Consider the following 144,179-nt stretch of genomic DNA (forward strand, 5'->3'; position numbering starts at 1 on the left):
GTGGTCACTTCCCTCCACCCAGAGCCTTCCTTTCCATGATACCTGGCTCTCACTTACCTAGGTTGATTCTTCTGGTTAATCAACAAATCCAGGCCCCCCAGCACAGCCTTCAAGGTCTTCAGGTTGGGAGTCTTCATCAGAGCTCCAACAGGAAGGCATGGGAAGGGCCAGGCTGCCACCATTGCCCTTATGATGTTTGTCTGTTTGCCTGTGAAGGCGTCTATGAATAGTGGTGGGAAAAAAGCCTTGGGCAGGATCTTCAGAGAAGCATTGGCCAAGGCTTCATTCTTTAGCAGACTCTTTATGGCCAGCTTCTGCAGTGTGTATGGGGAGCTCATCCTGACATGCAAGCAGGCAGATGCTGAGGAAAGAAGCAGAGGAATAAAGCCTTTCAGAGGAAACACCTTTAGCAAGCCACTTTCTGCTCCTTCATCATGTAAACTATTCAGGGACACAGTCACTCACCTGAAGTGTTTGGAAACCTTAGATCTCCTATCACTCACTGTCTGTCCTTTTCATAGCCCAAGTTTCCTCAAAGGCCTCATGGACATGAGCACACATTTGAACTAATGATCCTGGTTATCCTGCCCAATCATCCTCCCTTGAATCATACTACACTTCAGTAGGTCACAGGAACGAGGAGAATCAAAAGTGAGCCAAACACTTTTGTGGGTAACCATCTTCAAATGCCTCTGACAGACCTCACCTGCAATGTTCAAGGTCCCTCACCCAAGCTATGGTTTGAATTTAATCAATAGTACTTGTTGGGAGGATCTTTGCAATAGATTTAGTTCCTATTATTCCAAAAAGCTTTAGAACCCAAAGCCAAGCTGAGCACTTGGAAGACAAAGGCCAAAATATCTCTGTGAGCTAAATGCCACCCTGGGCAACATGAGGTTGACAGATGGAGTACAAATTCTAATTCGTCTTAATTAAAAAGAAAAAAAAACAGGTTTAGATATTAGTGGGTGAAAGCTGAAAGATCAGAGAAGTAGAGCAGCCCACCACTAATTCTTACCTCTAGGAAATCCTCAGACCGAATGTGGTCTCAACAACTTCTCAGACTGAATGCTTGACCTCCTGTTTCCTCCCTCCTTATATTCCTCTCCCCACCCAGTCATATCCCTTCCTGCCTCTACCCCCCTAGTGTTGGGATTAAAGGTGTGTGACTCCTAAATACTGGAATTAAAGGTATGAGACATTCCCACCTGGATTTGTTGCTCTAATTCTCTTTTAGATTGGATCAATCTCTTGTAGCTCAGGATGGCGTTGAACTCACAGAGATCCATCAACCTTTTTCTTCCAAATGCTGGAATTAAAGTGTGTGCCACTACTGCCTGGCTTCTATAGCTAACTAGTGTCTCAGCTTCACACTTGGATCCGCAGGTAAGCTGTATTTGCTAGATCACAAACAAAATATCACCATGTATAATAACATTGAATTAAATATTTCTAACTAAGACTGGAGTAGTTGTGCAGTGTTTGCTCCTTGTGCCCTAGTCCTTGAATTTTGTAACATAGGCACTCTAGTAAGGCCTCTACAATTGTGATTCAGATCTCAGAATTTGTAACACTTTGCTTCAATGATGATCTATGCTAGCCTGGGTTACATCAGACTTTCAGTTTCAAAATATTCCCAAGAAACAAAAACAAACAACAAAAACAAAAATACTAACAGGAAATGAGAGACTGCTGATCCCGGGTAGGACTGTGTCCTGTGGGGGTGAATGGCTTAAATAATCAGGACATACAGAACATATGTTACAGGTCCAAAAGTTCTAAGCAGTGACTCCAGGCTCCAAGTCTCACAACTTGGCCATTCTAACCCTCATATCCCCTTCCCCTCACACTTTCCCTTCATAGCCCCACATTTCAGCCTAAAGCCACCACCTCTCTGGACAATTGAACATCTTCCCATCCAATCCCACTTGGACTTTTGCATTTGCAGCTTGAGTAGATCAGACGTGGGAATTTACAAAATCAGACACTGTAGTCAAATTCTAAACCCCTCTAAAACACTTCTCCACAAACTCTGAGCTCTTGAATACATTGCCTTATGTATATTATTGTTATGTCATTTTTTCCAGATGAAGGCTCAATAACTTCCTAAGGTCTATCTGAACTCATTTTGTGCCTGAGTTGATCTGGATATCTCAACAATCCTCCAGTCTAGTAGAAGTTAAGTAACGGACCGTTTTCAGTTTGATTAGATCTTTATACGGGAGAGAATGAACTAAGATACTGCTGAAGATGAGGGCCCAATCCCAGAGTCATCACATAAACCCCAAATCTTCCTTTTTTTCCCATCGTTCTTCCCTTCCTTCCCTTCTTCATTCGTTCTTTCATTCCTCCCATCCCATCTCTCTTTCTGTATTCATGTGTCCTCTCTTTGTTCTTTGTTCCTTCCTTTATTTCCATAGCTATATTAGTTCTGCTTTTGATGAAATCATTTCCACGATAGGCCAAAAACAACAACAACAAAAAAACCCCAGCTATGTTGCCAAGTGGTATTGAGTCAGTGTCTTGAAATCCAATGTGCCTATTCTGTTTGATACAGGTACCTCTCTTTAAGGAATCATGTTGGTGCTCACAAGACAAGCAGGGGCCTACAGAGTCAGGGAAGTAAGGGCTCTGAAGACCTAGAGAGGAAGGCTCTCTCTGCTCTCCTTCTCCGTACTCTCCAGATTGGCAGTAGTTTAAAGGGCCAAAGTTTAACCTGTCCTTTCCCTAACACTTATGATGAGCTAACTACATTGGAGACAGAAGTACATTGTTTTCCTGAATGATTTTACCTGTGCTTGATATTTGGTGCTTTTGGTTCTGTGTGGAGATGAAGATGCTGTGTTTAAAACTTGTGTTTATAACCTACAATAGGCACTCCAAATGAACTCCTTAATTGTTTCTTTTATTCCTCCCATTCCTTCTTTTTCTATTTCATGTGTCCTCTCCTGTTTTTGTGCTCCTTCCTTTGTTTCCACAGCTATACCAGTTCTGCTTTTGATGGAATCATTTCCATGATGAGGCCAGAAAACAGCTGTATTTCCAAGTGGTATTGAGTCAGTATTCCGAAATTCAGAGCTCTTACCTGAAGTAATCCTCAAAACAAAGGAGAGCGAGTTGCTTTCCCTCCCACCTTCTATTTATCTCTAGAGCTGGGATTAAAGGCTTGTGACTGACTTCCTAGTATTGGGATTAAAGGTGTGAACCACCACTAAGTGTAACTTGAATTCACAGAGATCCAGCTGCCCCTGTCTCCCAAATCCTGGGATTAAAGATGTTTGACACCACTGCCTGGCTTCTAGTGACTTAGTTTTACCTCTGATCATCAGGCAAACTTTACTTATAGAACATACATAAAACATCACTACGGTGAGTAACTTACTTGATTTCGACACTGGTTGCAGGTGTTCTAATCCCTGCTTGGACAGGTCACTCCAGGCTCCAAAGCTCGGAATGTCCTCTCTAGCCATTCTGATCCTTATATCCCCCTTTTCCCTCCCACACATACCCCTTGTAGCCCCACCTCTCAGCCGCAAGCTGCCACCAGATTGGACAATGGAGCAACCACGCACTTCATCCTCTTTGATAGTTTTTCAGGTGTAGCTTGAGTGTGTCAGATCTCCATGTGGGAATGCATAAAATCTGAGATTTCAGTGAGGATCCCATGGCTATCCATGAAACTTCTCAACAAACTCTGAGCACTGGGGTTCCTTGTTACATTGCATTATTAGTTTTTAAATTTTTCCTCATAATTCCTCTCTCGATAGCTAAGGCCGTTCTGGAACTCATTGTATAGCCTGTGCTGACCTTTAAGTCTGGGTAATCCTCCTTTGTGGGTGTTTTAGTATGAATTGGGTTTGTTCACTTTGATTAGATCTCCTTTCAGGAAGGGAAAGAACTAAGACTCTGTTGAAGGTAAAAACCTATTCTCCAAGTCACCTCACAACACTAAGAATTTATTTATTAAAAATGTTTTTAATTTATTAGTCTCTTAATTTTCAAGTTTGTACCTGTTTTGCCTTTTATGGAATGACTTTAATGAAGAGTGTAAAGTACAGCTGGGTTTCAGTAACCCTCCTGCCCCGGGGAAGAGGGTTACATAGGGTCTGTTCCGGCTGGTTAGATCTCCTGTCAGAGAACAAGCTGAAAACTAGCACTTGTTATAGTTTTGCTGTGCACTGGCTAATTTTAGGGCTTAAATCATACTCCATAGTAGAGTCAATAGTGCTATGGTCTGGGAGCCTACTGCTTCTGGAGGTTCATTGAAAGTAGCTGTTACTCAGGAGGATGGGAAAGAAGGGACAAAGTCAACATCTGTGTGGTATTCAGAGTGAGCTCAAGGCCAGTCTGAGTAATTTATATGAGAGCTTGTGTCCCAATGGGAACAACGTGACATGGCCTGAGATGTGTAGAGGCTGCAGTCACATCAATTTGTTCTCCATAAAGGGAAGAGAATTAACTGAGACCACCTTAAAGGAAAACAAAGTCTTTAATCCAGAGTGTTGGGATTAAAGATTTGAACCACCGCAATGGGAATTCTTGGAGTTTATTTAAGAAACTATAAACTAGGCAAGACTTTTCTTAAACTTAGATCACTCTGGCTCTGTACAGACTCCTAGTCCCATTTTAGAATTCAAGTTAGAATTTGCTTTATAATTCAATCCCTTTTTAAGTCCTTGCATTTTTGTTTCACAGAACATAGTTTCGCAGCTGTTTGAATTATGATTTACTCTTAACTGTAGCTTATGAATTGTCCTGGGATCTGCTAATAGTTTTCTGAACAGTAGCTCCATGTTTGAGTTGATTTGAGAACTAATCTTTAGGAATGTGGTTGTATCAGCCTTGACTATTTCACTTGGCATTTTCTGAGAGTGAAATTTAAATAAAGATGCAGGTAGCACGGAAAAGTCCCACCTAGGAACTCAAATTAAGGTCCTGAGCATAGAATATCCCAGTTCCAGGCTGAAGATCCCTGCATGAAGAGAAACTATATCCACATGAAATTAAACAAAAGCAGATAGATGAACCTGGAATGTGGCTCAGTCTCAGAGCACTGGTGTTTCGGGCACAAACACTACAACCCAACAACATTGATCAAGACATTTTTATACCTTATTTATATGAGATCCTCTAAAGTGTGAAACTATCGGGTCCTGTGATATAGATATGAATATTTTGCTTTGGTATGGGTTTGGTTTATTGATACAAATTTAAGGCCAAATTTGCTTTGTGTATAATTGTGCTCTTGATGAAGGTATTATGTTTATATAGCTCATTTGAAAATGCAATGTAAAACTTAAAAATATAGCTTAATAGAGAGATGCTGGGCAGTGTTGGTGCACGTTTTTGAATAAAGCACTTGGGAGGCAAAGGCAGGTGAATCTCTGTGAGTTTGAGGCCAGCCTGCTCTAAAAGAGCTAGATCCAGGACAGACTCCAAAGCCTCAGAGAAACCCTGTCTCAGATAAAAGAGGAGAGAAGAAAGAAAGAAAGAAAGAAAGAAAGAAAACAGAAAGGAAGGAAGAAGGGAAGAAAAAGATAAAAGAAAGGAAGGAAGGAAGGAAGGAAGGAAGAAAGAAAGAAAGAAAGAAAGAAAGAAAGAAAGAGAAAGATTCCCTGTGTAGCTCTACTTGTTCTAGAACTCACTCTGTAGGCCAGGCAGCCTTGAACTCAAAGATTTGCCTGCTTCTACTTCTGAAGGAGTGGGATTAAAGGTGTGTACCACTTCTGGCTGGCTTCAATGAATAAATTAATCATATTTATAGTCTAAGATTTTTCTTGTGGTTAGATCTGATCCTACACCAACTAAATTCCAAATGGAGTAAGAAAATTAGACTCAGTTATAGAATCAGACTACAGACTTAGTCTGGGAGGGTGTGACTACAAAGGGGCGGGCTCAGTGGAAAGGGTTATAAAGAGTCAAGAGCAGCCAGAGAAGCCCTCAGAGTCTCAGAGCTTGGAGGTACAACATTTCCCTGCCTGGATTTGGAGGCCTCTCACCAGTGTCAAAGTCAGGTAAGTCCCTCAGCTCCACCATCTCATGCAGCCTAGTCTAGCCTTGTCTGCATTTCAAATACTGTATGTGTTCTTTTCAGTGAGTGGGGAATTTTGTTTCTTTTGCTTTTGGGTTTTTTTGTTTTGTTTTTGTTTCTTTTTTTAGGTCAGTTCTCACATAGATTCTCTTTGTCAGAGACCTATGGGCTGGATAACCTGAATTGTCAATGTGTTCTTATTTATATATGATAAATAATTGGGTCATTTATAATTCCTCTGTTTGTTGGTTCAGACAGAGACTAAGATTGTCAGGGTTACCCTGAGTTTAAGGTTATTTAGGCTGGAAATACAAATGTAAGTCACTCAGAGCCTTGACTGTATTGATCATTTTTTGTCAATTTAAGCCAGACATTCCTTTTTTAAGTTTATTTTATTAATTTATGAAAAATTTCCACTTCCGCAACTCCTCCCACTACCCTCCCAATCCCCCCACTCCCTCTCCTCACTCCCTCTCCAGTCCTAAGAGCAGTCAGGGTTTTCTGCCCTGTGGGAAATTCAAGTTCCTCTCCACTTCCTCCAGGTCTAGGAAGGTGAGCATCCAAACAGACTAGGATCCCAAAAAGCCAGTACATGCAGAGGAGACAAGCCTCAGTGCCATTATCAATGGCTTCTCAGACAGTCCCCGTGTCAGCCACATTCAGAGAATCTGGTTTGATCACATGCTCATTCAGTTCCAGTCCAGCTGGCCTTGGTGAGCTCTCATTAGATCAGTCCCCTTGTATCAGTGGGTGAACGCACCCCTCACGGTCCTGACTTCATTGTTCATGTCCTCCCTCCTTCTGCTCCTCATTTGGACCTTGGGGGCTCAGCCCAGTGCACCAATGTGGGTCTCTATCTCAATCTCCATCCATCATTGGATGAAGTTTCCCTCTGATCCTGACTTCCTTGTTCATGTTCTCTATCCTTCTGCTCCTAATTTGGACCTTGGGGGCTTTCAATGCCCTGAAACTCACTCTGAAGTCCAGGCTGGCTTTGAACTCACAGATTTGCCCTACCACTGCCTCTCAAGTGCTGTGATTAAAGGTGTGTGCTCCACGCCTAGATTCCCAGCTCTTTTAAGAGCCTCTTACACCTAACACTTAAACGATGTTAAGGGGCAGTAGCCAGTTCTTGGTAGTAGTATGGACCTTGAAACTCCAGAGTTATAACAAAAACATGGCTATTAAAAGCACTTCCATCATGAAGATAGACTAGTACTAGGTGTTGCAAGGTAGGGCTGCTTGTTTGTCCCAGCCATCAAGATAGATTAGCCCTGAAATAACCACATAGAAATTGTCTTAATTCAAACACTGCTTGGCCCATTAGCTCTAGATTCTTATAGGCTAACTCTTAATTTAACCCATTTCTATTAATCTGTATATCACCACATGGCAGTGGCTTACCGGCAAAGATTTGGCATGGCTGACTCTGGCGGCTCCATGACATCTCTCTGACTCTGCCTTCTTCCTCCCAGCATTCAGTTCCATCTTTCTTGCCTACAAGGCAGTTTCTTTACTCATTAACTAAGGAAAGCAACACACAGACAGAAGGACCTCCCACACCATGAAATCCTGACTCCTTCAGTCTTACTCATTTCAGAATAACTCAGGAAGCCGTTCTGGTGCTCTGGAAGTAAACAATTGTGTTATTTTTCTAGTGAGTCTCCTTCCTCCAGCATGTGAATTATCTATTTCTTTTTGTTGTCCTTTTTCTTTGGAGAGACTTTGTACCACAGAGAGGTGAATCATGGATTTAAATACCAGGGAAAGGTGATCAGAATTGTAAATGGAGATCTCAACCATCCCTCAGCACTGACTGTGCCCCGACAGCTCCTGTGTGTGCAGATCTTTGAAGTTTACAGTCATTAATGATATCTCTCTTAGCCTGCTTCCCCAGGGTCATTATTCCTGTAAACCAGTCACAATGGGAGACCAAGCCCTACCAACTCTCCAGCAGCTAGCAATAGAGAGCCTGCTGAAGAAGGAGGAGGCCTTGGCCATTTCTGCTGTGGCAGGCTTGCCCTGGTTTCTGTTCCCAGCAACATTTGAGGTGGCCTTCAAGAACATTCTGACCAACATCCTGAGGGCCATGGTGCCTGCCTGGCCATTCACATGCCTTCCTGTAGGATCCCTGATGAAGACCCCACACCTGGAGACTTTGAAGGCCCTGCTTGATGGACTAGATGTGCTGATTACAGAGGAGGCTTGCCTCAGGTAAGCAAGATCCAGCTTGGTTGGAGAAGGCTCTGTGTGTGCAAAGAAACAACATGTGGGGCCAAGGACTTTTTGTCCAAAGGCAAAATCACTGAATTCTGATTAATCCACTTTAGAGGGTTTTAGAGGCTTGGGCCCAGTCTCAGTCATCTTGGCAAATAATAGCAAGTGTGGTGAGCACATTGGAGCACAGCCACTGAAAAATCCCTCAAAGGAGTACTTATAACTCAAAATTACAAGTGGAATTAGGCTGGGATTAATGGGAATGGAAGGAAGTGGGACAGGGCTGAGGATGCCTCTCTGGTAAAGTTTCCTTTATACTGAGCATGAGTCCCTGGGCTTGATTGTATACATAGGAAAAAGCAATTCTTTGGAAGGGATAGCTGAAGTTTGAGGTGTGCATCAGAAGACTGCAATGCATATCTAATTTGTTGACATCTACCTGTTTCTTCCACAGAAGGGGGAAAATCAGAGTGCTGGATTTGACAGGTGTGAACTCTGATTTCTGGAGCATATGAACTGGAACATATGAAAAGGACTGCTCTCATCAGGACAGGACACAGAAGAAGTCAGTGGAGACATGTCGTTACTCAGGGGTGAAGAAATATTTGAATGTAGTAACCGACCTCAAACTTGTGAACAGCCATCTCGATGAATGTGCCATGTACTTGTGGCAATGGGCCCAGCAGAGAAAAGGTTCTGTTCATTTATGCTGTCAAAAGCTTGAGATTTGGGCAGACTTGTCCGATGTTATTGACATCTTGCAGTCAGTAGATCTCCACTGTATACGTGAACTGAAGATGACATATTTATGGATAGAAGACCCGGCTCCTTTTGGATCGTATCTGGGACAGATGAGAAACCTGCACACACTCATGCTGGAAGGCATTGTGAATACTTACAGTAACATTGAATCTGAAGAGCTGGAAAAGAAGTGGATGAACACATTGTTCTCACAATTGCCCAAATTGCACTGCCTACTGCATCTCTATGTAGATTATATTCATGTTCTAATTGGCAGCCTGGCAAAGTGGTTCAGGTAAGGAAGGATAGAGGTGTTTTCCAGACCCAATAACCCACCTCTTTTTTTTATAGATTGGTAGGTCCGTGAATGTCAGGTTATTCACCATCATCCTTCCATATCCAAGGAGATGCACTCTGTGCTAAGATACCTGTGACCAGGCACCAGGATGCTGATAATTGCTCATTAGAGAAAGGTTGTTGTTTGCATAGAAACAGATTGAGTCTGTGGGAAATGTATGACACCTACATTGAAGTTGTGGAACCAGGACACGGAAGTGTTGAGGAAAGGATATCAGGGAACCCTACAGGGAATCCTCTATGGTATTGCTGACGCTCCCTTGGGGTAGGTAGTCCTTCTCACACTCACCATGCTTTCTTCTCCGGCTATGAAAATCCCGGCTTTTCTCCTGTGCTCTGAGCATGACCCATGGTGACACCCATAGGCTTCACACCAGAGTGCTGTGATTTTTTTGAGCAGACTATAAAAGTCAGGGCCCAGGGGTTGACCTCCATCAGAATGAATGTGGGAGAAGTACCATCTGCTACATTGTCAGTTGTAACCATCTTCTTCAACACCATTTGACAGAAATCAATCTCTTGTTCTCTCTCTAGGCGCCTGAAAAAGCCCTTGGAGACCCTGTCTATTACTTGCTGTCACCTCATACAGAGAGACTTGGATTACCTACCCCAGTGTCTGAACCTTTCTGAACTTAAGCATCTCTACCTGAGTTACACAATTCTTGAAGAAATTAAACCACTTGGAAAGCTCCTTGAGAGAGTCAAAGACACCTTGCAAACTCTGGATTTGGAGCATTGTTGGCTGGAGGATACTGCATTTAGTGATCTTATGCCTGCCCTGAGACAATGCTCCCAGCTCCTCAAGATCAATTTTGTCAATAACAAACTGTCTCTGCCCCTCCTGAAGCAACTCCTTCAACACACAGCCAAACTGAACAAGCTAACCCAGGAGCTATACCCTGTTCCTCTGGAGTGCTATGACAATAGAGGCCTAGTGATTATAGAGAGATTTGACGAAATTTGTCCTGAGCTTCTGGATATACTCAGGTCCAAAAGACAGCCCAAGGCGGTCAGTTTTGTGTCTAACATCTGCTGTAAATGTTTTCGGTCCTGTGTCTATGACCTGGAGAGCAGGCATTGCCTTTGCTGGCAATAAATTGGGGAAGGTTGCTGCTTGAAACCAAGATAGGATCAAATGGATGAAATCGTCGCTAGTATTATTGCACCTTGAGACTGCACCCCGCAGAGTCCCCTACCATGAGTGACCATGCCTTTCTGTCCATTGTACAAAACACATAGGCCGTGTTTCTTGGTTGTTGCTTTTTCAGTTTCACAGTGTGCAATCCACTCATTTCCACATTCTCTGTTTCTTTTTTTTTTTTCCCCGTCCTATGTTGTCTGAGTTTTTCTGTCCCACCCAGTCCTGCAGTCATTTATTTCCAAAGAATCGCACAGAGGTCTACATTAGTCATTAACTGATTGGCCCATTAGCTCAGGCTTCTTATTGACTAATTATTATAACTTATGTTAGCCCATAATAGTCTGAGTTATCCATGTGGCTGGTACCTTTTTCAGCGAGGCAGTCACATCTTGCTTCCACTGTGTCTGGAACATGACTACAGACTGAAACTCATCTTTTTCCAGAATTCTCGTTGCCACACCTCTATTTCATGCCTGGTCACTGTCATCCAGGCCATATGTCCTACCTGGTTACTGGCCAATCAGCATCATCTGGCCTATACGTCCTGTCTGGCTACTGGCCAATCAGAATTGTAGTAAAAATAATACAGGATAAATCACAGGATAAATGAAGATTGTCCCACAGCAATCCTCCTCACCTAGTAAGTCTCAAAGCTGTATGGGTCATGAAATTCTATGGGACCCAGGGCACATGACTTCAGACCCTTCAGTCTAGTCTTCCTGAGTTCTAAGATTGCTTCCCATTACTGGCAGGTCTAGCTTAGAAGCCTCATAGCAGTATGGCCTTATTCTTCAAAGCTCCTCCCCTGTGGTTGTGGCTGGTGACCTTCACATCAAAACCTCAATTATAGGGGCTGAGGAGATGGCTCAATGGTTAAGAGCACTGACTGCTCTTCCAGAGGTCCTGAGTTCAATTCCCAGCAGCCAAATGGTGGCTCACAACCATAACCATCTATAATGAGATCTGGTTCTTCTGGTATGCAAGCAGAACACTGCATCATAATAATGTACATAAGAACCTTAATAATTTTGTTAAAAAACATTAATTGGTTGGACGTGTTTTATTTCTTTGTCCTCTATGATATATACAACTTAAATGTTCTTTAACCCTGCAATTATATTTTGTGTATATATTTCAGTGTTGCTGTTTGTGAGTGACCCTATCCCCTTTGTATAATCAGGTAACAATATTAGAATTTGGTGTCACATTACTTCTTAATCACATTTATCATTACTACAAAATTACAATTAGTAAAAAGGATCTGTATGTTGAAACTGAAGAAATGGCTCAGTGGTTAAGATCACTTTCAATTTTTCTAGATGGTTGACTTCTGTCTCACAATCATCTCGACCTTAGTTCCAGGGATCATTGTTTTCTTCTAACTTCATAAGCATCAAGACTCATGATGTACACGGTCATGCCAGAGCAGCTAGGATGCCAAGACTGGCGGGGTGTGCTTGGATTGAGACACAGAGGCTTCTTTTCAGGAGGAAGAACAGCAACCTTTATTTTGTCCCAGCTAGAGTGTTTTATACCTTTATGCAGATGACCCGAGAGATGCAGAGCAGCCAGAGGTCAAGATCAGGGCATCTCGTGCACTGGGAATGTTTCCCACCAGTAGAAAGAACACAGACATCCTTGTCAATTACAGAGTACAAGGAAGTTTCACTTCCTTGGTCAGCAGGAGTGAGGGCAGCCAGATCACAACTGTAAACAGATATGAAACACAACACTCATTCAAATACTCATAAAATAAAATAAGTGAATCTTAACACACACACACAAAACCCATGTGATTTAGAACAACCTTAACAATTGAAGTTAACACACAATCTGATGAATTTCATTACGGTATTCTCACACATACACATAATTTACTCTGCTCTTATTCTTTGACTTCCCCAACTTCCATCCCTCTGTTTCTTTCCTGCTCTCCTACAATGCTGAGAGCTTCATTATGCACCCCCTATGATTTTGCACTTACACATATCTAAACGTCCAAATCAAGAAGATTCCCTCTACCCAACAGTCAACCTACTCACCTACATTCACTGGACAAGGATACACAACAAGAACTTACCTGCAAGTCTCTGATGTGGGAATCCCCTTGTCTGCTGTGATTAACATTAACGAATTAGACTGGGCAGGCAAACAAGTTCTGTCGTATTACCTGTAATATTGGTGCAGCTTAAGTTTTAAGAAGCACTTACATTTTCAAAAGTGCTCCTGGACAGTAAAGGATTACAGATATGCAATAAAAACAAATTCAGACTAGCAGAGGGCCATTGGAGGGGTGAGTTTGCTTCGGGTCCACGGCAGGGGCCTGGTGAGGAGGAGTTCGGGCTTTCCCCGAACCCAGAGACTCCCAGATCACCCTGCAGTGCTGGCTCCCCCCGGCTAAGCTCTCCCACCTGCCATCCCAGCTCCCATCCAGGTACAAATTCCTATATTTCTCCCTTCCCCCCCGGGGCCATAAAATTTCCCCAGCTCAGCTGCCTTGCTAGCTGGGCCTGCACTGTAGGCGCATCCCGGAAAGAGGGAGTGCCTGTGCTTCAATAGCCTGCCTGAGGAAAGAAAAGAATGCCTGGGCATTCTGTCAGTGAAGTCCCTGCCCAACAAGGGAACCTGACCTGGTACCAGAAGTTCCAATAGAGAGCATTTTAAGTAAGAGATGGGCAGACGCCAAGGCAAGACCTCGTCCAACAATCTGAAAACCAACATGAAAACACCAGATCCCAAAGACACTACAATAGAAGGACTTGAACACCTTAACCCAGAAGAAGTGTAAAAAAGTGCCATTATGAAGGCAATAGAGTCCCTTAAACAGGATATGAATAACTCCCTTAAAGAATTGGATGAGAAATATAACAAAAAGTTTGAAGAAATGCGTATAGAAATGGATGAGATATATAAAAAAAGTTTGAAGAAATAAGTAAATCCGTGAATGATACCCTGAGTAACCAAGAAAAAAAAATCAAACAGGTAAAGGAAACAGTTCAAGAATTGAAAACTGAAATGGAGGCAATGAAGAAAACACAAACCAAGAACCGGCTGGATATGGAAAACCTAGGTAAATGAACAGAGACTACAGAATCAAGCATAACAAATAGAATACAAGAGATAGAAGAACAAATCTCAGATTCTGAAGATACCATAGAGAAAATAAATGCTCTGGTCCAAGAAAACGGCAAATCCAAAAATTATCTTCACAAAACATTCAGGAAATCTGGGACACAATAAAAAAAAACAAATCTAAAAATAATAGGGATTGAAGAAGGAGAAGACCTGCAGATCAAAGGCCCAGAAAATATATTCAACAAAATTATAGAAGAAAATTTTCTCAATCTAAAGAACGATATTCCTATGAAGGTTCAAGAAGCATACAGAACATCGAATAGACTGGATCAGAAAAAAACATCCCCTCACCATATAATAATCAAAACACAAAGCATTCAGACTAAAGAAAGGATATTAAGAGCTGCAAAGGAAAAAGGTCAAGTAACTTATAAAGGTAAACCTATCAGACTTACACCAGACTTCTCTATGGAAACCATGAAAGCCAGAAGGTCATGGATAGAGGTACTGCAGAAACTAAGAGACCATGGATGCAAGCCCAGACTACTATACCCAGCTAAGCTATTGTTCACTATCAACGGAGAAAACAAAATATTCCAGGATAAAAACAAATTTAAACAATACGTAGCTACTAATCCAGCCTTACAGAGAATATAAGAAGGAAAATCACAACCCAAGGAATCCAACATTCCCAACACTGCATAAAATAACTCAGACATCTAGCGACCCTTCACATGCACAACTCAGAAAAGGAAAACACATACACTCTACTACCCAAAAAAATGACCGGAGTCATCAATCACTGGTCACTAATATCACTTAATATCATTCAACTCACCTCACCTATAAAGAGGCACAGACTTAGAGATTGAATACAAAAACAGGATCCAACATTCTGCTGTTTAAAAGAAACACACCTCAACCACAAAGACAGACATCTACTCAGAGTAAAGGGTTGGAAAAAGGTTTTCCAAGCAAACGGACCTAAGAAACAAGTGGGTGTGGCCATTCTAATATCTAACAAAATCGACTTCAAACTAAAATCAATCAGAAGAGATGGAGATGGACATTTCATACTCATAACAGGAACAATTCATCAGGAAGAAGTCTCAATCTTGAATGTCTATGCCCCTAACATAAAGGCACCCACATATGTAAAAGAAACTCTTCTAGAACTCAAGGCAGTCATCAAACCACACACACTAATAGTAGGAAACTTCAACACTCCTCTCTCATCAATGGACAGGTCAATCAGACAGAAACCTAACGGAGAAATAAGAGATTTATTGGAGGTACTGAATCAAATGGACTTAACAGACATCTATAGAACACTCCACCCAAATAGGAAAGAATATACCTTCTTCTCTGCAGCTGATGGAACCTTCTCGAAAATTGACCACATATTCGGTAACAAAGCAAACTTCCACAGATACAAAAAAAATATTAGTAACCACCTGTGTCTTGTCAGATCACCATGGATTAAAGTTAGAATTCAAAAACAATGGTACCCCCAGGAAGCCCACAAACTCATGGAAGTTGAACAGTCAACTACTAAATCACCCCTGGGTCAAGAAAGAAATAATGAAAGAAATTAAACTTTTCCTTGAATTTAATGAAAACAAAGACGCAACGTATTCAAACCTATTGGATACAATGAAAGCAGAGCTATGAGGAAAGTTTATAGCACTAAGTGCCCAATTAAAGAAAACAGAGAAAGCACACATTGGAAACTTAACAGCACACTTGAAAGCCCTAGAAAAAAAGGAAGCTGATTCACCCAGAAGGAGTAGAAGACTGGAAATAATCAAACTGAGGGCTGAAATCAACAAAATAGAAACACAGAAAACAATCCAAAGAATCAATGAAACAAAAAGCTGGTTCTTGGAGAAAATCAACAAGATTGAAAAACCCCTATCCAAACTAATCAAACGGCAGAGAGAGAACATGCAAATTAATAGGATCAGAAATGAAAAAGGGGACATAACCACAGACACAGAGGAAATTAAGAGAATCATTAGATCTTACTACGAAAGTTTATATGCCACAAAGTTGGAAAATATACAAGAACTGGATTGGTTTTTAGATAAATACCATTTACCAAAGATAAATGAAGACCAGGTGAACAATCTAAATAGACCTGTTAGTCGTGAAGAATTAGAAGTGGTTATCAAAAACCTCCTGACCAAAAAAAGCACAGGGCCAAATGGTTTCAATGCAGAATTCTACCAGAACTTCCAAGAAGAGCTGATACCTATACTCCATAAGGTATTTCACAATATAGAAACAGAAGAGTCATTGCCAAACTCTTTTTATGAAGCTACAGTCACCCTGATACCAAAACCACATAAAGACACAACCAAGAAAGAGAATTACAGACCAACCTCACTCATGAACATCGATGCAAAAATTCTCAACAAAATCCTGGCAAACCAATTCCAAGAACACATTAGAAAAATTATCCATTATGATCAAGTAGGCTTCATTCCAGAGATGCAGGGCTGGTTCAACATAGGCAAATCCATCAATGTAATCCATCATATAAAAAAAAACTGAAAGAGAAAAACCATATGATCATTTCATTAAATGCTGAAAAAGCATTTGACAAAATTCAACATCCCTTTATGATAAAGGTGTTGGAGAGATTGGGGACACAAGGATCATACCTAAATATAATAAAAGCAATATACAGCAAGACGACAGCTAACATCAAATTGAATGGAGAAAAACTCAAATTCTTTTCACTAAAATCAGGAACACGACAAGGCTGTCCACTCTCCCCATACCTCTTCAATATAGTGCTTGAAGTTCTAGCAATAGCAATACGACAACATAAGGGGATCAAGGGGATTCAAATTAGAAAGGAAGAAGTTAAACTCACAAAGGATAAAGAAGCAGGGAGGGAAATCAGAGAAACGTCACCTTTCACGATAGCCCATAACCATACTGATGAATATTTTGCATATCACCATAGAACTTTCATCTGGCGATGTATGGAAATAGAGACAGAGACACATATTGGAACACTGGACTTAAGTCCCTAGGTCCAAACGAGAAGCAGAAGGAAGGAGAACGTGAGCAAAGAAGGCAACACCAGAGGGAACCTTCATCCGAAGATGAATGGCTATACAGACGGAGACCCACATTGGAGAACCGGACTGAGCCCCCCCATGGTCCAAATGAGGAACAGAAGGAGGAAGAAAATGAAAAAGGAAATCAGGACGGCAAGGGGTGCGATCACCCACTGATACAAGGGGACGGATCTAATGAGAGCTCACCAAGGCCAGTTGGACTGGGACTGAATGAGCACGTGATCAACCAGATTCTCTGAATGTGGCCGGATTCTCTGAATGTGGCTGGCCCGGAGTCTTTCTGAAAAGCTATTGACAATGACACTGGGACTTGTTTCCTCCGCATATACTGGATTTTTGGCATCCAGTCTGTTTGGATACTCACCTTCCTGGACCTGTAGGGAGGGGGGAGGTGCTTGAACTTCCCACAGGGCAGGAAGCCCTGACTGCTCTTAGAGATGGAGAGGGAGGAGGAGGGGGAGTGGGACGGCGTTGGGAGGAGGGGCAGAAATGGAAACTTTTATAATTTAATAAACTTTGAATTTAAATAAAAAAGAAGTACATATTCAAACACACACACACACACACACACACACACAAACAAATCCAGATAAAAAAGACCTATAATGGATGTTGGATAAATGTACGTATGCTTGTGATTGAGAAGAAAAGAAGTATAGAGAGTTATAAAAAGAATTAAATGGTTTTAAAAAAACAGGTAAAGTCTTTAAAGCGATAGAGTACCGATAGTCATAGATTAAAACGAGTAAAGGAAAACAAGCCACGTAAAAATGAAAAGTCCACAGAGAGTCTGGATTATGTGTATTATTATGTTTTCCCTGAATTTTTTGACTGTGAAGGAACTGAGTACAGAGAGACATTTTATTGTATGTTCTGCTAAGCTAAATCAGCATGTGTATTATAAATATATCAAGACTTCCAAATTTGGGTCTAAGGATATGGTGCTTTGGATTAAAGGTGCTTCTCTTGTTTCCACAGAGGATGAGAACCTATGGATTGCTTCCAGACTTACTAGAGTATCATCTCCTGAAAGGTGGTAAACACACTCAAAAAATTACTTTGCTCAACTGCTGACTGAGATGAATCTAGCACACAGGATACACCATGAAACACCTGATTAATAGTGCCCCGAAACAGCAAGAATCAGTATGGACAAGTCTATGACCATATTCCCAAATATTGTTTGTAAATGTTTCTTTACATTTAAAGGTGGATATACTATAGAGATTTGCATTAATATGGATCTTGGTTATTAATACAAAATTAAGGTCAATTTTGTTATACTTTGTATATATATTTGAATTCCATGTATATAAGTGAAGCTCAGTGCAACCTTGGGAGTCAGCACTCTTCTTCCATCTGGTGGGTGCTGCAGATCCAACTCAGGTCATCAGACTTGGCTTTAAGGACCCTTGTTTACTGGGTGGACCCTTACCCATCTCACCAACCCTACACTGTCCCAGGGATTGGATTTAGGGTCTCACATGTGGGATAAATGCTCTACCATTGAGCTACGATCCCAGAAACCCTTTCTGTTTAAATTCTAGACAGTGTCTCATTATGTTCCCTGAGATGGCATTGAAGGTTTATATCCTGACTCAAGTCTCCAGAGTATCTGTGATCACAGACTTACACTAACAGATGCAGCTATTCTTTTTATGGGGTACCGGCATGCAAAATCTCTGTCCTGCCACTGCTTCACCCCAACCTCTTAGCGCATTTATCTTTATAAATTCATCATTTTTTTCTATTTATTTTACATACCAATCAGTTTTCCCTCCCTCTTCTCTTTCAATTCCTTTCCCAACCTCCCTCCTATCCACAACTTCCACTCCTCCTCTGTCTCCATTTAAATAGGGTAAATCCTCCCATGGGAATCAACAAAGCATTCCTTATCAGGTGGAGGCAGGACCAAGCTCCATTTCCCTGCCCCCCATCAAGAATGAACAAGACAGGGCTGGAGAGATGGCTCAAAGGTTAGGAACAGTGACTGGTCTTCCAGAGGTCCTTAGTTCAATTCCTCGAAACTACATGGATGCTCAAACCATCTACAATGAGATCTGGTGTCTTCTTCTGGCCTGCAGGCAAACATGGAGGCAGAATACTGTGTACATAATAAATTATATGTATATTCACATACATATTCACACATATATGTATGTATTCACACACATTATATATATATATTCCACCATAGGGAATAGGTTCTAAAGAGCCAGTTAATCTATCAGGTACAGGTCATGGCCTCACTGCTAGGAGCCCCACAAAAGACCAAGGAACACAAATGTCAGCCAAATTCAGAAGATCTGGGTAGGTCCCAAGTGGGCTCCTAACGATTCATTAAGAGACTGTGAGCTCCCAGAAGCTCAAGTCAGCTGTCTCTGTGGGTTTCCCCATCATTATCTTGACCCCCCCCCCACCTTCTTCATAATCTCTACACCCTCTCTTGAACTGGGCTCCTGGAAGTCGGATCAGCGAAAGAAGTTATTGTATTTTTTATTATTTATTTATTTATTTATTATTGTGTTTTGAGACAGGGTTTCTCTGTTGCTTTGGAACCTAGAACTTGCTCTGTAGCCCTTGCTGGTCTCAAACTCAGAGGGATCTATCTGTGTCTGTCTCCCAAGGTCTAGAATTAAAGGCAAACGCCACCAACAACTGGCTATATATTTTTTTCCGTTAGACTTGTTTATTCAAGTATCCGAAAACACTATTTCCACTTCCTCCCCTCCTCCCAATACCCTTCCGCTCCCCCCCACTCTCTCTCTCCTCCTCCCTCACCATTCCCAAGAGCAGTCAGGGTTTCCTGCCCTGTGAAAAATCCAAGTTCCTCTCGCCTCCCTCCAGGTCCAGGAAGGTGAGCATCCAAACAGGCCAGGATCCCAAAATGCCAGTCCATGCAGACGAAACAAGACCCAGTGCCATTGTCAATGGCTTCTCAGTCTTCATTAGGACCTTGGAGGCTCAGACAGCCCCCATGTCAGCCACATTCAGAGAATCTGGTTTGATCACATGCTCGTTCAGTCCCAGACCAGCTGGCCCTGCTGAGCTCTCATTCGATCAGTCACCTTGTATCAGAGGGTGAAGGCACCATTCGCGGTCCTAACTTCCAGTGCTCCAATGTGGGTCTCCGTCTCTATCTCCATCAATCGTTGGATGAAGGGCCCCTCTGATTTTGCTTTCCTTGGTCACGATCTCCCTCAATCTGTTTCTCATTTGGACCTAGGGAGTTAAGTCCAGTGTTCCAATATGTGTCTCTGTCTCTATCTCCATCCATCGCCATATGAAGGTTCTGTGGTGACCTGCAAAATATTCATCAGTATGGTTATGGGCCAAGGCCAGTTTAGGCACCCTCTATTCTGCTGCCCAGAATACCATTTGGGGACCTCTCCTTGGGCCTGGGGACCCTTCCAGAATCAATTCTCTTGCAAACCCTAAAATGATTCACTTAGTTGATATATAAACTTCCCTGCTCCCATAACCATCCTTCCTCCCTCCCCCCTCCCATTCCCCCATGCCATCCCCAATCCTCCCCCTCTCCCCTCTCCTTAACCATCTCCCCTTACTTCCACCACCCCACCTCCCATGCACCCAAGTTTGCCTGGCAATCTTGCCTACTTCTAATATCCAGGAGGATAACTATATGATTTTCTTCATGTTCACCTTCTTATTTAGCTTCTCTAGGATCACAAATTATAGACTCAAAGACCTTTAACTATGGCTAGAATCCACTTAGGAGTGAGGACATACCATATTCCTCTTTTTGGGTCTGGGTTACCTCACTCAGTAAAGCGTTTTCTATTTCCAACCATTCACATGCAAAATTCAAGATGTTGTTGTTTTTTACCGCTGAGTAAAACTCTAATGTGTATATATTCCACACCTTTTTAAACCATTCTTCTGTTGAGGGGCACCTAGGTTGTTTTCATGTTCTAGCTATTACAAATAGTGCAGCTATGAACATAGTTGAACAAATACTTTTGTAGTATGATAGGGCATCTCCTGGGTATATTCCCAAGAGTGGAATTGCTCGGTCCTGAGGTAGGTGGACTCCCAGTTTCCTGAGAAACCGCCACACTGATTTCCACAGTGGCTGCACAAGTTTGCATTCCCACCAACAATGGATGAGTGTTCCCTCACACCACATCCTCTCCAGCATAGGCTATCATTGGTGTTTTTGAGTTTAGCTATTCTGACAGGTGTAAGATAGTATCTCAAAGTGGTTTTGATTTGCATTTCCCTGATCGCTAAGGAGGTTGAGCATGACCTTAAGTGTCTTCTGGCCATTCGAAGTTCATTTGTTGTGAATTCTCTGTTCAGATCAGTACCCCATTTTTTAATTGGGTTAATTAGAGTTTTAGTGTCTAGTTTCTTGAGTTCTTTGTATATTTTGGAGATCAGACCTTTGTCTGATGAGGGGTTTGTGAAGATCTTCTCCCAGTCAGAAGGTAGCCTTTTTGTCTTAGTGACAGTGTCCTTTGCTTTACAGAAGCTTCTCAGTTTCAGTAGGTCCCATTTATTCACTGTTTCTCTTATTGCCTGGGCTACTGGGGGTCTACTTAGGAAGTGGCCTCCTGTGCCTATATCTTGTAGACTACTTCCCACTTTCTCTTCTATCAGGTTCAAAGTGGACAAATTAATGTTGATGTCTTTAATCGATTTGGACTTGAGTTTTGTGCATGGTGAAAGATATGGATCTACTTTCATTCTTCTACAGGTTGACATCCAGTTATGGCAGGACCATTTGTTAAAGATACTTTCCTTCTTCCATTGTATACCTTAGCTCCCTTGTCGAAAATTAGGTGTTCATAGGTTTGTGGGTTAATATCCAGGTCTTCTATTTGATTCCAGAGGTCTACTTCTCTGTTCTTTTGCCAATACCAAGCTGTTTTCACTACTGTAGCTCTGTAGTAGAGTTTGAAGTCAGGGATGGTAATGCCTCCAGAAGTTCCTTTATTGTATAAGATTGTTTTGGCTAGCCTGGGTTTTTTGTTTTGTCATATAAACTTGATTATTGTTCTCTCAAGGTCTATGAAGAAGTTTGATGGGATTTTGATGGGGATTGCATTGAATCTATAGGTTGCTTTTGGTAGAATTGCCATTTTTACTATGTTGATTCTCCCAATCCAAGAGCAGGGGAGGTCTTTCCATTTTCTGGTATCCTCCTCACTTTCTTTCTTCAAAGACTTAAAGTTCTTGTCAAATAGGTTTTTCACTTCCTTGGTTAGAGTAACCGAATGTATTTTATGCTATTTGTGGCTATCATGAAAGGTGATGTTTCTCTGATTTCCCTCTCTGCTTCTTTATCCTTTGTGTATAGGAGGGCAACCGATTTTTTGGATTTGGTCTCGTATCCTGCCACATTACTAAAGGTGTTTATCAGCTGTAGGAGTTCTTTGGTAGAGTTTTTGGGGTTGCTTATGTACACTATCATATCGTCAGCAAATAACGAAAGTTTAACTTCATCCTTTCCAATTAGAATCCCCTTGATCTCCTTATGTTGTCTTATTGCTATGGCTAGAACTTCAAGCACTATATTGAAGAGGTATGGAGAGAGTGGACAGCCTTGTCGTGTTCCTGATTTTAGTGGAAAGGCTTTGAGTTTCTCTCCTTTCAATTTGATGTTAGCTGTCAGCTTGCTGTATATTGCTTTTATTATATTTAGGTATGATCCTTGTATCCCCAGTCTCTCCAACACCTTTATCATAAATGGGTGTTGAATTTTGTCAAATGCTTTTTCAGCATCCAATGAAATGATCATATGATTTTTTTCTTTCAGTTTATTTATATGATGGATTACATTGATAGATTTGCGTATGTTGAGCCATCCCTGCATCTCTGGGATGAAGCCTACTTGATCATAATGGATAATTTTTCTAATGTGTTCTTGGATTCGGTTTGCCAGTATTTTATTGAGAATTTTTGCATCGATGTTTATCAGTGAGATTGGCCTGTAATTCTTTTTCTTGGTTGTGTCTTTGTGTGGTTTTGGTATCAGAGTAACTCTAGCTTCATAAAAAGAGTTTGGCAATGACTCTTCTCTTTCTATATTGTGGAATACATTAAGGAGTATAGGTATTAGCTCTTCCTGGAAGTTCTGGTAGAATTCTGCATTGAAACCATCTGGTCCTGGGCTTTTTCTGGTAGGGAGATTTTTATTAAATCTCTAATTTATTCTTCTAATTCTTCATGACTAACAGGTCTATTTAGATTGTTCACCTGTTCTTGGTTCAACTTTGGTATATGGTACTTATCTAAAAAAATGTCCATTTCTTTTACATTTTCCAACTTTGTGGCATATAAACTTTCGTAGTAAGATCTAATGATTCTCTTAATTTCCTCTGTGTCTGTGGTTATGTCCCCCTTTTCAATTCTGATCTTATTAATTTGCATGTTCTCTCTCTGCCGTTTGATTAGTTTGGATAGGGATTTGTCGATCTTGTTGATTTCTCCAAGAACCAGCTTTTTGTTTCATTGATTCTTTGGATTGTTTTCTGTGCATCTATTTTGTTGATTTCAGCCCTCAGTTTGATTATTTCCATTCTTCTACTACTTCTGGGTGAATCAGCTTCTTTTTTTTCTAGAGCTTTCAAGTGTGCTGTTAAGTCTCCAATGTGTGCTTTCTCTGTTTTCTTTAATGGGCACTTAGTGCTATGAACTTTCCTCTTAGAACTGCTTTCATAGTTTCCCATAGGTTTGAGTATGTTGTGTCTTTATTTTCATTAAATTCAAGGAAGACTTTAATTTCTGTCTTTATTTCTTCCTTGACCCAGGGGTGATTTAGTAGTTGACTGTTCAACTTCCCTGAGTTTGTGGGCTTCCTAGGGGTACCATTGGTGTTGAATTCTAACTTTAATCCATGGTTCTGACAAGACACAGGTGGTTACTAATATTCTTTTGTATCTGTGGAAGTTTGCTTTGTTACCGAGTATGTGGTCAATTTTTGAGAAGGTTCCATGGGCTACAGAGAAGAAGGTATATTCTTTCCTATTTGGGTGGAGTGTTCTATAGGTGTCTGTTAAGTCCATTTGATTCAGTACCTCCAATAAATCTCTTATTTCTCCGTTAGGTTTCTGTCTGATTGACCTGTCCATTGATGAGAGAGGAGTGTTGAAGTTTCCTACTATTAGTGTGTGTGGTTTGATGACTGCCTTGAGTTCTAGAAGTGTTTCTTTTACATAAGTGGGTGCCTTTATATTAGGGGCATAGATATTCAGGATTGAGACTTCCTCCTGATGAATTGTTCCTGTTATGAGTATGAAATGTCCATATCTATCTCTTCTGATAGATTTTAGTTTGAAGTCAATTTTATTAGATATTCGAATGGCCACACCTGCTTGTTTCTTAGGTCCTTTTTTTTGGAAAACCTTTTTCCAGTCCTTTACTCTGAGTAGATGTCTGTCTTTGTGGCTGAGGTGTGTTTCTTGTAAACAGCAGAATGTTGGATACTGTTTTCGTATCCAATCTCTAAGTCTGTGCCATTTTATAGGTGAATTGAGTCCATTGATATTAAGTGATATTAATGACCAGTGGTTGTTGACTCCGGTTATATTTTTTGGGGGGGGAGTAGTAGAGTGTATGTTTTTCCCTTCTTTGAGTTATGCTTGTAAAGTGTCACTAGATGTCTGAGTTATTGTAGGCGGTGTTGGGAAAGTTGTGATCTGCCTTCTAATACTTTCTGTAAGGCTGGATTTGTAGCTACATATTGTTTGAATTTGTTTTTATCCTGGAATATTTTGTTTTCTCCGTTGATAGTGAACAATAGCTTGGCTGGGTATAGTAGTCTGGGCTTGCATCCATGGTACCTTATTTTCTGCAGTACCTCTATCCAGGAACTTCTGGCTTTCATGGTTTCAGAAGATCAGTCTGGTGTAAGTCTGATAGGTTTACCTTTATAAGTTACTTGACCATTTTCCTTTGCAGCTCTTAATATTCTTTCTTTAATCTGAATGCTTTGTGTTTTGATTATTATATGGCAAGGGGATTTTTTTTTTTGATCCAGTCTATTCGGTGTTCTGTGTGCTTCTTGAACCTTCATAGGGATATTGTTCTTTTGGTTGGGGAAGTTTTCTTCTATAATTTTGTTGAATATATTTTCTGGACCTTTGATCTGCAATTCTTCTCCTTCTTCTACCCCAATTACTCTTAGATTTGGTTTTTTTTATTGTGTTCCACATTTCCTGAATGTTTTGTGATGAGAATTTGTTGGATTTGCTGTTTTCTTTGATTAGAGCGTTTAATTTCTCTATGGTGTTTTCAGAGTCTGAGATTCTTTCTTCTGTCTCTTGTATTCTGTTGGTTATGCTTGTTTTTGAAGTCTCTGTTCGTTTACCTAGATTTTCCATAGCCAGCCGGCCCTCGGTTTGTGATTTCTTCATTGACTCCATTTCAGTTTTCAAATCTTGAACTGTTTCCATTACATGTTTGATTGTTTTTTCTTGGTTTCCCAGAATTTCATTTATGGATTTACTCATTTCTTCAAACTTTTTGGTATATTTCTTTTCCATTTCTTTACTCATTTCCTCATTCTTTTTGTTACACTTATCTTCCATTTCTTTACAGCAGATTTTCACCTTCTGTTTAAGTTCCTCTATTATTTTCATAAAGATCCGCTTAGAGTCGATTTCTTCTATTTCTTCTGGAGTAGGGTGTTCAATTCTTCTAGTTTTGTGATCCCTGGATTCTAGAGATGTCATGTTGCCTTTCAGCTTGTTGGAGGAATTCTTGCATTGGCGCCTGCCCATCTCCTCCTCTCTGGATGAAACTCCTCAGCACTCTCTGGATAGAACTCCTCAGCACTCTCTGGATAGAACTCCTCAACACTGCAGCAGGGATATCTCTCTGGGTAGAAATCCTCAGCACTGCAACAGGGATAGCTGTTATTTCCAGGACCCAGGAGAAAAAAGGATGGCCACAGTGGGGACAGGGAGGGGTCCCGTGAAACACCGAAGACCCTGCTGCAGAAACTGAGGGGGGAGGGGCTGTCAACTGGCTATATTTTTAAAAAATTATTTTAGTTTTAGTTTATGTGCGTTGGTGTTTTGCCTACATGTATGACTGTGTGAGGTTGTCAGATCTTAGAGTTACAGACAGTTGTGAGCTGCCATGTGGGTGCTAGGAATAGAACCCAGGTCCTCTGGAAGAACCATTAGTGGTCCTAACCACTGACCCATCTCACCAGCCCCTAATGTATCTCTTTTTAAGTGGGAGATTTTACCATCCCTCTGCCCCAGCCTCCCAAGCACTTCACAAAAATGTGCCACAGTTGGACTTCCTTATTCTATCTTAAAGCCCTGTTCCCCATGGACCAGATCTACACAGACATTTATCAGCCCTTTTTTTTCTTTTTTTTTCTTTTGCCCCCTTGGGTTTTCAAGACAGAGTTTCTCTGTGGAACAGCCCTAGCTGTTCTGGAAATAATCATGTGCACCATGCTAGCCTCAAACTCACAGATATCTACCTGCCTCTGCTTCCCAAGTGGTGGAATTAAAGACGTGTGCCACCACTGCTTGGTGAATATGACAGGGGGCACTCTGATATGATATTTAATTCTTAAATTGGACTTTGATAATCTGCCTTAGTAGGAAGAAGTGGTCAAATAAGGGAATAGACCTTGGTTGTTAGTTTCAGGAGTGTAATCAAAGAATTATTAGCCAGTCAGAGGGCATTGTGGAGAAGGGCAAGGCCTGCCAGAGCTGTGTGCTTGAGTGGGCTAGTATCCCCTCAATAAAGCTTGTTTCTTTTTTGTTTGTTTTCTGGTTTTTTGAGACAGGGTTTCTCTGTAGCTTTGGAGCCTCAACTAGATCTAGCTCATGTAGACTAGGCTTGTCTTAAAATCAAGAAATCTACCTGCCTCTGCCTCCCAAGTGCTTGGAATTAAAGGCATTTGCACTACCACCTGGCTCAAAAAGTCTGTTTCTTATTTTGATTTTTACCCCTCTGAGAAAGACTGTTCTGGAATCCAGGCCTAGGCACATACTAGGTTGCTGTGCTGAAGACCTTTAAGTCCCAATTCATGCCTATACTTAATGATCAAGTTCTAAAGCAGTCTGGGTTACCTGATGCTGTGAAAGGGAATTACAGAGGAATTAAATCAAACAGGAAACAGGGAGTACCATTTGGTGGAGCCTGGCCAGCACAGTACAGCAATCTGAGGAGCCCCAAATGGTGACCTGCAATTTTTTAAACCTGTTCTTTGATGTGGGCTCTTAAAGGGAGTTAAGACTTTTAAGAAAAGTCAAAATAGGATGTCCACAGTAGGAAAGGCCTTTAATTCGACCACTTGAGAGGCAGAGGCAGGTGGATCTTTCTGAGTATGAGGCCAGCCCAATCTACAACACAAGTTCCAGAACAGCCAGCACTAAGACACAAGAAACCCTGTCTTGAAAAAAAAAGGAAAAAGAAAAGTCAGAATTGGTGTGGGAGAATTATCTTCATTCTGTCAATCATATTTTAATAAAACGCTGATTGGCCAGGCAGGCAGTATAGGTGGGAAAGCCAGACAGGAAGTAGGGGTGGAGCAAAGAGACTGGGAGTATTCTGTAAGCAGAGCTCCCTCAGCACTCCTGCGCAGACCACTGAAGAGGCAGCATGTAACTTGCCCAGCTGAGAAAGGTACGGAGCCGTATGGCTAAAATAGATTAGAATAATGGATTAAGATAAGTCATAAGAACTAATAAGAAGGCTGACCAAATGAGCCAATCAGTTTTATAACTTATAGAGATCCCTGTGTGATTGATTTCTCTTTGGGGCATGCCGGCGTGGGGTACCGGGCGGGACAGATACCCCAACAAGCCGGCCCACGTCATATTACACAGAATGAAGCAAAGTCAGGGAGTTTATTAAGATTAGCGAGAGTACACACGCATGACCTTGATTGATTGATTTTATGTGCATGAGTATTTTACCTGCATGGATGTGTAAAAAATGTGGGACCAAGTCAGGCCCCACATCAGGTGTAGGCCACACAAGGCCATGGCAGCCAACACAGGAATCAGTAAAAGCCATAAGCTAGAACCCCCCAGGGACCACTAACATCTAAAGGGAAGTACTTGACTTTCCAACCATTAGATGCGAAAAGACCAAAGATGTGCCCAAGCCCAGGACTCACTTATTCTCCTTTTACCAAGACCCCCTAGATAAATGTCAGCCAATCAGAATCCTGAATCCTGGAAATCCTGGCACCTCAACCTCTACTATTATAAAAGTCATACCCTGACTGGGCTTGGCACTCTCGGCTCCCAAATGCTGCTTCAGACAGAAGACAGTCCAAGCTTCAGCTTGAATAAAGGCTCTTTGCTTTGACACACAGAACTCAGTCTCCTTGTCAGTTTTGGGGGACTCTGTGATCTGGGCATAACATAAAACATGTGTGTGCCGGGTACCTGCAGAAGCATTGGATTCTCCACAACTAGCATTGGAGATGATTATGAGCCACCATGTGGGTGTTGGGCGTGGAACTCTGTAAGAGCAGCAAGTGTTCCTACCACTGAGGGCTCTTTCTGGGCCCCAGTGTAGATAACTTTACAGTCTCTATGTGAGCCTGAGTCTTTCTTAGAGTCAGTCATTGTTCAAAGGGTTGATTTAAGACAAAGTGAAAATATTAAGCAAAGTATCCAAATAAATTTGGTCTGAGCATGGTGGCACATGCCTTTAACCCCACCACTTACTTGGGAGGCAGAGGCAGGCAGATGTTTCTGAGTTCAAGGCCAACCTGGGCTACACAGTGAGGGAAAAATTGTGTTGGCCCGATAAAGCTCTCCACTTATGCAAATCAGACCAAATCAAATTAAATTAGCAAAAGCCCAGATTTAGTGGATCCCAGCACTCCCATGTAGCATTCCAGCCCACAGAGAGGAAACCACATGTTCCTTCTCTGGGTGGCAGTTTAAATACCCTGTGGGAGTGGTCTTGAGCATCTCAGGGAGGGGCCATTGTTTGGCAGGCTTTCTTGGAGGTGTAGTCTGGCCTGAGGCAACTCCCAGGGGATGGGGTTTGGGGTAGAAGTTTCTACCCATACATTCCACACTCTTTGGATATATGGATGTCAGGGGCTGAGGTGAAGCTTTAACCTAAACAGTGAGTTCCAGGAAAGCCAGAGATAAACAGTGAGACTGCATTTCAAAAAAAAAAAAAACAACGAAATTTAAGTTTGAACTGGAAGATGACTCATAATCTAAGAGTTCTTGCTACACTTGCAGAAGTCCTCAGTTTGGGTCCCAGCACTCACATAAGGCAGCTCATAACCACCTGCAACTCCGGCTCCAGTGCTTCAAGGCCCCTTCAGGCTGCTGTGGACACCTGTACATAACATACACACATATACATAAAATATTTTATTAAAAAATGAATAAATATATAAAGTGAAGTAAAAATGAGGTGACACCATGTGGGGGGACTGAGCTCTCCTTATGGCTCACAAACACATACATGTACATAACAATATTTTCTAAAAAATGAATAAATATTTAAAGTCAAGTAAAAATGAGGTGATACCATGTGGGGGACTGAGATGCAGAAATAATAGACTGAAGCCTCCCTCCAGGGAGGGAAATTCATGCCCTTTTCCCACAACTGAGTTAGAGATGAAAGCATTCAAGCATCTAGGGTACTGGAGCTGCTAGGGACCATTATTTCTGAAGTGTGTGTCCAAACTCAAGGCCAATGAACATCAATCACAGTCTCAGCTCAGCCACAAACATTTGTTCCTTTTCTCCTGCAGGGATGGTCACCGCACTAGCTCCAAGCTCCTGCCACCTCAGCTCTGTGCTCCTGTTGCCAGCAGGAGAACGATCTAGAGCTTTGTCCTTGAGAAGATGCTTGCGCCAATGTCCCTGTAGCTAGATGCAGAAAATGTTGTGGCTTACAGGACCTGTGCAGCAGTGTTTCCAGTTCCATTTATTTGCCTGCAAACTTAATGATTTCACTGTCTCCCTTCTGGTCAGAGTGCAAACTTGTACAGCCACTTTGGAAATTGGTACAGCAGTTGTTAAAAAATACAGAAACAATCTACCTCAAGACCCAGCTTTACATTTTGAACATACACCTGAAGTAGAATTTCACAGACTCCTAGAGAAAAATACAATTTATTAAAACAAAAACAGAAATCAATAAAATTATTCCTAATTATTCTGCTATACTCATAGTTCTGTGCCTAGCTCCATTAACACCAGAGGAGCTTTCTCTGGCAACTAAATGAAGCTGAGGCAAGCATTAAATGGAGCACTGGAAACCCTACAGAAGAAGAGGAGGAATGATTGTAGGAGGCAGAGGGTCAAGGACTCCAGAAAAACATGATCCATCAGGATCAAGTATGCAGTGTTCATAGGTGCTCACAGAGACTAAAGTGGGAAAAACCGAGCCTGCATGAATATGTTTCAGATTTTCTGCTTATAGGCTGCAGTTATTTAGCTTGGGGTACCTGTGGGACTCCTAACAGTGGGAGATGGATGCCTCTAACCCTTTCGCCTGTGTTGCGTCACTTTGGCCAGCAAAGAAAAACGCAACACTGGAGTCTTCTCAATTGCAGTTTAATCAGGAAACCTTGAATAATCTTCTGACCCCAGGGAAAGTCAGCCCACATCTAAAATAGCCCCTGGGTAGCCAACTCCAGCAAGCCACGTGGGAAATACAGATAGGTCCAGGTACACAGAAACAAGTCAGAGCTAAGATGAGGGCTGTGGAGTTGCCTTCCTCTTGGTGGCACGTTCCCCTACCCTGCTAGGTACACTACCTTACCTTGCGGTAGGGTAGTGTATGGCTCAGAGCTCTGGCCCTGGACCTGTAGTCCCAAGCGTCTGCCAGTGAAAGATGCTTTCCTCTTTCTGACCTCTTTTTTCCCTTCTGACCAGCACCATGGGATTTAATATGTGTGTGGTCCAGAAACCGGAGGAGCAGTATAAAGTGATGCTTCAGGAGGTGGAGCTGTGTAAAAATAGTCACCAAGACAAGCTGGGTCTGATGTTGGCTACCGCACAGATGATGAGGAGGACCTGGGCATCTCCGTTGGAGAGATTAATGGAATGGATGTCCAGAACCAAGAGGAGGCAGTGGCAATCCTGAGCCAGGAAGAAAACATCAATATCTCCCTGCTTGTGGCCCAGCCTGAGAGCCAGCTAGCAAAATCGTGGAATGACAGTGACAGAGATGACTTCTAGATGACATTGGGTCTGAGAATGAAGGGGGCCTTCGTGTCAGGAAGCTGAAGTCACCCCCTTCCCAGTAGACTGGAAATGAAGAGAAGGGTGGTCCTGATGGGGGCCCAGGCTTGAGCAAGAGACAGGAGACAGGATCTGGCCAGCAGGGTGGGCCGTTCTGATGAGAGTACCTGAAATGAAGATAGCTCTGAACAGGACCTGCTGGGGGATGAGCCCCCAGCACCACCAGCACCCAAGGAAGCCGGCTCAAGTTTGGCTTGCAAGGGGATGCCCTGCAGAACAGAGACATCCACTTCGGCATGAACTCTCTGCTGGTTGAGGGGTCAGGACTGGGAGGGGCTGACTTGCCTGGGTTCACTGATGAGGAGTATGAACGCTAAAGGGAGCTGCTGGAGATCAAGTGCCACCTGGAGAATGGTAACCAGTTAGGCTTCTTCTTTTACCAGGCCTCCACTGGCAACAGTGCACTGGACGTCAACCGCAATGAGAACCTAGGTCATGAGATGGCCATGCTGGAAGAGGAGCTTCGGCAGCCAGAGTTCAAGTGCCATAACATATTGCGGGCACAGAAGATGCAGCAGTTGTGGGAATGCAGTATGAAGGCTTGGCTGCTAGAGGAAGTGAACCTCTATGACCTGGCAGCCAGTGAGCCCCCAAAGCACCAACTGTCTGATATCTCTGAACTGCCAGAGAAATCAGACAAGGATAGCACAGCATTGGGGAGAGTTGCCGGAGCACTCGGCTGCTCATGGAGCTTTTGCCCCAGATCCCCCTGAAGCGATCTGCTGCTGGCAATTCCAATTTGATCCTGACCCTTTCTGGTCTTCCTGTCACCACCCACCCCAAAGGTCTCCTTCACCTGGAAGCCCTGCCATGTTCTGATCACTCTCTCGGATCCTGAGGTGGGCTGGAGACAGCACACAGAGGAGCATGTCTGACTCAGCACCAAGACAGGTGTTACTCTGGAGCATGTAGGCCCCGAAGGCAGCCCTTACCTTTCCAGTCATCATCGTGGCCAGGAGAGTGAGCTGTACCAGAGCTGTGTGCAGTTGACCCCGCCACATACCCTGGAGGATCTGGGCCATGACTCCTTGAGCTTGGCTAATGGTCCCCAGGTGGGTGGGGTGGTGGTCGCAGTTGTCAAAGAACACTATATGGAATGGAAGATGAAGGTGTGAAGTGATGTAACCTGCTATGTGGCCAAGCAGCCTGTGCTAGGGCCCTGACAATCCGGGAAGAGCGCAGCAGCGTGAGCACTGATGATGATACAGTGAGTGAGATGAAGATGGGCCGCTATTGGAGCAAGAAGGAGAGGAAGAGCACCTGATCTGAGCACCGGAGCAATGGGAGAGGCATGAGTTGATGACTCAGAGCAGCCTGGAGTGTCTGCAGGAGCAGCAGAATGGTAACAGCAAGCCTGAGCTCAACATTATTGCCCTGACACACCTTAAGACCATGAAGAAGTGAAACAAGAAGATCCTGGATGACGGTATCACCATCTAAGAGATGCTGGCCCACGGTGCCCGCTCAGCTGATGCAAAAAGGATCTACAACCCTCTGCTCTCTGTCACCAATGTCTAAGCTGCTCCAGCAAGAGCCCAGTCCAGACCTAAAGATCCTGTCCCACACCCTCCCTTAGAAGCTAGTGTGTGTCTATGTGTGTGCTTGCACGCTGTGCTCATGCACACACCTGTATTTGTATGTGTGCACAGGACTTTGGTAGTAGAAAACCCCTAGAACAGACACTACTCTTCCACCACATATTTCCTTCTCCCGAAGAGGCTAAGTCAATGGCCAGCATAGAGGGCATACCCATAAAGGCTACCTGTGTGTGCCTGCATGTTTGTGTATATACACAGTGCTCTTGATACTTTCTTGGAGAAAAGGAAGTCTGTGCAGACAGAAGTGAGTTGGAGTATCTTAAGTACAAGGGAATGTCCAGCTTCTTGCTAAGCATGGCCTCTCCCCACCCTGGAAGCCACAGTTACTTGTAGACAAAGGCAATCCTGAATTTTGTGGTTTTTCTCATTTTCTGGGCTTGCCAATAGTTGTTTTTTTTTCTTCCTTTTTTATGTGGACCTGCTTTGGGGGTTGGCAGATCCTTCAGGCAGCCTGATATTTGTGGACTTCACCAAATGCTGGCTGGGTAGGAGGTTGGGCGAAGGTAAAAAGGGAGGGTTTTTTTTTTGGGAGGGAAAGGAAGAGGATAGGGAAGAATAGGAAGCAGCTATCCTGGTGGTCTCTACTCTGAGGAATGGCAGGGAAGATCTGAGTTGGCTTTCATGGAGCACCCATGGGCCCACCTCTTTCCCAGTAACTGAGAGTGAAATCACAGGAATTGTGAGTACAGTATCCATCCAAAAAGAATTAGTTGACCCCTGGCCTATGCCACCTGGAGCAGAGCCACTTTTGGTGACCAGAGCAAGGAGCTTAGATGTTCAGGCTTTTGAGAAGCCAAATCCAATGGGCAACAGGGTAGACCTCACCTAGTCTAGAGATCTGGTAGGAGTTGGGAGGCCTGGACCCAGTGAGAAAGGAAGATGGGCTGAGTGAGAGATGCCTAGAACCTCTTCCAGTGATGCAACTTTCAAATGTGCCACTTGTTTGGTTTCTCAGTCTTGGTGAAGCTCATATTGGGAGGCTACAGGAAACCCCCATTCCCTACATACATTCCAAGAATAAAGCAAGCTGCCTTTTTACTACATTGAAAAAAAAACCAAATAAACTTAACTTAGTAGTAAATAAAGTGAGAAAGATTCTAATAATCATTGAACTGGGAGAAAAATTTCTGAAAAGTTCATTGGTAGTGTACAGACTAAGACTGAGAATTAATAAAGTCTCACAAAGCTGAAAAGCTCTGATAAGGCAGACTACATAATGAGAAATTGTTTTTACCAACTGCAAATGTTACAGAGGACAAATATCCAAAAGTGTAAGAAGAAACCAAGAGACTATGTGTCAAGAAACAAATAATACAATTATAAAATGGGGCCAAGAAATAAACCAAGAATAATCAAAAGGAAAATTTCAAATGGCTGAGAAACACTTAATGAGATGACCTTTTGCCTTGTCTCACTCTATAATTTTCTCTGTATGCTGGTTGTCTCTTGGAGAACTGCACTTTTCTAAAGAGTAATAGAAGTATTACCCCTATTACTTGGGAGAAAGTGTAGTGATGGGGCAGGTGAGTCTTTAATCTCAGCACTCAATGGCTGAAAAAGTCACACATTCACTCAGATATCAATAAAAGGATTATGAGTTTATTTCAAATATTTTTGTATATTAGAGAAAGAAAAAGTATTGACTTGGCAGTAATGTCCAATATCCAGGTGTTGTAACTAAATTGGTTGAGCTGAAGTTTACAAGAGACAACGAACATAAAAGTAGTGCATATGTCACTCTAGGCATCCTCCTTAGAAGAAACAGTGAGAGTCACTAGTTCATGCATACATCTTTCAATGCATCATAATAGATGGTTTTGAACCAAATTACAGCTGTCACTTTTAATTTCAGAAACGGTACTTCAGTAAGATGATTTCATCTTTAACTTTTTAAATTTTACTTATTTATTTATTTATTTATAAAAATTTCCACTTCCTCCCCTCCTCCCTGTACCCTCCCATTCCCCCACTCCCTCTCCTCCTCCCTCTCCAGTCCTAAGAACAGTCAGGGTTTCCTGCCCTGTGGGAAGTTGAAGTTCCTCCCCTATCCCTCCAGGTCTAGGAAGGTGAGCATCTAAACAGACTAGGATCCCAAAAAGCCAGTACATGCAGACGAAACAAGACCCAGTGCCATTGTCAATGGCTTCTCAGTCAGCCCCCATGTCAGCTACATTCAGAAAATCCAGTTTGATCACATGCACATTCAGTCCCAGTCCAGCTGGCCTTAGTGAGCTCTGATTTGATCAGTCCCCTTGTATCAGTGGGTGAACGCACCCCTCACGGTCCTGATTTCCTTGTTCATGTTCTCCCTCCTTCTGCTCCTCATTTGGACCTTGGGGGCTCAGTCCAGTGCTCCAATGTGGGTCTCTGTCTCTATCTCCATCCATCATCGGATCAAGGTTCTATGGTGATATGCAAAATATTCATCAGTATGGTTATGGGCCAAGGCCAGTACAGGCACCCTCTCCTCTGCTGCCCAGGGAGCAATCTGGGGACCTCTCCTTGGGCCTGGGTACCCCTCCAGAATCAAGTCTCTTGCAAACCCTAAAATGGCTCTCTTAGTTGAGATACATACTTCCCTGCACCCATATCCATCCTTCCTCCCCCCCATCACATTCCCCCAAGTCATCCCCAATCCTCCCCCTCTCCCTTCTCTCTAACCATCTCCCCTTAATTCTACCCCCAACCCCGAGAACCCATGATTGCCTGGCAATCTTGTCTACTTCCAGTATCCAAGAGGATTACTATATGATTTTTTTCAATTCACCTTCTTATTTAGCTTCTCTAGGATCACGAATTAGAGGCTCAAAGTCCTTTAACTATGGCTAGAATCCACTTATGAGTGAGTACATACCATATTCCTCTTTTTGGGTCTGGGTTACCTCACTCAGTAAAACGTTTTCTATTTCCATCCATTTGCATGCATAATTCAAGACGTCATTGTTTTTTAACGCTGAACCGTCAACTACTAAATCATCCCTGGGTCAAGGAAGAAATAAAGAAATTAAAGTCTTCCTTGAATTTAATGAAAATAAAGACACAACATACTCAATCCTATGGAACACTATGAAAGCAGTGCTAAGAGGAAAGTTCATAGCACTAAGTGCCCAATGAAAGAAAATGGAGAAAGCACACATTGGAGACTTAACAGCACACTTGAAAGCTCTAGAAAAAAAGAAGCTGATTCACCCAGGAGGTCTAGAAGACTGGAAATAATCAAAGTGAGGGCTGAAATCAACAAAACAGAAACACAGAAACCAATCCAAAGAATCAATGAATCAAAAAGCTGGTTCTTGGAAAAAATCAACAAGATTGACAAACCCCTATCCAAATTAATCAAACGGCAGAGAGAGACTGATGGAGGAAGGTTATCTGTCTATTGTGTTATTTTCATTGGTCAATAAAGAGACTGCCTTGGCCCCTTGATAGGACAGAAAATTAGGTAGGCGGAGAAAACAGAACAGAATGCTGGGAAGAGGGATATGAGGCAGACGCCATGGAGCCAGACACCAGGTCAGACATGCTGAATCTTTCCCGGTAAGACACACCTTGTGGTGCTATACAGATTATTAGAAATGGGTTAATCAAGATGTGAGAGTTAGCCAGTAACTAACTCTCTAGAGATAATGGGCCAGGCAGTATTTAAATGAATACAACTTATGTGTTATTATTTCTGGGGCTAAGCTAGCCGTGCGGGAGCTGGGCAGGATGAAAAGCAGTCCTGCCCACAGCCCCTCACTACAAGAGACCATGCAAATTAATAAGATCAGAAATGAAAAGGGGGACATAACCACAGACACAGAGGAAATTCAGAGAATTATTAGATCTTACTACGAAAGTTTATATACCACAAAGCTGGAAAATGTAAAAGAAATGGACATCTTTATAGATAAGTACCATATACCAAAGTTGAAGCAAGACTGGGTGAACAAACTAAACAGACCTGTCAGTCGTGAAGAATTGGAAGCTGTTATCAAAAATCTCCCTACCTAAAAAAGCCCAGGTCCAGATGGTTTCAATGCAGAATTCTACCAGAACTTCCAGGAAGAGCTGATACCTATACTCCTTAATGCATTTCACAATATAGAAACAGAAGAATCATTGTCAAACTCTTTTTATGAAGCTACAGTTACCCTGATACCAAAACCACACAAAGACACAACCAAGAAAGAGAATTACAGACCAATCTCACACATGAACATCGACGCAAAAATACTCAATAAAATACTGGCAAACTGAATCCAAGAATACATTAGAAAAATTATCCATTATGATCAAGTGGGCTTCTCCCCAGAGATGCAGGGCTGGTTCAAAATCCGCAAATCTATCAATGTAATCCATCATATAAATAAACGGAAAGAAAAAAAATCATATGATCATTTCATTGGATGCTGAAAAAGCATTTGACAAAATTCAACACCCATTTATGATAAAGGTGTTGGAGAGATTAGGTATACGAGGATGATACCTAATATAATAAAAGCAATTTATAGCAAGCCGACAGCTAACATCAAATTGAATGGAGAGAAACTCAAAGCCATTCCACTAAAATCAGGAACACAACAAGGCTGTCCACTCTCTCCATACCTCTTCAATATAGTGCTTGAAGTTCTAGCCATAGCAATAAGACAACATAAGGGGATCAAGGGGATTCGAATTGGAAAGGATGAAGTTTAACTTTCGTTATTTGCAGATGATATGATAGTGTGCATAAGCGACTCCAAAAACTATACCAAAGAACTCCTACAGTTGATAAACCCCTTTAGTAATGAGGCAGGATACAAGATCAACTCCAAAAAATCGATTGCCCTCCTATACACAAAGGATAAAGAAGCAGAGAGGGAAATCAGAGAAACATCACCTTTCATGATAGCCACAAATAGCATAAAATATCTTTGGGTAACTCTAACCAAGGAAGTGAAAGACCTATTTGACAAGAACTTTAAGTCCTTGAAGAAAGAAAGTGCGGAGGATACCAGAAAATGGAAAGACCTCCCCTGCTCTTGGATTGGGAGAATCAACATAGTAAAAATGGCAATTCTACCAAAAGCAATCTATAGATTCAATGAAATTCCCATCAAAACCCCATCAAACTTCTTCACAGACCTTGAGAGAACAATAATCAAGATTATATGGCAAAACAAAAAACCCAGGCTAGCCAAAACAATCTTATACAATAAAGGAACTTCTGGAGGCATTACCATCCCTGACTTCAAACTCTATTACAGAGCAACAGTATTGAAAACAGCTTGGTATTGTCATAACAACAGAGAAGTCGACCTATGGAATTGAATAGAAGACCCGAGTATTAACCCACAAACCTATGAACACCCGATTTTCGACAAGGGAGCTAAAGGTATACAATGGAAGAAGGAAAGCATCTTTAACAAATGGGGCTGACATAATTGGATGTCAACCTGTAGAAGAATGAAAATAGATCCATATCTATCACCATGCACAAAACTCAGGTCCAAATGGATTAAAGACATCAACATTAATCCAACCACTTTGTACCTGATAGAAGAGAAAGTGGGAAGTAGTCTACAAGATATAGGCACAGGAGACCACTTCCTAAGCAGAACCCCAGGAGTGCAGACAATAAGAGAAACAATGAATAAATGGCACCTACTGAAACTGAGAAGCTTCTGCAAAGCAAAGGACACCGTCAGTAAGACAAAAAGGCTACCTTCCGACTGGGAGAAGATCTTCACAAACCCCTCATCAGACAAAGGTCTAATCTCCAAAATATACAAAGAACTCAAGAAACTAGACACTAAAACTCTAATTAACCCAATTAAAAAATGGGGTAATGACCTGAACAGAGAATTCACAACAGATGAACTTCGAATGGCCAAAAGGCACTTAAGGTCATGCTCAACCTCCTTAGCGATCAGGGAAATGCAAATCAAAACAACTTTGAGATATCATCTTACTCCTGTCAGAATAGCTAAAGTCAAAAACACCAAAGATAGCCTATGCTGGAGAGGATGTGGGGTGAGGGGAACACTCATCCATTGTTGGTGGGAATGCAAACTTGTGCAGCCACTGTGGAAATCAGTGTGGCGGTTTCTCAGGAATCTGGGAGTCAACCTCCCTCAGGACCCAGCAATTCCACTCTTGGGAATATACCCTAAAGATTCCCTAACATACTACAAAATCATTTGTTCTACTATGTTCATAGCAGCAATATTTGTAATAGCTAGAACCTGGAAACAACCTAGGTGCCCCTCAATAGAAGAATGGTTAAAAAAAGGTGTGGAACATATACACATTAGAGTTTTACTCAGCGGTAAAAAACAATGACTTCTTGAATTTTGCATGCAAATGGATGGAAATAGAAAACGCTTTACTGAGTGAGGTAAGCCAGACCCAAAAAGAGGAATATGGTACGTATTCACTCATAAGTGGATTCTAACCATAATTAAAGGTTTTGAGCCTATTATTCGTGATCCTAGAGAAGCTAAATAAGAAGGTGAACCTGATGAAAATCATGTAGCTATCCTCCTGGAGTTGGGAAATAGACAAGAGTCCCAGGTAACCTCGGGGACATGGGGGGGTAGGAGGGTTGTTGGAAGGGGAGAGGGTTAGATAGAAGGGAGTAGGGGAGGAATGGGGAAACCTCGGTGTACTGGGATGAGGCGGGGGGAGGAAGGATGGATATGGGATCAGGGAAGAATATATTTCAACTAAAGGAGTCATTTTAGGGTTTACAGGAGACTTGATTATAAATGGGATACCAGGTCCAAGGAGTGATCCCCAGATTGTTGTCTGGACAGAGGAGAGGGTGCCTGAACTGTCCTTGGCCCATAACCATACTGATGAATATTTTGCTTATCACCACAGAAACTTCATCTGGCGATGGATGGAAACAGAGACAGAGACCCACATTGGAACACTGGAATTAACTCCCTAGGTCCAAACGAGAAGCCGAAGGAAAGAGAACGTGAGCAAAGAAGGCAAGACCAGAGGGAACCTTCATCCGACGATGGATGGCGATACAGACAGAGACCCACATTGGAGCCCCCCAAGGTCCAAATGAGGAGCAGAAGGAGGAAGAAAATGAAAAAGGAAATCAGGACTGCGAGGGATGCGATCACCCACTGATACAAGTGGACGGATCTATTGAGAGTTCACCAAGGCCCATTGGACTGGGACTGTATGAGGACGCAATCCAAACAGATTCTCTGAATGTGGCTGGCCCGGAGTCTTTCTGAAAAGCCATTGACAATGACAATGGGACTTGTTTCCTCTGCATATACTGGGTTTTGGGGATCCAGTCTGTCTGGACACTCACCTTCCTGGACCTGGAGGGATGGGGGAAAACTTGAACTTCCCACAGGGCAGGAAACCCTGACTGCTCTTAGGGATGGAGAGGGAGGAGGAGAGGGAGTGGGGAGAGTGGGAGGGTGTTGGGAGGAGGGGCGGAAATGGAAACTTTTATAATTTAATCAAATTACTTTCTCATAAAAAAAAGAATTTGAAGAAAAGACAAACAAAAAACTAGAAGTCAATAAATCCTAAAAGAGACAAAAAATAAAGGAAAAAGCAATCAAACAGGTGAAGAAAGCAGTTCACACTAGAAAATTGAAATAGAAACAATAAAGAAAAACAGAGAAAGGGAATTCAGGAATTGAAAATTTTGGATAAGTGAACAGAAACTATAGATTTAATAATCACCTACAGGAGACAAGGAATGGAAAAGAGAATCACAGACTTTTAAGACACAGTAGAGGAAATAGATTTATAAGTCAAAGAAAATGTTAAATCTAATAAACCCCTAACACAAAGCATCCAGGAAATCAGAGACCGCATGAAAAGATCAGCCCAAAGAAGAAGGAGAAGAATCCCAGCTCAAAAACAGAGAAAACATATTTATATAAATGTAGAAAATAAAATCATAGGAGAAAACATTCCCAAACTAAACAAGGACATGACTGTAAAGGTACAAGAAGCTTACAGAACATGAAATGAACTAGACCAAGAAAGCCCCCTAACCACATAATAATCAAACAGTACACAGAATGAAGAAAGAATTTTAAGTGATGGAAATTAAGAGGCTAACAATATATGTATGCAGATCTATGAGAATTACACCTGACATCTCAATAGAGACCCTAAAAGCCAGAGGTCCTAAACAGATGTTTTATGAAAATAAAGAGACCACAAATGCCAGCCCAAACTGTTAAACCTAGGAAAAATTTCAGTCTCCAAAGATGAAGAAAGCAAGATATTTCATGAGAAAATCAGATTTAAATAATACTTAATTACAACTCCAACAGTACAAAAAGTGTTAGAAGAGAAACTCCAACCCAAGAAAGTTAGCTACAAGAAAACACAGGCAATATATATCTCACAATTAATAAAGCTCAAAGAAGGGAAATACACACTCTACCACCACTACTACCACCACCAAACCAAAAAATAGCAAGAATTAATAATCCCTGGTCATCAACATCTTTCAATATTAATGGACTCAATTTGCAAATAAAAAGGGACAGGCTAACAGAATGAATTTAAAAATTGGATCTATCCTTCTGCTCCATACATGAAACACACCTAAACTTCAAAGATAGACATTACCTTGATATAAAGGGTTGGGAAAAGTTTCTCCAATCAAATGGATGTCAGAAGAAAGCTGATGTAAATATCCTAATATTTAACAAAATTAGAATTCAAGCTAAAATTAACCAAAAGATATGGAGAAGAACATTTCTTATATATCACAGGAAAAATCTATCAAGATGAAGTGTCAAATCTGAACATCTATCCACTAAATACTAGGGCACAGATATTTGAAAAAGAAACATTACTGAAGCTTAAATCACACATCAGATCCCACATATTAATATTGGATGACTTCAACACCCCATTCTCACCAATGGACTGTCACACAGAATCTTAACAGGGAAAGAAGGGAACTAACAGATGTTTTGACTCAAAAGAACTTAGTAAACTACTCTGAAATATTTCACCAAAACACAAAAGAATGTTCCTTCTCAGAACCCCATGAAATCTTTTCTAAAATTGACACAATGTTGGTTGTAATAAAATCTCAACAGATACAAAGAAAGTGGAATAAACCTTGTATTATATCAGACCACTGTGGGGTAAAGTGAGAGTTCAACAGACACACAAACTGAAAAATATATACAGACTCATGGAAATTGAACTACTCTCAACTGAACCACTGCTGGGTCAAGGAAGAAATAAAAAAGTTAAAGACTTTCTAGAATTCAATGAAAATGAATCCACAACATACTCAAACTTATGGGACACTAAGAATGCAGTGCTAAGAGGAAACTTCACAGCGCTTAGTAGCTATATAAAAATTTAAAATAATCTTACACTATCAACTTAATAGTACACCTGATAATCATAGAACTAAATGAAATAAACTCAAGCAGAAGGAGTAGATGACAGAAAATAATCAAACCTGGGATTGAAATCAACAAAATTGAAACAGAAAGAACAATATAAAGAATCAATGAAACAAAGAGTTTTCTCTTTGAGAAAATCCACAAGATAGACAAACCCTAATCCATACCAACCAAGGTAGAGATAGAATATCTACATTAACAAAGTCAGAAATGAAAATGGAGAATCATTAGATTATACTTCAAAAACATTTATTGCAAAATATAGGAAAATCTAAAAGAAATAAAAAACCTTAGTTGATAGGTACCACATACCAAAATTAAATCAAGACCGTTAGAAAATAGCAACAGACATTATAAATCTCCCATCACAAAACACCCCAAGGACAGATGATTTCTATGCACAATTCTTTAAGAATCTCATCAAAGAGCAAATACCAACATTCTTCAAATAGTTATGTACAATACAAACAGAAAGACTATTGCAATTTTTTTTGGCCATAGTTACCCTCATAACCAACCAAAGAAAGAGGCAACAAAGAAATTAAATTAGAGATCATGCTTCCTCGTCAATACTGATGCAAAAATACTCAATAAATTACTGGCAAAATGAGTCCAAGAACACGCAAAAAATCATCCACTGTGATCGAGTAGCCTTCATTCCAGAGATGTAGTGGTGGTTCAACATATGAAATTCTGTCAATGTAATCGACCATACAAACAGACGTAAAGAAAAAAAAATCACATGATCAACTTGTTAGATACTAAAAAAGCCCAGTGATCATAGAGAGAAGGGAGAAAGGGAGGACTGGGGAGAGCTTGGAGGAATGGAATGGGTGGGATGGAGGAAGGGTGGATATGATAGCAGGGAAGTAAATATCTTAATTAAGGGAGCCATTTTAGGGTTTGCAAAAGACTTGACTCTAGAGGGGTTCCCAGGTCCAAGGAGAGGTCCCCAGATTGTTCCTTGGGCAGCAGGGGAGAGGGTGCCTGAACTGGCCTTGTTCCATAGCCACATTGATATCCTCTTGCATATCACCATAGAACCTTCATCTGGCGATGGATGGAGATAGAGACAGAGACCAACATTGGAGCACTGGACTTAGCTCCCAAGGTTTAAATGAGGAGCAGAAGGAGGGAGAACATGATCAAGGAAGTCAGGATCACAAGGGATGCGTCCACCCACTGAGACGGTAGGACTGATCTAATGGGAGCTCACCAAGGCCAGCTGGACTGGGAGTGATGGAGCATGTGATCAAAATGTCTTTAAACGTGCCTGGCAATGAAGGCTGACTGAGAAGCCAAGGACAATGGCACTGGGTTTTGATTCTACTGCATGGACTGACTTTGTGGGAGCCTGGTTTGTTTGGATGCTCACCTTTATAGACCTGGATGGAGGAGGGAGGACCTTGGACTTCCCACGGGGAAGGGAACCCTGACTGCTCTTAGCACTAGAGAGGGAGGGGTAGGTAGGGAGAGGGAGGGAAAAGGGAGGCAGGAGGAGGTTTAAAAAATAAATAAATAAATTTTAAAAAACAAACAAACAATCAAAAAAAGCCCTGTGATGAAATTCAATACTCTTTCATGATACAAGATCTGGAGAGATCAGGTGTAGATATAAGTTTCTGTCCTGCCTGGTTCCATAGCGATTCAGTCCCAAGAAACAAACAGAGGCTTATATTAATTATAAACTGATTGGCATAGTAACTCATGTTTATTATTAAGTAGCTCAAACAACTTAAATTAATCCATAATTCTTATCTATGTTTACTCATGTGGTTTGGTACCTTACTCAGTGAGGCATTCTCATCTTCCTTCTTCTGCTTGTGACTGGTAACGAGAGACTGAGCCTTTCTGCTTCCCAGAATTCTCCTAGTCTTGTTGCCCTGCCTATACATACAGCCTGGCTACTGGCCAATCATTATTTTATTAAACCAAAGCAAACAGCAAATCTTTACAAGGTACATGAGCACACAGCAATCAGGGATACAAGGAACATACCTAAACATTAAAAATGCAATAAAATGAAGCTAAAGCCAACATCAAATTAAAAGAAGAGAATCTCAAAGTGATTTCAGCAAAATAAGGAACAAGACAAGGCTCTCCACTCTTTCTACATCTCTTCAATATAGTACTTGAGGTTCTAGCTATGGAAATAAGACAAGACAATGAAATCAAAGTGATAAAAATTGGAAAGGAATAAGTGAAATTTTTCTATTTGAAGATGATTTGTTAATACATAAATAACACAAAAATTTTATCATGGAACTCCTCCATCTGATGAGGCCTTAAGTAATATGACTGAATGCAAGGCTAACTAAAAAAAATTAGTAGTCTCTCTTTATACAAATGGTAAGTGGGCTGATAAATGAACAGAGAAGACAGACCCTTTACAATAGCCACAAATAATATAAAGTATTTGGGGGCAGAAAGAGAAAAAGCTTGAAAGATCTCCCATGTTAATGGATTGGTTGGATTAACAAAGTTATATTAGGAATTTTACAAAGAGAAATGTATAGAATCAATTCAATCTCCATCAAAATTCCCAACAAAATTCTTCACAGACTTTACAAGAACAATACTAGAATTTGTATGGAACAACAGACCCAGGAAAGCTAAAGGAGCTTCTGGAGGTGTGACCATCCCTGATTTCAAAATCTACTATACAGTTATAGTATTAACTGTTTGATATTGGCATAAAAACAGAAATGTGGATAGATGGAATTGAATCAAAAACCGTAACATGAATCCACACACCCATAAATGTCTGATTTTTGACAAAGAAGCCTAAATTATACAGCAATAAAAGAAAGCATCATCAACAAGTAGCACTGGTATAACTAGATATTGACATGTAGAAAAATGTAAATAGATATGTATCTATTTCACTGAAGAAAACTCAAGTCCAAGTCAATCAAAGACCTCAACATTAATTCAATTACACTGAAGCTGATAGAAGAGAAAGTGGGATGTAGCCCTGAACACGTGAGTACAGGACACTATTTCCTGAATATAACACTAGTAGCACAGACATTGAGATCACCAATTAACAAATGGGACCTCTTGAAACTGAAAACCTTCTGTAAGCTAAGGAAACTATCAGTAAGACAAAATTGCAGTGTACAGAATAGGAAAGATCTTTACCAACCCCACATGAAACAAAAGGATAACCTATAAAATATATAAATAGTCAAGAAGCTAAACCTCAAAAGACCAAATAATCTCTTTTAAAAATAGGGTGCAGATACAAACAGAGGGTTTTCAGCAGAAGAATCTTAAATGCACAAGATACATTTAAGGGATTTTTCAACCTTCTTTGGTGATGTGGGATTTTTCTCTATTTGTGGCGAATACATTTTATTTCCATTAGTTAATAAAGAGGCTGCTTGGGCCTATGACAGTGCAGAATAGAGCAGGGAGGAAATTCCAAGCAGAGATAGAGAAGAAAAGAAGACAGTGTCAGAGAGACACCATGTAGCTGCTGAAGGAGACAGATGTCCAAGAACTTCACCAGTAAAACCATGAACCTCGTGGTAAAATATAAAATAGTAGAAATGGGTTAATTTAAGACGTAAATGTTAGCTAGAAATATGCCTAAGCTATGGGCCAAATGATATCACAAATTGTACAGTTTCTGTATGATTATTTCTGTCCTGAGCAGCCACGAAACGAATGTGTAGTCTCCTACTACAGATTGACGCCCAACATGAGGCTGACTAAATTTGTATAAAACATGAGCAAGCTTTTGAAAGGAGTTCTAGACACAAAATAAAAACCAGGGTTAACACAGATTCTTCTAGCCACATTTTTTTAGATGAGCTCTGTTTGTTTCCAGCAGGCAGTAGCACCGTGGTTACTCTAAGAGAGATCTCCCTGACTCAGCAGTTGCAAGGAAGCCTGCATGGCTTCTTTAGGAGTAGGCTTCCTCTTTCACCAGTACAAGAGGCTCTGACTCTTTTGGGAGTTCCAGCTATGGAGCATTTAAATGAGGTTTGTGAGCAGAGTGCCCCAACTTGCATAATGGCAACATAAATCCCTTGTGTGCCTGAAAATGGGGCTGTGAGCATGGCTCATAGAGCTGTTGCTAAACAGACCTTTGCCATGGTGGACTGGGCAGAGTCAAAAGGCAAAACAACCTTAGTCATAGGCATGCCAGATAGCATTTTTCAAAAGTGGTCCTGGTCAGAATATAATTACAGTTATGCAAAAAAGACCAATATAGATAATAAAAGACCTCTAAATATGTGACAGCATTGTATGAAGACTTGAGAGAGAGTGAAAAGAAAAAGAATATAGACAGTCATAATAAATAAGAGTTCAAACAGTCATCTGTTTGATGGAGTAAAAGATGTTTGAAGGAGTAAAGACAATAAAATTAGTTTTAAACTACTAAAAAAGTAATAGAGTTAAAAAATAAGCCACATAAATATGGAATATATATACAGAGCCTAGATCATGCATATTATTGTATTTTCTTTGAATTTTTAAGTGTGAATGAGTTAAGTACAGAGAGATATTTTATTACACAAGCTGCTAAGCCAAAGTAACATGTTCTTTTAAAAGATAGCTTGACTTCAAATTTCGGTTCTAAAGATATGTTGCTTTGGAAAAGAGGTTCTGCTTTTGTTTTCACAGAGGATGAGAACCTGTGGATTCCTTTCAGACTAATGTGGTTTGAAGTTCCAACATGCCCTGATAGGTCTCCATTAACCCCTAAAATTACTTGCCCAACAAAAATCAGGCAGGAAGAAATTTGGAGAGAACAACAGCCAATATTCCTAAATGTTTGTTTATATTTAAAGGGGATATGATATAGAGATGTATGTTTTGCAGTGGTATGGATCTTGGTTTATTGATAAAAATTTAAGATCAATTGTATTATATGTATTTCTGTTCTTATTTAGGGTATCATATTTGTGTATCTCATTTAAAAATATAATGTATAATTAAAATTATAGGTTATAATATAACATCTATAATAGTCCATTTGTAGTCATAGTAGTTATATTTTCTCGATGTATGGAGATATATTTCAGGTGAATTGGTATTCTTTAAAACTTTCAAAGACTTTATAGAATATAGCATTTAAATGTTTTAAAACTTTGGACTTCTTTCAACAATGAGACACATCTGCTCCTGACAGCACCAATCTATTTTAAGAGAACAATGGTCACTGAAGAGGCTACTTATGGAGTTGGTTAGCCATTTGGGTAAAGAACTGCTCTTGCCTGAACTGCTTGATGGTATGCTGTATGAACTGCACTTGCAGGACCCACAGGGAAAGGACTGATGAACTTACCTAAAGGTGAGCCAGTCCTTTAGTGTTCCTGCTTCATAAAAGAGACTGCCAGACATTTCTCAGGACACAAGAAAGCAGCTGATGAACTTTGCCATTTCAAGGCATATGAGATATTTTAATTTCCTGCTTCATGGAAAAGTCTACCAGATACTATGGGCCTGAAGGCTGAAGATGGATGTTGCAACATTACAGAAGAACTTGGGTGACTGTCCAGGCAGCCAGATATCTCTGACAATTCTAAAGTTTTGGAAATTGCTTACAGTGTACTTCCTGTTAACTTAGGTAATATTATATCCTTTTGGTATGTTTGATGGAAATGAAGAATAGATAGTTGTAATTATAGTTTTTCTTAGTTATGATAAATGATAAAGTAGATATAAATATGGTAAATGTAAATCTTACTTGATATTTGTTTTGTTTTATGTAATTTTACTTTCTTTTTAATTAGACAGAAAAGGGGAGGTGATATAGAATTCTGCTCTATATGCTGTAAATGTTTTATTACCATTGGTTAATAAAGAGGCCATGATAGGGCAGAATGGAACAATATGGAGGAGTGAGTAAAGAAGGCAAAGTCAGAGAGACACCATGTAGCTTCCAAAGGAGACAGATGCCCTGGTACCTGACAAGGAAAACCATGAACCTTGTGGTAAAACATGAAAAAATAGAAATGGATTAATATAAGATGTAAAGGTTAGCTAAAAAATATGCCTAAACTATTGGTCAAATAGTGTTCCAATTAATATATATTCTATGTGATTATTTTGGGTCTGGGAAGCTGAGAAATAAATGAATACCCTCCCACTACACTTAGGTATTAGAGAAATGCAAATCAAAACAATTCTGTGATGCCATCTTACATCTGTCAGAATGACTAAGTTAAAAATGTTAAGGACAATGTATGATGGGGAGAATGTGGAGTAACGAGAACACTCCACCACTGCTGGTGTGTGTGCAAATGTGTACAGCTACTTTAGATTTTAGTCTGTCACTTTATCAGAAAATTGGAAATCCATCTGCCTCTAGACCCAATGATACCATTCTTGGGCATATTCTCAAAGGATGCTCAATCATGCCATAAGGATAGTTGCTGAACTATGGTCATAGTAGCATTATTAATAATAGTCAGAGCCTGGAAACAAACTAGATGCTCCTCAATTGAGAAATTAGTAAAGAAAATATGGTACATTTACACAATGGAACATTATTTAGTGGTTAAAAAAGACAATGACATCATGAAATTTGCAGGCAAATGGATGGAACTAGAAAAAAAAATCATCTTGAGTAAGGTAACCCAGATGCAGAAATACAAGCACAGAATATACTCACTCATCAGTGGATAGAAGATATAAATCAAAGAATAATCAGACGATTCACAGCCCCATAGAAGCTAGGAAACAAGAAGCACCCTAATAGGTGAAGAGGAGTGTCCATAGGAAGAAGTATATGGGATCTCCTGGGATAACTGGGGCAAAGGGTAGAAGGGACAGGATTGTAGGATAGGAATATGTGGATCAAGATGGTCATATTTAGGAACGTGATGGAAAGAGAGTGTAACAAAAGAGATATCTTGTTAGATGGAGGCCACCATGGGGTTAGGGAGAAACCTGGTGTGAGTGAATCTCCCATGAACCCAAAAATTTGATGCCATCTAAGACTCCTAGAAATAATTGAGAGGATGCCTGTACCGGTTTTCCCCTGTAGTCAGATTGATGACTACCCTAAATGTCATCATAGATCCTTCATCCAATAACCAATGGAAGCAGATACACAGATCCACAGCAAAACACTGCACTGAGTTCCACAAGTCCAGTTAAAGATAGGGATGAAGGATTATATGAGGAAGGGGAGGATCAAAATCATCCCAGGTAAACCCACAGAGAAAACTCACCTGAGTTTGTGGAAGCTCGTGGAAATTGTACCAACAGCTACGGAACTGGCATTGGACTCTCCTAGGCCCTCTGAAAGTGTGTGACAGTTGCATATGTTGGTCTGTTTATAGGGTCCCTATCATTGGGATTATAGTCTATCCCTGGCACATGCACTGGCTTTTTGGAATCTATTCCCTATGGTGGAATCCCTCACTCAGCCTCGATACAAAAGGTAGGAGCTTAGTCCTGCCTTACCTTGTTATGCCATGCTTTGTTGGCTCCCATGGAAGGCCTTACCCTTTCTGAATGGAGACAGAGGAGTGGATGTGGGTGGGTAGAAAGGAGGGAGGTGGGAGAGGGATCAGAAAGAGAGTAGATAGGGAAAACTGTGGCTGGTATGTAAAACAAATAAATAAATGGAAAAAATATCACCATCCTATGAGTTTACTTAAAAAAGCTAGTAAATGAATAACGATGAAAGCAAATGTAAATAAGAACAGTAACCCTATCACTGAAGGGAGAATCCTCTGTACGTAGTTAGCACTAGAAAGCCCTACATCTTGTTGTCATCAATTTGGGAACAGACAAGCTCCTTTCTTCTTCCATCTCTTTGAAACCCTGACTCTGTGAATGTACTCAAGTGTGAAGAAGATATTAATATAGCACCGTAAGCACAATAACTCAAGAAAACTCACGCAAGAGAGGTAGCACGGAAGGCTTGTTTCCAGGAACAGTACCCATTCATAAATTGTAATCTCAAGCTTGGCAAGTTTAGGACATGTGATTATAATTGCTCTGAACCAATGAATAATTCAGAGTCATGATGTGCTTCTAGATATTAAGGATATTGTCTATAATAATGCATTTTGAACACATGCAATTAGTTAATTTGTTTAAGAGACTGGAAATTTGACTCCGTTTTGAAGAGAATGCAGTGCTCTTGCAGAAGACCTGTGTCCAGTCCCCAGCAGTCATGTCATGTGTCTCACAACTGTCAGTAAATCTAACTACAGGGGCATTGGTGCCTCTCACATGCTCCTGCAATTTTATACACATACTCACCCATCTCACATATATAGACATGACCAAATAGTAATAAAATATTTCTGTTTAACATTTGTTGTATTTATTTATGTAAGTACAATTGACTCTTATAAGTTTTTCCATTTAAAGGCAATCATTAAACTTTGTTTATTACTTTGGTGTATTATGTGTGTGTGAATACATAGAGGTCAGAAGACAATTTCTAGGAGTTGGTTACCCCTTGGAAATACATGAGTCCTGGGGATGAACTCATTGTCAGGTTAAGTAGCAAGGAAATCAATTACTTTGCCATCTTATTGGTCATAAGTGTCCTTTGAAGGCTTTTATTAGTAAAATAGGGTGAGAGACAATAGAAAAAATCAATATCTGTCATTTGTACATAGCCAACCATAAGCAAAAAATCATTTGACTAAAACGGGCTTGTAGGATACAACACTATTCAGATCATTGTGTCAAAGCAACTTTCATACAAATTTGTTTAAGTCTTATGTTTGTAACATTATTAAATGGGAGCTGTATAAAAATATTGAATGTGAGACTCCTCATAGGTTTTATATCATGTGTCTGTAGTTATTAATATTTCCCTAGATTACAAATCACATTGATCCTTTGAAAAAGGGGTCTCTGGATATTGCTTGAAGTCTTTTTTCTTATATTTAACTGTTTCTGATAATTGTACCTGTAATTATTCATGTTTTCATTAACCTTACAGAGAACTTGCAATTTGTTCCAAGCACCCACATAACAGAATGCGACAAACACTAAAGAACGTGAAAATTGATTTTTCTACTTAATTTTTGACAACCTGAGACAAAGTACATTAAAAATTTAGAGGGAACCTTAACCAAAAAATACTTTTGATCAGAGTAACCTGTCATAATATCTTTAAAACATTCTATTGACTGGTATTTAATATAGGAGTGCTTAGCCCCTTGGGGGCATTGCTGTCCCTAGTAAGGGCTGTATGAGAAATCAAGCAGAAGAAATCAGTCAGCAATGTTCCCTCAGGGTCTATACTTTAGTTACAGTTTTCAAATTCCTGCCTTGTTTTTCCTCAACTATAAATCAACCCTGTCTCCTCATTTTGCTTATGATCTGTTTAATCACAGCAACAGCGTAGTAAGCTAGAACTAATGGACATCTTAAACAGGGAAATAACTCCTCAAATATCAGATACTACACAAGGTGTCCACTTAAATAGCCTTGCAAAGCATGAAAGAGTGTAAAAAAGACACGGCCTGTGCCCCACCCAGGCACAAAAGCTTATGATTGACCAGAACCGTCTGGTCAAAAATCCTCAGCAGGACACAGCCAAGCAGTGGACTTGTAAACTGCCATGTGGCCCAGCATCAACTGAGTTCAGAATCTGATGCCTTCCTTGATAGCCTTGCTGCATAAAAAGTAGCTTCTGGGAGCTGCAGCTTCAGGTCAGTCAAGTGTCTGTGAAAATGTAAATGTACAAGTTAAATTTGTCAGCTAAGCAGATTTCCAACTTGGATTATAAAGATTGTTTATTGCCCCTCGACAGAAGAATGAATAATAAAAATGTGGTACATTTATACAATGGAGAACTACACAGCAGAGAAAAGTGACATCTTGAAATATGCAGAAAAATGGATGAAACTAGAAAACATTATATTGAGTGAGGTAACCCAGACACAGAAAGAAAATTATCATACGTACTCCCTCATAAGTTTTTTAAAACAACATCTGATGTAGGTGGGCTTTCTGTCTATGTGTTATTTTCATTGGTTAATAAAGAGACTGCCTTGGCTTTTTGATAGGAGAGAAAATTAGGTAGGTGGAGTAAACAGAACAGAATGCTGGGAAGAGGGCAATGAGGCAGACGCCATGGAGCCAGCCACCAGGTCAGACATGCTCAATCTTTCCTGGTAAAGCCACCACCTCGTGGTGCTACACAGATTATTAGAAATGGGTTAATCAAGATGTGAGAGTTAGCCAGTAACTAACTCTTTAGAGATAATGGGCCAGGCAGTGTTTAAAAGAATGCAGTTTCCATGTAATTATTTCAGGGAGCAAAGCTAGCCAGGTGGCCAGGAGCTGTGCAGGACGAAAAGCAGACTGCAGCTCCTTCTACACACATCAAAGAAAAACAGCCCACAAATCACAATTCCAGAGAACCTAGACTACAATGAGAACCCTAAGAGAGATATATGTGGATTTAATCCACATGGAAAGTAGTGAAAGACAAGATCTCCTGAATAAATTGGGAGCATGGGGACCATGCAAGAGGACTGAAGGGGAGGGGAGAGGCAGGGAGGGAGAAAGAGAAAGTTGTACATCTCAATAAAATTAATTAAAAAAAGAAAATGCCTCCCTATAAAAGAAAGATAGTTTACAAACTTTTAGGAAAACGTCTGATAGCTGAGATTTTATTTAAAACATCGTATAGAAGTTATCTGTTGTGAATTCTCTGTTCAGTTCAGTACCCCATTTTTTAATTGTGTTAATTAGAATTTTAGTGTCTAGTTTCTTGAGTTCTTTGTATATTTTGGAGATCAGATTTGGAGATTTTACTTACAGTATTATACCCCAACACAACAAAGGAAAGACAAAAAAGAGTGCTTTAACACGATACAAATGACAATTAGAACAGTTGCTTGCCATAATACTTTCAGCCATCACACGATTAATCCATGAGAAATCCATTCTGTTGTTTAGGCAGTGGACCCACCCTAGTACAAGTATCCTGAAGGCAGCCAGCCACTCCTAAGTTCAAACTTTCTATTTCAAAAGAAGGAGCAGAAGTATGCTTCAATATCCTGACCATTGGTCACACTGGAGTTGATCTGACTGTATGAGCCTTATTAAAGTCAAAAAACCCAAGTATCCATACTCTAGGTATGTTGTGTAGTCAAAATCAGCATCTGTAGCCTGGCTGTTGCCAACAATATTGACCAACCTCAAACTTTCTGACCTTTAGACAATGGAAATAGACTCACATTTTTTGGCCTCCACAGTGGAGATATTGTTAGTAAATAAAATGGGTTTTGAAAATTTATGAATGATATGTTCTATTATGGGTTTTAGGAATGTTATAGATAAGAATTCTCCTGTGGGTTGTTTAAGGTGTCTAATTCAAACTTCCTAACTTCAAAGTGGCTTGAATTTTAACGGAGTTAAGTGCAATGGAGACTTCAAGCTTGATCTGAAGTTACATCTCTGGTAGCCAAAGAAGTATGAAATTTACAGTTAATATTCTTTCTCAGAGTAATGCAGAGAGTCATTCTCAGGAAAAGGGACATTTGTTCTGAAGGTTTCACTACTCAGATACATAGCCATTCAGAGAGCAGCAGTGAAATTTCACATGTGCTCGAAGCAAGCCTCACTTGAGCATCAAGAAAACATCCACTGGAGGAACACAGAAGGTTATGAACTATGCAACTAGTGCCATACTCCCAAAAGTGCTAATTTCAAAGCAGAAACAAATGAGAAAAAAATATGAAGACATCAAAGCAGCACAACTCCTAATGTTTAAACAAGAATGTGTTCAATGACAAAAATTAAATAGAAAAACCAGTTTGCATGCTCTGTAGTTTTTGTCCAGAGTGAACAATTCATTCTTCCTCCTAAATTTTCAGCCTTGTGAAGCTACTCAACTTTATATTAAATTGTTTCTACACATTTATATATTTTGTCATTCTATTAAATGCCAAGTGAAAAGCTTATTGATATTTTAACATGGTAATTTTAAATAGTTATGGAAAAAATCGGTAACACTCCTGATATCAGCATGTTTCTAATTTTCCTCAGATGCCGCCCTCTGTGTGCAGTGCTGATTGTGGTCCTGGATTTAAAAAGTTCAGGCAGCAGGGAATGGCAGAATGCTGTTTTGATTGCACTCCCTGCCCAGAAAATGAAGTTTCTAATGAGACAAGTGAGTATTTGCTGCCAAGATACATCCTTCACCTTGATCATCCACTCTAACATACATGGAGATGATCTAAGGGTCTAAAAGTTTGCTGCTCAATCAAATATATCACTTTTGTAAGCTAGATTTATTGGAATGTGATCAATATCAATGTCCCTTTAAGTCACACCATATGCTATTACATATATCTTTGATTCATGGAAAACTCATGGCATACATCAGTTTTTCAAAGAAACAGTTCTGGTAATCAAACTGAACAGTGAGGAAATTCTAAACAAGGTCTTTTCTAGTGATTGTTTAACCTACCTCCATGCATGTGTGTGACCCTACAGACATTTATAGGTATCATGCTCATGTAAGAATCTGTAAGGATAAGAGTAGGTCATCAGATCCACTGAACTCTGTTGTGGGTGTGCTAGGAACTAATTGCAAGTCCTCTGCAAAATTAATGAAAACAGGAATAATTGCTTGCACAATTATCAGAAATAGTTGAATATGAGAAAGAAGACTTTAAGCAATATCCAGGGACCCCTTTTTCAAAGGATCAATGTGATTTGTAATCTAGGGAATTATTGATAAGAACTGACAATGATATAAAACATATGAGGAGTACCACAATAATATTTTTATATAAAGCACCCGTTTAATAATGTTACAATTATAGGCCAGTTCAGACACCCTCTCCAGTATTTCTTAAAGTTTTAGCTGGCATCAAATTTTTGGGTTCCTGGGAGATTCACTCACACCAGGTTTCTCTCTAACCCCATAGTTGCCCCCTCTAACAAGATATCTCTTTCATGACAGTTTCTCTCCATTGTGTCCCTAAATATGACTATCTTGACCCCCATATTCCTATCCCATCATCCTCTCCCTTCTACCCACTTCCCCACTTTTCCCAGGAGATCCCATTGACTTCTTCTTCCCATGGAGATCCCTGTGTCCCTACTAGTGTACTCCTTGGTGCCTAGCTTTTATGGGGATGTGAATTGTTTTCTGATTATTGTTTGTTTTATATTTACTATCCACTGATGAGTGAGAACATTCTGTACTTACATTACTGCATCTAGGTTATCTTACTCAGAATGATTTTTTTCTAGTTCTGTCCATTTGCCTGCAAATTTCATGATGTCATTTTTTTGACAACGGAATAATGTTCCATTGTGTAAATGTATCACATTTTCTTTACTTATTTCATATATGAGGACCATCTAGGTTGTTTTCAGGCTCTGGCTATTATTAATAATGTTACTATGAAAATAGTACAGCAAGTATTCTTATGGCATGATTCCTTTGAGAATATGCCCAAGGATAGTATCATTGTGTCTGGAGGTAGATTGATTCTCAATTTTCTGAGAAAGTAATAGATTAATATCCAAAGTGGCTGTACACATTTGTATACACACAAGCAGTGGTGGAGTGTTCCCCTTATTCCACATTCTCTCCATCGTAGATTGCCATTAACATTTTTTATCTTATTCATTCTGAAAGGCGTAAGATGGCATCACATAGCTGTTTTGATTTTCATTTCCCTGATACCTAAGTGTAGTGGAATGGTGCTCATTTGTTTCTCAGCATCCCAGGTCCAAAATAATGACACAAACACTATATTAATTGCAACACTGTTTGAGCAATATCTTAAGCTTATTTCTAGCTAATCCTTACATCTTAAATTAATCCATTTCTATTACTTTATATTTTACCACAAGGCTCATGATTTTTCTGGTCAGGTACCAGGGTGTATATCTTCTTTGGCAGCTACATGGCATTATATTTACCTTGCCTTGTTTTCTCCACTATCTCTGCTTGGAATTGACATATTGTTCTATTCTGCCCTGTCATAGGCTAAAGAAGCCTCTTTATTAAGCAATGGTAATAAAACATTTTCAGTATACAGAGCAAAATTCTACATCACCTCCTCTTTTCTGTCTAGTTAAAAAGAAAGGTTTTAACTTTAACATAGTAAAATTACATATAACAAAACAGGTATCAAGTAAGAATTACAGGTACCACAGTTATATCTACCTTATCTTTTATGATAACTAAGGAAAACTATAATTATAACTATCTCTTATACAACTTCATCAAACACCCCAAAAGGAAGTAATATTACCTAAATTAATAGGAAGTGCATTGTAAGAAACTTTCAAAACTCTAAAATTGACAGAGATAACTGGCTGCCAGGACAGTCACCCAAGTTCTTCAGTAATGGTGCAAAATCGATATTCAGCCTACAAGCTCATATTATCTGGCAGACTTTTCCATCAGGCAGAAAATTTAAATGTCTCTTATGCCTTGTATTGATAAAGTTCATCAGTTTCTTTTTTATGTGTCCTGTAAAATGTCTGGCAGTCTTTTCTATGAAGCAGGAACACTAAAGGACTGTCTCACCTTTTGTTGGTTCATCAGTCATTTTCCTGTGAGTCCTGCAATGCCAGTTCATACAGCATACCATCAAGCAGTCCAGGCAAGAGCAGTTTCTTGCCCAAGTGGCAAACGAACTCCATTAGTAGTCTCTTCAATGCACATAATCCTCTTGAAGTAGATTGGTGTGTCCAGAATCAGATGTGTCTCATGGTTGAAAAAAGGCCTAAGTTTGTTAAAACATTTAAATGCTATATTCTATAGGTTTTGAAAATTGAAAAGAATACCTATTCACATGAAATATATCTCTATACATCTAGAAAACCTAACTAGCATGAGTACAAGCTTGACTATTATAGATACTATCTATTAAGGTATATTTTAAATTATATATTACATTTTTAAATGAGCTGCACAAATATGATACTCTAAACAAGAGCAGAAATAAATATAATAAAATTTACCTTAAATTGGTATCAATAAAGCAAGATCCATACCAATGCAAAGCATTCATCTCGATATCATATCCTCTTTAAATGTAAACAAATATTTAGAAAATAAGCGTGTGATTTTCTCCAAATTTCATCCTGCCTGCTTTTTGTTGGGCAAAGAATTTTGATGGTTTATGGAGACCTATGAGAATGTCTTTGTCCATCAAACCACACTATTCTGGAAGGACTCCACAGGTTCTCATACTCTGTGAAAACAAATCAGAACCTCTTTTCCAAAGCAATATATCTTTAGACCCAGATTTTGAAGTCAAAATATCTTTAAAATATATATGTTAGCATGGCATAGCAGCTCATACAAGTAAATGTCTCTGTACTTAGCTCATTCACAGTCAAAATTTCAAATAAAATACAATAATATGCATAATCAGTGCTCACTGTGTATATTCCATTTTTATGTGCCTTGTTTTTCTTACATTTTTACTTTTTTCTAGAAGTTTACTATTTATTTTATTATCCCTACTCCTTTGATCTATGACTGTCTGTACTCTAACATATTATAACCGTCTATACTCTTTCCTCTCTCTCACTCTCTCGCTCTCACTCTCTCTCTTTTTTGCCTACATACACTTATCCAATGATTTCACATATTTAGAGGTGTTTTGTTTTCTGGATTTGTCCTTATTTCATAACTGTAATAAAATCCTGATGGATCACATTATAAAATGCTGTGTAGAATGCCAATGAATAAGGATGTTTTTCCTTTAATTCTTCCCAGTCCACCATGGTGGAGGTCTGTTTAGCATGACTCATAGCCCTATTTTCAGGCATACAAGGGGTCTATGTTGCCATTAAGCAAGTAGCAGTCTGATCACAAACCTCACTTAAATGTTCCATAGCTGGAACTCCCAAAAGAGTCAGAGCCGCTTGTACTGGTGAAAGAGGAAGCCTACTCCTAAAGAAGCCATGCAGGCTTCCCTGCAACTGCTGAGTCAGGGAGATCTCTCTTAGAGTAACCACGGTGCTCCTGCCTGCTGGAAACAAACAGAGCTCAACTAAAAAATGTGACCAGAAGAATCGTTTTTTATTTTGTGTAGAACTCCTTTCCAAAGCATGCTCATGTTTTATATGAATGTAATCAGTCTCATATTGGGCGTCAATCTGTAGAAAGAGACTGCTCATTCATTTTCGGGATGCTCAGAATAGAAATAATCACACAGAAACTGTATTATTTGCAATACCATTTGGCCCATAGCTTAGACATATTTCTAGCTAATGCTTCCATCTTAAATTAACCCATTTCTACTATTTTATATTTTACCACGAGTTTCATGGTTTTACTGGTGAAGTTCTTGGACATCTGTCTCCTTCAGCAGCTACATGGTGTCTCTATGACTCTGTCTTCTTTTCTTCTCTATCTCTGCTTGGAATTTCCTCCTTGATCTATTCTGCACTGTCATAGGCTCAAGAAGCCTCTTTATTAACCAATGGTAATAAAATGTATTTCACAACAAATAGAGAAAAATCCCACATCACCAAAAAAGGTTGAAAAATCCCTTAAATGTATCTTGTGCATTTAAGATTCTTCTGCTGAAAATCCTCTGTTTGTATCTGCACTCTATTTTTAAAAGAGATTATTTGATCTTTTGAAGTTTAGCTTCTTGACTATTTATATATTTTATAGGTTATCCTTCTGTTTCATGTGGGGTTGGTAAAGATCTTTTCTATTCTGTACACTGCAATTTTGTCTTATTGATAGTGTCCTTAGCTTACAGAAGCTTTTCAGTTTCAAAATGTCCCATTTGTTAATTGGTGATCTCAATGTCTGTGCTACTAGTGTTATATTCAGGAAATAGTGTCCTGTGCCCACGTGTTCAAGGCTACATCTCACCTTCTCTTCTATCAGCTTCAGTGTAATTGAATTAATGTTGAGGTCTTTGATTGACTTGGACTTGAGTTTTCTGCAGTGAAATCGATACATATCTATTTACATTTTTCTACATGTCAATATCTAGTTATAACAGTGATACTTATTGATGATTCTTTCTATTATGCTGTATGATTTAGGCTTCTTTGTCAAAAATCAGGCATTTATGGGTGTGTGATTCATGTCACAGTTTTTGATTCAATTCCATTTATTCACATTTCTGATTTTATGCTAATATCAAACAGTTGATACTATATTTCTAAAGTAGATTTTGAAATCAGGGATGATCACACCTCCAGAAGCTCCTTTAGCTTTCCTGGGTCTGTTGTTCCATACGAATTCAAGTATTGTTCTTGCAAAATCTGTGAAGAATTTTGTTGGGAATTTTGATGGAGATTGAATTGATTCTATAAATTTCTCTTTGTAAAATTCCCAATATAACTATGTTAATCCAACGAATACCCTAACATGGGAGGTCTTTCAATTTTTTTCTCTTTCTGACCCCAGATACTTTATATTATTTGTGGCTATTGTGTTGGTTCTGTCTTCTCTGATTCATTTATCAGTCCACTTACCATTTGTATAAAGAGAGACTACCATTTTTTTAGTTAACCTTGCATTCAGTCATATTACTTAAGGCTTCATCAGATGAAGGAGTTCCATGATAAAAATTTTTATGGTCACTTGTGTATTCCAACATATCATCTGCAAATAGAAAAATTTGACTTATTCCTTTCCAATTTTTATCACTTTGAGTTCCTTGTCTTGTCTTATTGCCATAGCTAGAACCTCAAGTATTATATTGAAGAGATGTAGAAAGAGTGGAGAGCCTTGTCTTGTTCCTTATTTTGCTGAAATCACTTCGAGATTCAGATTTGACCTTTGAGATTTGAGATTTGACCTGCACTTTTCTAAACGGAAATAGGAGCACTACCTATATTACTTGGGAGAAAGTGTAGTGATGGAGCAGGTGAGTCTTTAATCTCAGCACTTAATGGCTGACAAAGTCACACATTCACTCAGATATCAATAAAAGGCTTATGAGTTTATTTCAAACCTTATTGTATATTAGAGAAAGAAAAGGTATTGAATTGGCAGTAATGTCCAATTGCCAGGTGTTGTAACTTAATTGATTGAGTTGAAGTTTACAAGAGGAGCTTACAAGGTACATAAAAGTAGTGTATATGTCACTTCTAGGCATCCTTATTAGAAGAAACAGTGAAAGTCACTAGTTCATGCATCCATTGCATCATAACAGGTGGTTTTGAACCAACCTACAGCTGTCACTTTTAACTTCAGAAATGGTACTTCAGTAAGATGTTTTCTTCTTTAACATTTGAAGAGAATTTCTCTCTGGTCTTAACAAAATTATGTAGCACTTGGGGATAAAGATACATCCCAGCAAGGCTGCACTGGAGGCCAAGATGGAGAAGACCTCCACAGCCACCATGACCTTGCCCTTGGTGCTATGGTAGACAGGAAGAAAGGTGACCCAGACACTGCAGAACACCAGCATGCTGAATGTCAAAAACTTGGCTTCATTGAAAGTGTCAGGGAGATTCCTGGCCAAGAAAGCCACAATGAAGCTCCCTAATGCAAGGGAGCCATGGTATCCCAAAACACAGTAGAATGCAATAATTGAGCCCTTGTCACACACAACAATTATGTGGCCATGGTAATTCTTGTCATCGATGTCAATTGATGGAGTAGCAACTCCCAGCCAAATTGCACAGAGAATAATTTGGATGAGGGTAAAGATGGCGATGATGAAGTTGGGTGCCCCTGAAATCAGGTAGTATCTCATTCTTCTTCCAGGTGTTGTGACTTTGAAAGCCATAAGGACAGTAACTGTTTTGGCCAACACAGTGGAGACAGCCACAGTGAATACCACTCCAAATGTGATTTGCTGCAGGATGCACATAGCTGTGTTTGGATAGCCAATAAAAAGTAAGGGACAAAGAAAACAAAAGATGAGTGAGACGAGCAAGGTGTAGCTGAGATTCCGGTTATTGGCCTTCACAAGTGGTGTGTCATGGTTCTTCATGAAGACCCCAAGAACCACAGATGTGAGTGCAGAGAAGCCCAATGCTATCAAGGTCAGAGCCATCCCCAAGGGGTCTTCATAGCTCAAAAAGCTCACAGTTTTGTCAATGCAATAAATGTGTTCTTCATTGGCATACTGGTCCTCTGGACACTTTACACACTGATCCACATCTGATGGAGAAAAAGGTTATGATTAGTGCAGCTTGAGAATTTTCTTGACAGGAAATTTCAAATATGTTTGTTGAGAAACATTGCAATGTCTGCACCTTTCCCCAGGAGGTAGTTAAAGATATTGCTGCATAGGAATGCTTCCATTCCATAGTATGCATTCATTGCTCTTAGTGGAATGAAACCAGGCAATCATTTTATTGTCTAATAAATGCTTGTTAATGATGCTATTTTTTTCATGTTTCAAAGAAAACACAGTTATTTGTAACAGAAATTCAGGAGATAGAGGATGAGGGATAAGAGAAAAGAACAAAGGAGAGGAGGAGGATATTTTTATGCAGCTGTGCAGGGAGGGCAAAGATCTTCCTATGGACAGAATAGAAACAGGCACAAAGTGTATTAAAATGGCAATTTATAAATGTAAAAGGGTTACCCCATTTTAGGATGAAGTGTTTAATTTTATTATTAGTTAAACTGGGATGGTCACAAGGTAATTTTTGCTAGTTTGACTTCATTCATTGATAGCTGGACAATGATAATCCATCTCAGGAGATTGATGTGACTGAATAAGGTAATGGAACTTATTCATTGGCTAGCTTTAGCAATATCATTATCTTAGGTCTTATACTGCTTTGAAGAGAAATGATAACCATGGCAACTCTTCAGTGAAAATCATCTAATATAGTATCTTATAACGAAGATGTTCAATCCATTATCATTATGGTGGGATGTGGTTGAATGCAGTTGTACCTGGTGCGTTAGAAGGAGACTTGAATTCATATTTTTTGAACCATAGTCAACAGGAAGTAAACAGATATACTGCTTGTGGTTTGAATATATGAGACTTCAAACTCTCTCCACATTGGCCTTCTTCATGCAACAAGATGACACCATCTCCAACAAGGCCAATCCTCCTAAGAAGAACACTCCCCATGAACTTATGGTGGCAAATTATAGTCAAGATACCTTAGTAATCTGATGGTTTATAGCAAGGCAAGAGAAGGACAGGGTTTGCTAGAGATATGTTTGCAATACTTAGGCTGGCTAGATTCTCTTCAGAATCATTAAGTTCTATGTGTGTACATGTAACCTAACAAAATAGTTCATGAATATGGGGGTAATTTGGCTTATATGGAGTAAGTTAGATGGGAAAATTAGGAATGAAAGCTATATAAAGATAATTTTGATGTTTGCAAATGTAAAGCAATTAAATAAATATGCCCTTGGTTTTGTCATCATTGACAGAATGGTTGTTGCTCCCCTGAGTATTATTCAACAAAGCAGTTCTCAAGACCTGACAAGCAGGTGAGAGACCTGTCTCCAGGCTGCACCACCACTCCAGCCACCCACTGAATCCTGTCCCTCCAAGACATATTTCTTTACCAAACCCTAAGCACCTGACCATCCTCCCCATATACAGGCATTTTTCATAATGCCAGTGGTCTGCTGTGGGACATTAGTCTTGTACCTTGTAAAGATTTGTCACTTCTGTTGGTTTCATAAAATGCTAATTGGCCAATGGCCAGGCAGGAAGTATAAGCAGGGCGACCAGAATAGGAAAATTCTGGGAGGAGGATATGCTATGTCTGTAGTCAACACCCAGCACAGGATGCACAAGGAAAATATCTCATTGATAAATGGTAGCAAGCCATGTGGCTAACACAAATAAAAAGTATTAGTTAATATAAGTTGGAAGAATTAGTTAATAAGACATCCTGAGCTACTAGGCTAATTAGTTTATTATTCAGGTATATATCTGTGTGTTTCTTTGGGACTGAACAGCTGTGGGATCAGGCATGACACAAAGCCTCTGTCAACAACAGTCTACATCAACCTAGGTGCAAACCACACCCATCAAAAATAAACAGATAAGTGATCAGGCTCCAAGTTGGACCATCTCAAAATTCACAGCCTAATTAAAACTCCAGGCATATGACATGCTTTTCCAATTCCCACTGCAGCACCAGCAAGGCAGCTTGGCAATGCTCTAACCACTGGTGGAACTCCACTGCTTTGGTGCCTCCCTACCAGTTGACAAGCAGATGTAAGACCAGACTCCGGGCTGCACCAAAACTACTGTTAAACATTATATTCTGTCCATGAAAGACCCACTCCACCACAAACCCCCACATCCATGAACATCCTCCTTGTGGGCAGCCTTCCTTTGCAAGGCCAGAACACTATATAGTGCAAAGCTAAAAGCCATGTCTTTTGGAAAAAGAATCAGCAAGATAGCTGAACCCTGTCCCTAACACTGGTGGAACTTCACTGCTGTGGTGCAGTCCCCATCAGATGAAAAGCAGGTATTTGAACATCTACTCAATAGCCAGTAGTGTCCTTTATATCTACAAGACTATAGAGAATCAGATGCAAACCACAGCATTTGGAAGAAGAGGCACAAACACAAACTATACCAGTTAGAAACACAGACTATTTTGGCACGGACATAACCCACACATGTTTGAAGAAGAGATGAGCAAATGCCAGAACAAGAATTCTCTCAACAACTAAAAGTGCAATATTGGATCACCGGTGATCCTACAACATTAAGATCTGAACATGTCAATACAGCTGAAACACTAGAAAACAGCCTTAATATAACACTATGAAGTTGATAAAGGCTCTCAAAGAGAAAATGAAAATTACCATTAAGAATTTGAAGAAAAGACAAACAAAAAATTAGGAGAAGTCAATAAATCCTAAAAGAGACAAAAAATAAAGGAAAAAGCAATCAAACAGGTGAAGGAAACCATTCAAGACTTGAAAATTGAAATAGAAACAATAAAGAAAATACAGACAAAGGGAATTCAGGAAATGGAAAATCTGGATAAGTGAACAGAAACTACTGATTTAATAATCACCTAGAGGATACAAGGAATAGAAAAGAGAATCACAGACTTTAAAGACCCAATGGAGGAAATGGATTCATAAGTCAAAGAAATTGTAAAATCCAATAAATTCCTAACATAATACATCCAGGAAATCAGAGACAGCATGAAAAGATCAGCCCTAAGAAGAAGGAGAAGAATCCATGCTCAAAGACAGAGAACACATATTCATAGAAATATGGAAAATAAAATTATAGGAGAAAACATTCCCAAACTAAACATGGACATGACCATAAAAGTACAAGAAGCTTATAGAACATGAAATAAACTAGACCAAGAAAGTCCCCTAACCACATAATAACCAAACAGTACACAGAATAAAGAAGGAATTTTAAGCGAAGGAAATGAAAAAGGCTAAGCAATATATGAATGCAGATCAATCAGAATTACACCTGACTTCTCAATAGAGACCCTAAAAGCCAGAGGTCCTAAACAGATGTTTTATGAAAATTAATAGATCACAAATGCCAGCCCAAACTGTTAAACGCAGGAAATATTTCAATCTCCAAAGATGAAGAAAGCAAGATATTTCATAAGAAAACCAGATTTAAATAATACCTATTTACAACTCCAACACTTCAGAAAGTGCTAGAAGAGAAACAGCAACCCATGAAAATTAGCTACAAGAAAACACAGGCAATATATATATATATATATATATATATATATATATATATATATATCTCACAATTAATAAAACTCAAAGAAGGGAAATACACACTCTACCACCACTACTGCCACCACCAAACCCAAAAAATTGCAAGAATTAATAATCACTGGTCATCAAGATCTTTTAATATCAATGGACTCAATTTGCCAATAAAAAGAAACAGGCTAAGAGAATGGATTTAAAAGTAGGATCCATCCTTCTGCTCCATTCATGAAACACACCTAAACTTCAAAGATAGACATTACCTTGATGTAAAGGGTTAGGGAAAGTTTTTCCAATTAAATGGATGTCAGAAGCAAGCTGATATATATATCCTAATATCTAACAAAATAGAATTCAAGCTAAAATTAATCAAAAGATATGAAGAAGAACATTTCATATTTAATCACAGGAAAAATCTATCAAGATGAAGTGTCAAATCTGAACATCTATCCCCTAAATACTAAGGCACCAACATTTGAAAAAGAAACATTCTTAAATCTTAAATCACACATCACATCCCACATGTTAATATTGGAAGACTTTAACACCCCATTTTCATCAATGGACTGTCACTCAGAATCTTAACAGGGAAAGAAGGGAACTAAAAGATGTTTTGACTCAAAAGAACTGTGTCTCCAGTGGGTCAGCTTTAGACTCTTCTTTTTTGGTTTTCTTTTTGTAAATAAAAAGCACCAAGTTCCAAAAAAAGAACTTAGTAAACTACTATGAAATATTTCACCAAAACACAAAAGAATATCCCTTCTCAGAACCCCATGAAATATTTTCTAAAATTGACACATTGTTGGTTGTGATAAAATCTCAACAGCTACAAAGAAAATGGAATAAACCTTGTATTACGTCATACCACTGTGGGGTAAAGTGAGAGTTCAACAGCAACACAAACTGAAAATTATATGTAGACTCATGGAAATTGGACTACTATCAACTGAACCACTGCTGAGTCAAGGAAGAAATAAAAAAGTTAAAGACTTTCTAGAATTCAATGAAAATGAACCCACAACATACTCAAACTTATGGGACACTAAGAATGCAGTGCTAAGTGGAAATGTCACAGCACTTAGTGGCTACATAAAAACTTAAAATAATCTTACACTATTAAATTAATAGTACACCTGAAAATTATAGAATAAAATGAAGCAAACTCAAGCAGAAGGAGTAGATGACAGAAAATAATCAAACATGGGGCTGAAATCAATAAAATTGAAACAAAGAGAACAATATAAAGAATCAATGAAACAAAGAGTATTTTCTTTGAGAACATCCACAAGATAGACAATCCATACCAACCAAATCCATACAAACCAAAAGGTAGAGATAGAATATCTACATTAACAAAGTCAGAAATGAAAATGAAGAACCATTAGATTATACTTCAAAAACCTAAACTGCAAAATATAGGAAAATCTGAAAGAAATAAAAAACCTTAGTTGATAGGTACTACATACCAAAATTAAATCAAGACCATAAGAAAATAGCAACAGACATTATAAATCTCCCATTACAGAACACCCCAAGGATGGATGATTTCTATGCACAATTCTTTAAAAATCTCACCAAAGAGCTAATACCAATATTCTTCAAATTGTTATGCACAATACAAACAGAAGGACTTTTGCAAATTCTTTTTATTTGGCCATAGTTACCCTCATAACCAACCAAAGAAAGAGGCAACAAAGAAATTAGATTAGAGACCATGCTTCCTCGTCAATACTGATGCAAAAATACTTAATAAATTACTGGCAAAATGAGTCCAAGAACACAAAGAAAATCATCCATTGTGATCAAGTAGCCTTCATTCCAGAGATGACATGAAAATCTGGGCCAGGCGGTGGTGGCGCACGCCTTTAATCCCAGCACTCGGGAGGCAGAGACAGGCAGATCTTTGTGAGTTCAAGACCAGCCTGGTCTACAAGAGCTATTTCCAGGATAGGTTCCTAAGACACAGAGAAACCCTGTCTCAAAACAAACAAACAAACAAAAATCCATATGAAAATTTGTCAAAGTAATCTACCATACAAACAGATGTAAAGAAAAATAACCACATGATCAACTCGTTAGATACTAAAACAGCCCTGTGATGAAATTCAATACTCTGTCATGGTACAAGATCTGGAGAGATCAGGTGTAGCTATGTTTCTGTCCTGCCTGGTTCCATATGGGTTCAAAACACACAGAGGCTTATATGAATATAAATTGGTTGGCGTAGTAACTCATGTTTATTATTAAGTGGCTCGTACAACTTAAATTAACCCATAATTCTTATCTATGTTTATCCATGTGGCTTGGTACTTTACTCAGTGATGCATTCTCATCTTGCTTCTTCCGCTTGTGGTAAAGACTGGTTAAGAGAGACTGAGACTTTCCTCTTCCCAGAATTCTCCTAGTCTTGTTGCCCTGCCTATACATACAACCTGGCTACTGGCCAATCAGTATTTTATTAAACCAATGCAAATAGCAAATTTTTACAAGGAACATGAGCACACAGCAATCAGGGATACAAAGAACATGCCTAAATATTAAACATGAAATAAAATAAAGCTAAAGCCAACATCAAATTAAAAGAAGAGAATCTCAAAGTGATTTCAGCAAAATAAGGAACAAGACAAGGCTCTCCACTCTTTCTACATCTCTTCAATATAATACTTGAGGTTCTAGCTATGGCAATAAGACAAGACAAGGAACTCAAAGTGATAAAAATTGGAAAGGAATAAGTCAAATTTTTCTATTTGCAGATGATATGTTGGAATACACAAGTGACCATAAAAATTTTTATCATGGAACTCCTTCATCTGATGAAGCCTTAAGTAATATGACTGAATGCAAGGTTAACTAAAAAAATGGTAGTCTCTCTTTATACAAATGGTAAGTGGACTGATAAATGAATCAGAGAAGACAGAACCAACACAATAGCCACAAATAATATAAAGTATCTGGGGTCAGAAAGAGAAAAAAATTGAAAGACCTCCCATGTTAGGGTATTCGTTGGATTAACATAGTTATATTGGGAATTTTACAAAGAGAAATTTATAGAATCAATTCAATCTCCATCAAAATTCCCAACAAAATTCTTCACAGATTTTGCAAGAACAATACTTGAATTCGTATGGAACAACAGACCCAGGAAAGCTAAAGGAGCTTCTGGAGGTGTGATCATCCCTGATTTCAAAATCTACTTTAGAAATATAGTATCAACTGTTTGATATTAGCATAAAATCAGAAATGTGAATAAATGGAATTGAATCAAAAACTGTGACATGAATCACACACCCATAAATGCCTGATTTTTGACAAAGAAGCCTAAATCATACAGCATAATAGAAAGAATCATCAATAAGTATCACTGTTATAACTAGATATTGACATGTAGAAAAATGTAAATAGATATGTATCGATTTCACTGCAGAAAACTCAAGTCCAAGTCAATCAAAGACCTCAACATTAATTCAATTACACTGAAGCTGATAGAAGAGAAGGTGAGATGTAGCCTTGAACACGTGGGCACAGGACACTATTTCCTGAATATAACACTAGTAGCACAGACATTGAGATCACCAATTAACAAATGGGACATTTTGAAACTGAAAAGCTTCTGTAAGCTAAGGACACTATCAATAAGACAAAATTGCAGTGTACAGAATAGAAAAGATCTTTACCAACCCCACATGAAACAGAAGGATAACCTATAAAATATATAAATAGTCAAGAAGCTAAACTTCAAAAGATCAAATAATCTCTTTTAAAAATAGAGTGCAGATACAAACAGAGGATTTTCAGCAGAAGAATCTTAAATGCACAAGATACATTTAAGGGATTTTTCAACCTTTTTTGGTGATGTGGGATTTTTCTCTATTTGTTGTGAAATACATTTTATTACCATTGGTTAATAAAGAGGCTTCTTGAGCCTATGACAGTGCAGAATAGATCAAGGAGGAAATTCCAAGCAGAGATAGAGAAGAAAAGAAGACAGAGTCATAGAGACACCATGTAGCTGCTGAAGGAGACAGATGTCCAAGAACTTCACCAGTAAAACCATGAAACTCGTGGTAAAATATAAAATAGTAGAAATGGGTTAATTTAAGATGGAAGCATTAGCTAGAAATATGTCTAAGCTATGGGCCAAATGGTATTGCAAATAATACAGTTTCTGTGTGATTATTTCTATTCTGAGCATCCCGAAAATGAATGAGCAGTCTCTTTCTACAGATTGACGCCCAATATGAGACTGATTACATTCATATAAAACATGAGCATGCTTTGGAAAGGAGTTCTACACAAAATAAAAAACGATTCTTCTGGTCACATTTTTTAGTTGAGCTCTGTTTGTTTCCAGCAGGCAGGAGCACCGTGGTTACTCTAAGAGAGATCTCCCTGACTCAGCAGTTGCAGGGAAGCCTGCATGGCTTCTTTAGGAGTAGGCTTCCTCTTTCACCAGTACAAGCGGCTCTGACTCTTTTGGGAGTTCCAGCTATGGAACATTTAAGTGAGGTTTGTGATCAGACTGCTACTTGCTTAATGGCAACATAGACCCCTTGTATGCCTGAAAATAGGGCTATGAGTCATGCTAAACAGACCTCCACCATGGTGGACTGGGAAGAATTAAAGGAAAAACATCCTTATTCATTGGCATTCTACACAGCATTTTATAATGTGATCCATCAGGATTTTATTACAGTTATGAAATAAGGACAAATCCAGAAAACAAAACACCTCTAAATATGTGAAATCATTGGATAAGTGTATGTAGGCAAAAAAGAGAGAGAGTGAGAGCGAGAGAGTGAGAGAGAGGAAAGAGTATAGACGGTTATAATATGTTAGAGTACAGACAGTCATAGATCAAAGGAGTAGGGATAATAAAATAAATAGTAAACTTCTAGAAAAAAGTAAAAATGTAAGAAAAACAAGGCACATAAAAATGGAATATACACAGTGAGCACTGATTATGCATATTATTGTATTTTATTTGAAATTTTGACTGTGAATGAGCTAAGTACAGAGACATTTACTTGTATGAGCTGCTATGCCATGCTAACATATATATTTTAAAGATATTTTGACTTCAAAATCTGGGTCTAAAGATATATTGCTTTGGAAAAGAGGTTCTGATTTGTTTTCACAGAGTATGAGAACCTGTGGAGTCCTTCCAGAATAGTGTGGTTTGATGGACAAAGACATTCTCATAGGTCTCCATAAACCATCAAAATTCTTTGCCCAACAAAAAGCAGGCAGGATGAAATTTGGAGAAAATCACACGCTTATTTTCTAAATATTTGTTTACATTTAAAGAGGATATGATATCGAGATGAATGCTTTGCATTGGTATGGATCTTGCTTTATTGATACCAATTTAAGGTAAATTTTATTATATTTATTTCTGCTCTTGTTTAGAGTATCATATTTGTGTAGCGCATTTAAAAATGTAATATATATTTTAAAATATACCTTAATAGATAGTATCTATAATAGTCAAGCTTGTACTCATGCTAGTTAGGTTTTCTAGATGTATAGAGATATATTTCATGTGAATAGGTATTCTTTTCAATTTTCAAAACCTATAGAATATAGCATTTAAATGTTTTAACAAACTTAGGCCTTTTTTCAACCATGAGACACATCTGATTCTGGACACACCAATCTACTTCAAGAGGATTATGTGCATTGAAGAGACTACTAATGGAGTTCGTTTGCCACTTGGGCAAGAAACTGCTCTTGCCTGGACTGCTTGATGGTATGCTGTATGAACTGGCATTGCAGGACTCACAGGAAAATGACTGATGAACCAACAAAAGGTGAGACAGTCCTTTAGTGTTCCTGCTTCATAGAAAAGACTGCCAGACATTTTACAGGACACATAAAAAAGAAACTGATGAACTTTATCAATACAAGGCATAAGAGACATTTAAATTTTCTGCCTGATGGAAAAGTCTGCCAGATAATATGAGCTTGTAGGCTGAATATCGATTTTGCACCATTACTGAAGAACTTGGGTGACTGTCCTGGCAGCCAGTTATCTCTGTCAATTTTAGAGTTTTGAAAGTTTCTTACAATGCACTTCCTATTAATTTAGGTAATATTACTTCCTTTTGGGGTGTTTGATGAAGTTGTATAAGAGATAGTTATAATTATAGTTTTCCTTAGTTATCATAAAAGATAAGGTAGATATAACTGTGGTACCTGTAATTCTTACTTGATACCTGTTTTGTTATATGTAATTTTACTATGTTAAAGTTAAAACCTTTCTTTTTAACTAGACAGAAAAGAGGAGGTGATGTAGAATTTTGCTCTGTATACTGAAAATGTTTTATTACCATTGCTTAATAAAGAGGCTTCTTTAGCCTATGACAGGGCAGAATAGAACAATATGTCAATTCCAAGCAGAGATAGTGGAGAAAACAAGGCAAGGTAAATATAATGCCATGTAGCTGCCAAAGAAGATATACACCCTGGTACCTGACCAGAAAAATCATGAGCCTTGTGGTAAAATATAAAGTAATAGAAATGGATTAATTTAAGATGTAAGGATTAGCTAGAAATAAGCTTAAGATATTGCTCAAACAGTGTTGCAATTAATATAGTGTTTGTGTCATTATTTTGGACCTGGGATGCTGAGAAACAAATGAGCACCATTCCACTACACTTAGGTATCAGGGAAATGAAAATCAAAACAGCTATGTGATGCCATCTTACGCCTTTCAGAATGAATAAGATAAAAAATGTTAATGGCAATCTACGATGGAGAGAATGTGGAATAAGGGGAACACTCCACCACTGCTTGTGTGTATACAAATGTGTACAGCCACTTTGGATATTAATCTATTACTTTCTCAGAAAATTGAGAATCAATCTACCTCCAGACACAATGATACTATCCTTGGGCATATTCTCAAAGGAATCATGCCATAAGAATACTTGCTGTACTATTTTCATAGTAACATTATTAATAATAGCCAGAGCCTGAAAACAACCTAGATGGTCCTCATATATGAAATAAGTAAAGAAAATGTGATACATTTACACAATGGAACATTATTCCGTTGTCAAAAAAATGACATCATGAAATTTGCAGGCAAATGGACAGAACTAGAAAAAAATCATTCTGAGTAAGATAACCTAGATGCAGTAATGTAAGTACAGAATGTTCTCACTCATCAGTGGATAGTAAATATAAAACAAACAATAATCAGAAAACAATTCACATCCCCATAAAAGCTAGGCACCAAGGAGTACACTAGTAGGGACACAGGGATCTCCATGGGAAGAAGAAGTCAATGGGATCTCCTGGGAAAAGTGGGGAAGTGGGTAGAAGGGAGAGGATGATGGGATAGGAATATGGGGGTCAAGATAGTCATATTTAGGGACACAATGGAGAGAAACTGTCATGAAAGAGATATCTTGTTAGAGGGGGCAACTATGGGGTTAGAGAGAAACCTGGTGTGAGTGAATCTCCCAGGAACCCAAAAATTTGATGCCAGCTAAAACTTTAAGAAATACTGGAGAGGGTGTCTGAACTGGCCTATAATTGTAACATTATTAAACGGGTGCTTTATATAAAAATATTATTGTGGTACTCCTCATATGTTTTATATCATTGTCAGTTCTTATCAATAATTCCCTAGATTACAAATCACATTGATCCTTTGAAAAAGGGGTCCCTGGATATTGCTTAAAGTCTTCTTTCTCATATTCAACTATTTCTGATAATTGTACAAGCAATTATTCCCGTTTTCATTAATTTTGCAGAGGACTTGCAATTAGTTCCTAGCACACCCACAACAGAGTTCAGTGGATCTGATGACCTACTCTTATCCTTACAGATTCTTACATGAGCATGATACCTATAAATGTCTGTAGGGTCACACACATGCATGGAGGTAGGTTAAACAATCACTAGAAAAGACCTTGTTTAGAATTTCCTCACTGTTCAGTTTGATTACCAGAACTGTTTCTTTGAAAAACTGATGTATGCCATGAGTTTTCCATGAATCAAAGATATATGTAATAGCATATGGTGTGACTTAAAGGGACATTGATATTGATCACATTCCAATAAATCTAGCTTACAAAAGTGATATATTTGATTGAGCAGCAGACTTTTAGACCCTTAGATCATCTCCATGTATGTTAGAGTGGATGATCAAGGTGAAGGATGTATCTTGGCAGCAAATACTCACTTGTCTCATTAGAAACTTCATTTTCTGGGCAGGGAGTGCAATCAAAACAGCAATCTGCCATTCCCTGCTGCCTGAACTTTTTAAATCCAGGACCACAATCAGCACTGCACACAGAGGGCGGCATCTGAGGAAAATTAGAAACATGCTGATATCAGGAGTGTTACCGATTTTTTCCATAACTATTTAAAATTACCATGTTAAAATATCAATAAGCTTTTCACTTGGCATTTAATAGAATGACAAAATATATAAATGTGTAGAAACAATTTAATATAAAGTTGAGTAGCTTTACAAGGCTGAAAATTTAGGAGGAAGAATGAGTTGTTCACTCTGGACAAAAATTACAGAGCACGCAAACTGGTTTTTCTACTTAATTTTTGTCATTGAACACACTCTTGTTTAAACATTAGGAGTTGTGCTGCTTTGATGTCTTCATATTTTTTTCTCATTTGTTTCTGCTTTGAAATTAGCACATTTGGGAGTATGGCACTAGTTGCATAGTTCATAACCTTCTGTGTTCCTCCAGTGGATGTTTTCTTGATGCTCAAGTGAGGCTTGCTTCGAGCACATGTGAAATTTCACTGCTGCTCTCTGAATGGCTATGTATCTGAGTAGTTAAACCTTCAGAACAAATGTCCTTTTTCCTGAGAATGACCCCCTGCATCCCTCTGAGAAAGAATATTAACTATAAATTTCATGCTCCTTGGGCTACCTGAAATGTAACTTCAGATCAAACTTGAAGTCTCCATTGCAGTTAACTCCTTTAAAATTCAAGCCACTTTGAAGTTGGGAAGTTTGAATTAGACACCTTAAACCACCCACAGGAGAATTCTTATCTATAACATTCCTAAAACCCATAATAGAACATATCATTCATAAATTTTCAAAACCCATTTTATTTACTAACAATATCTCCACTGTGGAGGCCCAAAACTGTGAGTCTATTTCCATTGTCTAAAGGTCAGAAAGTTTAAGTTTGGTCAATATTGTTGGCAACAACCAGGGCTACAGATTTTGGTTTTGACTACACCACATACCTAGGGTATGGATGCTTGGGTTTTTTGACTTTAATAAGGCTCATACAGTCAGATCCACTCCAGTGTGACCAATGATCATGATATTGAAGCATACTTCTGCTCCTTCTTTTGAAATAGAAAGTTTGAACTTAGGAGTGGCTGGCTGCCTTCAGGATACTTGTACTAGGGTGGGTCCACTGCCTAAACAACAGAATGGATTTCTCATGGATTAATCGTGTGATGGCTGAAAGTATTATGGCAAGCAACTGTTCTAATTGTCATTTGTATCGTGTTAAAGCAGTCTTTTTTTTCTTTCCTTTGTTGTGTTGGGGTATAAAACTGTAAATAAATTTAAATGCAGGGGGATTTCACTATTCACTGGGACTCCCTCTTGACACTTTTCTCTGTTTTCTGTTTTATTATTTTTACTCATGTGTTCATATTCATTACTTACTTTTCTGATCCCCAAGTTCCTATCTTTTCAAGTTTTATTTTTTGACAAAGCTGATCTCTGACAAATGGTGCCAAGATGTGGGGCAACAGGTGAAGCCTGAAATGCACAGAATTGTGGCCAGCATACATGGGAGTACATGAAGGACCATGCACGAAGAAAATTGCACTACAGGGGGAGAGGTGAGTGTTGAACACTCAGAAATAAGTAATAATAGATAAGAAAGGAAGAGAAGTTGGGGAAAATATTGGGAGTGAAATTTGTAAGTAATAATTGTATATTCGGAACAAGAAAATTGTATTCAACTGTCTGTACACTTACTTGTTTATATTTTGATAGCCAGAGGAGCTGGGCTAAAGCATAAACAAATGCAGAGATTTTGAGAGTTTGTAGATATTTTAAACAATGCACTTCCTCTACTCAGCTGGTGGATATCTTCCTCCATCTCTGATTTGCTCTGGGACATGAAGAGGCCAAAGTGTTGGCTCTCACTTACCCTCAGCAAATAACAATGCTGTGGTCAGGGAGCCCCAGCAACCAGTATTGTTGTGGTGAAAGAATCCAACATACATGTGCGGGGAACAAGGCATGCCTTTGCCACCAAGGCAGTGCTGCAAAACTGTGCTTATTGAGGCACAACCTCTGCAGCTGCTGAGCAGTAGGAAAAAATGAAGGGAATACATGGCGTGTCCCGACAAAGACCTGGGATACCCCTGAGATTCGGGCAATCCACGCACACACACACTATAACCAGCTGAGTCTGACCCATGCTGTTCTGTGTGATGGAGCCAGGATATGCATGAGACGGAAAATTCGAGGGGATATACCTCCCACAGTCAATGCCAGAACCTGGTCAGTCAGCAGAAATGACTAGAGGCTAATTGGTCCATTAGCCAAGGTGTCTAAATACATAAATCTATGTCTTTTAACAGAGGAAAGGATTCAGGACCATTTTCCTAATTTTAAAATAAAAAGGCCGAGGTAATTAAGAAATCTACATGGATATATCAGCCTAAGCATGTTATCTTCCTTGGCAGTCTCAGAGCTGCTGCAATGGCAGGCATCAGAGAACCTAAGCTAAATTTGCCAGCTGGCCACAGTCTGTGGCAAGACCACTGAACATGGACTGTGCACCACCCAGACACAAAAGCTTATCATAACCCAGAACCTGCTGGTCTCAAGTCCAATGTAGGACACAGCCAAGCAGTGGAGAGCATGCCTTGTACTCTGCCACGCAGCCCAGCTTCATCAGAATTCAAAATCTGGTGCCCACCCTGATAGCATAGCTACATCAAAAGTAGCTTCTGGGAGCTGCAGTTTCAGGTCAGTCAAGTGTGTGAAAATGTAAATGGGAAAGTTAAGCCTGTCAGGTAGGCAGACTTGGAACTTGGAATAAAGTTTCCTACCCCTCGACCAAAGAATGGATAAGGAAAATGTGGTACATTTACACAATGGAGTACTACACAGTAGAGACAAAGAATGACATTTTGAAATTTGCAGGAAAATGGCTGGAGCTAGAAAACATCATATTGAGTGAGGTAACCGAGACCCAGAAAGGCAGTTATCACATGTACTCACTCATAAGTCATTGTAAAACATAAAGCAAAGAAAACCAGCTCACATATCACAATCCCAGAGAACCTAGACAATAATGAGGACTCTAAGAGAGACATTGCATAGATGTAATCTACAAGGGAAGTAGAAAAGGACAAGATCTCCTTAGTAAATTGGGAGCATGGGGACCCTGGGTGGGGGTTGAAGGAGAGTAGAGAAGCAGGGAGGGGAGCAGAGAAAAAGTGTACCGCTCAATAATATCAATAAAAAATAAAGTGCCTCCATAATAAAAGAAAGACAGTTTACAAAATTTTAGGAAAACTTCTGATGTCTGAGACCTTAGTTAAAATATCCAATGGAAGACCTTGAATCACTTAGTGAAAGTATGAAAGGGATCAGTGATCCAAATTCTACTAAATAGCTTACAGAACCTGCCAGAGAGGTCCACAAGCAGATAGAGTCTGCTACACAGAAACAGCAAGCACGTTGTATTAATTATGCTAAACCTTGGCAAGACTGTTTATTACCTACAAACTTACCCAACAGAAGAATTATGGCAAGACAATCTGCTTTTATGACTAAACATTCTCATTTCACCAGTTAAGGTATTAACCCCACCCCCCCCCCCCTTTTTGAAGCAGTTGCTTGCTTAGCATAGAAGAGCAGGATAAGATCTAAGAGATATCTTAGCAGAGAACCTGCTGTGATCAAGTTCCTTATACTGAAAAACAGATTGATTGGCTATTCCAAAGTAGTGATGCTTGAACAATTTTGTTAGGTCAATTTGAATGCCAGATTAATCATATTTTCCCAGCTGATCCATTGCTGCAATTCACACAACTATATTCCTTTCTTTTCCCTAATATTGTAGCAAAAGATCCCTTAAAGGAGGCTATGTTAATTTGTACAGATGGTTCTTCCAATGGAAAAGTAGCATATGTTGCTTATGGAGAAGAACATGTAGTATGAAAAGAACTGGCCTTTACTCAAACACTTGAGCTGGGAGTTGTTGTTATAGCGTTTTAGCTATTTGGAGATAAGGCATTTAGTGTATAGACTGACAGTCAATATATATTAATGGTCTTCAAGTCCTAGAAACCATACTATGCATTGGTACTAGCAATAAGCCAGTTAAAATGCTAATCCAGCAAATTCAAAATTCCGTACAACAAAGAAAATGGCCATGTTTTATAAGGTATATTAGAGTGCATTTACATCTTCCTGGTTCACTCGTTGAAGGTAATGCCTTAGATCATAAGTTTCCAAAAACAAAATCAATTTATCTCAGGTTGATCTTGCTGAGCAATCATATGCTCTGCATTTTCAAAATAATGGAAGTTAAAGAAAACAATTTAGATTAACAAGAAAAGCTGCTTGCCAAATCATTAAGTAATGTGATATATGTTCGCAGAATTTCCCTGTATCTCATCAGGATGTAAATCTCTGAGTACTACTTCCTAATCATTTATGGCAAATGAATGTTATTCACATTGCAGAATTTAGCAAATTAAGGTATGTGCTTGTGCAGATACTGAGAGAAACAGTTAATAAATGGGACCTCCTGAAACCGAAAAGCTTTTGTAATGCAAAGGACATGGTAAACAAGACAAAATAAAAGCCTACAGAATAGGAAACTATCTTCTTTACTAACCCCACATCAGACAGAGATGGGTCTGATCCTCTCCCTGCATCAGGCATCTAAGACATGGGCATGCATGATTGTAACCATGTACCGAAGATGGGTAAGTCTGGAAATAGGGAAAGCATTCACCTAAGGCAGGCACAGTCATTTGTCCAATACCAGAAGCTTTGGCTTTATTAAAATTAATAAACTGGGAGAAATTGTTGAGGCCCAGACATCTGAGCTTATTTCCACCTTGTCTGAATGTCAATGTCAGAGAGTTTGAAGGTCAAAATGATTGACAACAACCAGGGCAACACAGCCTGACCCTAGGTTGTGGTTCCTTGGTACTTTGTCATTAAGGAGGCTTATAGAGTTGGATCAACTCCACTCTGACCAGTGATCAGGATATTCAAGCATACTTCTTCTCCCTCTTTTGAAATAGGAGATTTGGACCTTGGGAGTGACTGCCATCAGTATATTTGGGTGAATCTAGGATGGATTCACTGCTTAAACAACAGAATATTTTTCTCATGGATCAATTGGTTGATGGTTCAAAATACTGAAGCCAGTAACTGTCCTACCTGTCCTTTGTATCATGTTAAAGCAGTATTTCCGCTTCTTCCCTCTATTGTACTCGAGTATAAAATTGTATAGAAAATTAAATGCAAGAGCTTTTCAGTACTCACTGGAACACCCTCCCAATACTATCCTCTTTTTCTGCTCTATTACTTTTACTCAAGTCTTTATATTATTTACTAACTCTTTTGATCCCCAAACCCCTACCCTGGAAGTAGTATTATTGTTGAAGCTGGTCTCTGACACCCTACCCACACAGATAAGGAAACTAGATACACACTTGTTTGCATGAATGAACTGTGAAACAATTAATGGGACCAAGCAATGTTCCACTAGTGAGCAATTTCTTACACAAGGTAAACATCAGGGCTAGAAAAAATGACACAGTCGTCAATAAAAATTTCTCTTCGTGAATAGGCTCAAGCATGACTTCTAGTTCTCCTGTGTGGCACCATGCTGTGTCCAGTTTTCCAAATAATTGTTCTGACATGCATATGCATCAAACATTTCAGTACTACATGGAAATACATGCAGACAAACACTCATACCCACAGAAAAGGAAAAGGAAAGAAAGAAAAAAAACAAGGTTACAATTCATAAGGTTTTTAAATGGATCAAAAATGTTATGTCAATTCATTGGCAATTTAGAACCCGTTGGCAAAAATACTTAAAGCAAATTAAATAATAAAAATGAATGATTTGTATATGTTTACTTTACTCCTGCCTTACAATTAGTCTCAGTCTTTCAGCATCTGTATCAGTGGGTCGGCAGAAAAGAGGAAAACCTCTGTGTAGTAATTAGAAATGGACCAACAGAAAATTTCTGAATTGCAGGAAAGAAGATTAAATAGTGATAACCACCAGTTGTATATTTATTTTAAAAGCTACAAACATGTTCTAGCATGATAAAAATCACAGTATTCATGTCTAAAATCCTGAAACAATTAATAAATGTCACTTCAAAAAAAAAAGTAAAAAGAAGAAACATTATAGGAGGCTAGAAAATGGCTCCTAAAGTGTCAATCTACTTTTACTAAGTTACATGGAAGCACAGGTGGATCCACGTGACAGGGTTACTGCTGTGTAATGTAAATCAGTTCATTAGGTCAGACCTACCTGTCTACTTCCTGTGGTCCACTCTAGAACGTCTTCATATAAATGGAGCTGTTGACCGTGTGGAAAATATGGGCTAAACATTCCTATCTTCACCTTAAGTCCAAGACCACTTGGGAAATTCCAAATCTGGAAAATGTCATACTCTGGCTGCAGTTTTTCTTTCTGGTTCAAAATCACTCTGTCCCCAACTAGATTAGTGAAGTGGGTCTTCCTAAGTAAGGACTTCACCTGAAAGACAGGCAGCATTCTTTAGTGAATGTGCCCTTCCTTGAAGTCAGAAAATATATCTGATTTCATCTTAAATGCAACTTCTTTGAAGGTGCCCAGGTGAGATATCTCAATGAAAGCAAGTAGAAAAATGGAAATATAATAACGGTCCTAGAATTTTACTTCTATCAGAGGAGCTATCAAACATAAGCACAGGCATACATGAAAACACCAATTGTAACTATTAAATATTCACAAACACATACACACAGACTCATATGCATACATAGATACATACATAAAACAGGCACATACTATTTACACATGCATACACCTGAAGCCAAGAAGGAATATGAACATACAGACTCACAGAGACAGGCTTACATACTCAGACACAGAGAAAGAGAAACCCACAGAAATGTATACAAGCACACACACATGCTAACAAACTCATGGATGAATATGCACAAGGAGACATATACAGATATAAACAGCCATGCAGGGAGACATTGACACAGACTAATTTATCCTCAAACGCAAAGACAGATACACATACAGAGGAACAGAAACACATATATACATATGCACAACTCATTTACTAAAACACTCACATACACAGAGCACAGATATGCATAAGAGCAAGCACAACCACAAAACAGACAAATCAAACACGTGGGAACATAGACACATGCACTGACAAATACACATAGGGAGAGACACACAGAAGCACACCCGTAGAGAAAGATATTGACACAAGACCAATTAATTCTCACTAATACAGATAGGAAGATATGCAGATAGATAGAAACACATATTTAGCGTCAAAACAGATATACCCAGAAATATAGAGAAACACCCAAATATTTACCCTTACACAATAAGAACCATGCATTCAAACATATATAAGTTTTCTGGAACCCAGAGTTGGGGCAGAATCAGTTTATAACACCTGTGCAAACCATCCCCTACACTGATTACCACATATTTGACAATTAAGGAACAAAAGTTCATCTTTTTATGACGGAGAGGATTAATGAAGAAGACTCTTACACTTCCAGCATTAGAGCAGGGGTGATGATATTCAGGTCTCTGTAACAGAATCACAGATTTTCATTGATAAGCTGTGTCTCCCACTCCACAACTTTTGCATTTGAGATTTTTACAAATTTCTAAATTTATTTCCTCAAAGGAAAAATGTTCAAAAATCTTCCTATTTGGAGAAATAAATCTTAACCCACAAGAATGGGACAGATAAGACTCTAGTAAAGACTGATATAGAAACAATGACTATCATCAAATAAAAATATCACCTTCAAGCAGTTAGAATGGCGTACTTCCTGATTGCCCAATGGCTTAAAAAATGTCTCATGGAAGACATGGGCTGTAATATACACAGCATTGTATAAGTCATAAAGGTCATCACTAAAAGCCATGTCCAATGTTTGTGCAATTAGCCATTCCAATGAGCGGTTGAATGAACAGTTCCTCAGTGACTTACACATAGAAGCCAAGACTCCACAGTTAAAGTTCATCCATTCCAGCCCTGCCAGGTGTTCATCTGAGTATTTGAGAGGGTTCACACTCTGGACAAGATTTTTAAAACCAGAAATATCAGCATGGTGGTGTGCAAATGCCAGAGTCCCATGGAACAATTCAGGTGAGACATCGCTCTTACTTATAATGACATCCCACTGTGAGGTGGTGACCCACATTCTCTGTATGCCTCGAGATTCCCACATTCTATAGCTGACAGCTAGAGTACTATCTGTATCACCATAAATGATAACAACATTTGAGGATGATGTCAAGATTTGGTTATAATACACTTCAGCTCTTGACACGTACAAATGCATGTTGAGCGGAATCATGTTAACAAAGGCAAAGCAGATAGTATTTTTTTCCATCTCTGTTCTCAAATATGAGAGAAATTGGATACCCTGATCATTGTCTGAGATGGTCAGCCCAATCCAGTTCCAGCTGAAGTGAAGTATGAGGGAGACCACGGCCAGGGGTAGAGATGTGTCCTCAGGGGCCATTTGATACAGAAAAGGAAATTGTTCATGATCACTCAGGGTAGGATGGAAGGGTCCAAAGGTAAGTTGAAGGAACTAGGAAACAGAGGAAACAGGGAGCATTGTGAGGTATCATGCACTCCTCAGGACTTGTTAAACACCCTCTTTCTGCAAAGAGTTCTGAAACACCCTCTTCCTGTTACTCCTTTCCTCATCTCTATTTCAAAAAAATCAATACAGATGGCCCCCAAAGTATCTGAATAATACCCATGGACAACACAGTTTGACATAAGTGTAAGTCCAGTCTCATCCTCACACTTTTCTTAGCACTGAGAATGGCACGAATGGAGACAGGATTTCTTGCAAACCCACAACCACACAAAACCTCACCTGCTGAGAAATGTGTAAGTCCAGTTGTTTTGAATTTTTAGATGATCCTACCCAGCTTGGTCCTGAAATCAAAACTAAACATCCCTTCTCTTGTTGACAGTTATAATTAGGATAACTACCAAGAATGACGACCAAAATTGGAAGGCAATCTTCTGATTGTGACACACTCGTACAATGCCTTGTCTGAGGGTAGAATATTAATGAATTATTTGTTAAAAGATTAAGGTCCCTGTTGACTTCATCCAAGGAAAAACTTAAGGCCAATTCAAACTTATATTTTTCCATGGGTTCTCTGCAAAAAATGATAAAGATTTTAATAGGACAGAGATCTACAGAAATCTACAATCAATACAGGACTATCTGTACTGAATGGTATTCCCAACCACTGCCACCCCAATGTTTGAAAGGTATCTTCTGCGTTGTGATGTTCAGATGACATGAGAAGATGGAAGCTTGAAAAAACTTTAAAATTTTATGATAGTGCATCTCCAAAAAGAAGTTGTGCCATCATCATCATTTACAAAGACCCTTATGCATCTCTTGAGTGCTTGCTCAGAAGGTAAAGATAAGGCCACAGGCTTTGACCAAAGAGTAAACCTGGTCATGATTTCATTCTTAAATTATTGAACAATAAAAAATGCATGTGATGTGTGAACCATTGGATTTACTGAATTTTCTGTGAAATTAACTGAATTGGCTAAGGCAGTCAAAATGTCTGATGTGTGTAAAATAGTATGGGCAATATTTGGCTCTTCTACTTATAATTATTTATATTCATTGGGCAATATACTTAACATATCCCAACCTATACATCTTCATCTTTTTATTTTTGGTTTCTTGATTATCTTTTTCAGGCATTAAATCGTTTTAAAGATATATATTTAAATGTATTCAAATACCAGAGATGTATTTTGTAAATATGTATGTCTGTATGCGTCTGTGTACATAGACAGTATTAATGCACATTTAGGCCATAAATAATAAATGGATTCCATGGTTTTGAATGATTTTTTTGTTGTAGACTAGACTCACGTCAAAGGCATGGGGCTATACCTGCTCCAGGTCCTGAGTGAAGAAATTCAGGGTATGTAATTCCTCCCTAATATTGCTCACCTATTTTATGTTTATACCGGTATACCATATATTCACACTGAGTGTATCCCAATAGCATAAATTTTCTTCTGGAAAATATCTTTCCAGACATCTTTCCAGTTAATCTAACACAACATTGGTATTCTTCTGGGATTTGTATGTGCCAGTATTAGATGTTTGCCAAATAGAAGACCTTAGTTGTAAACTGTATGGAAAATATTTTTGGAGATTTATGGGATAAAATGGGGTCATGAGTCATTTGGAAGAGAATGATACCAATTTGTGTTTCTGTGTATGGAAAGAATAAAAATGGTTGTTTCCTCCTAACTCTTTGCCTATCATCTGACTATTAAACATCAAACAGACGTTTTCATTTTGAATAATTCATTCAAAATTAAATATTATCACTTTACCACTTAGAAACTGTACCACTGTGGTGTTTTTATGTATGAAAATAGACATTTATCTATATATTTTCAAAATAAATGTTTTAGAATATTCTTTATTACCACACAGAAATTATATCATTGAAAATTTCAGCCACATGCAACAAGAATCTAAGATTAGAACTTGTGAATCTCAAACACTAACTATCTTGAGATTAGGCATCACCTGCTACTGTGCTGTGGAAACAGCAAAGAGACAGGCTATATGTGATGGAATAGGTATAGAGTACTTCTTCACACAGCACCCAGTCTGGAAATTTGGAGGGTAACCTGGAGAAAAATAGAACATTCTCTGGAAAAAATAAAAAGTAGAAGAATATCATGTGGTCTCTAAAAGAATGTAGTGTTGTTTGTTGGGGTGTAGGTTGGGAGAACAGGGCAGATGATTCAAGGCATTGTTCAGATGTTCACCCTCTTGATCCCTCATGGAATATCCATGATGACATTTACATAGAAAATACAAAGGCACTTACATTCCATACAAAGTATCTCGGCAATACACAGAAGCATCTGTTAAATTTGTTGGGAAAATTAAAAAGGTATAATGTGGTCGTGATTCTCTATCATACTCTTCCTTCTGCTTCATTCTCCAAAAGCACTTGGGATGGATGAAACTGGCCTCCTGAGATAAAATGTTCTGGAGAAAGAAGAAGAAAACCAAAGTCAGCATGATTTTCTGCTCTAAGCCTGGGAAGTTGAGTTATGACAGGTCATGTGGATCAGCACATCAAATTAGCACCTGGGTATGGCCACCTGCTTTTATTTCTGTGGCCAAATGAGAAAATACTAAAGCATTCACGAATCCTTTTTTTTAAACGTGGGCAGATGTTTTCTTATCCATTGAGAAAACATTGACTCTTTCATCCCTGGGGCTCTGCATCTGATTTCCAAAAAACATGGATGAAATTTTGTTTCTAAATATATACAAGGACAATTATGCTAGTATTTATGACATCACTCATTTTTTTGTGCCAGTTTTGAAAATTAGGTCCCATGATTGCCTTACCAATGTGTTTAAGTCAACACCTTAAGAAATGATGTCAGTGATTGGAAAAAAAGAAGTCAAATTCTCAGTGCTTGCTGATGATATGATAGTTTTCATAAGCAGTCCCATAAATTTTACTAAGGAATTTCTACAACTTATAAACACTTTCATTAATGTAGCAGGATACAAGATTACTTAAAAAAATCAGTAGCCCTCTTGTAAATACATGATAAAAAGGCTGGAGAATAAATCAGAGAATCAACACCCTTCACAATAGCTGCTAATAACATAAAATATCTCAGAGTAACTAACCAAACAAGTGGAAGACTTGTATGACAAGAAATTTTAATAATTGAAGAAGAAATTTTAGAAGACACCAGAAAGTGGAAAGATCTCCCATGCTCTTCGGTAGGCAGAATTAACATAGGAAAAATTCCAATCTTACCAATAACAATCTACAGATGCAATGCAATACCCATCAAAATCTAGCAAAATTCTTCACAGTCCACTGGTGTAGGAAGTCCTTCTGTATTTGTGTTGCTTTCTTTGGTTATTAAAAAAACTGCCTTGGCCTAGTTGATGGTATGGAACTCAGGTAGTGTGGGAGATAGAAGAGAATTCTGGGAAGAAGGGCAGTGTGGCAGATGCCATGTTTCTCCTGCCAGAGATGAATGCTGGCTAGACTCACACCAATAAGTCACAGTCAAGTGGTGATACACATTAATGGAGAATGGGTAAACTAATATGTGAGAGTTAACCAATAAGAGGCTTGAGACACTGGCCAGGCAGTGATTTAATTAATACAATTTCTGTGTGGGTATTTCAGGGTTAAGCCAGCTTGATAGGACAGAACAAAGAGCCCTCTCTCCTTCAAAAGATCTTGAAAGAACATTACTCAATTTCATATGGAAAAAAAACAGGTTAGCCAAAACAATACTGTACAATAGAAGAACGTCTGGAGGCATCACAATCCCTGACTTCAAATTCTACAACAGAACTACGGTACTGAAAACAGCCTGGTACTGGCATAAGAGCAGAGAGGAGGACCAATGAAACTGAATAGAAGACCCGATTATGAATCCACACATCTTTGAACACCTGATTTTTTACTAAGAAGCAAAAATTTCAAAAGGAAAAAAGAAAGCATATTTAACCAGTGGTGCTGCCATAACTGGATTTCAACATGTAGAAGAATGAAAATAGACCCATATCTATCACCATGCACAAAACTCCTGTCCAAATGGATCAAAGACCTCAACATAAAGCCAGCCACACTGAACCTAATAAAAGAGAAAGTGAGAAGTACACTTGAACACATTGGCACAGGAAACCACTTTCTAAATATCACACCAGTAGCCTAGACACTGAGAAAAACAATTAATAACTGGGACTTCATGAAACTGAAAAGCTTCTGGATAGCAAAGGGCACTGTCAACAAGACAAAACAACAGCCTACAGAATGGGAAAAGATCTTCACTAACCCCACAACAGACAGAGGTCTAATCTCCAAAATATACAAAGAACTCAAGAAATTGGTCACCAAAAAACCCCACATAATCCAATAAAAAATGGAGTACAGACCTAAACAGAGAACTCACAACTGACGAATCTAAAATGGCTGAAAGTCACTTAAGGAAATGCTTAAAATCCTTAGTCATCAGAAAAATGCAAATCAAAACAACTCTGAGATTTCATCCTGCACTTATAAGAATGGCCAAGATCAAAAACACTGATGGCAACTTATGCTGGAGAGGTTGTGGGGAAAGGGGAAAACTTCTGCATTGCTGGTGGGAATGTAAGCTGTTATAAACCCTTTGGATGTCAGTGTGGCAATTTCTCAGAAAATTAGAAAACAACCTTCCTCAAGACTGAATAATACCACTTTTGGGTATTTATCCAAAAGATGCTCAATCATAACACAAGGGCATGTGCTCCACTATGTTCATAGCAGCTTTGTTTGTCATAGCTAGAATCTGGAAACAACCTAAATGCCCCTTGACTGAAGAATCAATAAGGAAAATGTGGTACATTTACACAGTAGATGTAGTACTACACAGTGGATAAAAATAATGACATCTTGAATTTTGCTGGCAAGTGGATTGAGCTAGAAAACGTTATTTGAGTGAGACAACCCAGACACAGAAAGACAATTATCACATGTATACACTCATAGGTGGTTTTTAAACATAAAGCAAAGAAAATCAGCCTACAAACCACAATCCCAGAGAACTCAGACAACAATAAGGACACCAAGAGAGACTTACATAGATCTAATTTACATGGGATGTAGAAAAAGGCAAGATCTCCTGAGTAAATTGGGAGCATGGGAACCGTGGGGGAGGACTGAAGGGGAGAGGGAAAAGGCAGGGAGGGGAGCAGAAAAATATATAGAGCTCAATAAAAACAAATAAATAAAGGATGTTGGTTTAATTCGTTAGATGATTCACAGTGAAACATGCATCATTGTTTCAGGAGGATTCAGAAAGTCAGAATTCATGGTTCCACACTGGGCACTGTATCAGAAAGTCCATGTCAGGGAAAAGCAGTTTCATGTTTAGAGCAATTGAGCAACATAGAGCACACACAGTTTTGATAGGGGAGTTCAGCTAATCATATTCTGTTTTCAGGGCATGCAGCCCTCAGGCAAAAGCCTGCCTATAAACCTAGCAAACGCGCTCTGCTAGCTCTCTTTTCGCCTGACTCCTGCGTCCGGACGGATTGGTTGGATTCTGGTGTAAGCTGTTGTAAGTCTTACTTCTGTTTATTAAAGCTGTATATTTTGTATCAAGATAGTCTGGGGACTTTTCTTTACCAATAACCCTGCAGCTTCACAGTTTGGCCTGTTCTACACAAGTGACAGGTCCAAAATATCTAGCCAAAGCTTGTACTTCCATTGTCTTGAAAACGAATATTAAAGCCAATCTCAGAAATTTTCTGAATTCTACTGCTCCAAAACACCCACCTCATCATAGAACCACAGTTCATTTCCATACTGAATGTTGAGTTTTGTGTATTCAAAAGATCAGAGAGAAAACCAGACCTGTATGCCTCTTTACTAATACTACACAAGACCTATCACTCTTCTTCCCAGCCAATCATTATTAATAAGAAGCTGAGTATTAGATTTCTAAACATGATCTCCCTTCATGATCCCCAGTTCAAGCAGACCAATACTGTGTTTTGACCCATTTCTTCTGGTTTTTCTCTGATTTCCTGCATTATTTTACTCATTATGTAATCCAGTAGCGCCTATAAAGAAGTCTTGTTTAGTGTATTTGAAGCAAAGAGAAACTGGGAAGTGATGCTATCTTTATGTGTAAATTCTTCTTGTACCATTTTCCTAGTATTCTACTTTGTTTTCATTTTAACAGTGTGAGAGTGTTCTGCTGAGTGTGGGCTGGAGAGCCTCTTTTAGTGGAAATGGACTACAGAGAAAGAGGACAAACTTACGACAAGTGTTTTGCTGCGGGTGGTGATATGACTTATTTAGTATTTGAGAGGAGGCAAACAGGACTAGTGTTCTCCTCAGATCTTTTTGTACATTTAAAAATAAACATGGGCCAGGAGTGGTGGTACACACTTTTAATCTCAGTTCTTGGGAGGTAGAGGCCAGTGGATCTCTGTAGGTTTGAGGCCAGCCTGGTCTACAAGAGCTAGTTCTATGACAGTCCCCAAGCTATAGAGAAATCTTGCCTTGAAACACCAAAAACAAATAAATAAATAAAAATAAAAGTTAAAAATAAACATAACCCTCCTATACACAAAGAACAAAGAAGCAGAGAGGGAAATCTGAGAAACATCACCTTTCACAATAGTCACAAACAGCATAAAAGAATCTTGGGGTAACTCTATCCAAGGAAGTGAAAGATCTATTTGATTTGCATTTCCCTGATTGCTAAGGAGGTTGAGCATGACCTTAAGTGTCTTTTGGCCATTCGAAGTTCTTCTGTTGTGAATTCTCTGTTCAGTTCAGTACCCCATTTTTTAATTGGTTTAAGTACAATTTTAGTGTCTTGTTTCTTGAGTTCTTTGTATATTTTGGAGATCAAACCTTTGTCTGTTGAGGGGTTGGTGAAGATCCTCTCCCAGTCAGAAGGTAGCCTTTTTGTCTTAGTGACAGTGTCCTTTGCTTTACAGAAGCTTCTCAGTTTCAGGAGGTCTGATTTATTCACTGTTTCTCTTATTGTCTGTGCTACTGGGGTTCTACCTAGGAAGTGGTCTCCTGTGCCCATGTCTTGTAGGAATAGGGAAATAAATATCTCAACTAAGGGAGCCATTTTAGGGTTTGTAAGAGACTTGATTCTAGGGGGGGTCCCAGGTCCAAGGAGAGATCCCCAGATTGTTCCCTGGGCAGCAGAGGAGAGGGTGCATGAAGTGGCCTGGTCCCATAACCATACTGATGAATATATCACCATAGAACCTTCATCTGGTGATGAATGGAAATAGAGACAGAGTCCCTCATTGGAGCACTGGACTTAGCTCCCTAGGTCCAAATGAGGAGCAGAAGGAGGGAGAATGTGAGCAAGGAAGTCAGGATCACAAGGTGTGTGTCCACCCACTGAGACGGTGGGACTGATCTAATAGGAGCTTACCAAGGCCAGCTGGACTGGGAGTGATGGAGCATGTGATCAAAATGGACACTCTGAACGTGGCTGGCAATGAAGGATGACTGAGAAGCCAAGAACAATGGCATTGAGATTTAATTCTACTGCATGGACTAACTTTGTGGGAGCCTGGTTTGTTTGGATGTTCACCTTTAAAGTCCTGTATCGATGGGGGAGGACCTTGGACTTCCCATGGGGTAGGGAACCCTGATTGCTCTTAAGACTAGAGAGGGAGGGGGAGGTGGGGAAGGGGAGGTGGGAAGGGGGAGGGAAAAGGGAGGCAGGGAAGAGGTGGAAATTTTTAATGAAAAAATAAATAAAAAGGACTTTATCCTTTTTTACTCTCCCAAGCATAAATATATTTTTTAACACACTGTACACCATTTAGGAGGGTTTTTTTTTGTCCAAATCTGCCTTTACTGTACATATCCATCTTTTTCTGACCACATTAGTTTTTAATCTGCTAAAAGATATGGCTGGGGTTAAAGCTGAAGCTATAGCAGCTGGCTCCACCCCATTCCTTAGTTTCCTGGGAGTCTGACTTCATGGCAGAAGTACAGACAGAAGCCATATTTATTACCACAACCCTGTGGAGTTTCTGGGTCCATGCTACCACTAAGAAGCTTGATGATGGCTGCTTATAAACATGAACTCTGCTAAGACTCCTAGCAACAGTGGACAGGGTGTCTGAACTGGTCTTCCCTAGTATTGAGGTTGGTAAACACCCTAATTAGCATCATAGAGCCTTCATCCAGTAACTGATGGAACCAGATGCAGAGATCTATAACCAAGCACCAGGCCAAGCTCCAAAAATTCAATCAGAGATGGAGAAGGGAATATATGGGCAAGTATGGTCAAGATAATGATGGAGATGCCAGTCAGTGGTGGCTTCTGCATTTAATTCCAGCACTTAGGAGGCAGAGGCAGGAAGATCATTGTGAGATCAATGTTATCCTGGCCTATAGAGTGAGTTCCCGGATAGGCTAGACAGATAAACCCTGTTCAAAACACAAAACAAAACAAACAAACTCAACACAGAAATCTATAGAGACAGCTGAACCAAACTTGTGGAAACTCGTGAACTCTAGGCCAACAGGTGTGGAGCCTCCATGGGACTGAACTAGGCCTTCCCTTTGTGGGATACAGTAGTGAAGCTTGAACTATCTGAGGGGCCCCTGACAGTGAGACCAGGATTGAGCCCTGGTGCCTGAGTTAGCTTGTTGGAGCCCTTTCCGTATGTTGGGATGCCACTCTTAACCTTGATGCAGCTGGGAGGGTCTTGGTCCTGCCTCAACTTGCTGTGCTGAACTTTATGAATTCTCATGGAAGCCCTCACCCATAGGAAGTGGACGGTAAAGGGGCAGGAGGGGAAGGGAGAGGGGATGAGAACAGTGGTGGAAATGAGACCTGTGATAAAAATGTAAAATGAAAAAAAATATTTTCAAAAAATAACCTAAAAAGAGAAGAATAGATGTTCGATAAAATATTAAAATATTGGGAATAAAAGAAAGAAATAAAGACCTACAGCCAGGCAAGGTGGCACAAGAATTTCGTTTCTGCACTGTTGAGGTAGAGGCATGTGTGTCTCTCAGTTCAAGGCTAGCCTTGCCTCAGAACTCAGAACCAGTTCAAGTAAAAAGAAACCTCAGACAGGTGTGGCCATTCTCACACCTTCACACAAGGGAGGATGAGGCAGGACTATTGTTGAGAGTTGAAAGGCACATTGGGCAAAATGATGAGTGCCAACTAACCTTTGGTTCATGGTAAAATCCCATCTCAAAAAATTCAAATGCTAGATCTATAGATGCAAAGTTAACAATTCAGTATTTCTGTACTAGATCAATGGATGAATTATTTATTTATTTCTTTGTTAATGTTGTTCAATGAACAAATTCTCAGCTGGGCGGTGGTCCCACATACCTTTAATCCCAGCATTTGGGAGGCAGAGGCAGACAAATCTTTGTGAGTTTGAAGCCAGCATGGTCTACAAGAGCTAGTTCCTGGACAGGCTCCAAAGCTGCATAGAAACACTGTTCCAGAAAAGAAGAAAGGAGGGAAGGAAGGAAGGAAGGAAGGAAGGAAGGAAGGAAGGAAGGAAGGAAGGAAGGAAGGAAGGATTTCTTTGTAGCCCTGACTATGCCAGAACTCACTCTGTGAGCCAGGCTGGCCTTGAATTTAGAGATTTGCCTGCTTCTGCCACCTAAGGGTTGGGATTAAAGACCTGTACGACTTCTGACTGGCTTCAATGAATAAATTAATCACAGTTATTATCTAAGTTTTTCCTGGTTTTAGATCTGATTGTACAGCAACTAAATCCTTAATGGAGTAAAAAGATTAGACTCAGTTGTAGAATCAGACTACAGGCTTAGTCTGGGAGGGCGTGGCTACAAAGGGGCGGGTTCAGTGGAAAGGGTTTAAAGAGTCAAAGCCGCCAGAGAAGCCCACAGAGTCTCAGGTCCTGGAGCTACAATGTTTCCCTGCCTTGAAATGGAGGCCTCTCACCAGTGTCCAGCTCCGGTAAATTCATCAACTCTATAATCTCATGCAGCCTCATCTAGCCTTGTCTGCGCTTCAAATACTGTGTGTGTTCTTGTAGTTTGCAGGGAATTCTGATGCTTTCACTTTTGGGGTTTTTTGGTCTGTTTTTAAGGTCGGTTCTTACATAGATTCTCTTACCTCAGAGATCTTTGGACTGGATAACCTGAATATGTCAGTGTGTTCTTATTTATATATGATAATTTAACTGGGTGATTTGATTTCTCTGTTGATTCAGAGACTACTAAAAGATAAAATAAAATAATTTAAAAAGAGACTACTAAGATTGTCAGGGTGACCTTGAATTCAAGGTTGTTCAGTCTGAAAGATAAAGGGGAGGCACTCATGCCTTGCTTGTGTTCCTTTTTGTCAGTTTAAGCCAGGCATGCCTTAAATCTCATCACGAGGAAGGTAGAGGAAGGCTGATCTCTTAGTTTGAGTTGACTCAGTGAGTTCCCTTCCAGGAGGTGTTGGCATGCTATTTGAGCCCAGCATGTAGCAGCCAGAGCGAGGTGGACCTGGAGGTTAACCTGGCCTCTAGAGGGATCTCCGTGAAAGCCAGGATTCACAGTCAGTTCCACAATGGCAGGGTTACTACCTTGTATCTAAATAGAAAATGAAACAAAGTTAGTTGCATCTGCTGATTGCTGCAGGGGCTCCTCCCCTGGAGCCTATACTCTCTTCAGACTTGAGGAAAGCAGCCTGCTTTCATTTACTCAGTGTCCAGTTGACATTTAATTAAAAACTCTGCCCCCCCCCCTGCAGTCTTACTAGCTTCAGAAGAACTCAGAAAGCTGTTCTGGTGCTCTAAATGTGTAAACAGCTGTGTTCTCCTGAGTTTCCTTCCTCCAGCATGTGAACAATCATTTTCATCTCTAGTCTTCTCTGTAGTGGAATTTCAATTTTATTTAATAAAGTTTGCCTGGGGATCGTGAAAGTTAAATAGCCACATTGGTCAGTCTTACAGCCAAGCCGTGGTAACACAGCCCTTTAATTACAGTAGCATCACTAGTTGCCATAAAAGGCAGGAGGTGCATGCCTTTAATACCAGTGGTACAGGTTTTTAATCCCAGCCCTAGAGAGGATTATAAAATGGAGTGAGACAGCTCTCCCAATCTCATTCTGAGATTCCTGGAGGCAGGATCACTGTTTTCAGATTGAGGTCCAGGTAAGAACCAGTGGCTGATGGCTTTTCTATTTGGATCTTCAGGTTGAACCCCAATTTCTCTGAGGTTTTACTAATCATGTATCATTTGGCACCCAATTTTTTTGGTACATGAATTTACAAAAAAGTCATTTGCCTGTGGCTTTTTAGCCACCAACCCTTGCCAAAGTTGGGATTGGAATTCCAGCTCTAGGAATTGAAACCCAAACCTAGCCACCACCTGGGTTCAGAGAGCTCCCAGCTCCCATCTTCCCTGGCTTAGCTTCTTCTCCAGCTGTGCCTATCCTTGCTGCCGCTGTCCTGCATCCACATGAGAAAACCATCATTAACAAAAAGCTAGTAAACTGGAAGATATAACTGAGTGAGGGGGGCATCTTCTAGCCCCAGGAAGCAGCAGAAGCTAGAAGCTTTGACCACCTTGTTCTGTAGTGAAGAACAGAGTCAAGTGCAGCTGTTTGGTATGTTTGGTAACTGTCTTTTTTTCAGGTAGGCTGGGTTTGCTGCTTTTTAGAGACACTTCCTAGCAGCAAAAAACTCCAGCTCCTTTTTTTTTTTTGTGACAGGGTTTTTCTGTATCTTTGGCTGTCCTAAAACTCACTCTGTAGACCAGGCTTGCTTTGAACTCACAGAAATTTACCTGACTCTGCCTCCTGTGTGCTGGGATTAAAGCCATGCCACTGTTATGCCCAAATCCACAGAGTCCCCCAAAAGCCAACAAGACCAAGTCCCATACGTAAAAGCAAAAGAGCCTTTATTTTATACAAGTTTTCAAACTCGGTCTCTCCACATGACCAATGATTTGGAATAAACGGAAAGCCCCCAGGTCAGTTAGAATAGGGTTTTATAGTAGTAAAGTTGTGGGTGAGGGGTTTCTGAGGTTCAGGACCTCTAATTGACTGATGTTTATCTAGGGTTGTTCTGGTGAGTGTGTGCTGGCAGGTGGTCCTATCTACAGCAATTGGAATGTCAGGCATTTCCTTTGGATGGTCTGTTTTTGAGTGGTGCTCAGGTAATCTCAGCTTGTGGTTCTTTCTGCAACCAGGTACTGCTTCAGGGTTAAATACTGAGACTCAGAACTCTATTAAATTTATGGATGACTAAGCCCTACTCTTGCAGGTGATAATGATTGGAAGTGAAGAACATCCTTTGGGTGATCTGTTCATTTTTAGCATATCATGGCTGGCTCCTACATTTCTCCTTTCACAAGCACCAATGACAGGACCCAATTTTGGGTCCTGATTGCCCCTGGTTTTAAGGAGGTGTGGAACTATTTAAATTAATAAATCCATTGACAACTCTGGACCTATTTTTTTAGTATATCAACAGGCACTAGAGGTCTTGTCTCCCATGCCAGGGAGTTCTCCCTTGTCTTAGCCTTTTAACCTATTATGGGCTGACATTGCGGTGTTGTTATCCAGACCCAAGTAGGTTGAAAGGCGAGCCAAAGGTGGGGGGAGATTTAGACAATGGGGCACTCACCAGACTCTGAAGAAGAGACAGGGAGTGTTTATATCAGCTGCACTGGTCTGCATCAGCAAGTTCAGGACTCGCCACCATTCAGAGCAGGTTGTTGTCAGAAACTGATACTTAGATGTGTCTGCTCCCAAGTGGAAGCCTACTGAGATAAGTTTAAAATAGAAATAGAAATTAAAATTTACAACAAACAGATAACAGATACTGGGATTAAAGGCATATGCCACCAAGCCTGGCTTCTTCACAGCTCTTTTAAGAGTCTCTGTCACCTAACACTTAAATGGCATTAATGAGCCATAGGTATCATGATTCTTTGTGGTAGAATGGACGTTGAAACTCCACAGAGTTATAACAAAAACATGGCTATCACTAGTGCATTCACAATAAGCTAAAGTGTTATTAGGAAGCCACGGATTGGGGCAGAACCAGCTGCCAAAGTGGCAACTTTAATCCTAGCCATGCTGTTTAGCAGATTGTAGGCTCATGCGGTCAGAATAAGACAGAAATACAGTGAAGACAGATTGAGACAGGGGGAAAGGCTTTAAATGGTTTACAATGTTTTCTAAAATGTAAGAAAAAGGATAAAGTCCTTTAAATCAAAAGAGAGTAGTTGGGCATAATGGCACACACCTTTAATCCCAGCACTTGGGAGGCAGAGGCAGGCAGATCTAAGTGCAAGGCCAGCCGAGTCTAGAGTGAGATCCACGATAGCCACAGAAACACAGAAAATCTATCTTAACAATCCAAAAATTTAAAATAAAAATAAAAGAAAGTAAAAACCACGTAGAGATGGAAAATACACGGAGAATCTGGATAATGTTTGTTACTGTTTTGTCTTTGAATTGTTTCACTGCTGAGAATGGGGGAACAGCTACTAAAAGATGTTTGAGTAGAAGCCTGCTGGATCAATCAAACCTATATATATATACATATATATATATAAGTATATATATATATATGTATATATATATACATATATATATTTAAAAAGCCTTGACTTCAAAGTTTTTAATTCAAAGGATATGTTACTTTGGAAAAGTTTTGCTTTTGTTTCCACATGAAGTGAGAGGTTAAAAAAATAAGAATTGTTCAAGAGAGACCCCCTGAAATATCTCCTAGGGACAGATGGCCCAGATGACTGCTGTTGAGAAGATCCAGCCTCATAGAACACTCCAGTCAGGACTTGACCATAATCCTAAATTTTCCTTGAGTCCCAATAAGATTAACATTACCTCCAATCAGAAGGAAGCAGCCTAGAAAAATATGTGAGGGATTCAGGAGACAGAGGTGATTGACTTTTTAGGAGAGTTTAGGATCAGTTTTCAGGCCAGGTACATGTTGTACACCCATGGTACCAGCCTAGCCTCATGCCAGCCTTTGCTTCCTGTCTTGAGGTGTGTTCTCATGGTGCTGGCCAGACTGGTCAGTACCTAGTGGGCTCTGCTGCCACCATAGTCTTGCCTTCATCTTCCCAGTTACCCGGGACCACACTTAGACACCCCACACCTGAATTTGACCATCCAAAGACACAAAACATTGGAATCATCTTTGAGATGGCTCCGCTGGTGAAGTCATTTTGTGTATCATTGTCGTGACCTCACCTCAAGTTGTCTCCTGATGCTTATGGAGTGCCATGAGATATTTAAATGCAGGTACAGACAAGAGTAATAAACAAAACCCAATTTATATTTACTTTTTAAAAATCTGGATTTAGGAGCTTAAGATATGGCTCAGTAGCTATGAGAACTTTTTCCAGAGGATCCAGATTCAGTTCCCAGTCATCAACCTTCTCTATCGCTAGTCCAGAGTATCCAATGCCTTCTTCTGGCCTCCATGGGTACTCCATGGTTACTTCTGGTACTCCATGGGTCCCCCACACCTTTTCCTGGCTCCCATTATTCATTTTGTTTATTGATTTACTTATTATTACTTTTATTTTTGGTTTTTTGATACAGAGTTTCTCTACAGCTTTGGAGTCTACCCTGGAACTAGCTCTTTTAGAATAGGCTGGTCTCAAACTCACATAGCTCCACCTGTCTCTACCTCTAGAATGCTGGGATTAAAGGCCTGCCCCACCACTGTCAGGCCCCATTATTTATTTTACATCCTCCAGGCTCTGTGCTGAGCTGATCCCATCTGAATGACCTTACACCGATTGAGAAGCCAAGACTGTAGCTCTGTGCTCACCCATCCCCCACAACCCCTTCCCTTCCTGCCCTTCCACCACAAGCCCCTCCCTGTCTACACACAATACCTTTGATATGTTTCAGATTCCACTTTTGATTACCCAACACACACACGTGCACGCACACACACACGTGCGCGCGCACATGATGGAGGAGGGTTATCTTTTCTACACGCACACACACACACACACGCACACACACACACGTGCGCGCGGGCACACACACACACACACACACACACACATGTTTAGGGTTTTTGAGATACACTTTCTCAGTGTAGTTCTCACCGTTCTGGAACTCATTCTGTAGACCAGTCTGGTCTTGAACTTAAGAGTTTGGGGAGATTAATGGCATGAGCCACCAATTCCCAGCTAGTTCTATGCTTTTAAAGCCTTACAATTGTTCAGACATGATGATAAACACCTTTAATCACAGTACTCCAAAGCCAGAGACTGGAGGGTCTCAAAGAGTTCAAGTCTGCCTGGTACATACATGTTGGGTCTAGGGAAGTCACGCAAAGATGAAGACAGACCACCAAAGTCTAATTAACCAGAAACAAACTTGATTCCAGAAACTGAAATCCAGAAAAAAATAGAAAATCTCCACGGGGCACAAAAAGCTTATCAACTAGCTGAGACCACAGCCACAGATGGATTTTATGGCTGAGGCAGAGGCTGAACCCAACTTCTTATAGTAGGGGCACCAAGCATTAGGTCTGAACAAAGGAATTTTTACATTCTCAAGGAAAAATTCAGATACAGATTGTGTTTCTGTACAATCTCCATTAACAGTTTTTCAGTTAAACCAGTAACCTATTGTCTTTCTTGATACTTATGGGCAGTGTTTACTGAAGCCCCATGTTCTCCCCTTTGATGCTGCCAGTTTCACATAGCGGGGATAATGTATAACCCAGAGGTCATATATCCTAACCTATAACCTAACATATAACCTAAAAGTTGACTCAGTTCATATCCATAGCCTAGCTCTCAGTTTGCAGAGAGATTATTTGGCCTTGTAAATAGTTATGGGTTGTAAAGCCAAATAACCCGCTGTTAATAGTTAATCCTCAAGCTGCTGAGGAAGCTACTGATGGTTTGTTCTCATTCTCCTAGATTTATAACTTTCTATTTCTTTATTTTAATAGTCTTATTTTTGGATCTATGTTTTTATTTTCTTATTCTTGGACTCTTCAGCACATAGTGAGCTCCAGGACAGCCAGAGCTACATAATGACATCCTTCTCAAAACATAACAAAAAACCAAATTAGATGAGCAGGTAACCATGGCAGTAGTTTTAGTTCTTTTCATTGGTCAATCTGATCCAATCCATCTGGACACCATCTAAATCCCAAAAGAAGTGGGCAGAGCCTCAGTTGTTCAGACTGCAGATTTTGGCTGGGAAGGTGTGGCTACAAAGGGGAGGGTTCTGTGGAAGGTGTATGAGGGACAGAGCTGACAGAGAAGGCCTGAGGCTTGGAGGCTGGAGTTCTTGGGAGTCACTGCCTACCCCTTTGGAACTGGAGATCTGTTATCAGTGTTTAGATCAGGGAAGTCCCTTAGCTCCATCAAGAGACCCTATCTTACCCAGAAGAGTCTAGAGTTGGGTTCACCTCCAGGTATCATTTATTTCTCTTTTAGTTTGCTGATTTTTTGAGATTAGGATTTCCTACTTAACCCTGCCTTACGTGGAAGAGATTCTGCTGGATAACAAATGGCCAAGGAGTTTTGTTTATATCAAAGTCATTATTAGAGTCTCTTTGTATATTCTGTTCATAGTGACTTTGAACTCAGGGAAGATTTGGGGGCTGGAAATTGTAAGTGTGAGTCATTCAAATGCTTTGACTTTTACTGTGATAATCTCTGCCTCTTTTTCTTCCTACTCCTCATTTTTTTTTTCAACACAAGACAGGTTTCTCTGTAGCCCTGGCTGTCCTGGAACTGTCTCTGTAGACTAGGCAGTCTTGATCTCACAGGAATTCTCTTTGAGTGCTGGAATTACCACACCCAGCTTGTGCTGATCTTAAGTCAATTTAAACCAGGCATGGTTGGTTCTGTACATTTTTTAATCCCAGCACTTGGAAGGCAGAAGCAATCTCTGTGAATTCACAGTCAACCTGGTCTACAGAGTGAGTTCCAGGACTGTCAAGGCTGACATCCTGTAATAAAACAATGATAACAAGTTCTTTTTCTCTGCTGGTTGATTCATGGTCCCATTATGGAGACTAGGGTGTCCTCAATATTGCAGGAAGCATCCTGCTCCCCAGGTCTCAGTGTTCAAATAAGAATTTTGAACCTTGATTTTACTCTTTGAGATTTTATGCATTTTTTGTTGTTGTTGTCTTCCATTAGTTTCTGGAGATGTCAGGTAGGATGTTCTAAAACTCTAGAAGTAACCAACCATTTCATGGAACTAGTGAGTTTCTTGACTGTAGCATGAGAATTATCATCTCCATCCCATAGCCCTGTTTTTCCCAATGCTTTACACTTGCAGACCACACCAAGGATATTGAAGCTTTATTGCTTCTATTGAGTGTTTCTTTCCTATCCTGTTCATCTCTGGAGCACAGAGTATAATGGTAAAAGAAAAATGCTGTGAATCCCTGAGTGGCTACAGCAGCACAAATGCTGCAAGTCCCTGAGCGGTGGCAGTGGGCCATGTGGTGGAAGGTGTCCCCAAGAGCAGTCAGTCCCAGGCAGGTATGGTGCAGTTCCCCGAGTGACTGCAGCAGCCCACAAGGAGAGACAGACAGATGGGCATGCCACGAGACCATGCTGCCGGTCTCCAAAGGCAAATGGTCCCAGGCAGGGAGCCACACTGCATGTGAGAGACAGAGACATGGATTGGAATGCCATGAAGAGTGACCTTAGATATTTATTTAGATATTTATTTATGGAAAGGAAGAAGGGGGAGAAGGAGAAGAACAGAGAAGATGGAGAGACAGAGATGGAAAAGGGAAAGGAACTCAGTGGATGGGGAGAGAGTCGGAGTGGTTGTCTCTTAAAGAGACAGGACAGTCCATTACACAGAGTACAAGCTGCAGCCCTCCTGCCTCCTTCTCTGAAACTGGCAATCAAAGTCAATAACTAATGACATCCTTTTCACAGATGCTCTCAATTGTTTCAGGAAGGGTCAGCTAGGTGAGTGGAGACTTGGAAGATGAGAAATTGGGAGTTTCCTTTGCTTTATTTGAGGTCATGGAGAACCAACCACCTGGGCTGATTGCTTGCTTCCTGTAGACTGCTTCTCAGTGTGAACGGATTCACCTGTACTATGGTTGGAATTGGATAGGGTATTTGGGAAAGAACATGCCTTTGACAGGTTTCACACCTCAGACAGAAGGATGGCTTTAAAACCAACAGACAGTGATCAAAATGTAAAGACTGAGGCCTCCACCATCACCTGTCAGGAACATTCATCATGAGCTATTGTGGCCATGATGAAATTTCAACTTATGGCAGTTGATGATTTGGATGTCAACCCACCTGAGAAATGACTCTCAGATGGTGGAATCCTGCCTGGCAAAGCTGGCAGCACCACTGACTCTAAAACTCTGAATTGCTTTCATCTGTAATATCACTTTGTAATAACAGCTCTGACATCTCCCCATTAGGATGCATTTTCATGTAATTTGTACATGTAATCTCATGATTATATCTCAAAATTATGGCTACACATACATTTCTAGATGATCAAAAGTATGACTTCTATCTGCTATTGTTGACTGAGGTTTTCTGTCCTGCCCAGTCCTTGTTCTGCCTGGTTCCCACAGTCATTAAGTCACAAAAAAAATCACACAGAAAGTCTACATTAGTTATAAACTTATTAGCCCATTAGCTCAGGCTTCTTATTAACTCTTATGAATTATATTAACCCATTATTCTTATCTATGTTAGCCACATGGCTCGGTACCTTTTTCAGTGGGGCAGGTCACATCTTCCTTCTCAGGATAAGACAGTTTTGAAAAAATTTCCTGCCTCTGAAAATGGTCTGTCAATTATGCTAGGCCATAGCTAAAGTTTGTTGGATGATTGCTCAGGTAGCTAATTGTCTCTGTCATATATTGCTCACTTTGGAAGCTACTTGATTGTACTTCCTACCTGCTCAAGTAATATTATCTTCCTTCTCAGGTCTTTGATGGGATTGAAGATTAGATATTCATAGTTACTACCTTCTTATGATCTAGCCAAGCCATTTCCAATACAAGACTTAGACTTCTTAGAATAGAATGTTTATTAAAACATTTAGCATATGTTCCTTGCTTAATATTGTTTATGCTGATTGTAATTCTAATCTTACACTTGATATCTGTTCCTAGTGTATATTGTTTTGTATTGGGTATGGAACTCTTTTACTTAAACAAAAGGGGAAGGTGCTGCAGGAGCTCCTTCCACTCCTTCAGCCAATAGCCTTTAAGATACCAGCCCACTTGGGCATGGTCTCTTTTATTTTAAAAAGCAGGTAGCCCTGCACTATCTCTCTCTTGCTTCCGGTTACTAGACTCTGTTCCTGGCCACACAGAGAACTATTATCTAAGACAGTGATCTGTAAGTTTCCCCCTTAAATAAATAACCCTTTTATTAATCATAATTCCAAACTGGCATGAGATTGTTTTGTGACTTACATCTGCATACTATATCCTCTACATTATGGTGAAAAACTTGGAAGTCTGTTTTCTATCATTAGCCTTACAGAACAAGTTGGTCAGACATGCATCCTTCTGGAAAGATCTCAAAGGAAGTTCACAGGTTTTACTTATGAAATTGCAGGTCTATGGCTTTGTAGGATCTCAGACCTTTAAAGGATTTATTTTTTTCCTTGCTTTCCTCCTTTCCTCCTTTCTTCCTCCCTCCTTTCCTTCGTTCCTTCCTTCCTTCCTTTCTTCCTTTCTTTTTGGTTTTTCAAGACAGGGTTTCTCTGACTATAGGAGCCTGTCATTAACTAGCTCTTGTAGACCAGGTTGCCCTAAACTCACAGAGATCTGCCTGCCTGTAGCTCTTGAGTGCTGGGATTAAAGGTGTGTGCTACCATCACCTGGCTTCCTTCAGAGGATTTATGATGAGTTAGAGAGTATTGCAAGTGTCTGTCCTTGTTCTCTTGTAGTCTTTAAAGAGGCCAGTAGCACCCAAATGACTAAACATGTCCAGATATTATTAATCACACTTAAGAATTGTAAAATAACGCACATAACCTTTGCCTTTTTCCTTAGATCTCTCAATGGTTTAGTTTTCTCCCTTTAAAAGACAGCCAGAACCTCATCACAGTTAACAGCTATGGTTAACTACAAATGAGGTGATATGTTTTGCTACCAATCTTCAAAGAATGCCTGTGTCCCTGAGAATTTTCCTTGTAGTATTTTTTTTAATACTAACAAGTTGCTAGTGAATGGATATATATGTCCATTCACTATATATATATATATGTATATATATATACATATATATATGTATATATATATGCATGCTTGGGAATTTCTAACGGCAGAAGACATAGATTGAGATGATAAGATGTAGAAGAAGAAAGAATGTAGAGTAATTAGAACAAGAATGAATTGGAATTGAGTATTGTAATAGAGAACTGGAATTAGAAATGAGACAGAATTAGAGGAAAGAAATTGTAAATGTTTAGGAAGAAAAAAGATAAAGATCACATGAATGAAAAGACCTTGTGAGAGAAGATTCTTTTTCTACAGGCATCAGACTTTACTTCCTATGCTATTGTGGTTTCTCCTTTTGAATCCTGACTGAAAATCTTCAAGCCAGACCCTTGAATGTTTTCAGTAATCACCGTAGCAGTGATCTTGCCCAGAAAGTTCCTCTCATGGAAAGAAGAAAGACTTCCTAAGTTTTCTAAATGGTGTCTTTGCTTCCATGCTTCCTCAGGATCACTATCCCTGAAAACCAGTCGGGATGGGTGACCAGGCCCCACCCACACTCCTACAGCTGGCAGCACAGAAGCTGTGGATGGAGGAGGCCTTGCTCATTTCTAATCTGGAGGACATTCCTGTGGGGCTGCTTCCAACAATGTTTGAGGATGCCGTAACTGAGAAACGTACAAACATCATGAAGGCCTTGATGCCTGTCTGGCCTTTCCCATGCCTTCCTGCCGGAACCCTGATAAGGGACCTGGAGACTTTGAAAGTTCTGCTTGATGGACTAGATGCATTGATTACAGAGAATGTTCATCCCAGGTAAGCAAGCAGGACTCAGATTGGATGAGGAAGGCTCTGCAGGTGCAGAGAAGGAACAACTGGCTACAGGGAGTACTCCATCTAGTTATACAATGGCAAATGTGGAGGACCCAAGAGTAGACATTGCCACTGAGGAATAGGCCTTTCCCTGTCAGGCCCATAGACACAGGTGGAATGAGGCAGGGGTTGATGGGAATGGAATGGAGGGAAGTGAAACTTGGCTATAGATGCCTCACTGGCAAAGACCCATTTTCCCTGAGTCTGAGACCCTGGGCTTGATCCTAGGCAAAGGGAAAAAGCAAAGATTTGGAAGGGAAAGCAAAAATGAGATGTGGATCAGAAGTAGACTATACCATGTAACTTGTCTTATCTTCTGGGATTTTTTTTTCCAGTTTTACAAAGAGGACACGGAAACTCAGAGTGCTAGATTTGACGAATGTGTGCCAAGACTTCCAGAGCTTTAGAGCTGTAATGCGGTCAGTGAAGATCTGCCCTCAATCTGGGGTGAAGAAGCGATTTGTGGTAGTAACTGATCTTGAGGTCGAGAAGGCCAGTTTCAGTGAATGGCATACATACTTGTTGCAGTGGGCCCAGCAGCGAAGCGATTCCATTCATCTATGCTGCCAAAAGCTGAAGAGTTTGAATTCACCTGTCTTCACTGCCGAACGGATCTTCAAAATGGTAGATGCAGACTGTATCCAGGAGCTGCAGCTGAATTCGTGGCAGCTTGAATTCATGGCACACCTTTTTCCTTACCTGCGGCAGATGAGAAATCTCCACACACTTGTGTTGGAAAGAATTCAGAAGCCCTTCAGGTTGGCTGCTTCTGCAGAACAGAAATTGATAAACCTGTTGCTTTCTCAGTTCACCAAACTCCCCTGTCTCCAGAATCTCTCCATAAGTTATTGCTACTTCTTAGAAGGCTGCCTTGAGGAGTGGCCCAGGTAAGGAAGGATGGAGAGGGTTCTCCAAAGAATAGGAAACAAATCCTTTTCTTTACAGGTTAGTATGTTCTTGATGGCCTGACCACTGTGAATATAGCAGTGGGAGAGATGTAGAATAACCCAACAAATGAGCTCTCTGCTCAGACAGCTGTGAACAGGCCCCAGCACACATGCAATTGCTTATGTGTGAAAGGTTGTTAAGTCCAAAATGATTGACTACATGCTAAATATATGATACTAGGTTTGAAGTTAGAGGAATGGGACCTGGCTGTGGTGGGAAAGATAACATGTCAGGGGACCCTTAGGGACACTGCTGGTCTGAAGCTTAATCTGTCATGGACAGACTAAATTTGGGGTGTAGCCGCAGGGCAACTGGTAATGAAAATCCCCAGACTATCTTGATACAAAATATACAGCTTTAATAAACAGAAGTAAGACTTACAACAGCTTACACCAGAATCCAAACAATCTGTCTGGATGCAGGAGCCAGGCGGAAAAAAGAGAGCTAGTGGAGCATGCTTGCTAGGTTTATGGCAAGCTTTAGCCTGAGGGCAGCACGCCCCCAAAACAGAATGTGATTGTCTGAACTCCCCTGTCATTGGGGAAAGCCTCATCTACCTTGCTTTCAATTCTATCAGTCCTCTTCAATACCATTTGGCATAACTAATCCCTTGATCTTTCCCTAGGAGACTGAAGACCCCCTTGGAGACCCTGTCCATCACTGGCTGCTGGTTCTCACAGTCAGACTTGGGTTACCTGAGCCAGAGCCTGTACATCTGTGAGCTCAGACATCTGAAATTGAGTGGTGTAGAGCTGTCTCATTTATGCCTTAAGCCTCTTGCGGTTCTCTTTGAGAGAACCACAAGTACCCTGCAAATCCTGGAATTGGAGGAGTGTGGCATGAGGGACCGCCATTTCGATGCCATTGGGCCTGCCCTAAGCCAATGCTTCCAGCTCACCAGGGTCAATTTTTATCACAATTATATCTCTCTGCTGGCCTTGAAGAACCTTCTACATCACACAGCCAAGTTGAGCAAGCTGACCCATGAGATGTATCCTGCCCCCCTGGAATGCCGTGGCTTCGTGACAAACCTTAGAGATAGATTCAAGCAACTTTGTCCTGAGGTGCTAGATATACTCAGGGCCAAAAGGCCACCAACAAATGTTTTCTTTGCTACAAGAACCCACTGTGTCTGTTTTCAACCCTGATCCTATGACCTGGAGGCCAGACATTACTTTTTTCTATGAGCAGGATAAAGTGGCTTCTGGTAATGGGAATGGAAGCCCTAGTGTAGGGAGGGTATGTTTACTGTGTACATCCTTGATTGTATAGAATAAATGTGCTGAGTTTGTGGGCTTGCTAGTGTGTCTCCATCAGCACAGAGCCTGCTTTTCCCCAGTATTTCAATACCCATTTCTTTCCCCATCACCCTAATAAGGTCAGTGTTAAAACAGTACATGTCATGGAAACTTATGCACAGGTGTCTCATCTAGAGGATCTCAAGCATGTTGCTCATAATGGTCAATATATTGGACTGGCAATGGTGTGCAAATGGTTCATGGTTCAGATGAAGGGACTGTGGCTGACATGGAGAACAATTGGATGAGGGAACAGGAGACTGGTAGAATAAGAGACAACTGTGCATTTCTAAATGATTTGACATCAGAGAGACAATTATACAATTCTAAATGTTGCTCTGGTGACTCCTAAAGTGCAGTGGGATCCTGGAGGAGTACTGTCTGGTTTGTTTCATAATTGAGTGTTGGGGATGCAGAAAAGATGTTTTGTGTTCACAGAGCATTAGTAATGTCAGGAATTTAGATGGTCAGTTGTGGCACAGGCCTTGGCAGAAGCAGGAAGGTCTCTGAGTTCAGGGCCAGCTTGGTCTACAGAGTTCCAGGACTGTTGGGACAGTTACACTGAGAAACCCTGTCTCAAAAACCAAAGGAATGCCAAGAATCTTAATCATGCAGAGGTGTCTCCTCATTGGAGATAAAAATCAATGCCTACATTCCATCTAGAAAACTCAGAGTGAAGTTTCTTAAGGACCTGGTGAGTTTTTGCTATCTGTGGATGCAGATGTGCTGGGATCAAAATAAGCTTTAAGTGGTTTTTCCTTACAACACTGAGGACATGCTTTTAGAGTAATTATAATTTTAAATCCACTACTCATGGGGAAGCTCTTCAAATCTGTTTTTCTATTTACATTTCAAATAGAGGCCAACACCATTTTCAATTATTTTTGGTGTATTTAATGCTCAAACCAAAGATGTGTATGAGAATGAATCATTCTATGGTTGGCAGGAGCTCAAGAAGCAAGTTTGTCCTGAATGTTCACACAACTTGGGGATCCCATTCTGTTGTTTTATTTGTCTTTTTAAGACAGTGTCTCCCTGTGTTGCTATGGACAGTGGATTACTTCCAAAATCAAAGGCAGAGGGTCGTCATTAGACACTCAGTTAAGATGCAGCTCGTACCTTCTTCTTGCTGTATGTAATTCTCCCCCAGGTATACCTGCGCTCAGAAGGTGTTAGAGAATGTGGGTGATGGATCTATGGAGGACCCCGTCTTTGTCACAGTAGGGAATTCTACATGATGGTCTGTCTATAAAGATGCCCAATATACACAGTGATTCAACGAGGTATACATGGAAGAATCATTACTTTGTTCATTTTCTGAGGTTAACAGACTTCTTTTGTATCTGATAAATTACTACTAATCTAAATAGTCAAAATAGTGTGTTAATTAAAGTACGCTTACGTGACAATTTACCACAACCTGAGTAAATGTGGTTTTCAAAGCAGATTTAACTAGTGTCTGACCTCATAGCTCCCTACAAACCCAGGTCAGAGGCTTCCAACAGATCACATGTGCACTCAGATGAGATGTTCTGCTCCATGGAAGCTAGGTTGCAGGTTGCCATCTGGCCCAGATCTGGTAAATCACTCGTCTCCTTCAGGATGTCCCATCTGACTCCGTTCAGCAGATGAGACTGGGAAAATTAGTCCCCGTATGACCCAGAAAATTCTTTATTTTAAAAATTTTATTTATTAGTGTGTGTGATGGGGATAGGCACTCATTGCGGTGTACAAATTTGTGGATTTGGTTCTCAGCTTGTAACTTAACATGGTTCCTGGGACTTGAACCAAAGTCTCCATGTATGCAGAGTAAGTGACTTTACTCGCATAATCATCTTAATGACCTAATAACGAGGGAGTCACAGTAAAGGACAGTTTTCACTCTGCAAGACATATTACATGACTCCTTTATCAAATGTCATAAAACTTGTTTAAAACAAGAATTCAAAACATTTCTTTTACCTACCCTGCAAATGTTTATGTGAATGCCCCAGCCAACATTACCTACAGAGCTCCTTTACAAAGGCCACCGTGCCCCAGAGTGAACTACTCCAAGAATATAGTCTCAGTGAAATTACTTGAGAAATCAACCTCATGACTTTAGGTCCCTCAATTCCTGTCTCAACTTAGAACACACCTGGAGAAATCACTCAGGGTCTAGAAAATAGTGGCAACCATCATTAATTCTCTTCTGTGGCTTGTGGTACCATCCTTATCCGAGATTTCTTAGTCTGGCAGTGTGGTGGTACAGCAGCTACTCCATAAAGCACAAAGCTAACTAGTTTCTATTCTAACTGTGAACTATAAGCTGGAAGCAGATGTCCAGGGCAGGTAGAATGGCTTAGAACTGGGACTCAATGGTGCTACAGCTCTCTATGACCAGGGTCTGTAGACTGCCCAGCACATTATCTGGGAGAGCTCTGGGAAGGTTGGGACTGAATCCCTCCCTGAGGATGTGGATGTGAAACAGGTGCTTGAGTTGACTGGTGCTCAGACACTCAGAAGGATGCTTCAATTCTGCTTCCATCAGTGGACTGGACTTCAACCACTTCAGCTTTTCACACAACTGCTAATTCTCTGGCAGTTGGTAGCTAAATATGCTTAGCTGTTAGTTCTCTTGTTTCTCTGTTCATTTTCTTTCTGATTGACCTGTCCAGTGGTGAGAGGAGAGTGTTGAAGACTCCAACTATTAGTGTGTGATTTAATGTAAGTTTTAAGTTTTCAAAGTGTTTCTTTGACATATGAAAGTGCCCTTGTATTTGGGGCATAGATGTTCAGTATTGAAATTTCCTCTTGATGGATTTTTCCTGTGACTAATATGAAATGACCTTCTTTGTCTCTTTTGACTGACTTTAGCTTGAAGTCTATTTTGTTAGATATTAGGATAGCTACACCCATTTGTTTCTTAGGTCCATTTGATTGGTATAGTTTTTTCCAATCTTTTACTCTGAGACAATGTCTGTCTTTGAGGTTGAGATGTATGAGTTTTCTTGCATGCAGAACAGGGATGGATTCTGTTTTTTTTAATCCATTCTGTTAGCCTGTACCTTTTTATAGGTGAGCTGAGTCCATTTACATTAAGGAATATTAATGATCAGTTGTTGCTATTTCCTGTTAATTTAGTATTCATTGTTGGTGATGTTAGTTTTTGCATATTTTTCTTCTTCGCGATTTGCTGTAATGAGATCATCAATTGTCTGTGTTTTAGTTGGTATAACCATCTTCCTTGTGTTGGAGTTTTCCTTCTAGTATTTTGTGTAGGGCTGGGTTTGTGGCTAGGTATTGGTGAAATCTAGATTTGTCATGGCATTTCTTGTTTTGTCTATGATGATCAACTGTTTTGCTGGGTATAGTAATCTGGGCTGGCATCCATGGTCTCTTAATATCTGCATAATGCTTGACCATGACCTTCTGGATTTCATTATCTCCACTGACAAGTCAGGTGTAATTCTGATAGGTCTACCTTTATATGTTACTGGCCTTTTTTCTTTGCAGCTCTTAATATTCTTTCCTTACTCTGTATATTTAGTGTTTTGATTATTATGCGATGAGAGGACTTTTTTTTGGATCCAGTCTATTTGGTGTTCTGTAAGCTTCTTGTATCTTTATAGGCATATCTTTCTTTAGGTAGGGAAAGTTTTCTTCTATGATTTTGTTAAATAAATTTTCTGTGCCTTTGAGTTGAACTTCTCCTTCTTCTATATGTATTAGTCTAAGATTTGGACTTTTAATGGTGTCCCATATTTCTTGGATATTTTGGGTTAAGCTTTTGTTAGATTTAATGTTTTCTTTAACTGCTGAGTCTATTTCCTCTATTCTTTCTTCAGCGCTTGAGATTCTCTCTTCCACTTCTTGTATTCTGTTGTTCATGCTTGCGTTTGTGGTTTCTGATCTTTTTCTCATTATTTCTGTTTCTATAATTCCTTCGGCTTGTGTTTTCTTTATTGTTTCTATTTCAGTTTTCAAGTCCTGAATGGTTTCTTTTATATGTTTGATTTCTTTTTCTTAGTTCTCTTTAAATGATTTGCTGATCTCTTCCAATTTTTTGTTTGTGTTTTCCTCCGTTTCTTTAAGGGAATTTCTCATTTCATCTTTAGGAATTTCAAACATTCTCTTGAAGTTGTTTTATAGGTCATTTTCTTCTGCTTCACCTATATTTGCTTTTTCAGGTCTTGCTGTTGTAGAGTCTTTAAGTTTTACTGGTTTTGTGTTGCCCTTTGTGGTATAGTGTGTGACCTTACCTTTTCTATTCATCTTTGCCTCCAATAGATGTGGTTGGGGCTGTCTGAGATTCTGTTGAATAATCTTCTAGGTGCCAGTGAATCCAAAGCTCAGATGGTTGTTCCTCGTGGTACAGTCAGTGTCACAGTTCTAATTACCCCGTTGGTCATTTGGTGTTACCGCAGATAGCTCAGCACTCCTGTGCCTTGCTCTGCTCCCTTGCAGTTTACTGTCTCAGGTCTACTTTGTTCTAGGTTGCCGGCTTTGCCCTGTTTCTGTAAACCCTGGTCTTGATCCCCTCCTGCAGAAGTCCCTGGCTTGGAGTTGAACCTGTTCTGGTGGAGATCACTGACTCTGGATTTGGTCACTGCCTCAATCCTGATCAGCCAATTTCCAGGGACTGTGTTGACTTGAGGAACTGAATTTGCTCCTTGCTTCTGCTCCCAGTGCAGCTTGTTCACTCTCTGTCCTAGGTAGATGGTTCTGTCCCACTCTGGTTCTGGTGGAGATCATTGACGCTGAGCCAGGTAGCTGGCTCAATCTTGGTCCACAGTGTCCCTAGACTGGTTTGGCTTCCGGGACTGGATTTTCTCCTGGCTTCTGCTCCTGGTGGAGCTTGTTTCCTCAGGCCCTCTCTGTCCTAGGTAGCTCATTCAGAGCCACTCCTGTAGAATTTGTTGCCCAAGGTGGAGTTCCTTGCCTTGAAGCAAATGTGGCCTAGGTTACCAGCTTTGACCTGTATCTGTAAATCCTGTTCTGGATTCCCTCCTGCAGAAGTCCTTGGGTTGGAGTTGGACCTGGAAAGGTCTCTGGCTCTGGTCTAATGCCTAGGAGGTCCCAGGCTCACATGCGCCTGGACCTGTAGAGAACCTGCTTACTCTCTCAGAGGTCCCAGGTTCATGCTCAGACCCACAGAGGTTCCAGGTTCCTGCCTATTCCTTTTGGCCACACTGGACAACCACAGGTAGAGCAGCCATCCTGGACACCCACAGGTAGAGCGGCCACCCTGGACACCCACAGGTAAAGAGGCGACCCTGGACACCCACAGGTAGAGTGGCCACCCTGGACACCCACAGGTAGAGTGGCCACCCTGGCCACCCACAGGTAGAGCGGCCACCCTGGACACCCACAGGTAGAGTGGCCACCCTGGACACCCACAGGTAGAGCGGCCACCCTGGACACCCACAGGTAGAGCGGCCACCCTGGACACCCACAGGTAGAGCGGCCACCCTGGACACCCACAGGTAGAGTGGCCACCCTGGACACCCACAGGTAGAGTGGCCACCCTGGACACCCACAAGTAGAGTGGCCACCCTGGACACCCACAGGTATAGTGGCCACATTGGACACCCACAGGTAGAGTGGCCACACTGGACACCCACAGGTAGAGTGAGCATACTGGACACCCACAGTTAAAGAGGCCACCATGAACACCCACAGGTAGAACATCCACCCTGGACACCCACAGGTAGAGCATCCACCCTGGGCACCCACAGGTAGAGTGACCACACTGGACAGAAGAGGAACTCAGCTCCAGCACCACCAGCATCATGGTGGACTCAGTTACCCTGGTAGACTCACTCACCCTGAGGTACCACATTCCCTGCAGCATTTGGGGTGGGGACAGGGGCCGTCACAATGGATGAAGAAATACCTCAGCACAGCAACCATTTTACTGTCCACAGAAACAGTAAAAGCAATGATATGTAGAGAGATTTAAAAATCAACAAACCAAATATAAAACTAATGCCATTCAGTATTTCCAAACTTGGTTTTGTATTTATACAGTGTCCTGGGTCAGCATGTGCCAATGTTTTCTGCACCGATATGAAGTTCTTGTGTCCAGGTAGTAAAACTGCTGTTTTGACCGTAAGTTACATATATTGAAATGGTTAGGAGATCAATTTATTCAATTGCACTCACCAGCTTGGCAAGCGTAAAGGAATTAAGAACGGAACAGAAGCTGCTCACTTTAAACCAGACAAAGGAGTTTTCAAATTAAAACCATAAACAGGGGCAGGGGAGCTTACTGGGAACATGAACACTAGACAGCACAAAAAGCAAAATAAAAAACTTGTCAGAAGGTAGAAACATAACTGCCTTGAGGAATCTGAGAATTACCTAACTGGAATGAGCACTGTCTTAGGCCCAGTCAGTACAACACTTTATGTTGCCACAAAAGCAGTCAAAGGTGTTCACTGACTGTGATCAATGCAACCTGGGTATTGACCTCCCAGGCCACATGTTCCTGGCCCATCACCTCTAGCTGCAGGCAGTGGTCTCCATCTGCTGCTCTGCCTGGGGCAACCATTGTTGCTGCCTGCAACTGTTCTGTCTCACTCTGGATGGCACTGGGGTTGACCTGTTTCACTGTGCATATTGTTCTCATGCCTCTTCAGATCTGAGGCTTTGGCAAATGCCTTGGTGCAGGAGCCACATTGGAAAGGCTTCTCCCCTCAGTGTCTCCTTTCGTGGTCTTTGAGGTGAGACTTGTGTTTGAAGGGTGTGTCACATATAGGACATGCAAATGGTCTTTCATTGCTGTGAACTGTCTCATGCTTCCCAAGGTCTGGAGCACAGATAAATGACTTCCCAAACACCTCACAGCTGTAGGACTTGTACCCTGTGTAAAGTTTCAGATGTTCTTTCAGGTGGGCCTGGGTCGTGAAACCTTTTGTACACATTTCACAAACAAATAACCTCTCTGCTGTGTGGAACTTATCATGCTTCCTCAATCTGCCTTCATCAGAAAACGTCTTACCACACGCTTGGCAGCCAATCTGCTCCCGATGGTGACCATAGAGCAAATACTCAAACCTCGTGTCACTGGTAGCTGTTGTCCAGCCTGGAGTCTGTTCATCTTTTACTTCACCTGTCCCCAAATCTTTGGACTCAGGAGTCTCCATGGATTCTTGTTCCTGGTTATAGCAGTTCAGTTTTTGAACTTCCTTACTTCCTAGTTTTTTTAAAAAATCACTTCCTGGGGGGAGGGGGCTGGAGAGGTGACTTAGCAGTTAAGAGCTCTGACTGCTCTTCCAAAGGATCTGAGTTCGATTCCCAAGCACCCACATGGTGGCGCATAACCATCTGTAATGAGATCTGGTGCCCTCTTCTGGCCTGCAGGTGTACATGCACTGCACTTGTACATAAAAGATAAATTAAACAAATTCACTTCCTGAACCCAGAGAGTTGTAAAAGGAGACTTGTAATCCACCTGACTTGGGGGAGTGCCTTCCACTGTGTCATTGGAGGGACTGTCATCCTGATCCCCGATTTCTTCAACATCATCATCCTGAGTGTCAGCAGCATCTCCCTTGGGGCCATTTAACTTGAGGCAGTACTTACTCCTTGACTGGCCATTGGACTGGCCATCAGGACTAGATATATCATGCTTCTGAGAGCAGAGTTTATCCAAAAACCGGATACCAAGAATCTGACCTGATGACATCGTCATGTTAACATCCTCCTTTTCCATGGAAATCTTTGCTGTATACATGTAGTTCAGGACCTCTTCAAATATATCAGAATGGAGGAAATCTATCTCTCTCACTGAACAACTATCCACTTTTAGTTTTTTGAAAAGCATCTTAAAGTAGGTGCTGCAGGCAGCGAGAACACAGCAATGGGCTCTGACCTTGACATCTTCAACCAAGATAGTGATATCACAAAATTCTCCTTCCAGGCGCTGTTCATTCAGCATTTTAAGACACAGCATTTTAAGATCATTGTCATTATATTTTAGGGTTTCAGACATACTGATGAAAAACTCTATGAACAATTCAGGCTATTTTCTTAATGCTTTAAACTCCCAAATCTTCAGATCAGAGTAAGTCTGATGGGGGCAAGCTGGATCTGCAGCCTGGCACAGCTGGAGAAGCTCGCCATGGGCTCCTGCATTTGTCAGCATGCAGGCCAGGACAGGATGGATGCAGGGCATGGTGGGTGGTAGTGGTTTGGAGTTTTTTTGTAGTTTGAGGAGGGAGCAGTGTGTGTGGGGGGAGTCATGCAAGTCCCTGGTGGTAGCAGCCCTCTTCCTGCAGGAGCACAGAACATCTAGCCTGCTGTGAACACCCCCACTGCCTCCTCCATGTGCATGCATGGTGCAAGCTTTGGGGGAGGGGGAAGAAAGAGTGCCTCTGCTTGCAAAAGGCAAGGAACCCTATTGGGCCTCTTAAGTGAGCAAGCAGGGAAAGGGTTAATCTGGAACCTTAAGGGGGTCAAAGCTTTCCTTGGCTCTATGGGGCCTCTGGCAGAGGGCTCAGAGCACACATGGAGCATGCCAAGAGTTCTTAATCATTGAACTATTGAAGAGTATGGTGTCAATGAGACTTGAATCAAAGTTTTGTGCCTCTAATGAGTCCTTTGAGTCTTGGCTTTCATTTCTCAGTGACCAGCAGTGATCCCTCCTCATTTATTGCCAACATGAACATAGTGCAGTCCCCACATTATAGACACAGAATTCCTGACAATCTTGACATCTCTTACTCACAAAGTAGACCTCTTTTGGCTGTCTTATAACACTGAGTGTTTCCATGAGCTCACTGCAGTGTTGGCTAAACCTGTCTGGCTGGACATCACCAATGTCATCATAGACCTTGCCAGGGGCTGGGTACAGCTCCGGGGTCAGCTGAGTCAGTTTTGCAGTGTGATGCATCAGCTTCTTCAGACTGGCCACAGACAGGAAGTTCTTCAGAAAATTGACTTCAATGAGCTGGGTGCACTGGCTCAGGGCAGGCAGGAGAACACTAATTTGGAAATTCATGATCATACAACCCTTCAATTGTAATGTCTGCAGAGTAGCTGTCAGTCTCTCTAGCAGGTTTCCTAGAAGTGGATGACTTAAATTTAGAAAGGTGACACCACTCATGTACAGATGTTTGAGCTTGTGGACATGTGGACACTGGGACAGATAACTCATGTCTGCATTTGATAGCAAGCATTGAGTGGTTGCAAGGGTCTCCAAGGGACTCTCCGTGCACCTACAGAGAGACAGAGGAGTTTATCTCAGTAAAGTCTAATAATGGTAAAGAAAGGATGATACTTCAATGTAGCATAGGTCAGTTAGGCCTAAGTTCAATTTGAGAGCATCATCAAGATCAAGACCAGGGTATTCCCTGATGCAGAGTTAACAACACATGCAAAATCACTGTGACTGTGACATTTTCTGTCCCAAAATCTGTTCTCTCTGCACAGTCAAGCACAAAGTCACCCAAGCTGACAGTTGGTTTCAGCAGGAGATCAAGAAGGGCCAACAAAGGGGACACTTAGAACCAACCCTGGCTGTGCCAATAATGGTCTGAATGAGCCCCACCTTCCTAGCACAGCCTCCGTCCTGCTCACAGGGTTTCCCTGTTGCCTGTTGTCTTATTCACCCTCATTCATTTACAAGGCCCTACTCATGCTCAAAGAACACTTGAAACTTTGGAAATGAGAGAGAGAGGAAGAGAGAGAGAGAGAGAGAGAGAGAGAGAGAGAGAGAGAGAGAGAGATTTAAACTGTCAACAGTCCTGAGGAGAGAGGTGACATGGGGTAGCATGTGGCTTAAGACCTCATCCACTTTGTGGATCTGTTTTTCCTTCATCTGGTTCCCTAGCAAAGACAGTTCCTAGATCATGATTGCTAGAGCAGCAGAAAGGCTACGAGGTCAGTTATCCTAAGGTAATAGCACTTCTATATTCAGGAGTGGTTGGGATACCACAAGTGAGCACCGTTGTTTCATGGAACACTGCAAGACATTTTCCTGGCCTGTGGAGCAAGAACTCTATTCTTCCTCACCTGAGTACTTGGTATAGTTGTTCATTCAGGAAACAGACATCATTCAGTTTGAGATGCTGGATCTTTTTTGAGTTCTGGGACCCAGTAAATGATCTCTGTAATACACTTTTTGACCATCTTGCGGTTTCCAAACCACTCCAAAGGCACGAAGATTCCATTGAGAAGGATTTTCTGAAGGTTTATCATCTGGCTCAGGTCAGGGGCTATCATCTCAAGGGTTTTCAGGTCCCAGGGTGCATTCACTGTGAATTCCTCCATAGAGCTTGGCTCAAATACCTCCAGCAGCATTACAGGGTTGTAGAGAGGGGTGGCTCCAAACTCAAGCTTTGGACACATCACCAGCATCACCTCTTTTCTCTGCTTGATCCACCAATAGAAGCATTTTATGTATTTACAGAGATACCTGGTCTCAAGGGAAAGGTTGATCTACACACTCACAACCTGTTTTTCCCCTTGTATGGGATCATGTGCTACTGGTTGGGTCTCAGTTTTGACATCTGGAGAGCAGACACCATCCTCTGTTCCAGTCCAAAAATTCCAGAAGTTATGATGGGCATCCTGCAAATCTAGCTCTTGTAGTATCCAACTGCTGTTGGTCAAACGAGAAGGAGATTCAAATGACAATTTGAGTATCAGTTTATACTTTGCTTTGACCTCACACCTCCATTTCCCTGAAATCCATTCCTTGAACCCAGAGTGTTTTCATTTCTATTCGCTTACAGAACAGGGAGGGGGAGAGCCATTTTATATTGACCACATCTCTTCTCAGTGTGTTCCGCACACCACTGCCCTTTTGTACTTATTCACTTCTCTAAACTCTGATTCCACTTGGACCACATTCTGAAGTCTGTGGTCACTTCTCTCCATCCACAGTTTTCCCCTCCATGCTACCTTGATTTCACTTACCTAAGTTGATACTTCTGGTTAATCAGCAAATCCAGCCCCCCACCAGCACAGCCTTCAAGGTCTTCAGGTTTGGAGTTTTCATCAAGGCATTGATGGGAAGGCATGGGAAGGGCCAAGCTGCCACCATTGCCCTCACAATATTTGTCTGTTTGCCAGCGAAGGCGTCTTTGAATACTGGTTGGAAGAATGCCATGGGCAGGTCCTTCAGAGCAGAGATGGTCAAGATCTGTAACATGGAGGATAGAGACAAACAAGCCCTCATGTTACAGAATGGCACCAATGTGAGGACAATTGCATCCACATAAAACCTGAGAGAGCTTGGGAAGTCATTCTAGACAGAAACGAATAGAGTAAAGCATCGCTTCTTGGTAGCAGCAATTTCTTGGAAATGCTCTGCTTGCTAGAGGCAAGTGCTCTCATTTAAAAGAGGCTTCCTGACTCAGCTTTAACTGCAAATCCCTGTAGTTCTTTAAGAGGTCTTGCCATGAAACACTTAAATGATGTTGATGAAAGGCTGACCGCATGCTTTTTGGTTTTCAGCCATAGCAGGAAAAAAGCCGTGCTGCTGTAAAATGCTGGCTTGCTGGGCCATCTTGCCAGGGCAAACTCTGACTCTTTTAGGCAGGTGGTCCAACTATGGAGCATTTGAGTGTGGTTTGTGAACAGACTGTTGCAGCTTGCTTGCTGGCAGGGATTTTAAAATGCCATAGAGTTGTGGCAATAAACATGGATACAGTTGGTACCTCCGCCATGAGGTACAAAACACTCCCACATCAGGATTGGAGAGATGATTCAGAGGTTAAGAGCACTGGCTGCTCTTCCTGAGGTCCTGGGTTCATTTCCAGCAAACACATGGAGGATCACAGCTATCTATAATGAGCTCTGGTGTCCTCTTCTGGCCTGCAGGCATACATGCAGACAGAAGATTGTATACATAATGAATAAATAAATCTTAGTAACAAAAAAAAAAAGGTCTACTCCCAATTGAAGACTCAGAAAGCATCGGACAAAAAAGGGGTTGTAGAAAGACTGGGAGGGCCAGAGGATCAGAAAGTTTGTTGTGAGACTTTATTTCATAGTAATATCAGAAGCAACATCCATAAAGTCTCACTAAAATGATTGCTCAAAGTTGACCTGAACAAGGATGACGTGAATGAATTTATCACTCTGGAAGGACAAAATCACAAGAGATCTCAATTGTATACAAAGAAATGTACATGTGGAACAGCTGAGAACATGAGAGTTTGTTTTTCCCACGGCAGACCACATCAATTGGTTGTTCAGTAACAAATAGTATATTTTCTTAAGCATCTGTCTGAGCTAGAGTTTCTACCGCTCTTATGAATCATTATGACCAAAGAAACTTGGGGAGGAAAGATTTTATTTTACTCAAAATTCTATGTAACACTTCATCATCAAAAGTAGTGAGGGCTGGAACTCAAGCAGGGAGAGAACCTTAGGCTGAAGCCAGAGAGGATTGCTACAAGGTGACTTGCTCCTCATTTCTTGCAATGTAAAAAAGAGGGCTTCTCTGTGGTCTGTTGGACTTTCTCCAGTTTTTTTGTTTTCACCTGAGCTACTCTGTTAGGCAGGCTTCTAGATAGTAGACATCATTTACATAGAGATGCTGAAGGCAATTAGTTTGGGGAGCCTAGAATGCAAAGTTCTTATCTACTCCTGCTCCAGCTCTGAAGAAGCAGTGATAGAACTAGGCTTCCAGATCCCCTCTAGCACAAGGAAGTTTGGGCCATCATGTGCTTGCTGGGGCTTGAACTCGGGACCTCTGGAAGAGCAATCAGGATTTTTAGCCTCTTAGGTTCTGAGCCGTCTCTCCAGTCTTATGTCACACATTTTTAACCACAGTCTTTTGGTTTCAAATTCAAATTTTCCCCTCTCTGGTGTCTGAAACATCTCTAAAGTACCAATTCTTTTCTTTCTTTTTTTTGGGGGGGGGCATTTTCTGAGACATGGTATATTCAGCAACTCAAAACAAACTTGCATAAATCTATCTCTAAGTGTTGTCCTGGAGTCATAGCATTCCATAGGGGTGGGATACAGCTCATGGGCAACTTTGCTCAGCTTGGCTGTGTGACATAGAAGGTTCTTTAGGATGAGAAGAGAGATATTATTCTGATAGAAATTGGCCTTGGTAAGCTGGGAGCATTGGCTCAGGGCAGGCACAATCACATGGAAACAGAAGTCTCTCAAGTAAAACCCCTCCAACTCCAGGCTTTGCAGGGTACTTGTGATTCTTTAAAAGAGAACCCCAAGGGGCTTAGGGCATAAAGCAGACAGCACTACACTACTCAGATTCTGATGTTTGAGCTCACAGATGTTCAGGCTCCTAGGGAGAGATCAAGGAATTAGTTTTGCCAAATGGTATTAAAGAGGATTGGTGGGATTGAAAGCAAGGCAGATGATGCTTTCCCCAGATGTAGTCTGTCCATATGACAGGTTCAGCTCCTCCCAGTAGTGTCCCTATGGGTCCCCTTATATGTATCTTCCCCACCAGTCATGTCCAGTTCCCCCAACTTCAAACCCAGTGTCACATATTTCCCACCTACTCAATAAAGTTTTGGGCTCCAAAAAACCTTTCACACATGAGTAATCGCAGGTGGGTGTTCTGGTGCCTGTTCACACACGTCTGAGCATAGAGCTCATCTGCTGTGTCTCTGTCATTGTTAGGTTACCCCTGGTCAGACCATCAAGGACCCACTAACTTGTAAAGGAAAGGCTTTGTTTTCTATGTTCTCCAGGACCCTCCCCATCCTTCCTAACCTCAGCTACTCCTCAAGGCGGCCTTCTAAGAAGTAGCAATCACTTATGGAGAGATTCTGGAGACAGGGGAGTTTGGGGAACTGAGAAAACAACATGCTTATTCCTTCTTGCTTTGAATAAGCATCAAACCTTGAAGGGCTTCCAAATTCCCTTTAGCACAAATGTGATTATTTCTCATCGACCCCAGGTAAGGAAAAAGGTGTGCCATGAATTTAAGCCACCACTGACTCAGATTCAGCTCCAGGATGTAGTCTACACCTACCATTTTGAAGAACTGTTCAGCAGTGAAGACAGGTGACTCCCAACTCTTCAGCTTTCTACGACATAAATGAAAGGAATTCTTTTGCTGCTGGGCCCACTGCAACAAGTATATCTCCCTTTCACAAAAATCTGCCTCCATGACTTCAAGATCAGTTACTTCCACAAAAGGCTTCTTCACCCCGGAGTTAGGACAGATCTCCACTGACTGCTTTTGCATGATATGTGGTGAGCAGTCACTTTGTGAGTTCTAGCCCTAAAGTTCCAGAAACCTTGGTGCACACTCATCAAATCAAACACTGTGAATTTCAACTTCCGCTTGGTAAAACAGGTCGAAATCCCAGGAACTAAGACAAAATACATCTTAGAGTCTACTTCTTATCCACATCTCATATCTGCTTTCCCTTCCAAGTCTTTGCTTTCTCCCTTTGCCTAGGATCAAGTTCAGGGTCTCAGACTCAGTGAAAATGGGTCTTTGCCAGTGAGGCAACTATAGCCCAGTTTCACTTCCGTTCATTCTATTCCCATCAATCCCTGCCTCATTTCTCCTAACAGTGTGAATGGGGTTTCTCTGACTTTTTTACCTTTACTCAGGACCCTTTTCCTACTACTGGCTTGCCTCATCCAGTCTTTGTTATATGAGGCTGCTAATTCATTTCCTGACCACCCAGACTTCCTAAATAACCACACAGAAACTATATTATTTTCAATACTGTTTGGCCAAAAGTTTATGAGCATTTCTGGCTCACTTTATATCCTAAACTAACCCATCTTCATTAATCTGTATATCACTATTTAGCTGTGTTTTACAGGCAAAGATGCAGCATGTCTGCTCTGGTGGAGGCTCCATGTCTTCTCTCAAACTCTGCCCTCTTTCTCTCAGCATTCAGCCTAGCTTTCCCTGCCTAGTTCTGCTCTACCTTATCACAGGCCCAAGACAGCTTCTGTATTAACCGATGGTATTCGCAGTATACAGAGGGGCATCCCACATTACGTCTTGATATGGGAATTCATGCCTAGTCTTATTGCATCTGTTATGCCATGTTCAGTGATATCACTGAGAGGCCTGCTCTGGTCTGAAGGGTAATGGAGGAGCAATGTATTTTAGGGGAACTAGGAGGAACGGAGGGAGGAGAGGTTGTGGTCTGGATACATTGTATGAGAGAAGAATAAACAAATAATAAGAAGAAACATGTTGTTCTTTCTATTTCAAATGATGTAAGAAAAAAACCCTCAGTCTGGCAGTGGTAGCACAAGGCTTTACTTCCACCACTCAGGAGACAGAGGCGGAGTTGGTGAGTCTCTGTGAGTTCAAGGCCAGCCTGGTCTACAGAATTAGTTCCAGGACAGATAGCATTATCTAAAGAAACCCTATGTTGAAAAAAAATGGAAGAAAGAAAAAATATCCCTCATACTTGGGCCCAACCATATGGGATTTCATTAATTCCAGGTATATGTTGTCAAGTTAACTTCCAAGAAAAGCCATCACATCATTTCTAGAGTAAACAAACAAAAACCAAAAAGTGAATGTGTCTTGTTTGGGTGAATGATGCCAGCAGCAGAAAACACAAATGACTGAAAAATCTCAGTGCCAGATATTGGATAGCTTCCCAATGTATTGTTAAGGAAGGCGACCCAGTGCCCCGGGTGTCCATCATAACTAGACATTAAATTACAGAATAGAGCGCAGACTGATCTTCACGGCACCAGAGTAAAAGAGCTACAGGAAGTCAAGTCCCCATCAAAACTACATATCCTGAGATCATCTGACATTTACTGCAGAATACAACACAATATTGGTTACAGGACAGAAAGCAATCAGTCTGGGTCTGGGGAACTTCCTGTTGCACAGCTTCCACAGCTCCAGAAGACAATAATATGCAGGCTGCTAAAAGACAACAATTTTGTTACCCATCTGTACATCCTGACTTCTGCAGTTCTGCCTGAGAAGATGTACACACTGATGCAATAGTGACGTGGTCATTATGGGGAGTCTTCCCCTTTGTGACTGGATTTGAGGCTGAGTCAGAGGAAATTTGTGCTGGGTACTGTACAAATGGTCAAAGACCCATAGTTACAGAGCTCATAGGCAGGGGTAGTTCCTGTTTCAGCAAATGGTCCTCTGACCAAATGGCATGTTTTAAAGGTTCGTGTACTTATTTGTGTGGTGGTTTTGGACACTTTCTGAGAACAGAAAGGAACATAAGATCTCCTGGAACTGGTGTGGGTGCTGGGAACTAAACATGAGTCTTTTATAAACAATGACAATGCTGTCATTCTGGGCCATTTCCCAAGAGCATGGATATGAACCTTGCCAAAGCCCTTCTACCTGACCAGTATTTAATAATAGCTTGCTTCAAAGTTGACTTTAAATGATGGCATATTTTATTCTACATTGGTGGAATTAATAGAGTATATCTGGAACTTTCAAGCAAGAAAGGGATATGAAATGAAGAATGACCTCTGCTCTAAAAAAAAAAAATCTGCATAGTAAAGAAACAAACCGGATTCTCTGAATGTGTCTGGCATGGGGGTCGACTGAGAAGCCATTTACAATGGCACTGGGTCTTGTTTCGACTGCATGTACTGTCTGCTTGGGATCCTTGTCTGTTTGGATGCTCACCTTCCTAGACCTGGAGGGAGAGGGGAGGAACTTGAACTTCCCACAGGGCATGAAACCCTGACTGTTCATAGGACTGGAGAGGGAGGAGGAGAGGGAGTGGGGGGGAGGAGAGGGATTGGGGGGAATAGGAGGGTATGGGGAGGAGGGGAGGAAGTGGAAATTTTTATAAACAAATAAATAAATAAAAAAGAAAAAAAAGAAATATTTAACAACACCGAGATGAAGACAAGGAGAAATGAGGCTGCATGAGATGAAATGTCCTGGTAGAGCTGAGGGACTTATGTGATCTGGACATTGGTGAAAGGTATCCAAATCCCAGAAGGGACATGCAGTGACTCCAGGTCCCAAAACTTTGAGTGTTTCTCTGGCTTCTCTGACTCTTTCTTCACCTTCCACTGATCCTTCTCCTTTGTAGCCACACACATCCCAGCCAAAATCTGCAGTCTGATTCAATAATTGAATCTCCACCCTCTTCCTCCTTTGGGGATTTGGATGGTATCTGTGTAATTTGCATCAGATGTCCACCCTGTAAAAGAACTCAGAATGGGGTAATAATTATTGATACATTAATTAATCCAACCACCAAGCTATCAGTTCTGGTTCTATGTAATTAGTACGCTAATATATTAGAGTGGGTTTTCACAGTGTAGCTAAGGTTAACTGGGATGCATTTTTTTTCCTATAACTGGTTGTCAGTAATCTTTCTGTGTCAGCTGGCCATATACTTGAGTGTGAGCTGGCAAATTTGATTGAGTTTTCTTCTTATGTGAACATGGATCTGGGAGTGAGTCAGTACAAAGTTGTACATGGCAGTATCTTTTGGTAAACCTGAAATATAAAGCAGCAGGATTGTGTGAGTGCATTAATCTTGAGTTGTTGTTCTCAAAGCCTCCATTCTGCTCACTGTAGCTTGGGAAGCCTATTGCCAGGATTCTTCTGGGAAGGAGCATCACTGTCCCATCCAATTCCAACAGTTTCTAGAAAATGAACATAAAAAATTTTGAATAAGAAATAAGAAACACAAATGTTTTTTAAGAATGTATTTATTATGTATAGAGTATTCTGTATGCCTGTACCCTACCAGGCAGAAGAGGGCACCAGATCTCACAATAGGTGGTTATAAGAACCGTGAGGATGCTGGTAATTTAACTCACGACCTGTGGAAGAGCAGCCACTGTTATTAACCACCGAGTCATCTCTGCAACAAAGAAGCATAAATTTATATATATTCTAGGGGTGAAATTTCAGAAAGAGCAACAGTAAGATGCCTAAGACTTTACTGTTACCTGAGTGTACAGGCAAGAGGGAACATAAAAGGGTAGCCACACAGACAGTGACATTAAATATTGGCACTCCTGCCAGCAGTAGAGGAGTGCTCCCCTGATTCCTCATCCTCTCCAACAAAAGCTCTCCTCAGTACTTTTGATCTTAGCCATTTTGAAAGGTGTAAGACAGTATCTCTGAGTTATTTTTATTTACATTTCCATGGTGATTAAGGAAGTTGACCAATTCCTTAAATGGCATTCAGCCATTTGAGATTCTTCTGCTGAAAATTCTTTGTTTAGATCTGCACTGTCGTTGGAGGCTGCTTGTTTGTTTCTGGCTGCCCAGCCCCAAAATAACCACACACAAACTATATTATTTAAATCCCTGCTTGGCCAAACACTTAAACATATTGCTAGCTAGCTCTTTGGTTAACCCATTTCTTTTATATTAACCAATTTCTTTTATATTGTACCATGAGGCTCAAGGCCTACTGGCAAGGTTCCAGTGGACAGCTTGTATCTTTGCTTCTGCCATCTCCGTGGCATCTTTAACACCTTCTACACTGGATATATCTATATCTATATCTATATCTATATCTATATCTATATCTATATCTATATCTATATCTATATCTATATCTATATCTATATCTACATCTATATCTAATAATCTATATCATCTCTGTCTATCTATCTATCTATCTATCTATCTATCTATCTATCTATCTATTCAAGACTGGCTACTTTTTTAACTTAAAAAAATACCAATCCAAGATATTCATCAGTACATATCATATTCATCTTTTTGGGTCTGGTTTACCTCACTCAGGATAGTGTTTTCTATTTCCATCCATTTGCGTGCAAAATTTTTAGACCTGGATGGAGGAAGGAGGACCTTGAACTTCCCACAGGGCAGGGAACCCTGACTGCTTTTTGGTCTGGAGAGAGAGGGGATGGGGGAAGGGGGAGACAAATGGGATGAGGTGGAAATTTTTAATAAAAAAATGCCAATCCAAATTCCCATTCCCTCTTTCCCTCCCATTCCCCTCCTTTTCCCTCCACAGTCTCTCCCAGATTTGATCAAGGAAGTAATCCTGAGAAATCTCTGATAGGAGTGGATGGCCCAGATGATCCAACTTTTCAAAGAAACTCTGTTGGAGCTTCTTCTGAGTTTTATATTCAGAACAGCCTCAAGATTGCTGACTGAGATGATCAAACCTCATAGAATATTCCAGTCAGGACTTGATCATAATCCTAAATTTTCTTTAAGTCCCTATAAGATTATCAGTATCCCCAGTCATCAAGAAGTGGCCTAGAAAACTATGTCCACATTCCCAAAAATGAATTATGAATGCTTATTATTGTTTAGAGGGTTGACTTCTTGTATTCATACAAGTTGTTATGAATAATGGTCTATCAAAAAGCTAAACAAAGGAGATTAGATTTAGAGTTCTTGTTTTGGGAATAAAAAGTGGGGAGAACTGTAGAACAAGGGTCTTGTACCCTGAAGATTTGTCACTTGTATTGGTTTAATAAAATGCTCATTGGCCAGTAGCCAGGCAGGAATTATAGGCAGGGTGACCAGAACAGGTGAATTCTGGAAAGAGGAAAGGCTCAGTCTACAGTTGACAACCAGATGCACAGGATGCAAGATTAGAATGCCTCACTGATAAAAGATACCAAGCTATGTGACTAACACAGATAAGAATTATAGGTTAATATAAGGTGTAAGAGTTTGTTAATAAGAAATCCTGGGCTACTAGGCCAACCAGTTTTTAGTTAATGTAGACATCTGTGTGTTTCTTTGCAACTGAATGGCTGTGGGACCAGGCAGAACAGAAACTTCTGTAAACAACAGCCCAGATAATAGCTTTTTAAAATGTTTATTTTTCAATGTACAATAAGATTTGAGAACAGTAGTCCTGTTTCTCTCATCTCAAATACTAAATAAGACATGTCACCACCCCCAGCAAAAGACTTGTCCCAAGTTTTGCCCTAGTTTCTCTGTAGTCCATTTCCACTAAAAAGAAACACTCCAGCCTGCACTCGGTGGAACACTTTCACACTGGCAGTGCAGATTCTAGAATGCAAACAAAGTAGATGACTAGGAAAAATGTATAAGAAGAATTTACAGATAAACACAGCATCACTTCCCAGTTTCTCTTTACTTCAAAGATACTCAGCAGTACTTCTTTGAAGGCACTACTGGAATACAAAATGAGCAAAACAATGTAGGAAATTAGAGATAAACCAGAAGAAATGGGTCAACACAAGATTTGATCTGTGAGAACTGAGGATCAGGGAAGGAGATCACGTTTAGAAATCTAATGCTCATTTCTCATTAATAATAATTGGCTGGGAGGAAGAGTGATAGGTCTTGTGTAGTATTAAAAATGAGGCACACAGGTCTGTTTTTCTCTCTGGATCTTTCTGAATATTAGAAAATAAACATTTAGCATGTAAGCGCACTTTGGTTCTGTGATGTGCTAGATGGTTTTGTAGCAGCAGAATTCAGAAAATTTTTGAATTTGGACTGATTATTGATTTTCAAGTCAATAGAAGCACAGGCTTTTGTTAGATATTTGTACCTGTCACTGTTGTAGAATAGGCCCCACTGTGTGTGCTGTGTGGAATTCAGTTACTCTAAGCACAAATCTGCTTTTCCCTGACATGGACTTTGTGTTACAATTTCCAGTGTGGAGCCATGAATTCTGACTTTATGAGTCCTCCTGAACTCACAAAACCAGAATTCGTGAACTCACAAATGCATGTCTTGCTCTGGATAATTTAATGAAATCCACTGACATCATTTCTAAAGGTCTTAACATAAACAGATTGTTAAGGCAGTCATGGGACCAAATCTTCCTAAATTGGCACCTTCCCGGAAGCTTAATTTCCACAAAAATTTATGGTGTTGTGAAACTAGTGCAGCTATACTTGTATCTATCAATTAAATTTCTTCACATGGGCTGTGGACATCAGATGCAGAGCCCCAGGGAAGAAAGTACAAAATTTTCTCAGTGGGTGAGGAAACAACTGCACACACACACAAAGAAAGGAATAATGAAAATTTAAGGAGCCTCTCATTTTCCACAGAAATAAAAGCAGTTGGTGATACCTGGGTTCCCATTAGATGTGGTGATCAGCATGGCATGTCACAATCCAATTGCCCAGGCTTAAAGCAGAAAAACATGCTCACTTTGATTGTTCTCTCCTTGCTCCAGAACATTTTATATCAGGAGCCCAGTTTCGTTCATCCCAGGTGCTTCTGGAGACTGAAGCAGAGTAAAGAGAAGGATGGAGACTCGGCACATTACACCTTCTTTCTTAACCCAGCATATAATCCAGGCACTGCAGAGTATTTGAGAAACTACTTGTATAAACAGTAAGTGCCTTTGTATTTTCTATGTAAGTGTCATCATAACTATCTCATGATGTGTCAAGAGGATGAGGATGAGAACAACGTCTTGAATCTTCTGCCCTCTTCTCCCAACTTCCACACCAATAAGCAACACCAAATTATTTTAAAACTAAATGCTATTTTTCTGCTTTGAAAATTTTCCTTATAGTATTCTGTTTTTCTCCCAGTTACCCTCCAAATTACCAGACAGGAAGCTATGTGAAGAAGGACTCTATACCTTGTTCTATCACATATAGTCTGGTCCTTCATAGTTTCTATAGCACAGTAGTAGCTTATACCTCATCAAAAGAACCCATTTAATTTCCATGAATGCCATCTTAAGTGGGTATGAGTAAACGGCCATAAGTAGAGTCAGCTGATGGACATTCTGTCAGCGCGTCGGTCCTATATGCATTGCTAGAGCAACTAACATTTGTGGCACAGCTAGCTGTGGGGAGTTCTCACATAGAGTTTCAGTTACTCTCTCAGATGCTCTGCATGTGGTCACACTAAGCCTGCTAAAGATGTATCAAGAGTGGAAGTAGAAGACCGGCCCACTCTGAGTTTCTATGAGTTCTTGTTTCTCCATACTTCACATATATACATGTAGAACCACTGGCCTTTAATTTCAAAGTCTACTTCTTTACTTATTGTTTAGAGTGAAGAAGGAATGTATGGAATATAAATAATAAGTTTGCATTCTTTGAAAAGTGAACTTGTCACTAATAGTGGTGACTGCTCACTTCCTTTTTCACTTGCCTTAGTAGCAGCTGTGGCATTTGATTGTTGGCAACACCTGATAATAGGGATAGAGGGGTTACCTACTAGCTCACCTTTGCCATTATTTAAGAGGCATGTATCTTCTCTATATCTAAGTTGTTTATTCTCTGATACTTATATCACCTTTAACTCTTACATTTTTCTGTAAGTCATTTTATTAATTATATCTGTCTATTTTACCAATTTAGGCCTTATATATATTTTGATTTTGTGAATTGCTGATAGCTAGTTTCAATCACAAAACTTTAATCAACCAAGCTACTCTAAAAGCTCAAGTCATAGATGTCTCTTAATATTTAATGTACAGTAGTTAGACTTTGATTTTTACAAGTTCTATCTTGTGAAATTACTGTTATATGTTACTGAAATTTTCTTTTTTTTCTTTTTTGTTTTTGTTGTTTTGAGACAAACTTTCTCTGTAGCTTTGGAGCCAGTTCTGGAACAAACTCTTGTAGACCAAGCTGGCCTTGAACTCACAGAGATCTGTCTGCCTCTGCCTCTGGAGTTCTGGGATTAAAGATGTGCACCACCACCGCCCAACTAATGTTGCTGAAATTTTCAGTGAGACTTTTCCTGTGTGGTAATAAAGAATATCATAAATTATTTTTATTTGGAAAATGTATAGATAAATAATTATGTTCATATATAAAACTTTGCAATGGTACAATTTCTAAGTGGTAAACAGATTGTATTTAACTCTGAATGAATTATTCAAATTAAATACGTATGTTTAATGTTTAGTGATCAGATGATATGCTATGAGTTAGAAGGAAACAGCAGTTACTATTCATTCCATAAACACAAATTGGTATTATTCTCTTCCAACTGACTTCTTAACTGTTGACTGGCTTTTTTTTTATTAAAATACAATTAACAGGGTAGAGTCCATAGTCCCACAGCAGTTACACATTTTTATTACATAAAACTCCATAAATATTTTTTATACCTTTTACAAAAGCATCTTCTATTTTTCAAAAATGTAATACTGGCACATACAAATCTCAGGAGGATATCAACATGTGTTAGTGTAACTGGAAAGTAGTTAAAAGATAATTTCCAGAAGAAAAATTGCGTTGATCAGATTCACCCAGTGTAAATATATGACATGCTGGTGTAAGCATAAAATAGGTAAACAATATTGAGGAGGTAGTGCAGGCCCTTAATCTCTGTACTCAGGGCCTAGAGCAGTTATACCCTGTGCATTTGAATCACATCTAGTCTACAGCAAAGGCTCATTCAAAACCCTGGAATTCAGCTGGACAGGGGTGGCACATGTCTTTAATCACAGCACTTGGGAGGCAGAGGCAGTTGAATCTCTATGAGATCAAGACCAGCCTGGTCTATAAGAGCTAGCTCCAGGACAGGCTCCAAAGCTACAGAGAAACCCTGTCTTTTTTTTTTTTGAAACTAATTTTATTAAATTATAAAGAGTTTCCATTTACGCCCCTCCTCCCAACGCCCTCCCACTCCCCCCCTCCCTCTTCTCCTCCCTCTTTGTCCCCAAGGGCAGTCAGGGTCTCCTGCCCTGTGGGAAGTCCAAGTTCCTCCCCACTCCCTCCTGAGCAGTTCTTCCCAGAGAGGTGAGTGGGTGCTAGCCTGGGCAGCCTGCCTGCCTCTCCGGGAAGGGAGCACAGCCCTTCCCCCCTCAGCTTCTGCGGCAGGGTCTTCGGTGTTCCAAGGGACCCCTCCCCTCCCCCCACTGCTGCGGGCCCTTTGTCTCCTGAGTCCTGGGAAGACCAGCTAGCCCTGTTGCCCTGCTGAGCAGTTCTTCCCAGAGAGGGCTGAGGAGCTCTATCCAGAGAGTGCGGTGAAGTCCTACCCAGAGAGTGCTGAGGAGTTCTATCCAGAAAGTGCTGAGGAGTTTCATCCAGAGTGGGGGAGATGGGCAGGCGCCAATGCAAGAATTCCTCCAACAACCTGAAAGGCAACATGACATCGCCAGAATCCAGGGAGCTCGAAACTAGAGGAATTGAACACCCTACTCCAGAAGAAATAGAAGAAATCGACTCTAAGCGCTTCTTTATGAAAATAATAGAGGAACTTAAACAGGAGGTGAAAATCTGCCGTAAAGAAATGGAAGATAAGTATAACAAAAAAATTGAGGAAATGAGTAAAGAAATGGAAGAGAAATATACCAAAAAGTTTGAAGAAATGAGTAAATCCGTAAATGAAATTCTGGGAAACCAAGAAAAAACAATCAAACAGGTAATAGAAACAGTTCAAGATTTGAAAACTGAAATGGAGTCAATGAAGAAATCACAAACCGAGGACCGGCTGGCTATGGAAAATCTGGGTAAACGAACAGAGACTTCAGAAACAAGCTTAACCAATAGAATACAAGAGATAGAAGAGAGAATCTCAGACTCTGAGGACACCATAGAGAAATTAAACACTCTGTCCAAAGAAAACAGCAAATCCAACAAATTCTCATCACAAAACATTCAGGAACTGTGGGACACAATAAAAAAACCAAATCTAAGAATAATAGGAGTAGAAGAAGGAGAAGAATTGCATTTCAAAGATCCAGAAAATATACTCAACAAAATTATAGAAGAAAACTTTCCCATCCTAAAGAACGATATTCCTATGAAGGTTCAAGAAGCATACAGAACACCGAATAGACTGGATCAGAAAAAAACATCCCCTCGTCATATAATAATCAAAACACAAAGCATTCAGACTAAAGAAAGGATATTGAGAGCTGCAAAGGAAAAAGGTCAAGTAACTTATAAAGGTAAACCTATCAGACTTACACCAGACTTCTCGATGGAAACCATGAAAGCCAGAAGGTCCTGGATAGAGGTACTGCAGAAACCCTGTCTTAAGAAAAGAAAAATTTAAAAAAAAATAGAATTAATTCACTATAAATTCCTAAATGTACACTAATACTGTCCATATGCACAGATGTATACAGACATACATCTTAACATCATGCATCTCTGGTATTTGAATATTTTTTTAAAAATATATCTTTAAAAGGATTTTATGCCTGAAATAGATAAACCAGAAACTAAAAAAGAACAAGATGATGATTGATAGGATTGGATATGTTAAGTATATCGCCCACTGACTATAAAGAATTGTAAGTACAAGAGCCAAATATTGCCCAGACTATTGTGCACTCATCAGACAATTCAGTTAATTTCAAAAGAAAATACAGAAAAGTCAATGGCTCACACATTCCATGAATTTATAATGCACAATAATTTAAAATTGAAATCATGACTGGGTTTAATGTTTGGTTAAAGCCTGTGGCCTTATCTTTACCTTCTGAGCAAGCGCTCAAAGCTCAAACACCAGAGATGAACAAACCTCTCTGTGGAAGATGACATTGGTTCATCTTCTTTATTGGATTAGCACTATCATGAAATTTTAATTTCTTTTCAGGCTTCCAGCGTTTTATGTGTTCTGAGTATCACAATATAGAATATTCATTTCAATCATTGGCGGGGGGGGGTTGGGAATACCATGAAGTACAGATAGTTCTTGTACTGATTGCGCATGATTTTCTGTAGATCTCTGTCCTTATTAAAAAAGTGTATCATTTTCCAGAACACCAACGGAAAACTATCAGTTTGTATTGGCCTTAACATTTTCCTTGGATGAAGTCAACAGGGATCCTCTTCTTTTACCAAATATGTCTTTAGTATTTGACTTTCTAGCAAGTGGTTATAAGACTGTGTCACAATTACGCAATTGCATTCAATCTTCTCTCAATTTTCATGATAATCTTCCTAATTATATCTGTATAATATGGAACACGTGTGTAGTTGTGCTCTCAGGACCAAACTGGGTAGTATCTTCAATAGGTGGGAAAACCTTGTACTTCTACTATTCTCAGCAGGCAAGGATTTTTGTGATGGTTATGCAAGAAATCCTTTCTCCATTGGTGCCATCCTCAGATGCTAAGATTAGTATGAGGAGCAGACTGGCCTTACACTTATTTCAAACTGCATAGTCCATGGAAACAATTCAGAGACTTCATGGACCATCTATATTTACATTATTGAAATAGAGATGAGGGAAGAAGTAACAGGAAGGGGGTGTTTTAGAATTCTTTGCAGAAAAGTGTGTTTAACAAGTCCTTAGCAGTGCACGCTACTTCACGCTGTTCCTTGTTTCCTAGATCCTTCAGCTCACCTATGGACCCTTCCATCCTACCCTGAGTGACCATGAACAATTTCCTTTTCTGTATCAAATGGCCCCTGAGGACACATCTCTACCCATGGCCATGGTCTCCCTCATACTTTACTTCAGCTGGAACTGGATTGGGCTTGCCATCTCAGACAATGATCAGGGTACCCAGTTTCTCTCGTATTTAAGAACAGAGATGGAAAAAAATATACTCTGCTTTGCCTTTGTGAATATGATTCCCCTCAACCTACATTTGTACATGTCAAGAGCTGAAGTGTATTATAACCAAATCTTGTTGCCATCCTCAAATGTTGTTATCATTTATGGTGACCCAGACAGTACTCTAGGTGTCAGCTTTAGAACGTGGACATCTCGAGGTATACAGAGAATCTGGGTCACCACCTCACAGTTCGATGTCACTACAAGTAAGAGTGACTTCTTGTCTGAATTGTTCCTTGGTACTCTGACATTGGCACACCACCATGCTGAGATTTCTGGTTTTAAAAATTTTATCCAAACAGTGAACCCTCTTAAATACTCAGATGAATACCTGGCAAGGCTGGAGTGGATGAACTTTAACTGTGAAATCTCGGATTCTATGTGTAAGACATTGAGGAATGGCTCATCCAACAGCTCTCTGGAATGGGTGATTGCACAGACATTTGACATGGCTTTTAGTGATGACAGCTATGATATATACAATGCTGTTTATACTATGGCCCATGCCTTCCATAAGACTCTTCTTCAGTCAGTGGGCAATGAGGAAGTACCCCATATTGACTGCTTGAAGGTGATATTTTTATTTGTTGATATTCGTTGTCATCTATATCAGCCTTTAATAGAGTCTCAGATGCCCCATTTTAGTAGGTTAGGATATATTTCCCCAAATACAAAGATTTCTGAACATTTTTCTCTTGAGGAAGAAAATCTAGTGGTTTGTAAAAGTCTCAAATGCAAAGACTGTGGAGTGGGAGACACAATTTATCAATCAAAATCCGTGATTTTGTTACAGAGCACTGAATACCATGACCCCTGCTCTAATACTGGAAACATAGGAGTCTTCCTCATCAATCCTCTCTATCATAAAATAGAGCCTTTGTTCCTTAATTGACAAATATGTGGTAGTCAGTGTAGGGGATGGTTGTCACAAGTGTTTTAAACTGATTCTGCACTAACTCTAGGCTCTGGAAAGCTCACATGTGTTTGAAGGGATAATTCTTATTGTTTATGAGTGGATATTTGTGTGTTTCTATGTATCTGCGGGTTTATCTGTGTTGAAGTTATGTGTGTGCTTCTATCTATCTGAATATCTTCCTGTCTGTAATAAGTGATAATAAATTTGTCTATTATCAATATCTTTCTCTATGAGTGTGTTTCTTTGTATCTCTCCCTATGTGTATTTGTCAGTGCATATGTCTGCATATGCCTATGTGTGTGTGTAATTTGTGTGTTTTTGTGGATGTGCTTGTACATATGTATATCTGTGTTTCTGTGTACATGTGTGTGTTTTAGTGATTGTGTTTGTACATGTGTATAGCTGTGTTTCTGTTCCTGTGTATGTGTGTCCGTCTTTGTATTTGAGGATAAATTTGCCTGTGTCAATGTCTCCTTTGTGGGAGTTTGTGTCTGCTGTGTCTCCTTGTGCATGTTTATCTATAAATTGGTGAAAATTTTCATTGGCCTGTGTATGTTTTGTGGGTTTCCGTTTTTTGTGTCTGAGTGCATAAGTCTGTTTGTGTGTGCCTGTGTGTTCATATCCTGTCTTGGCTACATGTGTATATGTGTGTGAATAGTATCTGCCTGTATTATGTATGCATATGAGTCTGTGTGTATGTGTTTGTGCACATTTAATACTTATAATTATAATTAGTGTCTGCATGTATGCCTGTGCTTATGATTGGTAATTCCTCTGATACAAAATAAAATTCTAGGAACATTATGATAATTTTATTTATTTACTTGCTTTCACTGAGACTTCTCACTGGACATCTTCTATAAAGTTGTATTTAAGATGAAGTCATAATATATTTTCTGACTTCAAGGAGGGGCAGATTCACTAAGAAATGATGCCTGTCTTTCAGCTAAACTCCATACTTAGGAAGACCCACTTCACTAATCCAGTTGGGGACAGAGTGAATATGAACCAGAAAGAAAAACTGCGGCCAGAGTATGACATTTTCCAGATTTGGAATTTCCCAAGTGGTCTTGGACTTAAGGTGAAGATAGGAATGTTTAGCCCATATTTTCCACACGGTCAACAGCTCCATTTATATGAAGACATTCTAGAGTGGGCCACAGGAAGTAGACAGGTAGGTCTGACCTGATGAACTGATTTACATTACACAGCAGTAACACTGTCACGTGGGTTCACCTGTGCTTCCATGTAACTTAGTAAAAGTAGATTGTCACTTTAGGAGCCATTTTCTAGCCTCCTACAAAATGTTTCTTCTTTTCACTTTTTTGATGTGATATTGAATGAATTGTTTCAGAATTTCATACATGCATACTGTGATTTTTATCATACCAGAACATGTTTCTGGTTTCTAATATAAATATAAAACTGTTTTTTTAACCACTGTTTAATCTTATTTCCTATAATTGAGAAATGTTCTCTTGGTACCATTCTGATTACTACACAGTGATTTTTTTTTTCTTTTCTGCTGCACCTCTGACAGATGCTGAAAGAATGTGACTAATTGTAAGGGAGGAGTAAAGTAAGCACATGCAAATTATTCATTTTATTATAAAATTTGCTTTAAGCCTTTTTACCAACAGGTCCTAACCATGTGTTAATATAACAGTTTCCTAACCCGTTTAGAAACCCTGTAGATTATAACGTTGTTGTGGATGTGATTGATTTGTCTGCATGTATTTCTGTGCAGTGCTAGAATGTGTGGTATATATTCATGTCAGAACAATGATTTGGATTTCTGGGAAACTGGAGACAGTGTGATGCCACACAGGGGGAACTAGAAGTCAAACTTGAAACTGTGTATGAGGAGCAATTGTAATTGACATTTGAGCCATTTTTCTAGCCCTGATGTTTATCCTGTAAATGAAATTGTTCACTAGATGAACATTGCTCGATTTCATTACTTCTTTCGTAGTTCACTCAAACAAACAAGTGAACAAGTGTGTGTCTAGTTTTCTTATCTCTGTGGGTGGGAGGTATTGGTAGTAAAGTAATTTGGCTTCTGAAAGTTTATAAATGTTATGTTCCATTATGGGTTTTAGGCATGATATAGATAATAATTCTCATGTGGGTGGAATTTAGGTATCCAATTCAAACTTCCCAACTACAAAGTGACTTTTGATCTGAGGGTTTCACTACTGAATTTGATCTGAAGGCTTAACTACTATCCATTTAAAGACCACCAATGAAATTTCACATGTGCTCTAAGAAGCCTCAGTTGAGCATTACAAAAACATCCACTGGAGGAATATAGAATATTAAGAAAGTTGCAACCATTTCTATACTTCCAAATGTGCATATTTCAATGCAGAAACAAATGAATAAAATATGAAGCATGCAAGCAAGACAATTCTTCATGTCAGAGTCATATATTTAAATGAGAACAAATTCAATGGTTTAATTGGCTGACGAATAAAGCTGTTTTGGCCAATAGATTAGCAGAGCAGGGCTAGACAGGAAATCTGTACAGAGATAGAGAGAGTAGGTGGAGTCAAAGTGATGCCATGTAACTGCCAAAGGAGGAAGATGCTGAATCTTACCAGTAGACCACAACCTCATGGTGATACACAGATTAATAGAAATGAATTAATTTAACATGTAAGAGTTAGCTAAATGATGCCTAAGCTACTACTCAAACAGTGTTGTAATTAATATAGTTTCTGTGTAACTTTTCGGGTTTGGGCAACAGGGAGACAAACAAGAAGTTTCTGCCTATATAAACTAATACAGAGACAGAACAAAGTTCAATGATGAACATAAATTACAGGAATTAAGAACCACTCTAACACCACTATAGAAGACACTTGAAGAACTCCTACAAACTGAAAAGAAAGAAAAATACAAGTGGTAAAGGTATGTAAAGACAGCACTAGAATACCAGACAGAAAACCGTTAGAAAAGTATCAATATTGTGATAACGACAATGAACAATATAATTAGTAAATAATTCTCAATGACAATTTATTGCTAAACTTTATATTCTCTAATCAAAATACACAAATATCAAGGTTGTCTGTAAAGGCAGCAGTCATTTTGTTTCCAAAAACACACCTTAGTTACAAACATGAAGAGAGACCCCTTTTATAAATATGGGGGAAATAATTTTGAGGAAATGTAACATAATAAAGAAAATTAGAGACCATTCATTTTGATAGACATGGACGTAAAATTCTCAACTAAACCTGAGTAATAAAACTCAACAACACAACAGAAAGATCTGCTCCTGTGACAAAAATGACTGAATTCCAGGGATACAAGCTTGGTTCAACAAATGCATATCAGTTATATAAATGTGGCACAGAAATAGACTCATGAATAGAACTAGAGGAGCATCCGAGTATGTGCAGAAAGTGCTCGTAAGAAACAATTTCAGCATTCATTCAGAGTTAAAATTAAAAAAATAAAACCTGACACAAAAGAAGGAGCACATCTTGACTTAGTAAGGTTTTCTTTATATTAATTAATATTTTCCCAGCCTAATCATATGAAATAAAATAAAAATCAATAAATAAGAAACTTAATATGGAGCTAGGCATCCCTTAAGGGCTGTTCACCTTCTACTCTGGAATGTAAGGGAGATCCTAGTGGCCTGCAGGTGAGGTAAGAATAGGAAAATGGCTGGGAGGTACTGATAGCTGCCTTTGCTTCTGCAAAACCAACTTTCTGCTATGGGAAAGGGATAAACTATTTTTTATTACTATATAGTAGGAAAGTAAGAAACAACTGAGGAAATAAAACAGTTTTCCTGCCCAGCTATGGATTTCACAGGTAGCTGTAACACACACTTTTCTGATTTCTAGCTTAAAACCCCATCTTTATCTCCCTTCTGCACCTGCATGCTATTTGGCTCTAAGGCTGCCATCCTTCTGCAGTAAGAATGAATTCATTTCCTCTAAAAGAAAAATGTTTTCTATGACAATCTACTATATGAAGAGAAACTCAAAGAATTGTCACTAAAATCCTAAGTGAGGTCAGGTGTATGTGGTGGTGCACATCTTAATCCAAATTCTTGGACGTCAGAGAAAGAGAATTTCCTGTCTCTTTATGGCAAGTCTGGATTACATAGCAAGTCTAGGTCACCTATGGTTGCATATAGTAGAGACCCCACCTGAAAATCATGGGCAAAATTGGACAAGGTTTTAACATTTTCTCCACTCTTCTTCAAAATAGTCCTTAATATCTTAGCAAGTATAAAAGTAAGCTGTGCTGAGTCAGCTCAGCAACATTCCTGATCAGCAAGGGGCCCTGACTTCTAGCAGAAGGCCATCGGAGGGCTCAGCTGCCTTCGCGCTGGGCCTGGGCTGTAGGCGCTTCCCGGCAGGCGGCAGTTCCTGTGTCTTAAAAGCCTGCCTGAGAACAGGTGGGGCCAGAGTCAGCTCAGTGACATTCCTGACCCGCAAGGGGCCCAGACTTCTAGCAGAGGGCCATCGGAAAGGTGAGTTTGCTTCTGGCCTGCTGCAGGGGCCTGGTGAGGAGGAGCTCGGACTTTCCCCGACCCCATAGACTCCCAGGTCACCTTGCAGTGCTGGCTCCACCTTGCTAAGCTCTCCCGCCTGCCATCCCAGCTTCCATCCAGGTAAAAATTCCTATATTTCTCCCTTCCCCCTGTAGCCATAAAATTTCCCCAGCTCAGGTGCCTTCACGCTGGGCCTGGGCTGTAGGCGCATCCTGGAAGGAGGGAGTGCCTGTGCTTCAATAACCTGCCTGAGGAAAGGTGGGCATTCTGTCAGTGAAGTTCATGCCCAACAAGGTAACCTGACTGGTACCAGAAGATCCAATAGAGAGCATTTGAAGGAAGAGATGGGCAGACACCAAGGCAAGACCTTGTCCAACAATCTGAAAATCAACATGAAAACACCATATCCCAACGACCCTACAATAGAAGGACTTGAACACCTTAAAGCTGAAGAAGTGGAAAAAAGTGCCATTATGAAAACATTAGAGTCCATGAAACAGGATATGAATAACTCCCTTAAAGAATTGGATGAGAAGTATAACAAAAATTTTGAAGAAATGTGTATAGAAATGGATGAGAAGTATAAAAAAAAGTTTGAAGAAATAAGTAAATCCGTGAATGATACCCTGAGAAACCAAGAAAAAACAATCAAACAGGTAAAAGAAACAGTTCAAGAATTGAAAACTGAAATGGAGGCAATGAAGAAAACACAAACCGAGAACCGGCTGGATATGGAAAACCTAGGTAAATGAACGGAGACTACAGAATCAAGCATAACCAATAGAATACAAGAGATAGAATCTGAGAATGAATCTCAGATTTTGAAGATACCATAGAGAAAATAAATACTCTGGTCAAAGAAAACGGCAAATCCAACAAATTCTCTTCACAAAACATTCAAGAAATCTGGGATACAATAAAAAAACCAAATCTAAGAATAATAGGGATGGGAGAAGGAGAAGAACTGCAGATCAAAGGCCCAGAAAATATATTCAACAAAATTATAGAAGAAAACTTTCCCAATCTAAAGAATGATATTCCTATGAAGGTTCAAGAAGCATACAGAACACCGAATAGACTGGATCAAAAAAAAAAAAAATCCCCTCGCCATATAATAATCAAAACACAAAGCATTCAGATTAAAGAAAGAATATTAAGAACTGCAAAGGAAAAAGGTCAAGTAACTTATAAAGGTAAACCTATCAGACTTACACCAGACTTCTCTATGGAAACCATGAAAGACAGAAGATCCTGGATAGAGGTACTGCAGAAACAAAGAGACCATGGATGCAAACCCAGACTGCTATACCCAGCCAAGCTATCATTCACTATCAATGGAGAAAACAAAATATTCCAGGATAAAAAAAAATTAAACAATTTGTAGCCACAAATCCAGCCTTATAGAAAGTAATAGAAGGAAAATCGCAACCCAAGGAATCCAACATTGCCATCACTGCCTACAATAACCCAGACATCTAGCGACCCTTCACAATCACAACTCAAAGAAGAGAAACACACAAACTCTACTACACACACACACACACACACACACACACACACAAATAATAACCGGAATCAACAACCACTGGTCATTAATATCACTTAATATTAATGGACTCAACTCACCGATAAAAAGGCACAGACTAAGAGATTGGATACGAAAACAGGATCCAACATTCTGCTATTTACAAGAAACAAACCTCAACAACAAAGATAGACATCTACTCAGAGTAAAGGGTTGGGAAAAGGTTTTCAAAGCAAACAGACCTAAGAAACAAGTGGGTGTGGCCATTCTAATATCTAACAAAATTGACTTCAAACTAAAATCAATCAGAAGAGATGCAAATGGACATTTCATACTCATAACAGGAACAATGCATCAGGAGGAAGTCTCAATCCTGAATATCTATGCCCCTAATATAAAAGCACCCACTTATGTAAAAGAAAAACTTCTAGAACTCAAGGCAGTCATCAAACCACACACACTAATAGTAGGAGACTTCAACACACCTCTCTCACCAATGGACTGGTCAATCAAACAGAAACTCAACAGAGAAATAAGAGAATTACTAGAGGTAATGAATCAAATGGACTTAACAGATATCTATAGAACATTCCACCCAAATAGGAAAGAATATACCTTCTTCTCTGCAGCTCATGGAACCTTCTCGAAAATTGACCACATATTCGGTAACAAAGCAAACTTTCACAGATACAAAAAAAATATTATTAACCACCTGTGTCTTGTCGAATCACCATGGAATAAAGTTAGAATTCAATAACAATTCGAACACCAGAAATCCTACAAATGATTGGAAGTTGAACAGTCAACTACTGAATCATTCCTGGGTCAAGGAAGAAATACAGAAAGAAATTAAAGTCTTCCTTGAATTTAATGAAAATAAAGACACAACATACTCAAACCTATGGGACACAATGAAAGCAGTGCTAAGAGGAAAGTTCATAGCACTAAGTGCCCAATTAAAGAAAACAGAGAAAGCATATATTGGAGACTTAACAGCACACCTGAAAGCTCTGGAAAAAAAAGAAGCAGACTCTCCCAGGAGGAGAAGACTGGAAATAATCAAACTGAGGGCTGAAATCAACAAAATAGAAACACAAAAAACAATCCAAAAAATCAACAAAACAAAAAGTTGGTTCTTGGAGAAAATCAACAAGATTGACAAACCCCTAGCCAAACTAATCAAACAGCAGAGAAAACACTCAAATTAATAAGATCAGAAATGAAAAGGGAGACATAACAACAGACACAGAGGAAATTCAGAGAATCCTTAGATCTTACTACAAAAGTTTATATGCCACAAAGTTGGAAAATATACAAGAAATGGATTGGTTTTTAGATAAATACCATTTGCCAAAGTTAAATCAAGACCAGGTGAACAATTTAAATAGACCTGTTAGTCGCAAAGAATTAGAAGCTGTTATCAAAAACCTTCCGATCAAAAAAAGCCCAGGGCCAGATGGTTTCAATGCAGAATTCTACCAGAACTTCCAAGAAGAGCTGATACCTATACTCCTTAAGGTATTTCACAATATAGAAACAGAAGAGTCATTGCCAAACTCTTTTTATGAAGCTACAGTTACCTTGATACCAAAACCACACAAAGACACAACCAAGAAAGAGAATTACAGGCCAACCTCACTCATGAACATTGACGCAAAAATACTCAACAAAATCATGGCAAACCGAATCCAAGAACACATTAGAAAAATTATCCATTATGATCAAGTAGGCTTCATTCCAGAGATGCCGGGCTGGTTCAACATACGCAAATCTATCAATGTAATTCATCATATAAATAAACTGAAAGAGAAAAACCATATCATCATCTCGTTAGATGCTGAAAAAGCATTTGACAAAATCCAACATCCCTTTATGATAAAGGTGTTGAAGAGATTGGGGATACAAGGATCATACCTAAATATAATAAAAGTTATTTACAGCAAGCCAACAGCTAACATCAAACTGAACGGAGAGAAACTCAAAGCCATTCCATTGAAATCAGGAACAAGACAAGGCTGTCCACTCTCCCCATACCTCTTCAATATAGTGCTTGAAGTTCTAGCAATAGCAATACGACAACATAAGGGGATCAAGGGGATTCAAATTGGAAAGAAAGAAGTTAAACTCTCGCTATTTGCAGACGATATGATAGTATACATGAGCGACCGCAAAAACTCTACCAAAGAACTCCTACAGCTGATAAACACCTTTAGTAATGTGGCAGGATACAAGATCAACTCCAAAATATCAGTTGTCCTCAAATACACAAAGGATAAAGAAGCAGAGAGGGAAATGAGAGAAACTTCACCTTTCATGATAGCCACAAATAGCATAAAATATCTTGGGATAACTCTGACCAAGGAAGTGAAAGAACTTTAAGTCTTTGAAGAAAGAAATTGAGGAGAATACCAGAAAATGGAAAGATCTCCCTTGCTCTTGGATTGGGAGGATCAACATAGTAAAAATGGCAATTCTACCAAGAGCAATCTATAGATTCAATGCAATCCCCATCAAAATCCCATCAAACTTCTTCACAGACCTTGAGAGAATAAAAATCAATTTTATATGGAAAAACAAAAAACCCAGGATAGCCAAAACAATCTTATATAATAAAGGAACTTCTGGAGGTATAACCATCCCTGACTTCAAACTCTATTACACAGCTACAGTATTGAAAACAGCTTGGTACTGGCGTAAAACAGAGAAGTCGACCTATGGAATCAAATAGAAGACCCAGATATTAACCCACAAATCTATGAACACTTGATTTTCAACAAGGGGCTAAAGGTATGCAATGGAAGAAGGAAAGCATGTTTAACAAATGGTGCTGGCATAACTGGATGTCAACCTGTAGAAGAATGAAAGTAGATCCATATCTATCACCATGCACAAAAATCAAGTCCAAATGGATTAAAGACCTCAACATTAATCTGACCACTTTGAACCTGATAGAAGAGAAAGTTGGAAGTAGTCTACAAGACATAGGCACAGGAGACCACTTCCTAGGTAGAACCCCAGTAGCACAGACAATAAGAGAATCAATGGATAAATGGGACCTCCTGAAACTGAGAAGCTTCTGTAAAGCAAAGGACACCATCAGTAAGACAAAAAGGCTACCTTCTGACTGGGAGAAGATCTTCACCAACCCCTCATCAGATAAAGGCCTGATCTCCAAAATATACAAAGAACTCAAGAAACTAGACACTAAAACTCTAATTAACCCAATTAAAAAATGGGGTAATGACCTGAACAGAGAATTCACAACAGATGAACTTCGAATGGCCAAAAGGCACTTAAGGTCATGCTCAACCTCCTTAGTGATCAGGGAAATGCAAATCATAACAACTTTGAGATATCATCTTACTCCTGTCAGAATAGCTAAACTCAAAAACACCAATGATAGCCTATGCTGGAGAGGATGTGGAATGAGGGGAACACTCATCCATTGTTGGTGGGAATGCAAACTTGTGCAGCTACTGTGGAAATCAGTGTGGCGGTTTCTCAGTAATCTGGGAATCAACCTCCCTCAAGACCCAGCAATTCCACTCTTGGGAATATACCCAAGAGATGCCCTATCATACCACAAAACATTTGTTCAACTATGTTCATAGCTGCACTTTTGTAATAGCCAGAACCTGGAAACAACCTTGGTGCCCCTCAATAGAAGAATGATTAAAGAAGGTATGGAACATATACACATTAGAGTTTTACTCAGTGGTTAAAAAAAAAATGACATCTTGAATTTTGCATGCAAATGGATGGAAATAGAAAGCGCTTTACTGAGTGAGGTAAGCCAGACCCAAAAAGAAGAATATGGTATGTATTCACTCATAAGTGGATTTTAGGAATCATTAAAGGTCTTTGAGCCTATTATTCGTAATCCTAGAGAAGCTAAATAAGAAGGTGAACCTGAAGAAAATCATGTAGTTATCCTCCTGGAGATTGGAAATAGACAAGAGTGCCAGATAACCTCGGGTGCATGGGGGGGGGGGGTGGGAGGGTTGTTGGAAGGGGAGAAGGTTAGAGAGAAGGGAGTAGGGGAGGAAGGGGGAAAGCTTGGGGCACTGGGATGGGGGGAGGGAGGAAGGATGGATATGGGATCAGGGAAGAATAAATTTCAACTAAGGGAGTCATTTTAGGGTTTACAAGAGACTAGATTATAAATGGGATCCTAGGTTCAAGGAGAGATCCCCAGATTGTTCTCTGGACAGAGGAGAGGGTACCTGAACCGGCCTTGGCCCATAACCATACTGATGAATATTTTGCTTATCACCATAGAACCTTCATCTGGCGATGGATGGAGATAGCGACAGAGACCCACATTGCAACACTGGACTTAACTCCCTAGGTCAAATGAAATCAGATGGAAAGAGAACGTGAGCAAAAAAAGGCAAGACCAGAGGGAACCTTCATCCGATGATGGATGGCAATACAGATGGAGACCCACATTGGAGCACCGGACTGAGCCCCCCAAGGTCCAAATGAGGAGCAGTAGAAAGAAGAACATGAAAAAGGAAATCAGCACCGCGAGGGGTGCGATCACCCACTGATACAAGGGGACTGAACTAATGAGAGTTCACAAAGGCCAGTTGGACTGGGACTGAACGAGCACGTGATCCAACCAGATTCTCTGAATGTGGCCGGATTCTCTGAATGTAGCTGGCCCGGAGTCTTTCTGAAAAGCCATTGACAATGACACTGGGATTTGTTTCCTCTGCATATACTGGATTTTTGGGATCCAGTCTGGATGCTCACCTTCCTTGACCTGGAGGGAGGGGGGAGGAACTTGAACTTCCCACAGGGCAGGAAACCCTGATTGCTCTTAGGAATGGAAAGGGAGGAGGAGAGGGAGTGGGGGGAGTGGGAGGGTTTTGGGAGGAGGGGCCAAAATAGAAACTTTTATAATTTAATAAACTTTGAAAAAAAGTAAGCTGCAACCATGAAAAACAGAAAAGAAGGGAATAAATGTGTCCAGTGGTAACACACATGTTTAACCACTGCATTCAGGATGCAGCAGAGGGAGATCCCTGTGAACTCTAAGTTAGCCTAATCTATACCAGTAGTTGAGATCTACCACCATTACACAGTGAAACCCTGTTTCAAGGAGAAAGAAAAAAGGGGGAAGATTTGTGCATAACTAGGTTGTGAAGAATATGAAAAAATCTATGTATAGGAGACACTGTAGTTTCAATACAGAACTCGGCACTGTGCAATGGATGGAAAGTGAAAATGTGATATTAACAGATTTCCAAAGCAACATATAGATCCCTGTCACCAGGTTTTTGATGATATGGAGATATTTTTATTATAATTTTAAAGAAATCTTTCAATTAACTTTAAGTTATTTAACTTTTATCCAGGTTCTGCAGTATCTGCAGACTCTGTAAATCACTTTATTCTCAGGAAATACTCAACCTTCCAGCTCAGTGCACATCAACTCAGCACTTTACTAGAAATACACCAGGCTTTACCTAGTCTTCTGTTTCTTTACACTCTGTCATGCTTTGCAGGGTGATTTTAGTGGAGTTCATGTGTGCTATCTCAGATTTGAGGAGTATTTCCCTGTTTTAGATTTCTCCATTAGTCCTAGCTTGCTATGCTATTGCTGTGATTAAACAGACCATAAGCAAAGTGAGAAGGGTGGGTTGGTTTGACTCATGGGTTATAGTAGAGGGAAGACAAGGCAGGAATCTGAAGACTGCAACTAAAGTACAGATCCTAAAGGAACACTGCTTACTGGCTTCTTCTACCTGATTTCTCGTACAACTCTGTCTAGGGACAGCACTGCCCACTGGGCACTCCTACAGTAAATACCAATCAATAAAATGTTTTATAGATATTGTGACAGGCTACTCCAATGGAAAGAACTTTTTAAAGTTCCCTCTAACTTTCAAATGTACTTTGTGTCAAGTTGCGAAAAATTAAATAGAAAAACCAGTTTGCATGCTCTGTAGTGTTTATCCAGAGGAAACACGTCATTCTTCTTCTTAAATTTCCAGCATTGTGAAGCACTGAACTTTATACTAAATTGATTCTACGCATTCATATAATTTGGCATTCTATAATATGATAAGTGGAAAACTTATTGATATTTTAACACAGTAATTTAAAATAGTTATGGAAGGAGTAGGCAAAACTCCTAATAACAGCATGTTTTCTAATTTTCCTCAGATGTCGCCCTCTGTGTGCAGTGCTGACTGTGGTCCTGGATTCAGAAAGTTCAGGCAGCAGGGAATGGCAGCCTGCTGTTTTGATTGCACTCCCTGCCCAGAAAATGAAGTTTCTAATGAGACAAGTGAGTATTTGCTGTTGAAATAAA

General features: G+C 40.1%; 5 protein-coding genes and 3 pseudogenes across 6 annotated transcripts in view; 4 read left to right on the forward strand and 4 right to left on the reverse strand.

Moving 5' to 3' along the window:
- The window catches only part of LOC148121602 (PRAME family member 12-like), a 3,052-nt gene extending 2,714 nt beyond the window's left edge, over nucleotides 1–338 (reverse strand). Inside the window, exon 1 of the mRNA XM_087906746.1 lies at nucleotides 58–338. Coding sequence (XP_087762872.1) covers nucleotides 58–338 — 281 coding nt within the window. The remainder of the gene's footprint in view (nucleotides 1–57) is intronic.
- A 7,617-nt stretch (nucleotides 339–7,955) lies between these two features.
- Nucleotides 7,956–10,442, forward strand: LOC148121603 (oogenesin-1-like). Its single transcript, XM_087906747.1, has 3 exons — nucleotides 7,956–8,245; nucleotides 8,802–9,284; nucleotides 9,881–10,442. The coding sequence occupies exons 1-3, from the start codon at nucleotides 7,956–7,958 to the stop codon at nucleotides 10,440–10,442; spliced, it is 1,335 nt and encodes a 444-aa protein (XP_087762873.1).
- Nucleotides 10,443–30,505: 20,063 nt separating this feature from the next.
- Nucleotides 30,506–32,388, forward strand: LOC146889303 (PDZ domain-containing protein 4 pseudogene; annotated as a pseudogene).
- A 27,606-nt stretch (nucleotides 32,389–59,994) lies between these two features.
- Nucleotides 59,995–83,695, reverse strand: LOC148121604 (vomeronasal type-2 receptor 116-like). Its single transcript, XM_087906748.1, has 6 exons — nucleotides 83,583–83,695; nucleotides 81,572–81,863; nucleotides 80,480–81,277; nucleotides 78,963–79,190; nucleotides 72,626–72,749; nucleotides 59,995–60,899 (listed from the first exon to the last, which is right to left on the reverse strand). The coding sequence occupies exons 1-6, from the start codon at nucleotides 83,693–83,695 to the stop codon at nucleotides 59,995–59,997; spliced, it is 2,460 nt and encodes an 819-aa protein (XP_087762874.1).
- Nucleotides 83,696–91,119: 7,424 nt separating this feature from the next.
- On the forward strand, nucleotides 91,120–106,198 carry LOC148121605 (oogenesin-3-like). The gene is made up of 4 exons (XM_087906666.1): nucleotides 91,120–91,215; nucleotides 101,937–102,244; nucleotides 102,637–103,188; nucleotides 103,875–106,198. Exons 2-4 carry the CDS (start codon nucleotides 101,964–101,966, stop codon nucleotides 104,395–104,397), a joined length of 1,356 nt encoding a protein of 451 aa, XP_087762792.1. The 5' UTR covers nucleotides 91,120–91,215; nucleotides 101,937–101,963; the 3' UTR covers nucleotides 104,398–106,198.
- A 4,832-nt stretch (nucleotides 106,199–111,030) lies between these two features.
- LOC148121606 (zinc finger and BTB domain-containing protein 14-like) lies at nucleotides 111,031–112,534 on the reverse strand (annotated as a pseudogene).
- Nucleotides 112,535–113,179: 645 nt separating this feature from the next.
- LOC125397676 (PRAME family member 12-like) lies at nucleotides 113,180–115,684 on the reverse strand (annotated as a pseudogene).
- Nucleotides 115,685–125,564: 9,880 nt separating this feature from the next.
- The window catches only part of LOC148121607 (vomeronasal type-2 receptor 116-like), a 24,243-nt gene continuing 5,628 nt past the window's right edge, over nucleotides 125,565–144,179 (forward strand). Inside the window, exons 1-5 of one of the 2 annotated variants that reach the window (XM_087906897.1) lie at nucleotides 125,565–125,758; nucleotides 130,106–130,397; nucleotides 130,680–131,477; nucleotides 132,769–132,996; nucleotides 144,032–144,155. In XM_087906897.1, coding sequence (XP_087763023.1) covers nucleotides 125,565–125,758; nucleotides 130,106–130,397; nucleotides 130,680–131,477; nucleotides 132,769–132,996; nucleotides 144,032–144,155 — 1,636 coding nt within the window. Of the gene's footprint in view, nucleotides 125,759–130,105; nucleotides 130,398–130,679; nucleotides 131,478–132,732; nucleotides 132,997–144,031; nucleotides 144,156–144,179 lie in introns of those variants that run through there. The other variant, XM_087906898.1, reaches the window with a different exon arrangement.

The sequence above is a fragment of the Myodes glareolus genome, chromosome 6, assembly GCF_982192425.1.
Source record: "Myodes glareolus chromosome 6, mMyoGla1.1, whole genome shotgun sequence".
Classification (NCBI taxonomy): domain Eukaryota; kingdom Metazoa; phylum Chordata; class Mammalia; order Rodentia; family Cricetidae; genus Myodes; species Myodes glareolus.

Coding starts and splice junctions, on each gene's coding strand:
- LOC148121603 (XM_087906747.1), top strand. CDS start 7,956: ATGGGAGACCAAGCCCTACCAACTCTCCAGCAGCTAGCAATAGAGAGC. Junction 8,246..8,801: donor ACAGAGGAGGCTTGCCTCAG/GTAAGCAAGATC, acceptor TCATCAGGACAG/GACACAGAAGAAGTCAGTGG. Junction 9,285..9,880: donor AGCCTGGCAAAGTGGTTCAG/GTAAGGAAGGAT, acceptor TTCTCTCTCTAG/GCGCCTGAAAAAGCCCTTGG.
- LOC148121604 (XM_087906748.1), bottom strand. CDS start 83,695: ATGAAGCAGAAGGAAGAGTATGATAGAGAATCACGACCACATTATACC. Junction 81,864..83,582: donor CGAGATACTTTGTATGGAAT/GTAAGTGCCTTT, acceptor CATTTTTTGCAG/AGAACCCATGGAAAAATATA. Junction 81,278..81,571: donor ACTTACACATTTCTCAGCAG/GTGAGGTTTTGT, acceptor TCTGTTTCCTAG/TTCCTTCAACTTACCTTTGG.
- LOC148121605 (XM_087906666.1), top strand. CDS start 101,964: ATGGGTGACCAGGCCCCACCCACACTCCTACAGCTGGCAGCACAGAAG. Junction 102,245..102,636: donor ACAGAGAATGTTCATCCCAG/GTAAGCAAGCAG, acceptor TTTTTTTTCCAG/TTTTACAAAGAGGACACGGA. Junction 103,189..103,874: donor TGCCTTGAGGAGTGGCCCAG/GTAAGGAAGGAT, acceptor ATCTTTCCCTAG/GAGACTGAAGACCCCCTTGG.